The sequence below is a fragment of the Setaria italica genome, chromosome II (assembly GCF_000263155.2).
Source record: "Setaria italica strain Yugu1 chromosome II, Setaria_italica_v2.0, whole genome shotgun sequence".
NCBI classification, from domain to species: Eukaryota; Viridiplantae; Streptophyta; class Magnoliopsida; order Poales; family Poaceae; genus Setaria; species Setaria italica.
In genome coordinates, this window is record NC_028451.1 from 45,183,848 (window position 1) to 45,321,130 (window position 137,283).

Here is a 137,283-nt window from a genome sequence, read left to right on the forward strand (position 1 = left end):
ATGCATACTATGGGGCTGTTTGGATACAAGGTGCTAAACTTTAACAGTGTCACATCGGATGTTTGGATGCTAATTATGAGGACTAAACATGAGCTAAGTAGAAAACTAATTGCATGACCGGTTCCTAATTCGCGAGACGAATCTATTAAGGCTAATTAGTTCATGATTTGACAATGTGGTGCTACAGTAACCATTTGCTAATGATGGATTAATTAGGCTTAATAGATTCGTCTCGCGAATTAGCACAAGGTTCTGCAATTAGTTTTATAATTAGCTCATGTTTAGTCCTCCTAATTAGCATCCAAACATCCGATGTGACACTGTTAAAGTTTAGCACCTCGTATCCAAACAGCCCCATAGTATGCATACAACGATACAAGAGGCAAAGGGCCAATTGGCCAAAGGCACGGTGGATCCCAACATGCTACCATCCATCCAAATAAAGTTTAATTTAGGATGTTACTCCAACTGCATGCATGTAGATAAGAGCGAAACAACCAGTGTAGGTCCTAGGCTACACCCAGAATACTGCATGAGATAATAGGAGGCTATTCTTGGACACAGCATAGGATCTACTGGTTCGGCGAACCTTAGTTTGTAGCTCTCCTTTATGATCATACTTGAGGCCGAACAAGGTGACATGAATCACAGATCCATCATTGAAATCCTCACCACACAAAATGTCCTCCACGAGGCAAAATCTGCTGTCTCCCGTGTATGTAAGTGTGGGCTTCAAGTGCAAGTGGTCTAGTTTCACCTTCTCCTTCACTAGTAGAGAACTCGCCTTTAATCCCGGTTGTTAGGGTGCATATCTCCCGAAAATCCATCCGGAATAAACTAATCGAGACAAAAGAGCGGGGGTCTTTAGTCCCAGGTTCTTCAACCGGGAGTAAAGTCACCCTTTAATCTTGGTTGGTTTCACTTTGTGCAAATCAACCTAGCTTGTTGTTACTTAAAGAAAAACGTATCAGTCCTTTGGACGAGCAACTTGAAATTCACGATGAAAACAAACACACACTTGCTACATACGCCAACAGTTGCAAAGGAGAGAATTTTCTTTTTGCGATGAACACAAAATAAGTCCTCGAAGTGTGCACTCTACACACACAAAAAGTGAGGACTTTCAATCAGACGGCTCTCATGCTTTGCCCTATCTCACGTTGGCGGGACTTGGACCATGCTATGGTGGAACGCAATTGAAACTGATTTCCTTTTGCAACCGATTTAAAATTGGTTCCAGGTTATATTGGTTTCAGTTCGTATTTAGGCCAAATTCAGGGGGTGCAATGGACCGTTAAAGCATCACTGGCTGGCTTTGCGTGTTAAAATCGATTTACGGCACACAGCTAGTGCTTCGCCACTTCAGCTAGAGCATACGCAACCAGCGCTAGCCGCTAGCATGTCAATGGATTTTTTTTAAAAAAAATATTCTGGCATGTGCTGTTGGATTTGGCTCATGGTAAAACTAATTAAAATGTCCGGTTTCTTATGTTTTAACTCATGGTAAATATAACAATGACGTTTCTGTTTCCCAGATTTATACGGTGATGCACATTTCTGTTTTGATTGACTGCTTCAAGATTTTACAGCTTGATATGCTGATGCGCACTTCTGCGTTTCTTGGCTGTTTTTATATTTCCAGCTTGATATGTTTGGATTTTTCAAACTTGAAATGCTTCCAACACAGCGGGAAATGATTAGCCTTTTGTTGGTCTGCACTGAACAATGACAAACGCATTTATTTTCTTATCATCAAGGGAAGTTATATATAACCAGTTTCTTCATATCATGTTCCGCCCCTTAATTTGTGCCTTCAATGGAGATTTTTTTTGGCAGTTTTGCAATGACACAATAAAATTATGTTAGTTTTTTTTTCACGAACAACACTGATACTACAGCGAGAAATAAATATACCGAACTACCACAGCAAGAAATACATAGCTTCGTTTTCCAACAATTATTCAAATCCGCCAACCAATTGATCAATTTGTAGAAGCTAAGAAAGCAATATATTAATTAACCATGAAACCTCTTGTGCATGCTGTCTTTTCTAGATATTATTATGCATATAGACATATAGTATGCCTAAGTGCATAACAAAGTTTATAAATTTAATAAAATCAAAACGACATGTATGGAATACCTCCTGTATTAGACTATGCAGGGCTATTGTTTTGTCTCTTTAGAACCCTCACACCCGTACATCTTACATTAGGTATAAACCATCGCTGCATTTTGCCTTAGTCTTCAATTATTCCATAATCCGTACCATTAGGTACCGGAAGAAGCTCGCTTTGCCTGTTTCAAATCTACATAGAATTTTGGTCGAAAGAAAAATCTACATAGAATATGTTTATTCATCACGCATGGTATTTCTTTTCATCAAGAGCTAAAATCAAGCCATTCATCAACGGTTACACACTCATTTAAATGCGTTATTATTGTTGCAAGGAAGGAGCTTCGATCACTCCTTGCCGCCTTGGTAATGCAATTTAAACGGAAATCAGTAAATTATTTGCCATAACAGCTGCCAAATCAGCGGTTATTCCCTGGACTCTCTCCTATTTAAGCGCTCCATTCCACCAACTTCTCCAAACCCCTCATCTCCCACACCACCCAAGCAACCATGGTGCTCACCATGACCGCCGGCTATGAGGACTCGCTCCTGCTGCTCCTCCTCCCTACCACCTCCCCCCTCCCGCCCCTCCTGGCCGTCTCCGTCCTCGCCGCCGTCCTCCTGTGGCTCTCCCCCGGCGGCCCAGCGTGGGCGCTCTCCCGCTGCCGCCGCCCGCCGTCGGGCCCTCCGGGCGTGGTCACCGCGCTCTCCAGCCCCGTGGCGCACCGCACGCTGGCGGCGCTGTCCCGCGCCGTCGACGGCGGCGCGGCATTGATGTCCTTCTCGGTCGGGCTCACGCGGCTCGTGGTGTCGAGCCAGCCCGATACGGCGCGGGAGATCCTCGTCAGCCCGGCGTTCGGCGACCGCCCCGTCAAGGACGCGGCGCGCCACCTGCTCTTCCACCGCGCCATGGGCTTCGCCCCGTCCGGCGACGCTCACTGGCGCGGGCTCCGCCGCCTCGCCGCCGCGCATCTGTTCGGCCCTCGCTGCGTCGCCGGGGCCGCGCACCACCGCGCCTCCATCGGCGCGACCATGGTCTCCGACGTCGCCGCCGCCATGGCCCGCCACGGCGAGGTATCCCTGAAGCGCGTGCTGCACGCCGCGTCGCTCAACCACATGATGGCCACCGTCTTCGGCAAGCACTCCGACGACTTGGCCAGCCAAGAGGGCGCCTTGCTGGAGGAGATGGTGACCGAGGGCTACGACCTCCTCGGGACTTTCAACTGGGCCGATCACCTGCCATTGCTCAAGTGGCTCGACCTCCAGGGCGTGCGCCGCCGGTGCAACAGGTTAGTCCAGAAGGTTGAAGTGTTCGTTGGCAAGATCATCCAGGAGCACAGGGCGAGGCGTGCAAATGGAGGAGTCGCCGATGAGTTCATGGGTGACTTCGTAGACGTCCTCCTTGGCCTCGAGGGAGAGGAGAAGATGTCAGATTCCGACATGATCGCTGTTCTTTGGGTAAGATCGAGCTTGTTTGTGTACTAAAATGCATGCTCTTTACAAATTGCAATCCCTTTGTTTTCTGTGTATGTAAAATGGTTGCATTGAATTTACGCACGTTCTGTTCTGTCGTTCTTGTTTTGATCAGGAAATGATCTTCAGAGGCACCGACACGGTGGCGATCCTGATGGAGTGGATCATGGCGAGGATGGTGCTGCACCCTGACATCCAGGCGAAGGCGCAGGCGGAGCTGGACGCCGTCGTGGGCCGCGGCCGCGGCGTGGCCGACGCCGACGTGGCCAACCTCCCCTACATCCAGTGCATCGTGAAGGAGACGCTGCGCATGCACCCCCCGGGCCCGCTCCTCTCGTGGGCGCGCCTCGCCATTCACGACGCGCACGTCGGCGGCCACCTCGTCCCCGCCGGCACCACGGCGATGGTGAACATGTGGGCCATCGCGCACGACCCGGCGATCTGGGCCGAGCCGGAGGCGTTCCGCCCCGAGCGCTTCCAGGAGGAGGACGTGAGCGTGCTCGGCAGCGACCTCCGCCTCGCCCCCTTCGGCGCCGGCCGCCGCGTCTGCCCCGGCAAGATGCTGGCGCTCGCCACCACCCACCTCTGGATCGCCCAGCTTCTGCACCAGTTCGAGTGGGCACCCGCGGCCGCCGGCGGCGGCGTCGACCTGTCGGAGCGCCTGAACATGTCGCTGGAGATGGCGACGCCGCTGGTGTGCAAGGCCGTCCCCAGGGTCGTCCAGGCCTAAGCTATATATCGTCATCACAGTCAGCCCTTTCGTTTGCCTGCGTGTCCGATCTACCTCCATGCGTGGCCGAAGCTACCAATGGTCGCCGTGCATGGCGTCGTGAGAGTGTCTCCTAAATATGTTCGTGCGTCCTGTGTCCATGGCTCCATGCAAGCCTCAGCTCCTAGGTAGTGGCTTGCCAAGTTTTTGTGTGCTTCGTCGTGTCCGAAAATAATTTGGTGTGATCGTCTCTGTGACTCGGGTTATATGGCTTGTGATAATGAACATGAGCTATGATATTAAGAGTTATTATTTAAATTTGGCCTCAGAGTATTCTCTTTTTTATATATAAATATCCCAGATAACTTGATATACTTGGGGATCCTCTCCCTGTTGATTGATGCGTCTATCGTCGTCATGCATGGGCTTCTTGCAGTGAACAGTCACTTTGTCTCCAAGCAGTGATACAATGTTCAGCAGTCACTCAACACCATTGACATGTATTGGAGACATGGCTATGCGTCATGCGAGACGAAATAGTGCGTGTGCCTAACAAACTATAGTGCCTTTATACTCTGTGTTCATGCTACTCTGTCTACCCAACTCATGCATGTTCACGCTACTCATGCTTCATGCTGGCAGGAACAACCATTACTCATGCATTGTTCTGATGCTGCCTATCAGTTTTGGACTTGATCATTTGATCTGCAACGGGATTTTTTTACGGAATCTGAATCTTGAGGCACGCGTTCACACGAAGCCAGAGCTCAGGGCATCAGATTCAGACCAGTATCTTCATTTCGCCGATTTCATCGTTCGGGCAGAGTACTGATTTTTTTTGGGAATGTGCAAAAGTTTTGCATGTCTTTTAGTTAACAGTTTAACAGAGGTGTGAAGATGCCAAGCTTTCACATGATGCAAAGACAGCCGATTGGCAAAGTTCCGATTGTCGATTGCTGTCTTGCTTTAGGCTGATTTTACAGTCTTCAGGGAGGTAACAAAATTTAGCTTCTTGGTGTTACCTCCTAGTATTTACCAAGGACCGTAAAAAAGTCCAATGGTTCTTAGTATGGAGTATGGACGAAGATGGTTTTTAGTGTGGGTGTTTAAGCAATTTGTTGCAGGCAAAGAAGATAGAAAGATATGATATAATAGATGAAGGTGCTCGTGAAGTCAACTCTGATACTGTGAAGAGAGAGGACTAGTTTACTTTCTGCTCTCTGCTCCCATGATCCTGAAAGCTGACTTGTGTAGAAGTCAGGGACTGCAAAACCGGCTTTGTTAATCGACGACCGGTCAGGCTCAGATCATGATCATCTTTGATATCTGCCAACAAATACAGAAATCAGCTTGGTCATAGCTACATCCAATCAGATCGATACGATCAAACTGTTTTTCTTGTATATAAAAAAAAGGTAAAATAAACAAACTGCTTTGATTCCTCAGTCAACTCCTACTGGTAACTTTGGGCATGGACCCAATAGCTGAAGATTCGATCAAAGAAGATCTGATGGAAACAGTCGCAGGAGCCCAAGGCCTGTATAAAACCAATATAGTTGCAGTTCAACGCCTGTGCCTTCAGAAGTTCAGATAGGCGCTGCATTTGCCGTGTTTCATGGAAGTAATCGAAGCCTGCTAGCATGCAGTAATCGAAGGCAGTCAAACACTGGGAAACAGAGCACTGTTTCATGGAAGGGAACCGGGCGCTGAGCGCAGAGCATTCATTTTCAATGGCCTGCACGCAGTGGTCTGTTTCTTTTGAGGAAACCGTGGATCTGTTTCCCAGTGGTTCGGCTACTGAACGTTTACGTAGTAGTCTTCAGGCTGCATGGTTTAGCAGTGGAAACTTCTGGGAGATGAACGAATCCGAGGTTTCATGTGGCTAGCAATCGGGGATAGGCTTTGGGCGGCAACAAGAAGGCAACGCCGAGGACTTCAGGACGTAGAAACCTCTGAACATCTGTTTGCCAGGTGCTCCTACACGGTCCAGATTTGGCACATCGTCAGTTCAGTGCTGTGTATTCAGAATGTCTTCCCGGGGCATCAGATGACGCTGGAGGATTGGTGGTTACAAAAAAGACACGGACTGAACCGCCTGAAGAGATAGGGGCTCGACTCCGCTTTCGTCCTGATTTCTTGGTGCATTCGGAAGGAGCGTAATAACCGAGTTTTCAGCAGATCGTCCTCAAGGCAGCCACACCAGCTGGCTCAACAGATTTCAGAAGAAGCGCTCCTGTGGTGTGCTAAGGCCCTGTCAGCATTTTGCCTGGCCACATGCAGCTGGCTCAGTTCTGCCCTAGATCTTCCTTGCTTTGTTTTCTTTCTCTGGTTGTGTCGAGTCTCCACCTAGGTATCTAAGAAGTGAAATCTTGTAGAGACCGGTTGGCCCGCGTTATAACTCTCTAACGTTCTATTTCTTCTTAATACAAAGATACGCAGCTCTTCTGCGTATTCTAGAAAAAAAGAACGAATCCGAGGTGTAGCTTGTCAACCAGAGTTTTCTTCTGCTGCTTCTCAGCTTTGTCAACTAAGGCATCAGCATCCCTTGAGACTGAACCTGATCACCAAATGATACGATTCCATGTCCGTTCCAAATCAAGAACCAAATGATATGATTCCACCAAGGCAAATTCAAAAAAAATAATAATTAAAAAGATGATATGATTCCAGCTTTCACCTGCCTTTGTTCTCCTTTCCTTCAGATCCAAATCTGCGTCGATGAGAGGCCGGAAAGTTGCGCCGTTGCCATCAACGGAAAGATGCCAATATCTCTGACGAAAATGGAAAGCTCCAATCCGAACGTGTTGTGTGTGCAGATTAGACCAGGTGGTGGGTGCCACCGTCTCTCATCATTGGCGCAATCTGCAGGTGTGGGCGAGACTGAGAGCGATGGCAGAGATCTCGGCTCGCGGGAACACAGCGTCGTTGGCGGTTGGTCACGTCGTCGATCTAGTCGGCAAGAGAGCTGCTACGAGATGATGCTTCATGCCAGCGTCCTGTCAGTACTCAGGAACATGATCAGCTATTCAGCTCGGCTCATCGGCTACGCACTGACGCACACTTGCCTCGACCCACTGGCGACGGCGAGATGGGCTCCGTCCCGTCCCGTCCGTCACAGTGTGGCCGTCGGCCGCGGGGAGTGCAGCAAGGTCATGCGGCCGGCGGGTGGATGCGCGTGGATCCCCACATGGGCTATCCCCCGCCCTGCATGTAGACGTAGGTCTAGGAGGATAGGAAAAGGCTGCTGCATGCGTGATGCGACGGGAGCGGCCGGTGCCGGTGCGGACGGACACGCCGGTGCGGCGAGACCCGATCCTCGCGCGCGTGCGTGATGGGCACCGGGCACTTGGGGCAGGACGCGCCATGCCGGCCAACCGCGTGCAGGCGAGCGGATCGGGGGATACCGCGGCGGCGCGGCGCACGGCCGCACGCTCGTGGCGGCGGCCTGTCGCGGCTTGTCCCGCCCCGCGAATTCGGCCACGCGCGTCGAAAATCACAGGGCGCGGCGCGGCAGATGAGTGGTGCCGTGGTGGTGTGTGCGGAGGAGATGGTTCCGAACGAGTTGGCGGCAGGCTAGCTTGGTACCGAGCGAATCGTCGGTGCGGCAGCGGCGGGCGTGTATGGCCATGGGCCAGTATGGGGGTGTGGGTAGCGCGACGGAAAAAATGGTGGCTTCAACGGTTGGTTGGGCCGGGTCTCGCCACGTTCCTGGCCGACTCGAGCATTCCTCGGCCATATCATACGGGCCGGTATAACGCGTTTGTTGTCAGCTGGGCCTGGCCGTGAGCTATTTCTTAGACGTATTTTGTCCATCATGGCAATAAAAAAGCTGTAGCGGTGACATTTGGGTACAAATGTCTTGGCAGCTACCAAAGTTTAGATTGTGATGCCTGTTCACCCAAAGCCAAAAGCAACCTAAATTCAGCCAAAATGCTTCAACAAAGTAGTGAAAAATATTGCCTAAAACCTGAATCAACCACGACGATATATTCTTTTAGACCGACTCCAGGAATAATAAAAACTTTAGTACTCCCTCCGTTCCAAATTGTAGGTCGTTTTGGCTTTTCTAGGTTTATATATATTATTATGCATCTAGACATACACTATATCTAGATGCATAATAATATCTATGAATCTAAAAGAGCTAAAACAACTTACAATTTGGAACAGAGGGAGTAGGAGAAAATCTTGCTAAAACCTGAACACACTACAACACAGATATTCGTTTTTGATCGACTGAAGGAGTAAAGACTTTCTTTTTAAAAAAATAAGGAGTAAAAATTTTGGTAGTTGTCTGTAATCTTAGCCAACTATTACGATATCTAATTTAGACCGACTCTGGGAGTAAAGAATACTACTTACGGGGATGTTTGGATCCTCGAGCTAAAGTTTAGTCCGTGTCACATCCAATATTTAGATGCTAATTAGAAGGACTAAACATGAACTAATTACAAAACTAATTGCAGAACCCCTAGGCTAAATCGCGAGACGAATCTATTAAGCCTAATTAATCCATCATTAGCGAATGTTTACTGTAGCACCATATTATCAAATCATGGACTAATTAGGCTTAATAGATTCATCTTGCGATTTAGCCTAGGGGTTGTGAAATTGGTTTTGTAATTAACCTATATTTAATACTCCTAATTAGTATCCAAACATTCAATGTCACCTGAGCTAAAATTAGCCGGGGATCCAAACACCCCCGTGGAGGGAGTAGTAATTTTTCCTCTCAAACATGCGCGAAATTTACACGTTCTTGACTTCTTGTAGTTGTAGGGGGGAAAAAAAGAAACCGTCGCATCTCTGAACGAGAACGAAAGCCCCACTCGCACGAGTCAAAAACTGCCGCTAGAGGTCACTCTCCAGAGGTGCTGGCCACCGGTCACCGGCTCTCCGCCACGGAACAGCAGAAGAAAATCAAGCAATCAGGCAATCACCCATCCCCGACACCCCGCCCGTCCTTTTCCCCTGTACCGCGTAGCCGTCGGGCCTCGTCCCTCGCGTCTGTCCCCTTGCCGGCGTGGCCTGCGCAGGGAGCGGAGCTGAGCTACCAGCTGCCGCCAGCCAGAACCAGACTACCAGGTGCCAGGCTACAATGATTTTATCGGCCGCGCTCTCACCATCCCCGCCTCCTCGTCGCGTCGTCGGCAACCACCTCCGCAGCCAGCACCTCTGACTATTTAGGGGAGGCGTGAGGCGGCGAGGGACTCGGATCAGCGGGGAGGCGGGCCGGCCATGGAGGAAGGAGGCGAGCACACGAGTCTTCTGGTCAAGGTATGGAGAACCCGCTCGATTTGCCTCCGCCGGATCCAAACTACTTAACGTCTTGTTTCCTGGATTGGGAGTTGGGACTCGGGCTCGCCGGGAGCGAATCTCATTTGCTTAATGCGGCGCCTTTGTATCCCAAGCGGGGGTTTTGGATATCCAAATTTCATTTTCTAGTTCCACGAGGGGCTTGAGTTAGTTAGAATCGTGTACAGTGGGCATCTGAGAGTGGCATGCACGCATATTGTAAGTCAATATGGTAGTATTTGGGTTACTCTGTTGTTGGGGAAACGTTTCGTAGGCCGTGGAGTATACGCAGATAAGTCACATTTACTACTTAAGTTCTACAGCCAATGTTAACGAGAAAGGAAAAAGCACTGAACTTAGATGTGTGGACTTAATTACAGAAAGTTATCAAATGAACTGTTGAGAAAAAAATTGGTTACCCAGGAGGAGCATTTTGGTCTCATGTTAATACCTGGCCTTCCTTCAGGATGATGCATCATGTCACCGCGAAGAACCACAGAATCTATTGGAAGCAAACCAAGGGTCACAGCCTAAAAGTAAACTCTCTGGCTGGAGAGCACCGGCACTCATTCTGGGTGAGTCATGCTGTGCCAAGCGTAACTTTTGTTCTGTATAATATCTGAGTATTCTTCTTTGAACCTGTCACATAACCAACTCTTGTCTAGAGCACTTCTGCACTTATCACTCTTTTACATTCTTTAGCATGATGTCTTGTGAGATGTTTGATTGATCTGTGTTTTCTTGCTCCTGGTGTAAGAAGGGCTATTCCTGGCCTCCTTGTCACAGTTCCTACAATTATCCTATGCCTATCCATGGCTACCTGTTAATTTCTTAAGTGATAGTACTCTCCGTTTTGTGGCTAAAAGGATAGATGAAACGGCCATTTAAAAACAATGTGATGTGTAAAAATTATACTGCATTTTTGTCTATTAATAGGATGTTGATCGGCTAAAATCCTGCAGGATTGGAATGCTTGGAGAGCATGGCTTTTAATGGCATCGCAACAAACCTAGTTGTGTATATCCGCTCAGTTCTCCATGGTGGTATTGCTTCCAGTGCATCAACCGTATCTCTTTGGTACGGAACAAGCTTCTTTGTGCCAATACTTGGAGCCGCTGTAGCAGATACTTACTTGGGAAATTACAAGACCATCTTGATCTCCCTTATCATGTACCTACTTGTAAGATCAATCTCTTACTGCTCAGATACTGCTGCTTATTCACTCTGCATTTCCATTTTGGTAGACTGGTAACCTGACCATTCAATTGATGCACAATTTTGCTTGTTTTTCTAATAGGATGCCAATGCTCATTGCAGGGCATGGTACTAATTACAGTTGCAACATTTATGCCTTCTACTTCAGTCATTTGTGACATGAGCTCATGCCTATCGTCAGATGGAACTCAAAATCTGATTTTCTTTGTTGGTTTGTATCTCACTGCTGTTGGATGTGGAGGAGTAAGATCTGCATTGCTTCCATTTGGTGCAAACCAATTCAGCAATGAGCACAGTTTAGATGTTAAAAAGAGAAGGATTTTCTTCAGTTTGTTCTACATATGTGTCATCTTTGGTGTGATTACTTCTGGGACCATTATAGTTTGGGTTCAGGAAAATGTGAGCTGGGCTATAGGATATGGAATTGCCACTACATGCATAGGTCTTGCTTTGATAGGATTTCTGGTGGGAACACCCATATTCCGACAAGATGAGCCTTGTGGTTCTCCGGTGAAGAGTATTTTCCAGGTTATTGTTGCCTCTTTTAGGAACATTAGCTTGGAAGTTCCTGCTGATAGCTCTCTTCTGTATGAGGTCAGGAGCAACCACACACAAAGGGCAAAACTAGCCCACTCTGATGATTTTAGGTACATTTTTTGTTACTTACCATGAGAATGAGATACTTATATATATGGTAAATTTTTCTTGTTTCCACTGATTTTTTAAATCTTCTTGAAGTAATCATGTCAATGGTATTTGGTTGTTAATCACTTTTCTGGAAATCCTCAAATTGTGTATCTCATGCATCTTATGGGTGAACTTAGAAATTAATAACTGTTCCTGAAACATGGAAACCAATGTGAATTGCTTGTTCATTTGATTGGTGTCACCTGCTATCCTGCACTTATTTAATCATCTGATTCCATCATTTTTCTCAGGTTCTTAGACAAGGCAGCAGTTATTTTTGATCCGAGCTTGGCCAGTGGAAGTTGTCGAAGTTCATGGAGTCTATGCACAGTTACTGAAGTTGAGGAACTGAAAATACTAATCCGCTTACTCCCAATATGGGTGACTGGAATACTCTTTGGTGCTGCAATCTCTCAAATGCACACCACTTTCATTCAGCAGGGAACTGTGATGAACACCAAGATTGGCTCCCTGTCCATTCCACCAGCATCCTTGTACTCATTTGAAGTTATATGCGTTACGCTCTGGGTTCTTTTTGTGAACAAAGTGGTTGTACCGGCAACCCGAACATACTTTGCAAACGGCGCAGAGCTCACACAGTTACAGCGGATTGGGATCGGTCGTTTCCTGATGATTTTTGCCATGGCAATGGCTGCACTTCTAGAAACAAAGAGGCTACAGAGTGTTCAGGAGGGGGAACCGCTGAGTATTGTATGGCAGCTTCCACAGTACTTTGTTATCGCTGGGGCTGAGTGCTTCGCTATCATCACTCAGCTGGAATTCTTCCACGGTCAGGCGCCAGACTCCATGAAGAGCATGCTGACGGCATTTGCGCTGCTCACCACTGCTCTCGGCAATTACTTGAGCTCAGCCATCATCACCTTCATTGCTGGGGTGACCAAGATATGGCAAAGCCCGGGATGGATACCAGATGATCTGAACAGAGGTCACCTAGACTACTACTATTGGTGTCTGACAGCCCTCACAATGGCGAATTTTGTTGTGTATCTGTATTTTGCTAGTAAATACAAATTGAAGAAAGTTGTTATTAGCTAACATCACTTGTGATATCACTAGGTATAATATATGAAGAATGTTTATATGTATTATCTATGTATGCATGGAAGGACCTTATCTCCCAAAAATAGTGTCTTATTGATCTCAGGATTCAGGTGGATGTGTTATTGTTAGGAGAAACATAGATATTGTTTTTGTAGTAGCTATTCATTCTGTGTGCTTGTGGAGGGATCGGTTGATTCGGTTCAGTTATATGCCAATGCAATGTGGAATTGCTGGTGCATCCAGTATCTTGGAATAAAATCGCTACTCCATCCGTCCCAAATTACTAGTTGTTTAATCAGGGGAAATCTAGTTGATTATTAGGGCGACATTTTTATACTCAGTTTATGATCTTGATAATTTACATGGTTAAGCATATATATATATATATATATATATATATAGAGAGAGAGAGAGAGAGAGAGAGAGGTTAATTCTTTTTTGAAATGGAGAGCAAAGGTAGGTTGTTGAGTAGTAAAACTTCATCCCTAGGTTGGCACTGCGATCCACAGGTTGGGACGTTGGGTCCCCAGCGCTCCTTGAAAGTTGAAACCCAGAAAAAAAAGAAAAAAAACCTCAAAATCGGGCGCGGGCTATCAGTCTATCACACACATGATAGCTGGGCTCACAGAGCTGACCGTCCGGAAATGCACACGACAGCAAGATCCATCTCAAAATCTCAACAAACGAAAAAAAGGGGAAAGAGTTGAAGATCTTTTCCGTCTCGAATCCTCGGTCAGGAGCAGGCACATCATCAGCACGCACCAGCCGTGAACCGATTCAATGATTCATCGGTACCACCGTACCAGCAGTTACACTGTAACAGCTTCAGGCCTTCAGTAATCAGCAGTCTGCACAACCGTGGAGCCATCCACCTGTGCATGCCACTCTTCTACTGGTACAGCTTCCAGTGTATGATATCCAATGGTTCCTTTAGAACCAGGCAACCAACATGCGCTAATGCCGCTCCAGATGCTGCAGTACAGACGCGACCACATGCAGGGAGCCGGTAACGCAGACGAGGCCAGGAGATGCGCCGCCGCCTCTGCTCTCGAGGATGATCTGGGAGGCGGCCCTGATCAGGTTGCAGGAGAATGGCACCGCGGCGTCCTGGCACCCAATCATCACCGTGGGTTTTCCGGCTAAGCTCGATGGCGATGCGGCCAGGTTTGCAATGTGTTCTGGAGCCTTAGCACCGCTGATGGTGCCGATGTCCACACAATTGATGCCCAGGTCGCGTGCCGCAGCCATCCATATTTCTTTCAGCGACGGTGCGGGCATTGCACGGGAGGCCCCTCCAGCGATGCTCGCCTCTGTCAGCAACACCACGTTGGGCCTTGAACCTGCAGCAAGTTTCAGAAAATTACACAACTTCAGCACTACAGTTGGATGAACCTGCAGCAAGTTTCAGAAAGGCAAAATAGGCATTTGTGGTCCTTGAACTTGAGGGTCAAGTTCATCCCTCAACTTTCAGATTGACCAATTTAGTCCCTCAACTTCCGTTTTTGGGTCAAACTCGTTCTTATGCTGATGTTGTGCTCTATATTAGCATGAGACTAATGCAAAAAGTCACTTTTGCCCTTGACTCTTGTAGGTCAAACATGTATGTGCCCATGCTTTAAAATTGAAATTGACATGCGCTCGTACGAATTTGATTTGCAAAATGTATGCAATCAAACAAGTATGCACTCATATTATTTTGGTATATACAATTCATGTACGCATGCTTTAAAATTGAAATTGACATGTGCTCACATACTTATGTACGCAATAACATGCTCCACATATGTATTCATACTCTCTCGATAAACACATATATGCACATATTTATTTTGGATCATACTGTTATATTGTACTTCTAATGGTGGAAATTGGAGAGATAAAGAAGGAGCCAAGGGTATAAAAGACTTTTCGCATCAGTGTCATGCTAATATGGAGCTCCATATCAGCACAAAGGACGAGTTTGATAAAAAAAAGTTGAGGGACTAGATTGGCCAATATGGAAGTTGAGAGACGAACTTGACCCTCGGTGCAAAGTTCAGGGACCGAAATGCCTATTTTGCCTTTTAGAAAATTACACAAACTTCATTGCTACTGTTAAATTGTGTGGCAACAGAAACCAAAGAAGTGGGTTTCAAATGCTCAGGAAGGGATGAATCGCCCTCGTACCTGCTAGAAGCTGTTCAGCAAATGCAAGATGCTCCTTGTCATTAGCCATTCCGACAACAAGAGCCAGAGGCCCTTCCGGTCTGACAGTCTCTATCACGTTTGACAAGGCCTTTGCTGATGCCTCGGTATGGGCTGGAAGATGCTCAGTACATCAGCGGATGGCAAAAAACCACAACTGAAAAACCATTAATGGTAAATTATAGTATATAGCGCAGACCTCCGTCGATAAGTATGGTGGATGGTCCATCAAGCCCAAGCACCAAGGCTTCCTCTCGTGTAAGAAACTGGCTTCTCCCAGGAAGTTGCGTCTCCTCTAAGCCAGATTGGATCGAAGCGTCGGAAATATCCCATCCTTAACTTCCCAAATCCATGCAATTGGAAGAATAATAGATCAGCCAGTGCTTGTGGTAAAACAAATAAATAGAACAATAACCACATAGTGCTTGTGGGATTAAGGCTGAAGTAACTTTACTTCGATGAAACTGAATGGATGCACTGCCAGCAAATTGCCTTGATAGCATCATTACCTAGGTTACGGAGACAGAGAGCTGTGCAAGAAGCTGTAACAGCATTCTGGCGCTGATGATCTCCCAGCAGCTGAAGGTTTACATCATGCAATTCAATGGACTGAAAAGCATTGTTTGCGCTATCCGGTCAGAGGTTTTGAAAATCAGATGGGAGCCTATCAATTTCAGATGAAATAGGTGGGGGTTCGTGCTGTAACTCACGAATAGTGTATCATTTGAAATCTTGATGCTGATGTCACAGCGTTGATACGGCTTTCCGTTATCCCAATATATGCATTTAGAAATGCTCTTAATGCCAGGATCACAAGCAGATATGACAGGGGATTGCGTCAAGAATGCTCTGTCACGAATAATTTGCTCAATATCCGTCGAAAATGGTCCACCAATCACAACCTGAAAAAATGTCCGATATCCAGGTTACATCTTGTCTAGGTCAGGAAACAAGCTGGAATATGTTAAAAAAACTGAATCTTAGTGGCCTCATTTAGACCATGTATGCTATGTTAAAAAAATATTGAAATATGAGTGGGCGAAAGATTTAAGATCAAATTGCAGAACAAATTCTAATGTTTGGAAGGGATTGAGGAAGAAAAATATGGGGATACTGGAAGAGGAAGGGTTCCTAATGCTGCTGCTCCTTGCATACAGTGCAATGTTACAAGATCCACTAGAATGCCACATCTGAGGTAGACATTACAAGTACACAACTCGATATTAGGAACCTAATAACTACAATGCTGCTAAAAGAAACAAATCTGAGAATCAATCAGTCCGGGGAAAGAATAAACAAGAATAACTGGATAAGGAAAGGTTCATGTTCAGTCATACTTGTCACATACCTTGGCAGATCATATGCAAGGATAATATTATACAACTGGACAAAAGTCTTTTGGAAAGACTCAAGAATAAGGTAGCATTTTTCTCATGTTACTGAACAAAGTCAAGAACAAGATTCCTACGATGCGATGGAACAGGAGAAGAGCAAGGCTTGTCATACCACCATTTAATTCAAGTAAAAAAAGTGCAAGACTTTCAAGTTGGCTGTGAGGTAAATGATAAACAGGAGCAACTTGATCCTGGTAGACATGCAGAAGGAAAATGATAAGGGAATTACATACTGGTCGTCCTTGTTTGATGATCCCGGACTTTGCTATTGCTATGTTTTGCAGGGAGCCACCCAATGCAGCAAGATGCTCCCTCCCTACTGTTGTTATGACAGATGCTGCTAATTCAGTACTTTGTATGACATTTGTGGCATCTCTAGCTCCACCAAGGCCTGCCTAGGGAATAAATAGACAAATGCAAGCATTACTGAGATTGTTTTTGCAACCATAAAGTTCATGTTCAGTGTAATTTAGAGTCAGTAAGAACAGATGATATTAAGAACGTGACAGCCCTTTGCGTTCAAGACCAATTGGCCCTATGTTTGTTGTACTTATGTTCATTTGATATTCTATTATACTGAGATCCATTTAGAAAGCAGTCATTGGAAGTGTTAGCTATGCAGAATTTTTGTAACTTATTAGCACTATTTCCTTTAATCTCATAGCTCAGGTGCCCGTTGGCCTACAATCTCAAAATAAATCAGTTGCCCATTCCACATTCCTAGCAGGCACTCTTGTGACTTCTGTTCAACATTATATAAGTTCAACAGCGACACGCACAAAACTTGAGAGGTCATATAAGGCAGCAATAGATGTTCCATAACTTACTTCAACGATGGCAATGTCAACATTTTCTTGTGAGAATAGAAGAAATGAGAGAGCAGTAAAAACCTGCAAAAGCGTGCAGATAATACTAAAAGTCATGACCATGATTATATGAGAAACAAACATGATGAGATTCAATGCCAATAGTATTTGAGGCTACCAAAATTCTCATTAGCTGTTTGCAATAACTACTTGCGAATGTAATGAAACAGTAAAAAAATCTATCATCCGACAAAGAGGTAGGTTACATTTTCAATAAACAAACTACCTCAAAATGTGTCAGTGCTCCATTTTCTAATTCTATTGATTCATCAATAGCTTCCTTTGCCTGATCGAAAAGATCACTCAGCAGTCCAACTGGGACAGGGCCTCCATCATTTCCAACAGAAATTCGTTCACGTATTGTTAGAAGATGTGGGCTGCATAGAAAACAGAATCATAGCAGTGTTTACACAGATGCAACTGGACAATTAGAAAAAATCTAAAATAGAGGATTACAATTCAACACCTTGGCATAGAGCTCAACATGAAAGGAGAAAGATACTATTCAAAACTAATTTGCTAGAAAACAAGATCCAGCCCCCTAAGAATTGAACAGGATAGAGCTAGAGCAGAATTTATATATACATAAGCCTCATTCGATCAAAGCTCCTTAAAAAAGACTACATTCTTCTCCTGCATACCTCTTTGAACTATCAACAGAACAGCCCCATTTAGGCTATTTTTCTCTTTAATACATTTTGTAATTTCAGTTCAATATCCTTTGATAAACGTGGATATCAGTTGACACTTGACAGAAGCTAAAAGCCTAAAATCAAAATTTTGACTATGCAACTTTTCATAAGGACAAAATTGTTCGAGCAACCAATCATGAATGCATTCGTTTCCCTGTCCCAATTACAGAGGCACCACAAAACTTCTGAGTAACAACTGCATACGATCGACATTGCTGATGATGATTTAAGATTACCTGGAATAACAGCCCACATTGTAGCCTTGCTCCCTCATGATATTGGACAGGAATGCAGCGGTTGAACCTTTCCCCTTGGTGCCAGCGATATGCACAGCCTACAAACACAACTACACAACTGATGAGCTCATCTTACATTCATTGCAATATCTTTGTGTTAGTCAGCGAGATAAGGGAACACGGGGGGCTCACCGGGAAGTGGGTGTGGGGGTCGCCGAGCCGGCGGAGGAGGCGGCGCATGCGACCGAGGTCGAAGCCGTCGTCAGAGTCGGTGCCGGCGCCGCGCGGCACGCCCGAGCGCTCGTAGTTGCGCAGCCGCTCCATGTACTCGAAGAAATCCCCGAGCTGGCCCTCCCCGTCGCCTCCGGCCATAGCGGACAGGACGCGGCGGCCGCTGCTCCCGCGCAGCAGACAGCGCGAGAGGCGGAGCGCGACGGGGAAGCGGCCGAGCATCCGTCGGGGCCGTGCTGCGAGCACCGCGGCGGGAGGCGCCGGAGGGCGCGCGGTCGCAGCCGTGGCGCTCAGATGCCGCGAATCGCGCGCGCACGCGCGCCTCCTCTCCTCCCTCGCGCTTCCTGCTCGGACGGGAGGTTGGGGAGGATGTCGGCGTCGGGGGCCGCCGGTCGCCGGAGGAGTATCTGATCCGACGAGGGAGGACCAAACCAGGGGGTTCCATGATAGATAACCAACTTTCCATCCTGACCGTCCGATCTCAGATCGGCGCTTGACGTTGCCCTTGGCGCGTTTAGACCTCGCAGAGTAGACCCAGGAGCAAACCTCCCAAACCCTCCCCACTGCCCCCGATCTCAGCCGCTCCAAAATGTGGCGCCGCCACCTCCTCCGCCTCCTCCTCCTCCCATCTCCGGCCACCGGCGCCGCCGCAGCCACGCCCCCTTCTCCCTTCCTGCGCCACCTCTCCGCCTCCACTGCTCCCGCTCCGGACAACTCCCTCGCATCCTCCCTCGCGGCGGCGCTCGCCGCGCTCTCCACGACCCCGCCGCCCGCCACCACCCCGGACGCCTACTTCTCGCTCCACTTCTCCGACGTGCGCCCCACCAACGCGCTCCTCGCCGAGGCGCTCGCGCTCTCCCCGCCCGCCAGCTCGCGCGCCGCTGCAGACCTCTTCCGCTTCCTCGTCCGCCGCCGCTCGCTACACCCCTCCGACGGCGCGCTCGCGCCCGTCGTCCGCCACCTCGCGCGCCGCCGCGACTTCCCCGCCGTGCGCGCGCTCATCCAGGAGTTCCCCACCGCGCTCGGGCCCGACACGCTCGACGCTTACCTCCACCAGTTTGCCAGAGCCGGCCGCCCCACGGACGCCGTCAAGGTGTTCGACGAATTGCCCGAGCAACTCCGTAACCGCGAGGCGCTCACTTCTCTGGTCTCCTCGCTTTCTGCTGAGGGCTTCCCTTCGCACGCAGAGCGTGCTGCCAAGAAGGTCGCCAATGAGATCTTCCCTGATGACAATATCTGCACTTTGCTGGTATCTGGCTATGCCAATGCTGGAAAGCTCGACCATGCGCTGAGGTTGATTGGTGAGACACGCCGTGGTGGGTTTCAGCCAGGTTTGGATGCATACAATGCTGTTCTTGATTGTGTCTGCCGGCTCTGCCGCAAGAAGGACCCACTGAGGATGCCCGTGGAAGCGGAGAAGTTCTTACTTGACATGGAGGCCAATGGCATTCCCCGGGATGCTGGGACATTTCGGGTGCTGATCACAAATCTTTGCAAGATCCGCAAGACGGAGGATGCCATGAATCTCTTCCGCCGAATGGGTGAGTGGGGATGCTCACCGGATGCTGACACGTACTTGGTGCTCATCAGGAGCTTGTACCAAGCTGCTCGTATTTCAGAGGGGGATGAGATGATGACGTGGATGCGATCTGCCGGATTTGGAGATAAGCTTGATAGGAAGGTGTATTATGGATTCATCAAGATCTTGTGTGGTATTGAGAGGGTTGAGCATGCCGTCAAGGTATTCCGTATGATGAAAGGATATGGGCATGCTCCTGGAGTAAAGTCGTATAGCTTGTTGATTGAGAAGCTGACTAAGCACAATTTAGGGGATCGTGCAAATGCACTGTTCAGGGAGGCAGTTGCACGCGGTGTAACTGTGGCACCAGGAGAGTATAAGATTGACAAGAAGTATGTGAAGGCAAAGAAGGAGAAGAAGGTGAAGAAGAGGCTCACTTTGCCGGAGAAGAAGAGATTGAAGAGCAAGAGGCTATACAAGCTCAGAATGAGCTTTGTCAAGAAGCCCAGGCGGCGAATGCGGGCTTAAGCAAAATTTGGGTAATTTTTGTAGTCATGATGCTTTTATTGCACTTTTCATAATACTATCTTTGCTTAAGCATTTGCTGTGTGGATGGTGATAGTTCTGAGGACCAGTCCATCGTTTTATGTTAGTGGTTTATCCTGCATTGTATCTTACTTCATCGCTCTTGAACTATGAAAACACCATGGAATTTTGTGTTTCCGATGGTTCCTGTATGCAGATTCAGGACTGTATTAGAATCTTTTCTTTTATACCATTCTACTTAAAGATGGTTGTCGTAAGCCTAGTCTCTTTATGAATGTGTGGAAGACAAGCTCTAATTAATGCACCAATATGATACTGAGTAAGCTGTTAAGTCAAGAATTATAGGCAGGAAGAATTCTTTGGAACCAAGGAAGTTAACAAGTACTATCCCAAAGTAGCAGGTAGTTTCACTTGAATTGGATTGCACAACTTGTTTCATTTCTATGACCCAGTAACCAGTAGATCAGCCATGGATTCCCAATAACTGGTAGATGAGTCAGAGTCTTTGCAATTTTGGTATTCTAACATTGTTTTTCTTGCCCTTTTCTTCAAACTGGCTATTTTTCTCGTTTGTTTAGTCCACTGAAGCAGTTGCATAGATAACTGCCACATTCAAAATGACTTATAGTTAAGTGCAGATATTTGATAAAATAAATACATGATATTTCATGGAAGGCAATGTGCACTACTTACAAATACCAAAATTCCTGAACCTACTTTTTGTAAGGACTGTGGGTACATGCAAATCTAAAAACATTTGAATACACAAAAGGCATTAAACTTGCTTCATTGTTCCTTATCCAAGGTTATCATGCCTCTCTGCCTGCAAAAAGCCAGCACACACTGGAATTGTCTTAATCATTTTTAATTTTTCATTTTTCCCGCGGTCCAGTCTTCCACTGAGTAACATTTTACATCATAGCAACTCCATCTCAACATTTTTCAAATCAGTTTGTTTGACTTGTGTGGCTTTGGTTCCAGTTATGGACCTTTCCCTATGAAACAAAATTAGCTGCAGTGCTCAAGTCACGCTGCACTGTGAAATACATCTTATGAATGACTCCATCATGCGTTGCAAAGGTTGCTCTGACACATACAGACTAGACCTAGTCCTGCTGGTGTTCTGATATATATTATCATGACTGGAGCATATTCCAATATTCCATACTGTAAGAGTGCTAATCTGTATCAATTTTTTTAAGTTTCCCTTTGGCACTAGAGCATATTCTGACCTACCTGTTTAGAATGTACTTAGACCCACCACTACATGTAGGCTCCAACTTTATGTATTGTATCATATCATGAACTGAGCTTTACGAACCTGGCTTCTCAGTTCTCACCATCCAAGCTAGTGCCTCTCACTAACTGAACCATCATATTTGGATTAGGGACATCTAAAGTCTTGAACATATGGAATATGCTCTGGTCATGACATGTTCCTTGACCTTAATTTTGCATATTCTTTATCAGAATTCTGAAGTGTCGAACATAATCACCGTGTTTATGAAGTTGCAAGTGCTCAACTCATGTGTGTGACTTTGTTTGATAGAGGCAACACTATTATATGCCTGCCGATAGCTTATGTTACTAGATAAATGAGAATCATATACTGTACCAGAGGCCAATATCACTATCTAGGGGTTTTTCCTATCATCTCATCTATTTGATTCTAGTTTGACGTGATTTTATTACTCACAGCAGAAATTCGCAGCATTGCCTGTGACATTAAGGATTTAAAAGTTTTTTCTATTTGTTTCAAGTGATTTTTTCTTGTAAACTAAACTACCTATAATCTTTCTGCAACTGTGTTACTAATCGTTTGTAATTATGCATCAGTTTGGTTGGAGCGGATGATCATGGGAAGGGTTGAAGGGAAACATCATTGCTAGTAGAGTTACAATCCAGAAGGTCATAAAATTGCTGTCCTTGACTTGTGCCTGCCATTGTGAGTGGCTATCCAACAGCAATGTTTTCCAATGTTAGGGGCTTCGTATGGTTTCATTTTCAGTTGACGGATTGGTGGTTCTGCTGATGTTTGGTGCAACACCTTGCATTACATCAGCATAAATAATGTACCATTTCACTTCTTTTTATTTACCCTTCTGGTGATGTTCTGTACACCCTAGTTCTTCATAGAAAGCATTGGAATTAGGCATCAGCCGAATGCCCAAAACTAACCGGGCCACATCTTGCTAAAGAACGGTTACTGTTTCCCCCTTTTTTATGCCTGGAAATTTGTTCTTCCAATGTATTCGAGTGCTTGAGCTTCTACATGAACATCACCTGTTTTCACTCGCTGGAAAATGAAATGTTCTGCACACCTGATCGATTTCTTCACGTCACGTCAGAGTTTAGGTCTCGGCAATTGGGGGTTGCACTGCCGGGACCGGGATGTGCAGGAACAACTGAAGAGATCACGGTGCACACTCACATGCATAGAGACCCGTTCCTTTCCCAGATTTCCATCAGGTAGGTATGACTTTTTTTTTCGTCTGTGCAACTTTATACACCTGGTTTGCGTGCACTGGTTCCTCTTTTCTTGAGCTCTCATTTCATAAACCAATCTCGGATCAAGCTGCGATCATCCACACTATTATAGATTTATAGAGGGTCTCTCTCTTTCACACACTTGGAGATAACATAGACTATGGGCTTCTGGGACCCTTTGCCCCTTGTCTCCATTGGCGTAGCCTGATCTCTGATGCACCCAACAAGTGCTTCACTTAAATGAGTGGCAACCTAAAATGATGTGTGCAAAAGACTAGCAAAATAAAAAAAATGTTTTCCACCTGATATACAACTAAATATCCATCAGTGTCTATCGGAATTCTTGTGTGACATATTTTACCCTTGTGCGTTCTAAAAAGATCCCTGAGAAATGCAAGGTGCCGCAGCGAAGAAATTTGTCCCCTGAGAAATGAAGAAAATTTTGGTGGCTGCTGGTTGTTTATGCAAATCTAGGCGAGGTGATAACGAGTTCCTGTGTGCCCAAATTTGTCGATTTTTTAGACGCTGCAGTGAGGAATTTGACAGGCCACCAACCTTGGACCCTGCCCATGGTGCCCCCCGTCGCCTCTGTGCCACGACCCAAATCCAGGCAGCCGTTTCCTGTGCATAAATGGACAGCAGTGGAGCTGACAGCGAAGGATATGGCCGGGAATTATTGGGGGTCACACATCATGTCCTTTCCAACGCGATCCCTCTTATCAGAAACAGGCTCTCCCTGCGTGCCCCTGACCTAAAACATTGCCTGATTCGCCGCTATCTTGTTGCCTCTCCGTTTGGGTTGGGTGGTGATCGGTGTCTGGTTGTTGAGCTCCCAAGAATTGGAGTTGCAGTTGCCTTGGAAATCTGTGGTCTTGCCGGCGCTGCCATCTGCCAGTGAGCAAAGCCAACCGATGGCTGTCAAGTTGAAAATGTTGCAGTGCCCAATCAGATGGATGGAAGATGACAGCTTTCATGCTGTAAGCTACGCGGCTGGCTGGGACACGCAAGCTTGAGAATGATACGTCGGTCCAGAGTTGTTCTCCTGTTCACCTGCGAGTCTTGATTGGTGGAGCCACGTAGGCTGGAGGAACGCTAAGCTCGTCCGTCAGGCCTCGCTTCAACTTATAATGCGGCTGAAAAGCTGAAACGGCTGATTTGTTGTGAGAGGAAAACACTGTTTGGTGGCTGATAAGCTGGCTGAATAAGCTGAAGCGAACAGGTCCAGCTTGGAACGATTTGTGTTTTCTTGATCCCCCAAACTTTGTGGCCTTTCATGATGATGAGTAAGTTTGTGGCAGTACAGTATAAAAGGACCCCAGTTTGAGGATAAAGATCAGCAGATGCATCCCGATCAGCTCACCTGAAACACACAAACAAGTACTGCCTGCAAATTGCAACTGATGCCATCTTTAATTATCGCCTTTTCTGAAAGCAAATTCGGGGCGAGGTAGGTAGGCATTGGCACGTAGGCACAGCTGTTCATTGCGCTGTGGGTGGGATCACGAAGCGAGCGGGTCAGATTTGTACTACTAGCGCTAGCGCCGTGTAAAGATTTGGGGTAGGGTCGCATCAAAGGCAGTGGACCTTCCTCTTTCACCCTCCCTCCCTCCATGGTCCATGATGCTATCTGCAATGGCTCTTCGCCATCCTCTGCGTCAGTTGCAGATGAAGACAGCAGCTCAATCGTTTTCTCCAAAAAGATGAGGAGGACCGCGTGCGCCCCCCTGCAACTTGCGTGATTTTATCGGCTCGATGCCAACTGACAAAGCGCTCCCTCTACCCCCCCGGTAGATTCCGTTGCTGAAAGCCATTAAATTTGCTAGTGATTTGTCTGCAGATGAATGGGGTCGACTGTTACATGGATGTTTACAGGAAGATCAAGGGGTAATCCACATGTACCAGGAGATGAAATGACGAGGCTGGCTGGCAGGTAGGGAAGCTGGGGTAGCGATAAGGATGAGAGGGCAGCCGCACGTGCGCGGCAGCTCGACAGATGGACGCAACCAAAATTTTAATCCCTCCGGGAACAGAAGGATAAAGCCACATCTACAGTAGAGTGGAGACTTCGCAGACCCAGAGGCAAAGAGCGGAGGAGAGATGGAATAAAAAAAAGAGGGAGAGCAGGAGAAGCGCGCACATAACCCGCAAAGGCAGAGAAGTGCAGGGGAGAATTCGTTCAGATCAAAACAAGGTGTCGTCTTCTTCCTCCCCCTCCTCCTGATGTCGACGTCCACCCCCGATTTTCCTTTTCTGGTTTTAATATTTGTCGCCAGCAATTCTGTACGCAATACGTCAAGCGAAAAGATCGTACGTATGTATGCGTATGTATGTGTGTGTGTGTGTGTCTGCGCTTCCTTGCTTCCCCTGGCTTCTTTTATTCCCCCTCCTTTGTTCGCTTGCGGCTTCGGGACAGGAGGAGGCGGGGCAGGGCGAGTGAATGCACAGTTCCGGTGAGTTCTTGGAACCCGACCGGGCTCTTCTTGATTCGTTTCCGCCCCGTGATCTTAGGGTTGGTTCTTGGTTTGGGCGCTACTCGGGGTGGGGGCGATTTGTCCGGCGCGCAGTCGCCACGAACTGGAATTCTTCCTCTTCCTCGTCAGCCTCGTGCTGTTCTTGACGGATCGTGTTTTCTTGGCACTACCTGATAGAACATTGATAGGAAAATGCGGCCGAATTGTTTGTTGATTCATAGAGTGTGGTTTTGTTGCTGGTATGGGTTTTTAGGTAATGCGGCTTGGTGCGCGTTCTAGTCGATCGAAGATTGGATTTTTTTTTTTCGGGGCAGGATTGCGCGTTCTTGATCCGTCTGGTTTTTGTCCGGGGAGTGCGCCAGCCATGACCATATCCGATTTCTTTTGGGTTCTTTTCCTCGGGAGAAAGTACGCGAGCAATGGGGCCAAAGGCAGCAGCTTTTTTTCAGTCTTCAGCATCTATACTGCAATGGATTGTTCCCCCGCAGTGCTTCTGCTTCCTTTTCACTTTTATTAGCAGTAAAGTAGTATTTGAGTGCTTTTGTTGGGATTGAAAAAAAAGCATTGGAATCTTTGAACTGTTCTCATCTCAAATGATGGCTACTAGAGCTTTCAGTTGCAACTGTCCGTTCCTTATTGCTAGTCATTCAGTTCTGTCCAGAGCTCTTTCAGCTTTCTCCATTCCTTCAGCAGAACAAGAAAGGCAACTTCTGGTCTTTTATTCGCAATTTTTGTGTTCTTTGAGTATGTGTTACTGCTTGTATGTGAATACTATCTGTAATGCTGATAGCTCTCTGTCTACTGTGCAATTTCGCCTCTGTATTTAGTATGATACCTTTAGAGCTTCAGTTTTAATCTGATGCTTTGAACTTAACGGAGTATCATTTTTGTAGTTTTTACTGTTCTCAGATTTAGTTATGCAATTGGCTTTCGAGCCTTCGGCCCACAAGAGGCAATTTGTAGCTGGATGTTGAATACGTTGTTTTGCAGAGATACGTCTGATTGGGTTTCAGGCTTCAGCTATTAACGTGAAATAGGCAGCCAGCAAGACTTCCATATACAGCAATAGGAGACTTCCCTTCCCCTAAAATTCATACTGAAACGTCAAAGCTATAATTAATTAAGGCAATAATAGATCCACAAGTTTTATCTTCTTTCTTATGGGTTATTCAATCCAGCTAGATTTCTGTCACAATCATATTACACACTCAAATTTATGATCCCCAAATTGACGCGATGCAATCATACATGTTCAGTTTTTTAGGTGCTTTAATGTTGCGTGCAAAATCTTTGCTACAATACTTATTCCTTTTGGGCCTTTGGTCAAGGTCTACAAAACGTAGGAGTAGCTTTTTAATCATTTACAACTAGCAAGTTGGTGTTTTAATTTTTAGTTGTGCTCGAAATGTTTAGAAGCGAAACATAACATTTATAAGGATAACATATTAAAGAATGCAGCAAAAGGAACCAGCATACCAGTTTCTAGATGCATGTTGTGCTACCAGTTTTCTCGATTGTTATTCTTCTGCATTCTAGAGAGAAGCACCCTATAGTAATATTTTTATTGCAGAGCAGCTTCATAATTATGGAGTAAATGTGTCTTGTTTTGAACATGTTCTGTAATGAACAAGAATATTAGCAAAAGGCCCTCTGATGTCACCCTTTCTCTTAGATTGGCTAGCAGAGACAATGTTACGCTTCAATAGTTTTACTGCTATTAAAGGGGCCATAACTCATGTGATATTAGGCTGGGTAAGCATAGGTATAGAATGTCCTCCGTTTTCTAACATTTTGGTCCCTTCTTGGCCAGAAACAATAAACAAAATGGTATTTGTGTTGGGAGTGTTAGAGTTAGAGCAATAGTCTATGGTTGGCCAGAATGTTGCGACTTCTACTATAGGTACTATAGACGTACAAGTTAGAGAACTAAAGTCTGCATTTTGCAAGCTTTCTTATATTCTAATGTTAATTTGGATCACTTCTTCTGAATCTATTTCTTCTTAATATATTGATATGCAGCTCTCCTGCGTGTTCGTGGAAAAAAAAACTTCTTCAGAATCTACTTGTGTTGTTAATTTGCCACTACTTCTTTCTGCAGGAATATTTTGGTGCGATAGTAACTTGATATAGAGTTCTAGATCAAAGAAGCAATGGAAAGGGAATCAGCTACCACATATGAGCCAAAAAGGAACAGTGAAATAAGGGTTTTTGAGAGTTTTGATGATATCTCAACAGATCTGGCTGAGTATATCTCACAAATTTCAGAAATTTCTGTCAAAGAAAGGGGATACTTTGCTATTGCCCTATCTGGAGCCCCCCTAGTCAGTTTTTTGTGGTAATGCTATTTCCTCAGCTTTATTAACTAACATATTCTTTTGATTATTGTATGCACAAGAAGTGCCAACAGCCCAACACAGTTGATATTCCTATACCTGAACTTTCACTCTTTCAATTACTACAAGGAAACTTTGTGAAGCCCCATACAACAAGACCCTGGATTGGTCCAAATGGTACATCTTCTGGACTGACGAACGTGCTGTAGCAAAGAATCATGCTGAGAGTAACTATAAGCTAACAAAAGAAGGATTCCTCGCCAAGGTATGTGAACTGAATATACCATTCCTTTTCTGATTCCTTTTTGACCTGCAGGCAGCCTAAAATAAAGCTTATGCACAAATTCAGTGTTTTGTTTATTAAGATTTGTTATTTTGTATTCACTTGTTGATGTCTGTCACCTACTTTCTGCTTCGTTGAAAAATGAGCTGATTTGGCTTCCTTTTATTTATTGTTCTGTACCAACCAGATGGCGGTTGTATCTATACTGATGGTTCTCCTTGTTGCTTCCACTAATATTATTTTTCCCTCTGCATACCTAAACAATGAAAAGTTTATTCACTGAAATAGGATGTCAAAAAATTCTTACAGTACAAGTTTAACAGCTGAAGTGAGTATGTCTTGTCATTTAAAACCTGAAACGCTATGTGTTTTGTAGTCAGAAGTCTGATGTTTTGGTGCCCACCTGTCTATGATCTGGTTGGTTTTTTCGTTATTGAGGGATTCTTTTTTTTCCTGCCAAATGATTTACTATTTGATGCTAGTCTGTTTTTGCTCTTTGCTTCCTTATTTTGGGTAATATTTTGATGTTTTTTGTGTGGAAATAATCATTGATATTATTTTAGTCTTAAAAGTGCTGTCTGAACTTCAGCTCCACTTGTGTTAAATCAACCAGCAGTTACGATGAACTTTTCCTTTACATTATACTTGTCCACCTCGTTGAGGCTACAACCATGGAAGTAGACTGTAAAGAACCGACAGAGCAAGCACATACTTGTATCATACCTGAATATTTGTTGTTCTGGTTACTGATAAGAGTGGACTTTTTTTTGTCTAGCTCTGTTTGAGATCTGAGTGTTTTTATTCTCTATTGTTGGTATGTACTGCATGTTATAAAATACTACCATATAAATTTTATTGACACGGTACTCAACGGATTATCTAGGATTATATGACTGACCTGTGGATTTCTTTTTTTTTTCATTTTTTCTTGTTTCAACCAAATGTTAGGAGTATTTGGTCATTTCATTTCAGGCTTCAGAGCAACAAGGCTTAAAATTAGTTGTTGAGAGGACCAGCCAGTGGGAGTCTTAGATAATCAAGAATTCCCTGTTCTTTATTGCAATGAATTGTTCAAAGAAAGAGCAGGTCAAGAGTAGCGGTATATATTAGCTCAAAATCTGTGTTGCTAACATTCAGTCTCCTATCATTCTCATTCGGCCATATCCATTTTCCTTTCTTGTTACAATAAAGAATAATGCCAATTGAAAGTAGAACACATTTTTAGGTAGATTTTACACCTTAGACACTGACTGTTGGTCTGGATGGGTGCTACACCTTATCATTTGATGTGTCATGTTCTGGTAGTCTGATATTTTCACACTTCAGACAATGCTATATCCTTTGCCAACTTGGGGATGGGGGACAGATTAAGGCTGCCTAACTACTGACTTAATAGCTTCATGTTCAGCTACTCCAGAAGCACCCTGCACCAACCACACATTTTCATAGCTTCTGATTATTGCCCGTTGTCAGACTAAAAACTCGTTGAAATGGTTTCTTATTGCAACAGAATAACTGCACTCAGCTGAGCTCCTCCTTGAACCAGTCTCATTATATGTGTAGATTTCTTGATTCCATTTTTCTAGACTAAAATATTACTCAATTCGATCTTAACAAAATTCAGTTTAACTTGTTGAATTTTTTTTCCCTGCTATTGTCCTTACCCTATTATTTTGTCTAGTTTGTGTGCCCATTTAAATCTTTAGAGAGCACATATGCCTAAATAGCCTGTTATGCTAGTGTCACTGTTGCATGAGACTTCTTCGAGCATGTCATGTTCTTATGTGTCGAGTCTTTGATTATATGTATCTGTTCCATGTTATTCCCATTCTTGCCATTTCAGTTACACTGATTCCACATTCAACTTATGTTGGCACCAAGAATCAAATAAGTGGATAAGATGCAGTTGTTAGTGTCGCATTTATGATGGTTGCTGCTGCTGCTGCTGATTATGGGTTAGAATCTTGCAATGCATCCTTTTGCCGAGTTAACTATTTGACATATTTGAATTGTCTTACAGGTACCTATTCTTAATGGCCATGTCTACTCCATAAATGACAATGCCACAGTGGAGGATGCAGCAACAGACTACGAATTCGTCATCAGGCAGCTGGTCAAGGTCCGGACAATCGGGGTCTCAGAGAGCAACGACTGCCCCAAGTTTGATCTCATCCTCCTTGACATGGGCTCTGATGGTCATGTGGCCTCGCTGTTCCCCAACCACCCTGCCCTTGAGCTGAAAGACGACTGGGTCACCTACATCACTGACTCCCCGCAGCCTCCACCCGAGAGGATCACCTTCACTCTCCCAGTAATCAACTCGGCTTCCAACATAGCGATAGTGGCTACTGGCGACGACAAGGTGAAGGCCGTGCACTTAGCGGTTTCTGACGGCACTGAAGGTCCTGATGCTCCCGCGTTGCTGCCTGCAAGAATGATCCACCCGACGGACGGGAAGCTGGTGTGGTTCCTGGACAAGGCCGCGGCAGCATCCCTCGAGGCTAACAACGGTGATGCCTCCTACGACGAGCATGCCGAGTACCGACTTTGAAGATCCAAGGTCGTTTTGCCGTGAATGAGTGGAGGCGTGTAAGTAGGCGGGTGGGATTTGATGGAAGATGCTGGGTGCCCCGTTTTAGCTCGATATACTTGTAGTCTTGGCATTAATTTTGCCTAGGGTCTAGTTCCGGGAAATCAAAAATTGCCGTGGTCCTTTTGCCATGAGATGTGATTTAGAGCGAAGAAATGTGTATGCGATGTCGAGAGCAAAGGATGAGAACACCGGATTTTTAACTGTGATAGTATTATGCTATGCGCTGCATTCTATTTCTATCTAGCTGAAGTTAGATTCTTTAGTCTGTTGGTATTTGTTCTTGTGCATAGCACTCTTCTGTCTCAGCCTTCTGAGTATGTTTGCATCCGTACCCAGACTTGAGACACCAAAATTCTTTTGTTTGCAGCCGAATATGGGCTCATCAGGCTGTTTGCGAAACATTTCAAACTCATAGCAATCTTTCAAACTCATATGATTTTTTTAGGCTGTTTGTGGAACATAACCATATCAGTTTTTTAGGATCATACTTGAAGTAGTTTTATTCCTGGCATGTAGCAATGCAATCAACCTTCCACCGTCATTTGGGCCGGGCAGCGTGGGTTGCTGGAGAGGCAGTTTGCCTGGCAGTCCTCATTCTTGTCCCAACATTTCTGCGGCTTCACGCTCATGCAGCAGTAGCATCGTTCATCACAATAAGGTGGTACGGCGCAAAATGTTACCTTAAACTTGCTCCCATCTACTGTCAGAGACAGGAGTTCACCGCGGTAGCATTTGTAGCACCTGCTGTGGTGGTAGGGTAGCTTCTTCCTGTACCTATATTCATTGCAGTATGTTGCAGTATCAGTGCAAATGAACATAGATGGTTCGTAACATTAGTGAAAAGCTCGGTTCAGGAGGAGATGAGAGATCAAAGCGATGCATACTCACACTGGGCTACCAAAGTTAAGCATCCAAAGAGCACAACGAACAAGACAGTTATCATGCATGTACACCAGATCACTGCCACGGTTAACCTTCATATTGGTCGATAAACTTCTGCAGCATACGAGTCAAATTAAATGGGCACGGAGGGGTGGTAAAATCTTGCAGGGAGAAATGCTGATTCCAAAAATGTGTCGTGTAAACCGATCTGAACATTCGAAGTAGCAATTTAATCGATCATTTCCCTGTTTCTTAACTTATATGCAAGGGGTGGCTGACACGGTGTTCAGCTGCTAGGGGATTCGCATTGTATCAGAGTTGGAAAAAGAAAAGACAGGCAAGAATGAATCATCAGGCTAATATCTCATTGTATCTCAAGAGTGCATAAATGAATCAACGAAGCAGATATTAGCGTAAAAAAAAGATCAACTGCCACTATTAGTCAACGCTAGAAAAGAGCCCTGCTCCAACCTTTTCTCCGAAGAGCTCCTCTCCTCCGATCCGATCCGATCCGATGCTTAGCATGCGGCGGCCCGAGGCAGGAGCGCTGCCGGCCTCTATGATCGCCTAGCCGCCTACGCAGGAATGGGACGATGGACCAGAGTGCAGCTGGCAGGGTCACTAGGCAAGGAATTTATATGGCCTTTAATCTTGTGCTTTGGATGAAAAACAGTAGGAAATGGTAGGAAACGATATCGTTCATGAAGAAACGATTCCGTAGTTGCGGTTGCAATTTAATAACGTTGCTGAAAGAAATTACGCAAAACAAATTCTATATACGGTAAGGATCGGAAATGGTAACAAAAACTATATGATTCTCAATGATTGGGAGTTTCCATCGCTGCTTTCATTCTTTGAGCACAGACTGTTCTATGATTCCATTATCAATCCAAGCACGCAACGGATACGCTTTCAGTTGTAAGCAAAATGCCTCTGACGTGCCGCGTCCCCGTCAGCTCAGGGCTCCTCATTTCTTGGCCATTCCACCTCCAGCTCCTCCGACGAGTTTCTGATCACTCTTTCGATGACTGATGGGAGGAGTACTAAGCTGTTTGTCAGAGCGGCTCTGCCATCTTTGGATTTCCTGTTTTGGCATTCCTTCCGCAGGTCTTCGATCTCTCTGCAGTGGAGCATGGGCTCCTGGCTTCCTCCGGCTTCTCTCTCGTTTTGTTCCTCTTGCCCCCTCCTCTCTCCTGGTGGGCGGTGGCCGGCTCTTCTCCTGGCATGGCCCTTGGGAAGTTTAAGGATTAAGGTTAGGGCACGCCTTGGCTCTTAATAGTTCCATGTCCAGCTACTCCGGAAGCACCCTGCACCAACCACACATTTTTACATACAACACACAACCTCATCTTTCTTGCGGCAGTTTGTTTATCACCACCGGCCATGGTACGCTACCACAAACTTGCTTCCATGGCTTGTCGACTGCCGTGCAGTTCTTCTTCCTTCGTCTCTAGCGGTTCCCCAATCCCTATTGTCATGTTTGTTGGATGACGCCAGCCTCCGGTCTAGGTGCCCCCACGTTACTGACTAGTACTACTTTTTTTGTTGCCCAACGCCCATGCATGATGCATTGCTAGAGAAAACTCTCGCCTCGCGATATAACCCATATATAACTCTAAACCTAACATGACAAGGTGACGATGGTGAGCAGTAGCAGCGCATGGCAAAGAAAGTGAAAGAAGATGCTGACTCCACGCGTGGACCATAATATACACATATTACTTTGGTTATTGCTAACTCGCGTGAATGTCAAATAGGTAAAAGTCATGCTCATGCCACATAGTTGTTCTGCATAAGGATGGCTCTCCACTGATGCTGCACCTTCTCAAAGGTGATGTGGCCGGAGGGTTCTTTATCATCCAGACCCTTCTCAGACTACTGCTTGGACCAGTGGAGCCAGGATTTAATATTAGGGGGCCAAGAAGAATCATTCAGACTGTATGCGGTAAACATCTATATAGAAAATCATTAACTCATATAATGTAAATTAATTCATTTAGATCCAGGTCATCCATTTCATCTAAGCTACTAATTTTTTTGCTAAAATCTAATACTACTCCATAAGTTAATTGAAAAGTGCATAATTTAATCAACTATTTGTGCAAATCAAATTTCCTAATTAGTGCTGGCATCGAGCATTGGGAGTGGGGGCATGGCCCCTGCCAGCCCCCCTTGGCTCCGCCACTGGCTGAGACCGCCATCTGCATCAGCTCATACGTGCCTATCGAACAGCACCGGTACGGAATACTACCAACACGAATAGTGAAGTAATCATACCGGCTCCTCTAACCTATCTTCAGACCTCTCGTTGCTTGAGCTCTCTTGCGCTCTGCTAGGTGTGAAAGGTTCTGGCTCCTGATCCCCCGAACTTCTCTACAGTGTGATTGTAATGCTTGGGACTTCTCCATCTTATTTGCAAGAATGTTTCCACGTTTGATAACCATGATAGAAAGTGCATTGGGTTAACTTTGGTCATCTTGGCAAATATGAAGGCACGTAGTAAGAAGGGAGCTTTACAATATGTGAGGTGACAGAAGTGCTATGTTATGTGTTTTTTAATTACCCATTTTTATGTTTGATTTTTGTGCTGTCTTTTTCTCGTTGTGTATTGGTCATCACTAGAATGCACCAATTTACACTTCTTTTGTTAGACTGGCCTAATAATGTATTGATTCCAGTGGCGGAACCAGGCCACCCCGGCAGTCCAAGCTCCAAACGTAATCACAAACGTAATCACAAGAACCCAAGTAGCAGGGAGGCAGAACAGACAGCTGCATGAACCAGAACTAAGCAATCCTAGTAGGACCTGAGTGATCCTCAGAGGATGGAAATTCATTGTCAAACTCAAGTCTCTCTATTGAGAATATTTTTTATTTTTAAACTTTTTTCAAATAAAATATTCTAAAAATAACCAGCCTGAAACCATATTTGCATACCTGACCCTTTTGGTCGCGCCGACGCCAACGCCAATGCATGTGGCGTGACAAAGTGCGCCATGTTGGAGCGTATCGAGGGGTCTACTGGCACATATTCCACGTGGTAAGCTTGTGCCACTACCGTCGACGTGACAGCAGTGTCTTATCATGCCAACTAGAGTGGTGTGACAAGCTCCCACCTTGGAAAAATCATCATATCTTTATCATACGAATTCGGATGAAGATAATTTTTATATGAAAATTGTAGCTCTTGATGAGACTTACGACTTTATAGTTTTAAATTTTTAAAAAATTATTAAGATGCTTAAATAAATGATATAAAAATTAGGCAGCATATTAAGCACCACTCTGGTTGGGTGCTCAATAGGCTGTCTAAATTTTAGATCACTTATGTAAGCATCTTAATGACTTTAAATGGAAAAAGCTGTTGCTCGTTCCCCGGTTTTCACGTGGCCCACCCAGTTCACGGTTCGTCAAAAGGCTGTACGCGCATAACCAGCCCAAACAGCATGCGTGTTATGGGCTGGAAGGAAGGGGCCGGCCCAGAAGCTAATTTCTCGCGGACCCGCCCCACACGCGCCGCCGGCCCAACACCGTTCGCGTGTCTGTCATCGTTGCCAAAATTTGGAGGTGTCAAATTAGCACACTGTAGCGTTTCTTTTGTATTTGTAAATTATTGTCCAAACATTGAATAATTAAGCTCAAAAGATTCGTCTCGCAAAGTACAACAAAACTGTGCAATTAGTTTTTAATTTCATCTACATTTAGTACTCTATGTATGTACCGCAAGTTTGATGTGATGGGAAATCTTCTTTTTGCATAGTACCAAAGTTGGAAGTTAGGGTGAACTAAACAAACAAGGGCGCGGTTGCGGCGCGCAGCACACGGGACGCGCACGGGGACCATTGCGAGCCGTATCGTGGCGGCGTGGCCGCGCCGCTGCTAATTAGCTCTCGCCGTCTTGCGGAACCAGAAGCGGGGGGGGGGGGGGGGGAGCCGTGGGCCGTGGAAAACTGAAAATTGGGCTAGCGCGTACTCCTAGTCCTAGACTGAGCGTGTGGAGGCCGATGCTGCTGACTCAAGTGAACAAATGTCGCATCTCTCCTGTTCCGGTCGCCGCCTTTTCGGTAGATCCCCTGGCCCCGCAGGCCGCAGACCAGTGCAGCCGCCCGCCGCGCGCCACACCCGCTTGACCAAGGCACCACGGAGTCGCCGCCGCGGCGTCCGCAGCACATCGCCCGCCGGGGCATCCAACTAGCGCGCACAAAACCAGTTAAATCCCAGCTGTGAACCTGTGATCGCCAGCAGGCTGGAACTGTGGCCGAGGACCACGACCGCAGCCTCCTCCACTGGTGGCGCACGAAACCTGTGGGGGATGTGCGCGCCGCCTGCCTTGCGCCCCGGGTCACACGATCCGCCCGCCCGCGGCTTCAAGCCGTTGGCTGTCGCGCTCCCGAGGCCACGCTTTGCGTTCCGCCGCTGGTTGCTTCGCCGGCCGGCTCGCTCATGCTCATGGAGTCATGTGCCCTGCTCTGGCTGGCTGCCTGGCTGGACGCCTGGATCTTGGTTGTCATGAGACCCGCGTGCGCCGTGAGGCGGCGCGTTTCGTCCAGAAGCTTCCGGCCTCTCCTGCCGTGTTCCATACCGTGCCCGCCAAGCCAACCGAGATCAAGCCCGGGTGCTGTGCTCCTACGGCCAATCTCCTCCTGTTCCGGCAGGCACATGCACACGGTCAGACAGCATACGCCAATCCACGGAATAGGAACTGTCCAGCTGGAGCTGCCCCGGATGTATTTGGGGATAATTGGAAAACGAGGTCCAGATCAAGGCGGCGCTGTCCTGAACGTTTCTGACCCCGATTCATTTACCTGAAAATCTACTCATTCTGTAAGCCGCAGGCCGGCCAAAGAAAATGCAGGTAGCTATCGCAATATCCCGGGCGGATCGATATCTTAGTGCCCGGCCTGACCGTCACCAGGAAAAGATTACGCACGCCCAGCTCCAGCGGCCGGCGTTGTTAGTCTCCTACGGGAAAAGCGGCTTTTGTCACGGAAAAGTGATGGGTATTTTCGGAGTGAACGGAGCACTAGTGGTGAGAACCTACCGAGATGACAGGGATGGGACCCTTTTGACACCATCGGATGATTAACCGCCAAGGAAACGAAGGCCTGAATTCAACCCCAACTGCCAGGATGTGCCCAAAATTTATCGATTAACACTGCGAAAAAAATAGAATATGAGCGCAATTTTCACTTCTAGTATTTTCTAAAAACCCAGGTCGGAAACATAAAAGCGAAGGAGAGAGTGGGAGAAGGGGCAAAAAAGGAGAGGACACAGCTGGCAGTGGCAGTGATGGTTCTCTATCTAGAAGGGGTCTAGCTTTGTTGCAGTTTGCACTCCCCTAGAAGGAAAACAAAAGGGAAACCAGGAAAGCTTCCCGTCCCGCACCCACAAGAATAGCTCAAACCTGTCTGCATGTCTGCATCCCCGGCCAGACACGGCGCGCCACAAGCCTCACATCGCCATCGCCATCGCCATCGCGTACTCCTATACTAGTGTAGGCGAGGAACCACAGGGGAGGAGAGAGGACAAAGCTCTGCTTCTCCCTCTGACCCACTCGTCGTTCCGAGCTCCTGTTGCCTTCCTCCGCACGGAGCAGACACGAGAGTGATCAGGGTTCAGGGCAGGGGCCTGCTGCTTCGTGCCTTCGTCCAAACCTCTGCGGGCCGGGCCATGGCGACACGGCGGCCGGCGTCCCTGCACCTGTGCGCCTCCGCCGCGCTGCTCGTCGTCGCCTTCTCCTTCCTGACGCATTCGGCAGGTCGGTACGCGCACCAGCCGCCGCACTTTGATTGATTGATGATCCTTGCAGGATTTGGTATCGGTTTCTTGTAGTTCTTGGATTCGTCATTCCTGCCCGCTCGCTCATGCAAATAAATGAGTGCTCTCTTTTTTTCGTTATTTTGCAATTTCTCGCGACCGCGCCGTACATACGCATTGACCACAATGAATCATCTGCTTTGTTTCTTGTGCGAAATGTCAAGCAGTTTTTAAACGTTGTGATCTTTTCGATAATCATTATTTGAATTTGTTTAGGGGCAGGGGGGGGGGGGCGCATGTCCTCTTCTATCACGTATAATTTGATTTTACTTTTGCAACCACTATTTTCGTCATGATTAATGACAAACTCATATGTCTGATATTTAGCGACAATGGTGCTGGAACTCATAGGAGAGCTTTTTTTTTAACTATGAATAAAGCTGGTGAGCAAGTACCTACATCCGTTATCATCTTAATCTCCTAGTAACCGCCACCCAAAACTATTGAAAATTTTTTGGCACGTCAATTAGCTTATACTAACTTAACCCTTAGCAATCTAAATTGAGCCCTTCTAATTTTCAGGTGGGGAGGGGCAGGGCATATATGTCCTCTCCGATAAGTTAACATTTTGCTTTTTATACCTCTCGAGCCTTCTCTCCATTGGATTATATTGCTAAGGCATTTTCCTTGTAAGCCCGATTTCATGGAAAAAGTATGATATTTGGTTGTCTTGGTGCTTTTAGCAACTTCATAACAATAGTCTCTCCCATGATTATCGTTTGGCCAGTAAACAAACTTTACAGGAAATAGCGTTTGGGTTCATACTTTCTTAGATAACTGAGTGTGTGTGGGGTGTGTGTTTGTATGGCTATTTTGGCCTTTTTCCTTCTATCTTAATGCAATGGTACGCAGTTCTCCTACGTATTCGAGAAAAAAAATCAGCCTTCTGGGAAATGTCATGCTAAAAACATGATCTTCTTCCGGTTTTTCTTTAAAGGTGATCTTCTCTTGATATGTAAATGAAGCTTATAGTATGAACCAAGTATTATTTGCTCACTAATGTGAGCACTGAAATATTTGATTGTACACTTCATTCACTTCAGTATGCTACAACTTCAAAGATATCAATTTCTCTGACCAAGAACTCATGTTGCTTATGACTGGTTGCTACTTGCAATTGGTTGGGGATCTTTGGTCCCCATGCTAAAAGCTTTTCTGCCTTCAATTTTTTGTGTGTTTCGTTATCATGACGGTTTTAACACGATTTCTTGTTTATGTGGTACCGTAACTATCTCCAATTTGGGGGTAGTAGTAACAAGTTTCATGAAACTTCCCTTTGGTCATCTGCAGACGCATACGATCCACTCGATCCGAATGGAAACATAACAATCAAGTGGGATGTAATGCAGTGGACTCCAGATGGCTACGTGGTGAGTAAACAATTACTGTGTGTTTGAAGCTACATTTTTTTACCATCCATTAAAATGAAGCCACTGCATGTTGCTATTGTTAAGAAAAGTCTGCGTACACTTTCATAGATCTTTCATAAGCAGACATAAAAATTATTCCACAAGACCTTTGGTTTACTCCAATTACTGCATCTGTTGTCATATGCTGCTTTCCATGTCATTCTTTTGTGTCAGAAAACGATGTCTTTGAAATATTTCCAATCAGCCTGTCGTTGAGCAGTGCAGTACTTTTCTTGATACGCATACAATGTGCATAGCTGAATATTGTGAAGTTTTGTTGCAATCAAGGCTGGACATGAAGAATACCATTTTAAAACCTCGTTTTTAAAAATATGTATACTGTCAATAGCTGTTCTGAATTGTTCCATTTGATTAATCTAATCAGATCTCAAACGTCATTACCCTTATACTTTTGTTGCATTTCCTGCTAGAACTGACCCATTCTTCCTATTATTCCACAATTCTTCGTATGCACTCCACACACCTCTTTTTTCATGAAATCCATTTCACGAAATTGAGATTTGACATGTCAAAAATCTTTTCTTTTTCTTGAGCAACCTCATTTCACAAGACCTGTCAATATCTCACATCCTGTGAAATCTTCTCTCCAGGCTGTTGTTTCACTTTACAATTACCAGCAGTATCGTCACATCCAAGCACCGGGATGGAAACTTGGGTGGGTTTGGGCAAAGAAGGAGATAATCTGGGCCATGACCGGTGGCCAAGCGACTGAGCAAGGCGATTGCTCCAAATTCAAAAGCAACATCCCCCATTGCTGCAGGAAGGATCCTGAGATTGTGGACCTGCTTCCTGGCACGCCTTATAACATGCAGATCGCCAACTGCTGCAAGGGAGGAGTCCTCACCGCATGGGCGCAGGACCCTGAAAATGCCGTGGCGTCGTTCCAAATCAGTGTTGGTCAGGCTGGGACTACCAACAGGACCGTCAAAGTGCCCAAAAATTTCACTCTGAAGGCTCCCGGTCCTGGATATACCTGTGGGCCTGCCAAACTAGTGAAACCTACTAAGTTCATATCGCAGGATGGGAGGAGATCAACCCAAGCACACAGTAAGATCTTGTTTCCATGTTCTAGTTATTCTGCAAGGAAAATAATTTCATGAATAACTATCTAGTTATTTTTTTCAAAATTTATGATCCCTTCATTGTAGCAACGCCTCCTTTTTATCAGCAGTTGATCGTTTGCTTTCTTTGTGCAGTGACTTGGAACGTGACCTGTACATACTCACAATTTGTTGCTCAAAGATCTCCAACCTGCTGTGTTTCACTCTCGTCGTTTTACAACGACACTATTGTCAACTGCCCAACATGCTCTTGTGGCTGCCAGAATAACAGCACTGAACCTGGAAGCTGTGTAGAGTAAGTCGCACTGACAGAACAGAACATCAACATGTCGTTTTCATTTTGTTCAGTTATCTGAAGGTTAGATGCGCTGTTCTTCGACAGGGGTAATTCACCTTATCTGGCTTCTGTCGTGAACGATCCTAATAACAAGAACAACTTGGCACCTCTAGTCCAGTGCACTTCTCACATGTGCCCAATAAGAGTGCATTGGCATGTCAAAGTGAACTACAAGGAGTACTGGAGGGTCAAGATCACGGTGTCAAACTTCAACTACCGGATGAACTACTCGCAGTGGAACCTCGTCGCGCAACACCCCAATTTCGACAACCTGACTACCATTTTCAGCTTCAACTACAAATCTCTGAACCCCTACGGAGTAATAAGTGAGCACTGGCACTTCAATTCATCCCTGAAAACACACAAGCTATTTGAAGTTCAATTTTTTTTTCAGCCATTGACTATTCCTTTGTCGCAGACGACACCGCAATGTTGTGGGGCATCAAGTACTACAACGATCTGCTGATGACGGCCGGGCCCGACGGGAATGTTCAGTCTGAGCTTCTGTTCCGGAAGGAGCCCTCCACGTTCACCTTCCAGAAAGGCTGGGCGTTCCCAAGACGAGTCTACTTCAACGGCGACAACTGCGTGATGCCGCCGCCGGACGCGTACCCGTGGCTGCCCAACGCCTCTCCACGGCAGTCAGCTTCGCTTCTCCTCACATTCGTTGCCGTCTGGGCAGCATTGGCAGTCCTACTGGCCCATGCGTAGTGATGATGCACGTGCTTCACAGAAAGTTTTGACCTGATTGAATTGTATGTTGTTGCCTGCTGATCAGTGGGTTTCTCGCGGAGCTTTATACGGTGTCTCGAATGTGGAGCAGATCATATTCAAATGTACAGTTACGTACCAAGCATGTACATTTAACATTCTCAATACCTGTAAATTTTAGCAAAGACTGGCTAGCGAGAAATAAATTGTTTCCCTCGTCGGCCTGCAAATTAAATGAAAAGTTACAATGAGGATTTGGCGTTCATATAGACGCGCGTCTATCTTATCTTCATCGTTCGCTTGTCTGGTTGGAGATACATGTGGTAACGTCCGTCAAGATATTACGCGAGCGTCTATTTACCGTGAGTAGTTGCGAGGAAAATGATGCTCCTCCATCTCTTTTGTCCTCGAGGCGTTGGACGTTCTCCTCGCCGTAGTTGCCGACCGGTAGTGGTCTTCACAAGGAGCGGCGCGACGGTGCTGGGAGGCAGCGAGGCAGTGGCGCTGCAGGCGGTCGGCGGCAGAGCGGCTCGCCCACGGCTGCTAGGCGCGGCACGCTGGTGACCTCACGGTGACGGCTCAAGCAGGAGGTGAGGCCACGACTCGTCCATGGCAGCGCACAGGCAAGCGTGCGGGGTGGCAACGAAGCCATGGTGCGGGCTGGCCTGCCAGCGGCACAGCGCTGGGCGTGGCAGGCAACGGTGAGGTGGGCTCAAGCCGTCGGAGGAGAGCTCGACGGGTCCAAATCGATGGAGCTCGCCGACGGAGGAGAGAAAGGCTGAGCTCACGTCACCGGAGAGGGAGGTGGCGAAGGCGTTGTCCCCTCGCCACATCAGGTGCATGAGCGCGGGTCCGATGTGCCGGGGCGGTGGGAGGGGGGCAAATCCACTCAGGCGCCACTAGATTGAGGCCGGAACAGCGAATCTGGGCAGCTGCAGGAGAACGAGGCCTTGCCATGCGGCCAATCTAAGCCACCACCGATCCTCCATGCGCAGATGCAGCATCTCCTTTCTCTTCCTTGTCCCCTCTGTCTGTTGGCTGCAGCTGCGGCAGGAGTATGGTGTGGCAGTCGAGATTGTGGAGGCCGTCCGAGGCAGGGGAGGGGCGAAGCCTAAGGCCGCCGGCCATGCTGGGTTGCGTGGCTCGGGAATTGAGGAGCCGGATGGCACCTGCAAATTGGAATCCGTCCGGTACGTGGGAGGTTGGGAGCCTGGGACTAGGAGCAGGCGACGCTGGGTTCAGACGCCGGGTCACGCAGTTTGTTGCGTGTGCGAATCTTCAAGAGCCATGACCGCAAACGATAGCTAGGACGTGCGAGCATACGGGCGCCGAATTATTTTCGGAAAAGTTATATTCAAGTTTAGAAGGTTGTGGATGCATATAAACAGTTGGCATATCCGTATATCCGTGTGTGCAAATATAACTTTGATACCGACGACAGAGAAAACCGTTCAGTTACCGGAGGCTCTAGTTCAAATCAGTGGCGATGCAATATCACTGAAGAAGAGATAAGCTAGCTGTATGGCTTAAGTTATCTGACATGTATGAGGTGCAGAATGTCTGGTGTGCATTAAAGAGTAGAGGCGAGGAGGCGCTGCCTACCATTCCAGTGCACTTGCACGTACTGTTGCGAGTACTGGAAAAGCCCCAATCAGAGAAGTTTGCAATTATTGAAGCAAAACAAATCCTGAATTTCAAAACACCGACTCAATGGTAGTGCCATTGGCAGACATGTGAGACCCCGTTTGGATACACATTGTCACTGCCATTCCCGACCTGGGTCCACGTGAGCGGCAGAGGTGCTGAGGATGAAGATGGGGGCAGATCTACACAGAAGCGGCGGACCTGGGGCGCGCGGTTGGGCAAAGGAAGAGCCAGGACGGAGCTCCCCGGCGGCGGGAGGAAGCGGCCGATCAAGCGGGATGAGTCGACAAGGGAAGAAGAAGACAGCCAAGTTAAGGGGCCGTTTGCAAAATTCCAATCCGGGACAGGGGCCCATATGAAAATATTCGGATCGCGATTAATAATCGCGATCCAATTCATGGGGCTATCTGAAAATATTTGGATCGTGATCAGGGGTCTCCGTGAAAATATACCGGCACGCCGCCGGCGACCTACGATAGCCCTCCCGCGAAGCACCACCCCGCGCTCTCCTTCCTCAAATTCACACCGCGGACGCCGGCTCCGGCCTCGCGCGCGGGATCCGCTCAAGACCGTTCCTTCTCTGACGCAGCAGCGCCGGCGCGAGCCGGTGGTCTCAGACGGACGGGAAGCGCAGCGCCGCCCACCCGCAGTATACAGTTCGGCGGGCGAGCCGTTCAGCTTGCCCTCGCCGCCATAAGGACCCGCCGCCTCCGGGTATTCATCCCTACTCTGAACTCTAGGATAGTGTTTGGTTCGTGCTAAGGTAACGTCAACGCAAAGGGAATCAGATTACAGTGTAGTTGGTGGTGGAATGGGTGATTACCCTCTTTGTTTGGTTGCACTCTGGTAATGTAATCAAATTACTGTGTGGGTGCTATATCTGATTACGGTGGGGAAGGAGGGGTAACAAGCTTGTATAGATATTATTTAGGTAAGGGATTCGATTACAGTGTCAATTGATTACAAACCACCGCAGCCAAACATATGTAATGGGATTCATTACCTTCTGTAATCCGATCTGAAGGATGACTCTGCATTCTGTTACAGTTTTACTCTATCTTCAATTGTTTTTTTCGAAAAACTTGCTTCACCATACAATTATCAGCGATCCCATCGCATTCAGGCATCACTGCATCAGCATAGCTATATGGCTTAGCTTGACGTTAGATGCACATATTTCTCTTTCAAAATTATGCTCCTGCCCGTCCACTTAATGGAAGAAAAAACAAAAACTTGGAGTTTTTCAGTATGTTCAGAACATACAAACCAATCCTGAAACCCAAAACGTTGACTGTATCTACAGAGCAAAACATCATCCTTCTTTTTGTTCTCCCCATGCCGGCCGGTTCTAGCACTAGGTCGATCGATCTCCTGTGTCTTTCTCATCCGTTCTCATGTTTCATACCACGGCCAGCACCACGAACGCCGCGACGACGGCCGCCACCGCAGTGCCAAGCGACGCCGCGGTGGCCGGCAGCGCGGCGTTGGGCAGGTATGGGTAGGCGTCCGGCGGCGGCATCTGGCACTCGTCACCGTTGAAGTAGACCTTGCGCGGGAACGCCCAGCCCTGCCTGAAGGTGAAGGTGCTGGCGTCCTTGCGCATCAGCACCTCCGACTGCACGTTCCCGTACGGCCCCGCCTGCATCAGGTGGTCGTTGAAGTACTTGAGCCCGTAGAACATCGCCGTGTCATCTGATGACATCGCAAGAACAGACAACAAGGATCCCATCAAACTCATGTCCAAATCCTTCGTCAAAAAAAGTTCATGTCCAAGTCGAGTGCAGAGCAGAGAGAGAGAGAGAGAGTCACTTACTGATTGATCCGTAGGCGACGACGGGCTTGTAGTCGAAGCTGAAGACCTCGGTGATGTTGTCGAGGTTGGGGTGCTGCGCGACGAGCGTCCACTGGGTGTAGTTCATGCGGTAGTTGAAGTTGGTGATGGCGATCTTGGCGCGCCAGTACTCCTTGTAGTTGAGCTTGACGTGCCAGTGCACGCGCACGGGGCACATGTGCGTGGTGCACTGCAGCAGCGGCGCCTCCCTGTCCCGGTGCCCGCGCGCCGCCGCCGCGTGCCCGTGCTCGTGCTTCCCCGTCACCGCCAGCGGCCGCTTCGTGTCGCCCTGGACGCAGGTCTTGTGCTCGCAGCCGCAGGCGCACTTGGCGCACGGCACGATGGTGTCGTTGTAGAAGGAGGAGAAGGAGACGCAGCACGACGGGTACTTGGACGCCAGGTGCTGCGAGTAGGTGCACGTCACGTTCCACGTCACTGCAAGCGCACGTAGGCGTGTTCGTTAGGAAGAACAGGAAGCCATGATTGCCATGTCAGAACTCGGAAGAAGAAAGAGAACGCACTGAGAGCTTGGGTCTTGCGGCGGCGGTCGGGGGTGAGGAAGACGGTGGAGGGGACGATCTTCCCGGGGCCGCAGGTGTAGCCGGGGCCGGGGCCGAGCAGGGTGAAGTTCTTGGGCACCTTGACGGTGCGGTTGGTGGTGCCGGCCTGGCCGACGCTGACCTGGAAGGCGGCGACGGCGGCGCCGGGGTCCTGGCCGTAGGCGCTGATGACGCCGCCCCGGCAGCAGTTGGCGATCTGCTGGTTGTAGGGCACGCCCGGGAGGAGGTCGACGACGGCCGGGGTGCGCTTGCAGCAGTGCGGGATGTTGCCTTTGAACTTGGAGCAGTCGCCCTGCTCCGTGGCCTGCGCGCCCACCATGGACCAGATCACCTCCTTCTTCGCCCACGTCCACCCCACCGTCCACCCCGGGGCCATGATCTGCCGGTACATCTGGAAGTTGTTGATCGTCACCACCGCCTGCATTGTTGCATCCACAACGTTGGTTAATTCGTCTGGTCATGTCATGTCGTGTCAGAGACTCGATCGGCCTCAGAATAGTGCGAGTGATCGAGTACTCACGACATAGCCGTCGGGCGTCCACGACATGATGTCCCATTTGATGGTAATGTTCCCGTTCGGGTCCAGCGGGTCGTAAGCCACTGCAAAGACAATAAGAATGGATTGACAGACGCGTGATGGGTCAGCTCGTTCAGTAATTCCAATTTTCAGCAGACAACACGAGCTGAGAGGGGAATGCACAAAGACCAGAGCAGAGGAGAGGTGACAAGCTGACCTGCGACGGAGAGCGCGGCGGCGAGGGCCAGGACCAGCACGGAGCACCGGGGCTCCATCGCTAGAGGATGCAAGACTCAATCTCAACGAGCGGGGAGCAAGCACCACGCAGCGACGACACTACACTAGCAGGGCGCGCGCATTGGGTGGGGGTGAGCAGCGGGCACGGGTCTTTAACGCAAAGAAAGCTCGGGTTCGGCAGGACGCTTGCTTGCTTGTCAGCCAACGGCGGCGCCGGCCGCGATGGCAAAGCGCCACCAACCTCGCCGCTCTGCTCTGCTCTGCCAACGTCGGTTGGGTTCCTTCACGGTAACTCATCGGCACGGCGCCCGTGACGCACGACGCGTACGCGCGCGGCTACTGATGCTGCCTGGCTCCGGTCGCGGCGTGGCCTGCTGCCGCGTCGCTCTACCGGTGGTGGCAGAGCGCACGCGGGCTTGGGCTGGGTTGCTTGCGGACTGGTTCCTCCCTGCCCAAGCAACCACGGTTGGTGATCATACACATACTCATACTGCGAGTAGTGGGAGCAGGAGGGAAAGGGGGAGGCTGCAATGGCCATCGCAACCGCCGCGGCACGGGACGCCGATCGCGACGGCTAAACACCTGAGGCTTTGTTTGTGTGTTTGGCCGACTGGCCGTGTCCGGTAAGCGGCCGCTGTCGCGGCTCAAACTTCTCGTGATCGCCGGCACGTGTGCCGAGCCTTGAGAGCAATTTAAGCTTTATTTCTTTGAAAATGATGAAGGGGTGCTAAACTTCTTTAGCAGTATCACATCGGATGTTCGAACGCTAATTAGGAGGACTAAACATGAGCTAATTATAAAACTAATTGCAGAATCTCTAGGCTAATTCACGAGACGAATCTATTAAACCTAATTAATCCATCATTAGTAAATGGTTATTGTAGCAACACATTATCAAATCATGGACTAATTATGCTTAATAGATTCGTCGCGCGAATTAGACTCCATCTATGCAATTAGTTTTGTAATTAGCTACATTTAATATTCCTAATTAGTATCGAATATCCGATGTGACAAGTGCTAAACTTTAGCGGATGGTATCCAAACATAGCGGATGGTATCCAAACATAGCGGATAGTATCAAACACCCTGAAGTTGCAGCAGAGATCATGTAGTACATGTTTCTGGATGGACATGTTTGATTGATGCGATAGGTTCATACTACATGTTTTTCTGCAGAGTAACGTGTCCGGCTGATGATTTCTTCCGTTCAGCAAAAGGAATAGAGCGAAAACGATTCATTCCCCCGCGTCATTTCAGTTCAGTTCGCCAGTAACTTCGTGCTTGTCTTGGAACAATCCTGAAGCGCCCTCCGCTTGCTCAGCATGAACTGCCCGTTTCTGGAGCCGTCGATCTCGATCGTTTACCTTGCACACCACGACGGGCAGTTTGCCAACCGAATCGCAGTACCAAGGAGCCATCAATAGAGCAGTTCAAACTTCACAGTACCGTACATCACCGGCACACCGTGAGGCATCAGATGGAGAAACCAAAAACAGCACGGCAATTCGGCAAATCGTGAGCAAGAGCCTTCCAACTCAAAAAACAGTGGAGCCTTCCAACTCAAAAAACTGCCCAAACAACTGATCTGCGGAACGACAGAATGCAGTGGGGCAGCTCGACTCAGAACTCAAAAATTATTGTCCCTTCAGAGGTCAGCCTGCGGCATAGAACAGGGGTTTTCCTCGAGTGCATTATATTGCATTGCACAACACAAATGCTATCATTTAGGCAGTAAACTACTGTATCGGCTGCTGCTTCTACTACTACTACAACATTTCAAAAAAAGTAGCCAATCTGCCACGATAAAAAGGCTTATACATACACAAGCGGGCGCATAGATATGAGCCGTCGAAAGCAGAGCGGCACAGGCGGGAATAAGTTATGGACGAACTAATGAATCTCTTGTCCTCACTGTTATTGTATTGCTGATCTGCATCCCCGATTCCGACCACCACGTTCCAATACCGGGTAAACAACAGTTCCAACAGCAAACCTGCCAAGTACGTTCAAATTAGCACACTAGTTCATGAAGCCCATATAGCCATGAATTCTGTAACAGATCCAAGTATGGAAAACAAGATAAAACTGTTAAATGTTGCAAGAGCATCGATTGCATTTGCAAGCACTAGTCAGTAGCCAATGCATCTTAACATCATCAGTTATGCATAAGCTTGATGAGAGTCAAAAGCACTACAAAAAATTTAGCGTCAAATTAAACAGGTAGTACAGTCGTACAGAAACAAACCACACGCTCCATCTTGTCCAACAGAAATGCCACAGGTCTTCTGCTAGTCAGAATTTCAGTGAGAACATGACCAAGCAATAGGCGATTCAAGGCCGTGCGATTTTAATCTCCATGCATGGCACTTATATGAGTCATGACTCAGCAAGCTACAGCTTAGCAATTCTGATCAAAGAATGGCGATTGACTATACTGTCTAAATGACAGAACTATACAAACAGGGGGTTTCCAGAGTGCGCAGTTGCAGGTGAAGAAAATTGCAATTAGAAAATAATGTTCATATACTTGAACATGTGCATTTGCAAACCTAAAAATTCAATTTGACAGTCATAATGTGCTCAACTATCCTGGTCTCCTTTCAAATAATTCTGATGTCACCAGATGAGCATCAGAAGCACAACATAAAATTTTGCATCAAATAAAATGGGCAACGCAAAAACGAACCACGTGCTCAATCTTGTCTAACTGAACTACCAAAATCATCTGCTAGTTTCAAAATCTCACCAAGAATCCAGCCAAATAATAGGTGACAAAGACTACAAATTCTGAAGTTACAGCTGAGCATTTTCAACCAATGAACAGCGAATTGCCTTCACCATTTCAGTGGCATACTATTGAAGCAAAATCTCAGTTTAGCTTGAAGTACAGCTTTCGATATAAAAAATCCAGTAACTTCCATGGACACTGTGTGATCAAAACTATTTCTCATGGAGCTTCCAAGGTGCAATGCCAAACGAATAAATACAATTGACGAACAAGAAATTAGACATGTTTGCAATCCGAAAAAACCAAATTTACATTGTTAATATAGAATGTTGGATCTTTCAAAAAGCTAGGACAACAAATTGTAATATTTACTGATCATCCTTTATTCAGTTATTTTAAATAGATCTAACTTGCTGAGTCGCCATTCATACACACAAGTTGACAGAACTTTTTCTTTCATTTCCATTCTTGACCAGATATGCTCATAAAATTACAAAAAGAAAAACTCAGTTGCAATATAACTCATGAAAGTAGTAAAAGATCACACAAATAATCATAGGACAAAGTAATCAATCAGCAAAATATGCACTACCTATCTTTCTAGCTTGTACTAACGGAGTAATGTTAATGATCGTAGCAAAACTTGCAGATTTTATAGACCAGGACAAATCTCATGAAACTAACCAGATCCAACAGCTGGTACCCAATTATTCAGCCATCTGAGTCGTGATATATAAGAACTCTTAAAACATCAAGACAGGCGCGATGAAGCACAAATTATGAAATTAACAACGGCTAGTAGTGCCCAGCATCCTAACAAATGCGCCAGCAAACAATTTGTCCAATTCCAACCCAGAACAGATATATATAGGGCGGCCAGACCAATCCCCTTCTCTGTTAGGAAGCTATATCAATCTCTAGTTGGGTTCCGTACGGACTAGTAACTAAAATATCGCGGCATGTAGCACAAGAAATAATCAGCGGCCAAATCCAAGCGATTTCTAACTTCCACGGCAAGAACAAGAGTCCTAGACCCCGAAGCATCAAACCAGAATCAAGCAAACAGTAAACAGGGGCCGAAACGAATGTAAATATCGTACCTTTTAGTCTAAATCCGAAACGAGCACAGATTGAAGAGTTACAATCAGGTAAAAATCATACCTTTTTTCTCACTTGTACTCGAACGACGGTATCGGGGTGCTTGGCGTGTCGAAGCTCTCCAGGATCTCTGACTTGCCCCCGCCCGCGCCGGCCTTCTTCTCCTCCTCCTTCTTGCCGAACAGCCCCCCGAGCCACCCACCCGCACCGCTGGAGCTCGCGGCCTCAGGAGGCGGCACTACCGGCGGCGCCGGCAGGCCCGGAAATGCGCCGCCGCCCATGAGGTTGGGGTCCTCGGCGGGTAGCGGCGGGTTGGCGAGGACGCGGTTGAGCATGAGCCCGGCGCCCTCGATGAGGGCCAGGAGGATCCCGCCCATGAGCGCGGACCGCCCCGCGGCACCCGCGCCCTGGCGCATGGAGAGGAACCCTCCCGTGGCGGCGCCGGCGATGATGGAGTTCCAGGGGTCCTCCTTCTGGCGCGCGTACACCATGGCGCAGTCGAAGGTGGAGAAGAGGCCGCCCCAGACGGCGAAGCTGCCCCCCACGCGCGGCGCGTTCATGCGCACGGCCTGCGCGCCGCCCGACAGGCGCATCCCGTTGGGGGAGTTGTAGGTGCCCTTGAGGAAGTGGAAGACGGAGCCGCCGACGGCGCCCATCCCGAACGCGCCGCCCACGTCGTCCAGGATCCGGTCCGGGCACGGCTCGCGCGACGTCTCCGGCGTGCCCATGCTCCCCTCCCCGGTGCTATTCCCCCTGCTTCTACTTCCCCGGCGTCCGCGGCGGCGGCGGCGGCGGGAGGGAGGGAAAGGGAAACCCTAGCACGGAGCTTGGGCCCTGGCGTGGAAAGGAAGTTGGTGCGAAATGGGGGGAAGAGAAGCGAAGCGCCGTCAAAGCCTGGAGAAATTGCTTCAGCTCAGCGGGTGATTACTGAGTAGCGCTGTTGGCAGCACTCTCTCGGGAAGGTGGGTCCCACAGATGGGTTGGGGTCCAGTGTCATTGACCGTTAGCTTGTGCGGTTACCGACATCACGTCGTGGGAACAGGCAGTGGGAGATATTTGTGGCGGCGCCGGCGAGGAGGCGGCGGCCACCGTAGCTCGCCGGTGGGCCAAGGGCGTGGGAATCATCCCTAATAGAGCCCTACCAAATTTGGCCCGTTGAAGCCTGGTGTTGTGGGCCGTAAAAAGGCTAGTTTTTGGAGTTTCAGCCCTATATACACAAGCAATGAAACCACTTCCATTGCAAATCCTCCTCCGTTTTCGCTAGAGCCCCGCCGAAGTCACAGAAGAGCCGGTATCAGGAAAACGAAACTCACAGAAGAAGCTAGTTTAGATGTCGACCATGGTCTTCAGTTGAAGTACGATTCATGTGAAAAAGTTTGAATTACAATTTTGTTGTAGCACATCCAGAACCCTACAAGCTTAAACCAGTTCGACGAGTTCTCCACGACTGGTATGGCAAGATTTTATTCACGTTTCGTAAATCGTGCATATCCAGATATCCTACACGGACACCCCACCTTTACGTGCTTCTACGCGGAATTCCAAACACGAGTCCGTGCCCATGGTATTGCACTAGGGCACATAAACAACTCCTCGTTGTCTGAAGCATCGATCCGTGCAATGCCCATCCATCAAATTTTATCGTGTCAGGCTGTCACCATTCCGTCCTCTCACGAATCCAGCGAGTCTGTTCAAGCATCGCCAGCGACGTAGCTGCTCATCCAGCAGTTACGAGCAAAAACCAGACTTACTCCCACGGATTCAGAAACCTGAAAGAGAGTCTCGGCAGTTTCCCGGACTTGGCCGGCAATTTCACGTCCAGAAAAAGAGCAGCATATTCCGACTCGCACTCGCCATCCCCCATCCACACGTATGACGCACGCCGACGTCGACGGAGTCAAGAGAGATATCATGAGTGAGTTGATGACGCAAACCCCTGTGAGTGCAACGGGCTGCTGACCTGGAACCTTCTGCTGGCGTTGACCGCAACCAATCGAACGGTCGTGTGGGCCGGGATTGACCTGCGCCGCCGGGGAGCGCGCACGCGCCGAGACCTTGACAACCAAGGCCGCCGGGAAACAACGGGCAGCTCATGGTTTCGGCACGGGAGCACGAGCGGGCGAGAGCGGCCTGCTCACTCCGTGAACGTGAAGCGAAACCCACCTCGTCGCCCACAGGAAAGCATCGCCCCGACACCGCGACATGACCAAGCAATTTGCTTCGCGGGTTGCTGGACATTGTGCCGGCGGGTATATAAACGCACGCGAGCGCGTTTGCATGGCATCCATCGATCAGCTTCCAGCAGCAGCACAAGATCGAAAAAGCAGAAGCCATCAAAAGAGTTTCGGAGTTCCAGATTTCCAGCAGTGATCCCTGCAGAACCTGCAGCAGCTAGCGTCGACGACATGGGCCGTTGGTTGAAGCCAGATGTACGCATCTGATCATTCCTCTTCTTTTGTAATTGTAGGGCAGGTGGTTAACTGGCTAAGGCTTCATGATCTTGCGCTAGTGTATGTAACCCTCGTGCTCTCGGCGTGCGTGCAGGTGTACCCGCTGATCGCGGCCATGTCGTTCGTGACGGGGATGTGCGTGTTCCAGCTGACGCGGAACGTGTTCATGAACCCGGACGTGCGGGTGAGCAAGGCCAGCCGCCAGAGCGCTGTGCTGGACAACGCCGACGAGGGCCAGCGCTACAGCCAGCACGCGTTCCGCCGCTTCCTCGCCACGCAGCGACCGGAGGTCTTCCCGGCCCTCAACCGCTTCTTCTCCGAGTCCTCGTCCGCAGCCGACAAGTGATCGATCAGAGTTCAGACGGCGCCGGTGGCGGCGATGGTGCGCGCACGCCGCGCTCGCCGGCGCTGCTCCGGCGTGCATGCCGTGTCCGTGTGCCTGTGGATATTGGGGTTCGGGCGTGCGTGTGTTATGGTAATATCGTGTGTGTGCGGAATAAACTTTAAGCTTTCTTTTTCGTGATGTACGATCGTTTGGGCGTCTAATATGATTCTCGACGGTAGTGATTTGTTTCTTACTCCTACATCGGCAACCAGCTGAAAATGCAGTGTCTGGTATCCGTATAATGCAGAGCTGCCAGAGGGATATTCCAAACTTCCTTGAAAGCTCAGACAGGGGCCTATGCATGTTGTCCCGGGCATGTATCGGTATAATCTTCGCGCATGTCCCCTTCTGCTGCAGAATCCTGAATCATTCAAAATAACAGATGACCATGGGATCTGCTTCAGTTAAGAAAAATGAAAGTACAAAATGTTTCAAATTAGTAAGCAAAATCAGCCATCTAACAGAAAGAGTGTGAAAGTTACGCCAAGGACACAAGCCTCAGAGTTGTATGGCCTTCGAGGCTTTGAGGGCCTGAGGCATGCATATTCTCCGACCAGTTGGTATGTTCTCTCCGAACGCCAGCGCCTGAGGGCTGAGGACCTTGCGCGCCTGCATCTCTTCTCCAAACAAAGAGACAGAAACCACAAACCCTGAAAACCAGTACGTTCCATTGTGTAAGAGAAATAGATTGAGAATCTTCACAAGCTTTGCTATTGATGTAGTGCACCCGTGCAAGAAAGTTATTCCAGGTCAGTGCTGACGTCGCAGAGGAGCATCAAAATCTTCGAAATCCTTGTCTCATGATTTTAAGGTACGGTGAGGAAACGATCCAATCCAAAATCTGGCAGAGAAAATTCAAATTCCTCGTGATGGTAGAACTTATATGCTTCGCTTCTTGCTACGGCGTTTCATTTCAGTTTTCAGGGATGATGCAGAGCTCAAGAAGCACAACCCTATTTTTCAGTTCAGTTCTCTGTCAGTCTGTCTGGTCTTTGGAGCAGCTAGCTGCTTGTTCTTGTGGGCAACGCAAGGTCTTGTTTCTGCCTGTCCTCCAGAAATCTTGTTAGGATCGCGGAGCCTCGTGCGCGCGTTAACCTTTGGTTCGGTCTGAATCCTGATGTCCGGAACTGCAGCTCGGTGATCGATGTTCGTCGGAGGCCGATTGAGATTCAGAGCTGTATTGCCACAAACTGCTGGCTCTGGCTCGAGTTCGCCGGCATAAGATGCGTTCAGGCGAGCGTCGCCAACCCGTTAGAGATAGTGATAAGCACTGAACTTTTACCTTCCTGTAACGGTTCGTCAGAGCACAAATTTTCAGTTTCAGACTTGTTCCAGTACCCAAGCTGCTCCTTCCTCCCGTTGCTCAGGACACGTCGTTGCCGTTCAACAGGTACGCAATCCTGACGACGCAACTCCTCCTGCATCCAAGGGGAGCCGTCACGCACCGGGGTCCCGCGCGTCACGCTGTACACCCCAGGACGATTCGGTCACCGACCAACTGAATGTACACCCACTACAGAACTCAGCCCAACTTCTTTCAGTCGGAGCCGGCCGGCGATCGGCACGATGCGGGAGGTTGAGCGGCGTTCCTGGTGTCGAACCCGTCGGAGGTCGTGACGCTGATCCTGGAGCGGTCGCAGCGCGGCCTGTCGAGGCTGTTCAGGGACGCCGGGCTGACCAGGACACCGAGAGGGCGAACCTCTAGCGTCGATGACCTCTTTTGCAGCGGCGAATCACCCAACCTACTGCCTCCGGTTGTCCGATTGATCGCAGAGGAGCGACGGCGGGGGCGTACGTGCTCGAGGCCGCGGACATGCTCAACGGAGCTTGCGATTGGTGGTGTGCGGTTCAGGTGGAGGATGGTAGCTACTAGTCCGGTACTACGTGGATCGGTGGATTGCAGATCACTGCTCAGGCAAGTTGTCAGCGTCCAGCGCTGAGCTTTATGACGATGGCAACCGCCGGCGTGCGACGCGGGCAAAGAAGGGGCGACCTTTTTCCGGTCAGCTAGCAGCTCGGAAAAAGGCCGTGCCACTACCTCTGTCAGTGCGCTGCTCGTATCGTGCATGCGCCGTATCGTCACGCGACCTGGTTCAAGTTCACGCCACGCACGCGACAAGCAAAGTCAAGCCACCGCGACAACGTGTACGTGCCTCGGATCTCTCAACCGTAAGTACGCTGCCGCTACGCGACCCAACCCTCGGTGGTCGGTGCCCCGACGACAAAGCACCTGCAACGACGCAGAAGCGACCCAAAGACTGCGAGAGAATGGAGATGTTTAGCACTCTAAAATTTAGCACCTATCACATGAGATGTTTTATACTAATTAAAAGTATTAAATATAAGCTAATTATAAAACTAATTGCACAGATGGAGTCTAATTCACGATACGAATCTATCAAACCTAATTAGTCCATGATTTGACAATGTGGTGCTACAATAACTATTTGCTAACGATGGATTAATTAGACCTAATAGATTTATCTTGCGAATTAGCTTGGTGTTCTGCAATTAGTTTATAATTAACTTATGTTTAGTTCTCCTAATTAGTATCCGAACATCCGATGTAATATTGCTAAAATTTAGCACTTGGTATCAAACACCCAGTGCATCAGACCCAACCGCCGTGCACTTGAGTTTGTGGAGCACTGGAGTCCATCCCCTTCGTGCACTTGCGTTTGTGCTCTGCTACATGGGCAGCAAAAGGCACGAGTACCGGTCAAAAAGCTCTAGCTTTTCCGATACGTGGCAGTACGACGGATGAATAGACGATCAAACCCCACGGGCAGGGGCAGCAGCATGGTTTGACTACTCGTGCCAGCTTGACTGAGGTTCTGTTTAGTTGCTCAATTTTGGATAATAGCACTGTAGTATAATGTAGTGTTTCGTTTGTATTTGTGAATTATTGTCCAAACATTGACTAATTAGGCTTAAAAAATTCATCTCGCAAAGTACAACAAAACTGTGCAATTAATTTTTGATTTTGTATACTAAATGCATGTACCGCAAGTTTGATGTGATGAAGAATCTTCTTTTTGCATAGTGACAAAGTTAGAATTTTGGGGAACTAAAATTCATCCACTCATTGGCAGAGCATGCAATGGCGTGTGCCGCGGAAAGGCGCGGTCTTTTCTTCCCAGCTGTGATCTTCAAGTCACCGCGCTTGCACTCAACAAAATTAAAACGCGCAGCCTGCGTCTTCTTGTTCTTGGCCCTATGTCCAAGTGGCGAAGCGACCTCTGAAGAGAATGCCAAGCGGACCACCGTGCTCGGTCTCGTCCTGTTCATCAATCATGCGCCGTCCGGCCTGGATATGAATTTCGCATGACCAACCCGATCGTATAGGATGCGGTCTCCCTCCATATGTGATTTCGATCGGACGACCGCTGAGTACGATATGAGAGTTTTTTAAACGAATTAGGCAAGAGAGTAACTAATTGTATTATACCAAACCAAGCAACTCAATTGAACTAGTGCAACTATAACATCGAGAGCAAAAATGGTTATATGGTATGACACTAATTTTCATGATGAAGATACTATTCTTGAATTTACCTACATTGTTGATCTGCTTAATTCATTGTTTTGCTGCGCAAAGTTAAAAACATTTGGTCCAGTATTTAGAAAATACAATACTGTATGATGCATGGAAGTATTTTTTTTAAAAAAAATATAAATATGCACACACAATTTGCATGCTTACATTTTTTTATATTTTCAAAAAATATTAAGCTGACTGAGTACTTTTTTTTTTGGCCGGGCCGAACCCAGGCCTGTACTGCTGTACATTTTAGACGGGCTTCTCAATGGCCGGAAGTTTGAATGGGTCCAACCACAAGAGGCCCCCGTTCCCTCCCTTCCGGCACAAGCCAGCTCCACCAGCCACCCGCCGCGGCCGGTCCATCCCCGGCCACCCTCCCTCCTTTTATACCCCGCCGTTTCCCTCCCCAGTCCGGCAGTCCCAACGCCATTCCCAGTTTCCCACCACCACCGCCCGGCCGGCCACCCGCATCCCTCCCCTCCGCCGCCCACCCGCCCGCAATGGCGTCCGCCTCCCGCGCCCCGACGCCGCTGCTCAAGGACGAGCTGGACATCGTCATCCCGACGATCCGCAACCTCGACTTCCTGGAGATGTGGCGGCCCTTCTTCCAGCCCTACCACCTCATCATCGTGCAGGACGGCGACCCCAACAAGACCATCCGCGTCCCGGAGGGCTTCGACTACGACCTCTACAACCGCAACGACATCACCCGCATGCTCGGGCCCAAGGCCACCTGCATCTCCTTCAAGGACTCCGCGTGCCGCTGCTTCGGCTACATGGTCTCCAAGAAGAAGTACATCTACACCATCGACGACGATTGCTTCGTGAGTGCCACCCTATCGCTCCGCTCCTCTCCTTTCCTTGTGATGATCCGAGATCTATGCTTCCCGTTTCCTCTGTTCTGTTGCGGGTGGTCTTGCCGTTATTGGGCTCCGATTTTGTGGGGATGGGGCCTCAGATCTGGTTAGGTATGTGACGGGTAAATACAGCGAGATCCTTGGGTTGTTTTCTTCGTGGGAATAGATTGGGTTGTGAAATTTGGGATACAATGCGTACCCGGAATGAGTATTGTGATGCAAATTTTTGACGTCTTTTCCGTTACCCGCCCTGTTTGTTATGGTCATACTGTCTTACTGTGATCTGGGTAGGTGGAACGTGGAAACCATATTTCACGTTTTTCAGATGATTGATTGATCTATCGGGCTTGATAGTGTCTCCTTAATCCTTGGAGTTCAGTTATGCGTATGGTGGCAAGACTTTTGATTTGTTTCACCTCTAAAAAAGCTTCAAGTATTGGATCTAGCCTCACTGCTTTGGCCCTGCATTGCGTCCAGTTGGAGGTTATACGAACTGGAATATGCGTTTGATCTTCGGTGTCTGCTAATTCAAAATGGCTGCTGGATAAATTGTATATATCGCCTTGCCGCCATATTTTGTCAGTTGTCTTAATGCATATGCATTTGTTTATGTTGCAGGGTCATGATCAGTAGACTGGGTAACTAGGGGACAAAAATGCTTATTGGACAATACTAAAGTAACAGTAGAGAGTTTTCTGGATCGCACCTTGCATAGTTTATTCTGAAGTTCTAAACATACATTGTGGTTGGAATGAACGGCATTATCCATGTAATCTTGGACCATGCTATCTTTTTTATTGCCATAAGCTTTTATTATGACCATAAATCATGCCTTTGCGCTAGAAATATAATGTAATGCTAGGTTGGAGCTACCAATGCCCTGAAATCACCACCACCTTGTGGACCAGGTCATCATCAAGCCTTGCATTACACTCCACCTTTTGTTTTCTCCTTGCATCGTTTCAACTCTGAAATACTGAAGGTCCTGTACGCTTAAGAACTCACTAAAGGAATATCTTGTAAAAGACAAAAAGGGGAACAGGAAACATAAGAAGTCACGTCTCAAGAGACATTTTAAGAATCTCTAGGGATTATCATTGGGGTAATAGAAAGGTTCCTATGGGGCTAAAATCTTGAAAGCGTTACTCTAGGGTCCCACCTGCTTGTAAAATAGTTTACTGGACCATTGGCTGGCTTATGATGTGGAGATTTATGGTAAAAACTTCTATATTCATTAATTTAGAAGCCAAATTTAAGAGCTTGGCTTTCTTTGAACTAGTATTTGTTTAGAAAACATTACTTGCATGAAAGAGAGGCCTACAGGCTACAGAATAGTTTTCTATGTTGGTTGGCAGGTGACACTAGCACATGTATATCCCTTGCAGTATATTTCATAGACTTGGAATGTGACTCCATTATTTTAGTCATCTACTCTGTACTTGTTAAATAGATTTAGGTATTGCTAATCCGTGCCAGGTCTTTCCTCTATTGTTTATCATTGGCTTGTCAGTGACCTGTTCTTTTTGCAAACTCGCAGGTTGCTAAGGATCCATCAGGAAAGGACATAAATGCACTTGAGCAGCACATCAAAAACCTTCTGAGTCCTTCAACTCCATTTTTCTTCAATACTCTGTATGACCCATACCGTGATGGTGCTGATTTCGTTCGTGGGTACCCCTTCAGCCTTCGTGAGGGTGTCCCAACTGCTGTTTCTCATGGGCTTTGGCTCAACATTCCAGACTATGATGCCCCTACCCAGCTTGTCAAGCCCCTTGAGAGGAATACTAGGTAAAGATGGTACCTTTCAGCAGCTTTCATCATTCTGGCAATCATCATCTTTTGCTAATCTGGTATTTATTTCCTGAAATCAGGTATGTGGATGCTATTCTTACAATCCCAAAGGGCACCCTCTTCCCCATGTGTGGAATGAACCTTGCATTTGATCGTGAGCTCATTGGTCCTGCGATGTACTTCGGTCTTATGGGCGATGGCCAGCCTATTGGTCGCTACGACGATATGTGGGCAGGATGGTGCACAAAGGTATTTTCTGTTATTTTCTTCAGAATTGATTGCTGTTATGCCTACAAATGCAACAAAATTAATCCATGGACATGCACAGTTGCTTAGTACTGGTTGCATTGTGCAAGCTAGTGAGTCTTACCAGTCCATGGACATTCTCTGTCTGGGGCAGTATCTTCGTACTGACTAAACCATGTCAATGTCTTCTCTGCTGGAACACAGGTGATTACAGATCATCTGGGCCTGGGTGTGAAGACTGGCCTGCCCTACATCTGGCACAGCAAAGCAAGCAATCCGTTTGTCAACCTGAAGAAGGAATACAACGGCATCTTCTGGCAAGAGGAGCTGATACCCTTCTTCCAGTCAGTTTCCCTTCCAAAGGAGGCCACCACTGTCCAGAAGTGTTACCTTGAGCTGGCCAAGCAGGTGAGGGCGAAGCTCGGTAAGGTAGATGGATACTTCAACAAGCTTGCCGACGCCATGGTCACATGGATTGAGGCCTGGGATGAGCTTAACCCCCCTAAGGGTGGAGTTGCCACTGCAAATGGCCCTCCCAAGAAATGAAAATGCAACATAGTCATACTGAAAGGAAATACTGTTTTGGTTAGCGCTGATGGACTGAGATCATTTGCTGTAACTTGAAAAGTTATCACCTCCCTGGAAAACTGTCTTTGGCGGTTTTAGGGTGTTTACATTTTTTTTTTCGTGTGATGCAACAACAGGTGTAACGTCGGAATTGGATTACCTTCAAATTAGAATAAAGTTACTGGCTATGCTATTGATCTTTACCCCCAGAATTATGTGGTTTGTCCTTATTTCTCATGTTCCATGTTTCTGTCTGTATGATGATATGCTCCAACTGCAAAATGGATCTGCCAAAGTTTGTCTTCTTGTGTAAAGGATTGATTGAAAAGACAGCCTAAAGTTGACTAGTTGCTTTCCATGTTTGTTACTGTTTGTTTCATGAGAGCACAGGTAACATGATCGGCATTAGCTGCAAAACAAAAGGTATCTTCGGCCACGAGCGTACGAGTGTGCAATGTCTGAATTCGTACTCAATTTGTGTCCCACATTTCCCTTTGATGATAGTTTTAGCGGTTGTGGCCTTGTGGGTGCCTTTGCTTACAAACAAAGAAACTAAAGATCAGTTGGAAGTTCAAAAATATATAAGATCAAGTGGTTTGCAAAAGCGAGCGATTCGACTGAGATAGATGCCGGCATGCCGCAGCTACAAAATCAATTCATGATTTACAAAGTGAACCAAAAAAATACTAAGTCGCCGTTGCCGGGGATCGAACCCGGGTCACCCGCGTGACAGGCGGGAATACTCACCACTATACTACAACGACTTGATTGATGTCTGGAAAGACTTAAAGCTACATATCTAAACTAACAAGATGACGCTCATATGATACAACACGACAGAGCCATACGAGTCGCTGACATGGGTTTTTTCACCCACAAACAAAACTTGAGGTTCCCGTCGTTGCCAACCTGGAAACATCGTTGTTGCCTTTTCTTCTTATTACCGAAAACGTGAGGTTTCCTTCCATTCAAGCATGATACCGAAAATGGCACGGGACGATAATGACACAGAATACGTGGAAATGACCATTCCGCTCCGTCCTTCGCATTCGAGGGACGCGCTGGTGCTGGTCCCCTGATTACCTGAATCTGCAGATTTCCCCTGAAAACTTGAAAAGCATAGCACGGAAAGTGCCCGCTGGTCTCTTGTGTGCCGGGGCCAAAAGGCGAGGGAGAAAGAAACACGTCGTAGACTCGTAGTGGTAGCCAGTGCGCTAGTGGCCATCGATGGATAATTGGATACAGATCCTATTTAGTTCCTTAGCACCATACAAAAAGAAGATTTCCCATCACATCAAACTTGCGGTACATGCATGGAGTACTGAATATAGACGAAATCAAAAACTAATTGCACAGTTTTATTGTACTTTGCGAGACGAATCTTTTAAACCTAATTAGTCAATATTTGAACAATAATTCACAAAAACAAACGAAATGCTACAGTTGCGCTACAGTAATTTTGGTTGTGCAAAGTTAAGCAGCTAAACAAGGCCATACTTTTCAGCTGCTGGCCATCGATGTATGTATGTATGTATATTTTTCAAACCCTGGCCACCAAAGCAAACAGCACCATTTTCAGCTGCTGCATGCTTGCCGTCCTGTGCTCCATCTCCATGTGCGGCGCTTTTCTCTGTTCGGTCACTGCAGCAGCCAGCATGCCTGCAGCTGCAGCACAAGCTGTCGCTGGACAGTGGACTGTGGCGTCGTCGTGGCGATACGGAATCGGGGGTGGGCCACCACAGACCCACAGCGTTGTTGCTGGAGGCCTTGCTGTCCGCGTCCTCGGCTGGGATTATCGTTCCTCGTCCGTTTCCTTTCCTGCGTGGCTCGCCGCTCGCGGCTCAGGCCGGACCGCCGTAGCGGGCGAGCGGCATGGGCTGGGGGCTGGGACTGGTACCTGGGAGACACAAAAACCGTCACACCACACATTGATACCTGACTACCTGGGCGAAACTGATTGGTTTCTGCATGCGCGCTCGCTGGAAACGCCGGGCCGCAGCCCGCAGCGGAAGGCCGAAGCGAAAGCAATGGGAAAAACTAGGATCGCGCCAGCGTAACCTGTACGGCCTGCTGTGACTTGGCAGGATGAAGTGGGGCTGCTACAGCCCATCCATTTTTATTTCGTTTCATGTTTAAAAATTATGATAATTTTCTAATAGAGTGTTCATTTTCAATTTCGTTTTCACCACTGTATTTCTTGTAACGAGATCTACAAAACAAGACCCATAATACATATATTTTAAAGTATTTTTTACACTATTAATTTATATTGAATGTACAACAGTTACTTATCATAAGTATGTAGTAACTTTGCTAGACGTATTTTTCACTCATGTTGTTTAGTTTTACGTGAAGTGTCTACGTAAGCTGCTGTATCGTTACTGTATGAGGTGATACTAGACATACTACATAAATCATTATATTGCTTGCATATAAGTTGTTCCAGTCCTTTGTACAATATAACACATTTATTACTAGATAAGTAGACATACAATATAAGTTGCTACATAGTCTCTATACAAGTTCAATACATTGTCTACACGTAACCTGTTACAATATCTCTACAAGAGTTGTCTCTTAGTATTTACATCAAATCTAATACATAAGTTGTTGCGCAGTTTCTACATAAGTAGCTACTAGACTTTAATATAAATTAATAGTCACGTAAAATAGTTTCAAAATATACCTAATGTGTATCTTTTTTTTAGATCTAGTTGCGAGGAATATAATGGTGCAAACAGATTTAAAAATAGACCGGTTAAAGAATATGCATCTACTTTTTATCGCTGACATCATCCCACGCATGGATTGTCCTTCCACTCGTATGTGTGATAAAATATTCCTTCTGCTGTTGTGCTTTAGTGTCTAGGTTGTGCTTTAGTATCTAGGGATAGGGTCTCGCGTTTTCCCTACGCGCCACTGGTCACGGGTTAGCCTGGACCAAAGTAATGCTGGCTTGGTTTTGGTTGGGCGGGGACGGGCATTGCATCATTGGATCAGGCAGTGGAAGGCTATGCGGCGGTGCGCTTGTGCGGCTGTGCTCGAGGAAACAAACCACGGGAGCGTGGTCGCATGGAGCCATGGAGGACTTCTATGGTGCACCATTGCATCGTTGCCAAAGAAACGTGGCTAGCATTTTTGTTTCTCTATCTATCTATTCATGGAGGGAAAAAAAAGTGAAAGACACAATTCCTGTACTTGTGTAAAGAGTGCAATCGTAAAAAAAAGAAGTATGCTTTTTAATATTTTTGTCGCAATTTTCAGCTCATATACATAGCATCATCCTTTTCTTTCCAAGGACACAATTGGGAACTTCTCTAAACGAGTGTTTCCAATACATGCACGTTCTTTTATGGATTGTGTTTTGCCTGCAAGTTACATACATACTTATCTTGGTGTAGATTATGTCGACCCTTTTTTTTTCATTTCTACAAGCACCACTATATACGGTTTGTCGACAAAGAGACCACGTCCTCATGGAAAATGACATCACATTTCTTTCCCTTTTTGATGTGCCATCTTTTGCAAAAGTCCATATTGGCATCCACAATGGTAGAAAAATGCTTGAAGCTTTAAGCTCTATTCACCATGCTAAAAAGTTCACAATTTACTGATTCCTATAAAAACCAAGCAATTTCATGTCCAGTAATTTTATCAATAATTTTTAGTATCTCCATTAATTTTTAATAGGCGTGTTAGGATTTTTAAGGATCTTTACCTGTGTAGTTCGATAGTATATCACTGATTGGTACAAAATGCCATATGAAAAGATCTTTGAAATAAGATTTATTAGTTGATCCAATTTATCATTAATAAGATTTGTATTTTTATTATTTCATGAACAAGTGGAGTTTTAGTGGGTTGATAGCAAATATGATTATATATATTAAAAAACATTTTGAATTTGGCCATACATTGAACATTGCATATGGTTTGACTAATTTTTAATTAAAATTATAAAGTCGACGTTTAAAACTTCTAATATAGTGCTAATTTTTAATTCGACTTCAGATAATAAAGAGGAAGAAAAAAAAAAGAAAGAAAGAGGGGGACACTCACTGATGTGCGGTCCCACACCCGTGTGGACCCATGAGTCAGTCGTCCGGCGGCTACGCCACGTGTCACTTGCCACCTCGCTCCCTTTGTACCCGACAGACACAGACCGGACCCTTGGAGCAAGGGAAACCATTTCTCACCGTGGAGCACGCTACCCAACCGCACACTCCTGGGCCTACACGGCACCCGACCAATCCCAGGCCTGGGCGCCACGGCGAGTTCAGGAGCACGGGTGCCCACGCTCGCCGGCCCCACGGTCCCACCTCGCCTGGCCCGTAATAACGATCCTTTACCCGATCCGACGGCCCAGATCGCTCCACGGCGCTCCGAAACCCAGACGTCCAATCAAAACACGACAACGCGGCTGGGGAAACCACCGTGGTTTCGGGATACCGCTCCCCTCCCCATCTAAAACCGCCGTCCCCCTTCCTCTTCCGAGCTCTTCATTCCCTGCGCACCACTCGAGTCGAGAGCCACCTGATCCTTCCTTCCCCGTCTTCCTCCCGCCCGACACGTCGCCCTCGCCATTGCCGCGCCGCGTGCGATCGGGAGAGGGTAGGCGGCGGAGATGGGGCGCGGGCCGGTGCAGCTGCGGCGGATCGAGAACAAGATCAACCGCCAGGTGACCTTCTCCAAGCGCCGGAACGGGCTGCTGAAGAAGGCGCACGAGATCTCCGTGCTCTGCGACGCCGAGGTCGCGCTCATCGTCTTCTCCACCAAGGGGAAGCTCTACGAGTACTCCAGCCATGAAAGGTACGTATACACGCTGCTTCGATCCCCTTGTCTTCCTGCCGGTTGCTGTGATCGCCCGCTTGGGGTTTGAGGGCGTTGGGTGTGCTTCGATGCTTGATTTGGGTTCTTAGAATTGTTTGTGGATGCATGCATGTTTGGTTATTTCGTGCTAGTTTTGTGCGGATTAATTCTGTTTGCACGGACGAGCTGAGATGGATCAACGATCGTTTTGGTTACTTTGATCGTTATTCGTTGATTCGCTTTCTGGTTATGTCGTATGTATATCTGCTGCTGATAGGTTGCTAGAAATTCGTTTCTGTGTAATCATCGGACTTGGATTTTGTCTGACCGATGCTGCCAGTGTTACTAAAGCGTAAGTGGTAAGAGTGGTGAATCGTGATTACTGATTAGCACATGCAAAGTAGGTCCCAAGCCTTGAGGTGAGTGGCTAGTATGAAGACTCAACTTGCAGTGGGGCAATAAGTCAGGATTATTTGATTCATAGATTCTGTGAAAATGAAATATCAGCTGCAAAATATAACCGAGATGTTGGTGGAAGTGCTCTGATTAGTGCTGATATTTTCATCATGCGATTAAACTCTTCAGTGTCAATTAGGAGCATTTGAGCATGTCTTCTGCAAAAGTAGACTGCTGCTTTTGTCTTCTGAAATGCATAATGGGGTGTTGTTTATCAGTATCAGCATATCTCGTTCCTTTGCTTCATTGTCCCTTGTATATGCAGCGATAGATGCATTTTGGCAATTTTCAGTTGGTCTGTGATACCCTGAACAAAATTCTATAGAAATAGCTGTTGCTACCATGTTGTAGAGATATCAGGAGAGCTGCAACTATTTATCTGAACATTCACAGAAACTTTCGAAGAACCATTTCACACATTTGTAGTGTCTTCGAGACATATGTATGCATCATATGCTAGTAGATTGCTTGTGTTACATATTTAGTATTACAAGTGGTATGCAAGGTGATAGTGTTATTTAAACATAAGTTCGATTTCCTGGTCCATATTTCAATACGCACTTCCAATTTTAGTCCCATTAGCAAGTAAACAACACAACTATGGTTACATGCATGAAAGGAATTGAAATGGATGCTTGATTGTAGAAATATGACCTTGTGTTGTTAAAAGTTAGATTCTATTAGAATAATTGCATGGGTACATGCCTTGTTCATGCAGCATATTCATATATAACTGATCCATTCAGGGGAAATGGTACTAACATTTTTACTTTTCCCATAGTGTTATTATCTGTACTCTCTAATGATGTACAAGAAACTTGAGTGTTTCAACAAGAAATAGCACGTTTAGCTTTTGCATACAAGTGACATGTGCTGGTGTTAAAATGTAAACTTGAGAGATGTTATATCTCGAATCATGGCAAAATAATATTCATTTCCTTTTGTTTTATAGAAAGCTCATACAAAAAGCTTCCTGAAACTACTGGTTACCAGTGGTGACGAGAATGCATGTAACGTTGGGTTCCAAATATTCAACATCAACATCGTCCTTTCAGTCCCAAGCAAGTTGGGGACTTGGGGTAGGCTAGTTCCAAATATTATATAAGAAAATTTTATTTATGATGATATAATATGGTTTAAGCTATAGCCATTTTAATCTATTTGTCATAAAAAATGGTGTTGCTGGTTACACATACTAGTTTGAATCGAAAACATCAATAGATTCCAAAAAAATCACCATACTGCTAATGTACAATAACAAGTATTTACAGACTGCACCATTCTATTCCTACTAAAAAGGTTGGTGCTAAGTCTGTAAACGGTTATATCCACCTGATTATGGACAAAGCAATGAGAGATTTTGTTTGCATAAGTAGCTTGCTACATTTATGTGCTCATGACATGTTCTCTGATTCTAAAACACCCTTTCTGAGTTCACATTTGGACTATGAAGCACCCTGACTTCATTGAGTAACCACCTACTTATCTGTGCATGTGATGACAAACGTTCTTCCAACCATGCTTGCATCTAGTTATACATGTTATTCGTGGTTAACTGCCAAATGTTCTCTGAAACTTTGGGATCAGGAGAAAATGCTCATATGTCTGTTGCACTTAATAAATTTGTAAAAAATTAATCCTGTGTCATCTTGAATATTGTGCGTTGTGAATTCTTTTGCAGTTTTGTCACACAAGATTTAGGATGTACTGCACCTAGTAATATAAAGGTGCAAAAAGAAAAAGGAAATCGTCTGATTATATTATGTTCAAACAAGACATCAACGTTTTCTGCTGAAGCATGACATTTCTACTTGCAGCATGGAAGGCATTCTTGAGCGTTATCAGCGTTACTCATTTGAAGAAAGAGCAGTACTTGATCCAAATATTGGAGACCAGGTATAATTATGAAATATCCGTATTTATCAGAGAACTATTATTCCAGTAAAATCAGCATGTTACCTGTATTGATAGCAATCCCGTTTATACCAGGCAAATTGGGGAGATGAATATGGCAGGTTAAAATCCAAACTTGATGCACTTCAGAAGAGTCAAAGGTATTGTAGGCTTGCTCAAGAAGATCCTTATTCTGTTTACAAACGCCTACTGACTTACTGTTTGTATCTTTTCTCAACTGAAGGCAACTGTTAGGAGAACAACTAGACTCACTGACCATAAAAGAACTCCATCAACTGGAGCAACAACTAGACAGTTCTCTGAAGCATATAAGATCAAGAAAGGTGAATCAATTGGGTTCAAGTTGCTGCTGCTGTGCACAACTAATTTGGTATATTTACTAATTTTTTAGTGAAATTATATTATAATAACATTATTTTTTTTCTTGGTGCAGAATCAGCTCATGTTCAATTCAATTTCTGAGCTCCAGAAAAAGGTTAGTTACAATCCTTTAGATTCCCTTCTACCTTGCACGCTGCATGTGTAACATAGCCACTAGGGAAAGTTGTTGCTATGAGCACACCTTGCTAGAATTCGAGGAAGGAGAGCAAACTTTCAGCCTCATAATCATACACATGTTTCAGTAAGATTAATGTATTTTGATTTAGTTCAACATTCACAATCTGCTGTTACCTCTCATTTGTTGTGCTTAAATATATCTTACTTGATCAGCATTCACAATTTGCTGTTACCTCTCATTTGTTGTGCTTAAATCTTACTTGAACATCTGATTTTTCAGCGTTCATAATTATAAACATTAGGTAATGCAACTGCTGCAGAATGCTCTAAACCAGAATCAAGTTTTGTCTATAGGAGTCTCATTTTTAATCAATGGAAGATTTGAATCTGTGTATCAGGTGGGATCAGCCTAAGATATTTTCAGGAAATGCAAATTGGTTTTGAAGTGAGAGGCAAGCGAATGATAACCATTGCATTAAGGAAGAGAATGGGATGTATTAGTAAGGGGTTTGGGTTTGACTGTGAAACTGATCTCCAGTGCATGCTTTAGGAGCTTAGTATTCGCTACTCCTTACCATGAAATAGTGAAAAAGAGTCTGGAAAGGACAATGCAAAAGAAAGCACTAATCTGTCAGCATTTCAGCAGACTAGTGGTGGTAGTTGTATCTAGTCTGGCAGCAAAACCTGTATCAAATTCCTGAATGCTGATAATATTTCTGGTGACAGCATCTACAATCAACTATCTTCCTTTGTGCAGGAGAAATCGCTTACGGATCAAAATGGTGTCCTGCAAAAGGTAGAGATTCCTTTCTTATCTACCAGAGTGCAACAAATTTAGTCTAGGAGGCCAGACTTAACTGTATTTAAAACAGCTCATGGAGGCGGAGAAGGAGAAAAACAATGCTTTAATGAATACACACCTCCGGGAGCAGCAAAATGGAGCATCAAAAAGCTCGCCATCACCACCACCGTCAACAGTTCCAGATTCCTTGCCGACTCTAGATATTGGGTATCATACTTCCATCGACTTCACTCTTCTGCACACCTTCATTATTTTTAGTAAAGTTCTTTCTCCTGAGGCCATAGTACGTTAGCTGATGGACTATGCTGTTAGTCCATTAAGCATACCTGAAACCAACTTTCTGGTTTCACCTTGCTATTTCTACCTAAACCTGTCATGGTACTGATATTACACGCTTACCAGTACTGCATAATTACTCTGTACCACTCATCCTTGCCATTTTAGGCCATGCCAACCTAGAGGAACAGGAGGGGAGTCTGAACCTGAACCGATTCCTGCTCAAGTAAACAGCGGCAAGCTGCCACCATGGATGCTCCGCAGTGTCAATAACAGATGAGCTCTTTCTGATGCGGTTTTGCGGCTGAACTCGAAGGCAACACACTGCACCAACAAACACCCTTCGGTGACCCAGGCATCCACCGCAGAGCGATCCATCTCGATCCAGTGATGGATACCGGCATAGTCACTAATAAGATCAGGTCTCATCAAATGCTTTACAGGGTGAATGAAGTCTGGAGCACCTCTGCACCAGTATATTGCGTTTTGTTCTTGCGTCTACTGTCTCACTCCTTTTTTTTCTCTGATCAACAAGCTCGGTGTACATCTAAAAAGAGAAGCTCGGTGTAGCTTGTGGTTGGAGATTCTACCGCTATGTTTGTTTCCTCTGTCCTGTGTAGGCTTTAACGGAGATGTATGTTGTATCAGTTGTGATGTTTCTTGCGTTTTTCCAAAACAGAAGGCTCTTGTCCCCGAAAGTGTGGAGTCCCGGTCAAAGTGTTAAATGCATAATTTGGTACTTCCTTCGTTTCAAATTGTAAGTCATTCCAATTTTCTTAGAAAGTCAAAGCATCTTAAGTTTGACAAAGTTTATACAATAAAATACTAATATTTATGATACCATATAAGTACCGTTAAATTTTTCATTAAATATATTTTCATAGTATATCTATTCGGTACCATAAATCTTTATAATTCTCTTTATAATTTTGATCAAACATAAAATAGTTTGACTCTTCAAGAAAATTGGAATGACCTACAATTTGGAACGGAGGGAATATCTTAACCGCATGAATTCTAATCATATCTATGATGATCAAATACCCTCAATCTAATAACATGCTCGCTGAAGATGAAAGCTGATGCATGAATCTTAAGATAAAAGGGTTTAGAAAAGGCATGCCTTTAGAAAATATAGTACTTTCACAGCTGCACCCTTTACAAATTGGTGGGTTTATGTGAGAAGTTCTCACTATTTATAGCCTTATAGGCGTTCTAAGTAGGCCCTTTGACAGTCAGATACCAAGCAAGCAATAGCATCATGCCATCATGTAGTACTGGCGTCATATTCGTTGCTCACCCTCCACTGACTCTTCATGAGTTCTATCTGCACGACGACTGATACACACTTTCTTCAGTTTGATTTGATCTATTGAGATTTGGATTAGTTGCAGCATTGTTGTCTCTTTTTGCCTGGATAGTGCTTTACTTTGGAGCCATATGTTTAACGAATAATTGCTTCGGTCTAGCGGCACTAACTAATTAGGGCAGGGGTCTCCATAGAATTCCAAATTGTACCTGAAAATGAAGCATTTTTTTTACCACATGCATATTCTCTTCCACTCAATTCGTGCCCTACCTTTTCTTTTCTGAGTTTCTGACCGTTTTAGTGATTGTGGCCTTGTTTTGGGTACCTCTTCGACCAACTGGATGTAGATTTATCGATTCAAAATCTCTCTTCCACCGAGTACAATATATTGTCAAGCCTTTCACTCAAACTCTAGCCCTCCGATGATCATCTCCTCTCCCGGCCCCAGGAGCTCCAAGCCTCCAACACTGGCAATCCTTTGTGCCAAACTGGGGTCGGCCTACAACAAATAATTGACCATGTCCACCTCCTTTAACCTTCGATCATACTCCTTCGTATCGAAATATTTATCGTTGTTGACTTTTTCCTGTAGCATTTGACCATTCGTTTTATTCAAAGATTTATTTAAACATACGAAAATATAAATATAAGTCATGATTAAAATACCTATAATGGTAAAGTAAGTCACAAACAAAATAAATGATACTTACATAATTTTTTAATAAGATGAATGGTCAAACGTTGTGACCTTGTTAACAACGACAAATATTTTGATACATCCTAGTAATGAACGGAAAAACATATGCTACACAAATAATTGACAGAACAAACTCGTAGTGATAACATGTTGCATGCACACTGACCATGCCTGGACCTCTAGTAGATCAACAACTAAAAAGCACTCAGAATCCCGTGATCCTTATACGGCAGTTCTTCCTGGTTATACACCAGTAGTGCCAGAGATTACGGTGGCTGGTGTCATAGAAAGTTAGCCCAGCGAGCTTTGGTTGCGAGAGCCGGTTGATAATGATACTTCATACCTTTTCCCTGTTATAAAAGAGAAAACTGTCACTATTGGTACAATGATGCATGGTGGATTCTTCGTGGCAATTTGTGTTACCTTTCCCCGCGTAGCCCCCTACAAGTGGTCGTCTCTTTTTTACTTTTATTTAAAAAAACATTATTATCATACAATAATTTGGTCCTTTGTCGAGCACCCCACACAGTTACAATATAATAAGGACATGTCCAACAATGTAGACAATTGTTATTTACAAGTACATTGAATGTCACACACAAATAGCAAAACATAACACTTGTACAATAACTTAACTAAGTTGTCTATGTACTATTTATATCATGCACGGATACATGAATCATGGTGATCAAGTGTATCTTTGATCTTTATATATCATTGTTGCTTGTTTTAAAGAATACATGTTGTATGTTTTGTTAAGTGATAATTACATGAATTAGAAAAATATGAAAAATAGTTGAAAAGATTGTAGTACCCATTATCCTTATCCTTTCCTCAGTTCCATTGGCGGAGCTTGAAGCAAAATTGAGAGGGGCTAACAAAGAATGGAGGGTGAATAACACCAAGAAAAGGGGGCTAATTTTAGGCTTAGCTAGCAATTATACCTAACATCTGCTAACTTTACCAAGATATTGCAAAATTTAAGGGGGGTCATGGCCCCTACTAGCCACTCCGTCAGTGCTCAGTTCCTCTATTATGTTTCATGTGAGGTTCTTTTGAGTCTCTTGATCGTCTCTTCGTGTCTCTCCCTCGCCCCTCACATACGGCATTGCACATGATCGGCGACGCGAGGCCATATGCAGCCGGTCCAGTGAACGACTAGGTGCTACTGAGGCCAGCAGGCAACAGGCTTGCACGAGTCAGCTTATTGTATTATATAATCCTATGGATTGTCAATAGTTTGTTACTGTAGTACTATATCCGTTCTTAAACATGTTTAATGCTACTGATTCTTTATTCATTTGACTGTTCATCTTTTCTACAAATATTTATACAATTGGATAGATGTACAAATTGATTAAACAATACTTTTGATCATTTAATTTATTTGACTAAGTTATTGAATGACTATTATATTACTGATCATTAAAAGTTGTTCTTAATTTAAAGTTTGAAAAAAAATCAATATCCTATAATTGGATCAATCTCAGTGGAGGTGTCATAAGGGGTTTCATGGCAATAAATTGTTAGACACATCAGCATATTTGCTGACTTGGCAGGATTTTTATGAAGGGAGAGAAAAAGAGAGTTTCATGGTCATGACACTCCTCAGGCACAGCCACCAAGTCTCATGAAACTGGATGAAACCCCACTAAGACCATTCTCAATGCAAAGTTTCATATTCATGTTTCCAATAATGCCACATAAGCAACAATGTATTTAGTTCATTGATGAAATAGCTCATACAATGCATAGTTTCATATCTTTTGTTGTTTTCAAGGCTACATGCAAGACACAAAGTTCTAGGAAACAGTGTACACATGGTTTCATCCCCATGAAACTACTTTCTTCTCTCATCTCATCAATAGTGTGCCATGTCATCAAAATTGCTTAGGTGGCAACTCATTTATTATCCATGAAACTCCCATTGAGAATGGCCTAAGACCATTTTATTTCATCCCATGACACATCTGATCATAATATCATTGAAGAATTAAATGCTGCAATATGTCTATGAAATTGTGCAATGAAACTGTGCATTGAAAATGATATTTCATTCTATTGAAAAGTTGACATGACAATCTTGTTAATAGTGTGATGAAATTATACATTAAGACTGAATAGTATAATGAAATTACACATTAAGACTCGCTTTTAATGGAGTATATGCAAAACAAACATGACCTTGAGAGTAAGCATTTGGTAATCGATTGGTATGGAGCATTGGAGCGCGAGAGGAATTGCATGGGGAACGTGAGCTCATGAAACCCGAGAGTGACTTTTTCTTTGAGTAAATTAATGTGCATATGTGTTCCTATACACCATACGAAATAGCGGGCTATAGCGAGACTATAGCGATTGATGCTAGCTGCCGCTACAACATTATTATATTAATTAACGGGCTATAACGGCGCGCTATAGCGGAGCTCGACGCTAAATCCCGTAGCCTGCTATTTTGTACATTGCTATACACTCAGCAGCGCGGAAGCACACCGCTCCACTCACTTTCACTTGAGAGAAGCGCTGCATCTGGCATGGCCATCGTTGAGACGGCAGCAAGGAAGCTCCTGCATGGCGGCGCCATCGCCCAAGGCGTCGCCGACGTGGGCGGCATCAGCTTCGGCCTGTGGGATCTGGTCACGGGCTTCTTCTCCAACATCCTATCTTACCTCTTCGCCGCTCTCGTGGGCACCGCCCACCTGCTCGTCCTGCCGCTGGAGCTGCTCTGGCGGTGGCTCGTTACCGTCGTCGTCGCCGCCGCGGGCGCCATCACCTCAGGCCTCGATGGCCTGTGGCAGCACGTCACGGGCTTCTTCGTTGGGATCTTCGCCGCCCTGGCGGGCGCCCCCCACCTGCTCGTTCTCCCGCTAGAGAAGCTCTGGCAGTGGCTTGTCACCAGCGTCGCCGACGCCGCGGGCACCATCAGCGCCGGCCTGGACGGCATGTGGCAGCACGTCACGGGCTTCTTCGCTGGGATCTTCGACGCCCTGGCGAGCTCCCCCCACCTGCTCGTTCTCCCGCTAGAGAAGCTCTGGCAGTGGCTCGTCATCGCCGCCGCCGACGCCGCGGGCGCCATCAGCGCAGGCCTCGACGGCATGTGGCAGCACGTCACGGGCTTCTTCGCTGGGATCCTCGTCGCCTTGGCGGGCGCGGCCCACCAGTTCGTCCTGCCATTAGAGACGCTCTGGCAATGGCTTGCCACCACCACAGCCGACGCCGCCGGCGCCATCAGCTCCGGTCTCGACGGCCTGTGGCAGCTCGCCACGGTATTCTTCCCCGGAATCCTGGCCCACCTCTCCGCCGCTGTCGCGGGTGCGGCCCACGAGCTCGCCCAGCAACTAGGGTCGCTCTGGCACTGGCTCCTTACCAACGTCGCCGACGCCGCGGGCGCCATCAGCTTCCACCTCGACGGCATGTGGCAGCTCGTCACGGGCTTCTTTCCCAAGATCTTCGCCGCTCTGGCTGGCGCGACCCACGAGCTATCGCAGAAGCTAGACGAGCTCTGGCAGTGGCTCCAGGCCGCCGCACTCCCGTTCGTGCTCGGCGTCGCTGTGGTCCTCCTGCTCGTGGCGCTCGTCAGGTTCTGCGGGTCGACCCTGCACGCCGTCGTACGCCATTTGCTTCCTCGGGCTCGGCCTGTACTGCATCGCCATGGCCGTCGGCAGGGCGGTCGCCTGCGTCGGCAGGGCGGTCGCCTGCCTCCTACCTGCCTGCGCGCAGTGCCTCCGTTTCTGCGCCGTCGCCACCATGAAGGCCCCGGGAGCCGACGGCATGCTGATATCGCGCGCCGCGTTCGTGGCGAACCCGGCGCTCTACTTCCTGCTCCTGCACGCCGCTGGGCCCGTCGTGGCCTCCGCCGTCTTCTGCACGGTAACCGTCGCCAGGATCGCTGCCGCGCCTGTCGCCGCTCTTTTCCGCGGCCCCGTCGAATGCGCGTAGCGAGCACTGAGCAGCGCGATCAAGAAATTATCTATTGCATCATTGCTCTGCCAATGCAGTACTTGGTTTGCTATACTAGGCTCAATGATCTTTCAAAAATATGCTCTGCATATGGGCCAAATCGAATATCAGATTATCACTCGCTAAATCGGGGCCGGTCCGAGGCGGGTTCAGATTCGTGGACTAATTTTTAATTCGAGTTGTTTGGATACTAATTGGAAGGACTAAACGTGAATAAATTAAAAAACTAATTGCATAAGTCGAGGCTAATTCGCTATACAAATCTATTAAACTTAATTAATTCATGATTAACACATATTTACTTTAGGCTTAATAGCTTCGTCTTGTGAATTAGTCTTCATTTATGCAATTGATTTTGTAAAGCCTATATTTAATCCTAATTAGTATTTAAATATTTCCTGTATCAAAGGGGCTGGAAACTCAGTTGAGTTCCTGTCGTCGGCTTAAAAAAAAATTGGACAATGCAAACCAGAAAGTTGTATTTATATGGGACCAAAGGAATTTATTTTACAAGCAAGAAAAAACGAAATGGATAGCTTAGGAGTTAAGCCAGACAGAGCTGCAGTATGCAAACAAAAATCTTTTTTTCCTTTTAAAATAGAATAAAGCAGTCACTCCACTCCATAGTACAATGATGCACAGGCCGATTCTCTGCGCCATCGATTATTACCTCCTTTATTTTATATTGTCTCGCAAGTGGTTCCTTCGTCGAGCCAGAGCGACAGTGTCACAATTCACAAACACAAAACGCCCCTCTCCGCGAAGCTGCGAGCGACGCCATGGCTTTCCCAGCAGGGACTCCGGCGAGGAAGCTGCTCCTACCTGGAATCTCCGCCAAGGCGGGAAGCGTCGCCGTCGGCTTCGACCTCGACGGCGCCGTCGACTTCTTCTCGGGCCTGTGGCAGCTTGTGAAGGCGAAGGCCGCGGAGATCCTCGCCTACCTCGCCACCCTCTTCTCGGCGCTCGCCAAGAAGGTCGACGAGCTCCTCCCGCCGGATACCCGCTCGGAGACGCTCCGGCAGTGGCTGCACGTCGCCGTCACCGTGGTGCTACCCGCCGCCCTGGGCGCCCTCGTGCTCCTCTGCGTCGCCCGCTGCTGCTGGCGTTGCTGCTGCGCCCGCAACAGGGCCCCTAGAGGCCGCCTGATGGTGGCGCCAGGGCGCGGCGGCGCGCGCATGCCGCGGGACGTGTTCGAGGACGACCCCCGGCGCTACTTCCGCGACCTCCGCGCCAGGAAGCCCCTCGTGTACTAGCGCGTCCGCACGTATACGTGCGTTCGTGTATACGTACGGTACGAGAGTCCGAGATAGGGCGTATGTATATGTGTATGTGTATGCACGGCTTGATGTGTCCGTACGCGACTGTGATGTCGTAGTCTTGTGCATCATATTGTACTGCGCGTGTAGTTGGCATTATTGGTAATGAACGAGTCACCTCGCGTTATGTACATTCATGTGCCGTTGCATAGCAACACAAGCTGCACGATCGAGTTCGATCCACTACTTGAAAAAGACTAAAAGCGTACCCTGCGTGGTGCTTGCTTTGCTCGAATCTGGATGGGTATGGGGAGCACCAGCCATCAGCCAATTGGAGCGAGTTGCTTCAGCATTCTCACGGCCGGGCCGGCCCCAGTTGGTGGCCGGGTACAGGCGACAGTGCCCTCGAGCTGTCGACGGTGGGTACCCAGTAGGACCTTCTTTTCCTTTGGGCGACATGATTCTCGTTGCTGTTGGTAGTCAAGGTCGTCGTACCCTCTCGTCGCAAATGTAAACATAGGCTAGGGCTGCTACTGCGCTAATTTAGCTGTTGATGCGATGGTTTACTTCGGTGGAGAGGGCAGAAGTACCTGACGATATGTCGTTGGAGAACAAGATCATTCCGCGGTGCTCCCTCCATTATAAAAGATAAGTTATCTAACAGATTTTAGAGCATATTAGTAAGTGGTAAAATAACTTTGATTGTCTCTATTTATTAGCCATAATTGACTCTAAACACGCACATGCACACATGGCAAATTGAGTACAACAAATTATTTTTTGACAAATGGCAAATTGAGTACAACAAATTATTTTTTGACAAATTTCAAATCATAGAATGATTTATTTTTTTGAAGAGGTATGTAAAACTGGTGACCTAAAATCAATTTTAAGTATATATGAGAGAGAAGATTTTCATAAAAAATTTGCCAATGAAATCAGATCCGCTGTTCTTCTGCATGCACTTAGCGAGTTGAGAAGGAATGACGAGGGAATCACGCGTGCAAAACCGACGAGGAGGGTAGGGTGTAACAACTCTACCTTAATTAGGTGTAGTTAAACCTAAAAAAGTCATTAGTCACTAAGAAGAGGAAGTGAAATGTCAATTGCCCATAAAAAAGCTCTTTTTGGAGTTAAATAGGGAACTTGAGATTTTATATACAAACTTGAATTTTTGTCCAAATAGAAGTTGTAAAACTTTTAATTTCAAACAACTTTTTTGATAGCACTTTGGCTAATTTGGAGTGGGAGAAGGTAAAAAAGAAGAATCAAATCAGGAGTACATCGAAATCCTACAAATGACCTAAGTCCTGGTATTCATGTTTTTCCTCAACTTTGCAACCTGTTATCTCACAATTCTATATCTAAACTCGAGTCGAACCCCTAATAAAAGTTGTAGTGCTGCGAGTGTGTTGCAACTTTGTTATACTGTCCCAAGGCTAATTTACAACCAAACCTGTTCAAAAGCTCAGTCAAAGTTACTCAAAACAGTCAAACCAGCACAAATGCATTTCTGCGCTAAGTCTGGTAGAACGTCCAGAGCGTGCAGCTTGTCAAGCCTGTTCCTCCTAAAAGTTGAACTGAGCTCGAGAAAAGTCCCTAATAGAAGTTGAAGTCCTAAGTTCAAGGAACAATTGCTTCAATAACACCCTTGCCTAATTCAAATCCCAAACCTCTCAAAAGTTACATCAAAACTGCTGAAATGCCTAAGTCCGAGAGGAGCGCGTTCCTGCCGACTTTGGAGCCTAGTAACTTCAAATCCGTTTCATTTTTGAGAAAACTCTTTTTGTAAAACTTGGAGCTGGACACTAGGGCTACATGTTTTACTTTTGGAGTTTCACAAGTTCTTTTGAAAAGTTTTTAGCAAAAGGCCCCAAACCCGGCCCTTTTGGCCTGCCCTGAGGCGCACCCCGCCCCAGCGCGCGCCCAGAACGCGCCCGCACGTTTGCCTGTGCGCCGCCCGCTGTGTGGCCTCTGCTCACTGGCGGCTTGCCGCCGGCCAACCCCTGGCCCAGACTCGACAGGACGGTGAGCTCTGGCTAACCAATCAAGCGGTGTGCCTATCTCTCCCACCTGCGCTCAATCTCCTCCACCCAACCGCGCGCCGAGCTTCGCCCCTCCGCTTGCGCCACGCCGCTGCCACCCGCTGGCTCCGCGCCTTCGCCCAATGCGCCACCACGGCAGCGACTCGACGGTGCTAGGGCGAGATTTGACGAATTGGGGAAAAAATTTCTGGGTAAAGTGGGGGTAAAGGCTCCTGATACCAATTGTTATGATCTCAACAGGATTGGAAGGGGAATTTCGGATAGAGAGCAAGAATATGGGACAGGGAATGGAAGAACGCAGCTGAACCGCGGGGGAGACAGGCGATTCAAAGTTCTGGATTACATTTCATAGTATGTTACAGGAGATCATGGGTGGTTAAGTATCCACCGTCAGAGCTCACGGCCCTCTTGGGCTCTCCTTCGCTACTGGGCCTTATTCAGCTTTCCAACCTGAGAGGGGGGGGGTTGAATAGTCAAACCTGAAAATTTTCACAACTTCCAACAAATTTATCAGTGACTTTCGGAGTTTTCGGAGATTGTTCCGGAAATTCCGCAAGTTGCGGAATTTTCGGAGAAATCTACGAATTCTCCGGAGATTAGCGAGATTGCACTACACCTCTATGAAAGACTTGCTCAAAAGTAAATCGCCGAATATAGGTTAAGCAATAGGATATTCTAGGTTTTGGCACAAGGTAGAACAGTTGGAAACTTGCTAGAAATGTAGATCGAGTACAAACCCTAGAATATGTTCTATGTTTGAATATGAACAAATTTAAGAACAACAAGCACAAGAGACACAAGGATTTGTTTACCGGAGTTCAGCTTCACACCTTGAAGCCTACATCTCCGTTGAGGACCCACGAAGGGTGGGCTTTTCACTCCTAAGCCACTTTCCTCCCTCAAGCAACCATAAGGATCAAGCTAGAGTCACTTACTCAATCGTCGGGGTAATACAAACTTCTCGTGGGTAGCCACAATCCTTGGATGCTCCACGGGCAATGCCTAGCCGGCTAGGAGCTTGAAGCTCCAAGAGTAAAAATCGCGAAACCACCAGCTTGACGAAAAACAAGGTGCTCAAGAGATGGGAAATCGGCTCATTAGCAGTCTCCCTTGCTCTCCCTTGAATCCCTATTTAAATCCCCACCAAAACTTCACCTAAAGGCTAAGAGGGGAGTAAAGATGAGCTTTGAATGTTTCTGAACAGCTCAGGTCAGTGTTAGGTCGAGAGGAAGACTGTGGGAGGGGGTGAGAGGGTATTTATACCCCTTCACCCTAAAACTAGCCGTTGGGGGTTAAGTTTTGGAATTTTTCGAAACTTTTTCCGGAAACTCCGGAACCTCCGAATTCTTCCGGAACACTTTCTGGAAAACTCTGGACTTCTGAAATTCCTCCGGAAACTCTGCAAACTCCAAAATATTCCGGAAGATTCTCTGAAAAAGTCCGAAGCTCTCAAGTCAGCACTTATCTAAGTTTCCCCATGTAATGTGAAGGTGCAAAGGTGTCTCTCATAGGTTTGTTAGGTCATCTTGAACACCTTTTTCAATGTAAAGACCAGAGATTACGCATCCCTCTTAATAGTGTGGCATTCCTATACTCAAATTCAAACTAAAAATAAATTCAGCCTTCAAAGTATGCCTTAGATCTACTCATTTCCTTTTGAGTGGTCAATCACAAGTGCTCTCTGTCCAACATTCCAGTTAAACCTGCTTATGCACTTGAAACTTCATTAGACACTTAAGCTTACGTCATTAATTCACCAAAACCCACTTAAGGGGCCAAGATACTCTTCACGGTCTAAACCACTACTCATAAGTCTTGGCATTCGATTCAGCTAATCCACAAGCCTGATGTCTCGCGTAGCACTCCTGAAGACGACGCTACTTCTTGGTGGCCTTCTCGTTCATGACATAGGTGTTCAAAGTAGAGTAGTTGTAGGTGTAGGAATCCATGCTGCTTTTGTGGTGTCATCTCGTGTTGTCCCTTTGTCTGCTTTTCTAGTTCCCTCGCGTTGTCACCGTTGCGAGCTGGTTCTGTTCTTTGTTAAAGTCATGTTCTATCCTGACATAATCTGAGCTCTCATGCGGGTGGTATGCGCATGCACAAACCTTACTTGTGCTTGCTCAAATTAACGCTTTGCAAGAAAAATCGACATTGGTTGACAACTATACACTACGCTTGTGCTGGAACATCGAAATTAGCATGCTGGCGGGCGAAATTGGCACCCAGCAGCACAAAGGTGACTGGAGCCACCGGGGTAGTACCCGCCAGCACAGATGGCTTTGTGCTGGCGGGTTCGTTAGGTGGCCTGCCAACACAAATGACCCCTACATCTCCCTTATCTCCTCTTATCTCTCCAGGGACAGGCATCCGCCCCATACCTATCCCTTATCTCCTCTTATCTCCAGGAGCGGATACAGCGTGGGTGGGTGGCCTGTGGGGTGGTCCTGCGAGCGCGGGGACCGGCGCGACCAGTTGGATGTAGCGGCAGCCCACGCACGTGTTGGAGGTATGCCCTAGAGGCAATCATAGAGATGATGATATTCCATTTGTATCCATGATTTGTATACTGTGTTCATTGAATATCCATTAAAGGCTACTTGAATTGATTTGCAATTATGTGAATTGTATGTGAAACTCTTTACTTGTATGGTTATTCTAAAGTTGTCCCTAGTCGGAGTTCATGTGAGGACACACATGAATATTAGACTAGCACATGTATTGGTTGATGACTATGTTTCACAAGTCATGGACATGGAGATGTTGAACTAATAATGTGGACACATGTGGAGACATGTGTTAGGACTGACCCAACACGAGAAGTAGTTCTCTCTTTAAACAACATATACGCTTTGTCCTTAGACCTGAGATTGTCGCATGTATTCTAGATGTGGATCGACCTACTTAGGGGCTATCAAACGCTACGCCGTAACAGGGTAGTTATAAAGGTAGCTTTCGGGTTTGTCAAGAAGCATGCTATGAGACATGGTCAATCAAGATGGGATTTGCCCCTCTCTGATTGAGAGTGATATCTCTGGGCCCCTCGAGTGATCGGATCCGAAAATGCATGGCCATGCTACGTACGGTTAAGAGTTAACCTACAAGGGGATTCCGAATCACAGGATCGAGAAAGAGCGGTCGGCTTGAAGCTAGACCAAATATCGTGAGGCAAAGGGAATAGCATGTATATCATGTTGTGATGGTTCGTCCGATATGATCTTCGTGTGCGTATAGGAGTTGGCACGTCTTGCTAGAGGCCGCTACCGACTATTGGGCCGAGTAGGACTACTCGGGCCATGTCTATACGTATCCGAACCCATAGGGTCATACACTTAAGGGGCTGGAAGCCCAATTCGGATCTGATCCGAGTTGGATTAGGTTTAGGAGTACTAATGGGCCTCGGATCCAGAGGCCCATCAGGAACCCCTATAAATAGAGGGGTGGGGGCGCCCTAGGGTTACACACCTTTTGCGAAACACTTCTGCCGCGCCTCCCACGCCCTCGCCTGTTGCAACTCGCGGATCTAGCAATCCGGCTTGCGACGCTTCCTCCCTGCACGTGTGGATACCTTGGAGGTGTTGCGCCTGCAGCACTTGGACGAGCCATCGACGAGCCGCCGACGAGCCACGACGAGCCGACGACGAGCCGCGGCACCGGAGGCGATCTTGCTGTGCACGTGGACGAGCTGCTGAGGAGCTGCTGGACGTGATCGACTACGTACGACTACGTTGATCGACTACGTGATCGTCTTCACTGCACCGACGCATATCTACATCTTCCGCACCAGTAGTGCGTCGAGTGGTAATCCCGTGATCCTTATACGGCAGTTCTTCCTGGTTATACGCGGTAGAAATTTTGATTTGCGCTAGCGTAGCCTACCTCGTATCCCAACAGTGGTATCAGAGCCTTAGCTGCTTAGTTTTGGATTCGGGATGTGTGCATATGGAGATATGCGAGTTCTCTGTTTGATCTATGTCCTGATTTCGTGCCCTTGCTGCAATAGTAGTGTAACGACATACTCCTACCGGTCGGTTTCCGCCATCGGAGTTAAGTGATACACGTAAATCCAGTTGCAGTGAGGGAAGATCAATATGATTGGTCAAATCGAGATCCAGGGTCATACGCCAGGCGCATTAGATGTGCAATAGTAGATGTGATCTACTGCCGGGGTCGGGATTTTGCCGTATGCGCATGCTTCGGTAAATCAGCCGTAACTTTTCGATACGATCTCGGATCGGGGCGATTTCTATACGAAAATTGATCTACAGAAAAAGTTACACGTGAATTTCAACCGCTTCGCCGTTTTCGGCGAAATTAGATTTGCCAAATTCGGCTTGGAAGATGGAGTTTCAGGCCTCCCAAGTTTGGAACGTTAGGACGCCTAACTCTATTTTGCAGGATGTATGTATGTATCTTGTGATCAGTATGGCCCCCTTGTGTATGTGATGCATGTGTGTAACTCATTCGTGACCTGCGTGTCGCGCGTACGGCAACACGACAGGAGCCATATGTGTTGTCACTTTATTGTAATTAATGGTCTGCGTACCAATCTGTGATGATCCAAGCAACTATGTAATCTTCATTACTAGATTCTTTACTAGCTATTAGGCGTAATAGCATGGTCTAGTTCTTGGAGGACTCATCACCAGGAGGATGGCGCACATGGAACATGGAGATGGAGATCACCATGGTGAACAGGTTCTATGGAGATGGAGATCACCATAAGAAAAACGGGCCATACTGTGTCACAACTGTGTGAATGCTATTCTGTTTTATGTTTTACTTTCTGCATGCTGTGATGTTAGAAGTAGAACGATCCCTCACAAAGTTTAAGTTAGTATGCCCTCCCAACTAAAACTTGCACCGTCCCATGTCTTGTACAATTAGTGGTGGGTCTATGAAATTAGGGTGCCACTAGTTTTCCTTGACTAGACGGGTTTGTGTCGGACACTTACACGCATAAGGGTTGGTTTGCTTAACGAGGTTATCTTAACGGTTAAGGACCTTGGGGCATAAAGGTTGGGCGCCGAGACATAGAGATGTCACCCAACAACAGGAGTCATATGTGATATGATTAGCAAAAGTTGCTTACCGATCTACCTCGTTTGCTAGCGGTGATGCTAAAGCTCACTAGTAGACTTGTTAGTTGTGGATCCTGAATCACTAAGTTTCAATAGAGGGATATTGATTTTAGTGGGAGTAGATTCTGTTAAAATAGTTTAATGTAATTCGCTCTATCATGGATACGTTTGTCTTAGTGTATTTTGCATTACTTTTGTTGTAGATTAAATGGCACCTAGCAACACCACCGCATCGTTTGCTTTGCGTTCGGTCCTTGAGAAGGACAAGTTGAATGGAACAAACTACTCGGATTGGATCCGTAACCTGAGAATTGTTCTCAGGGCTGAGAAAAAGGAAGATGTTCTAAACACCCCACTGCCACCAGTACCTGCTGATGATGCAACTGCTGCCGTTAAGGCTGCTTACAAGAAGGCATTTGATGCTAATCTTGAGGTAAGCTAAGCTGCCTTATGCTTGCTTGCATGGAACCCGAGCTGCAGATGCAGTTCGAAACAAATCATGAGGCTTACGATATGATCGTGGCGCTCAAGGACATGTTCCAGACACAGGCTAGGACCGAAAGGTTCAATGTGTCCAAAGCCTTTCTGGAGTGCAAGTTAGCAGAAGGCGCAGCAGTAGGACCACATGTAATCAAGATGGTTGGTTACACTCAGCGATTGGAGAAGCTGGGCTTCCCAATGGGCAAAGAGTTGGCCACTGACTTCATTCTCTCATCTCTTCCGCCTAGCTATGGGAACTTCATCTCGAACTACCACATGCATGGGATGGAGAAGGGTCTGAATGAGCTGTGTGGTATGCTCAAGACAGCAGAGGTAGACATTAAGAAAAGCGCTAGTACCAGCCATGTGATGGCTGTACAGAACAAGCCTACCTTCAAGAAGAAGGGCAATTCTTGGAAGAAGAAGGGTAAGGCTGGAGTGTCCAAGCCAAACCCAGCGCCCAAGGCTAAAGCTGGACCTGCTCCAGATAAAGAGTGCTTTTACTGTCATGAACTTGGTCACTGGAAGAGAAACTGCAAGCAGTACCTAGCTTCGTTGAAGAACGGCGGAAGTAAGAGTACTTCTACCTCAGGTACGCTTGTTGTTAATGTTATAGACAACATATTTCTCGCTGATACAGTTATTAATTCTTGGGTATTTGATACCGGATCGGTTGCTCATATTTGCAATTCGATGCAGGGAATGATAAGAAGTAGAAGCGTGGAAAGAGGAGAAGTTGATTTCCGCGTGGGCAATAATGCAAGAGTTGCTGCTTTGACCGTCGGGACGATGCAACTCCACCTCCCGTCAGGATTTATTATGGAGTTGAATAATTGTTATTTTGTTCCTAGTTTAAGTCGAAACATTTTATCTCCTTCATGTTTGATGAAGGATGGTTATTCATTTGCGAGTGAAAACAATGGTTGTGTGATCTCTAAGAATAATATGTTTATGGCTTTTGCACCCATTGTGAATGGATTATTTGTTTTAAATCTTGATGGTTCACCTGTCTGTAATGTAAGTGCTAAAAGGCCTCGGCCTAATGATTTGAGTCCTACCTACTTGTGGCATTGTCGTTTGGGTCACATAAGTGATAAGCGCATGAAGAAGCTCCATTCTGATGGACTTCTAACTTCGTTTGATTTTGAATCATACGAGACATGTGAGGCTTCCTTGCTAGGCAAGATGACCAAGACGCCTTTCACAGGATTTCCTGAGAGAGCAGTAGACTTGTTGGAACTTGTACATAGTGATGTATGCGGACCAATGAGCACGACGGCTAGAGGAGGATTCCAATACTTCATAACTTTCACTGATGATTTTAGTAGATATGGCTATGTCTACTTGATGAGGCACAAGTCTGAAACCTTTGAAAAGTTCAAGGAATTTCAGAATGAAGTTGAAAATCAGCGTGGCAAGAAAATTAAGGCCTTACGATCTGATCGTGGAGGCGAGTATTTGAGCCACGAGTTTAGCAATCATCTAAAGAGTTGCGGAATTGTTCCACAACTTACGCCGCCTGGAACACCTCAGAGAAACGGTGTGTCCGAGCGACGTAATCGAACTTTGTTAGACATGGTTCGATCAATGATGAGCCAGTCGGACCTACCGTTGTCATTTTGGGGATATGCTCTAGAAACAGCAGCTTTCACACTTAATAGGGTACCATCTAAATCCGTAGTTAAGACACCATATGAGATGTGGACTGGAAAGGTTCCTAGTTTGTCTTTTCTAAAGATTTGGGGATGTGAAGTGTTTGTCAAGCGACTTCAGTCGGACAAGATCACACCCAAGTCGGATAAGTGCATTTTCGTGGGATATCCAAAGGAAACTTTGGGATATTATTTCTACAACCGATCAGAAGGCAAAGTGTTTGTCGCTCGGAACGGGGTTTTCCTAGAGAAAGAGTTTCTCAAAGGAGAAAAGAGTGGAAAGACAGTGCATCTTGAAGAAGTTCAAGATGAGCCAATCGGGCAAGAATCAATGAGTGATGCTAACGTAGCAGAACAAGTTGAGATACCCATGGCAAGAGAAGCACCGCCACAACCACGAAGGTCGGCAAGGCTCCGCGAAATGCGGGAAATATTATTGTTGGACAATGATGAGCCTGCGACATATGCAGAAGCAATGATGGACCCAGACTCCGAAAAATGGCAGAGTGCCATGCAATCCGAAATAGAGTCCATGGGAGACAATCAAGTTTGGAAATTGGTTGACCCGCCTGATGGTGTTAAAGCCATAGAGTGCAAGTGGATCTATAAGAAGAAAAAGGACATGGATGGAAATGTTCACATCTATAAAGCACGACTTGTCGCGAAAGGTTTTCGACAAGTTCAAGGAGTTGACTACGACGAGACCTTCTCGCCCGTAGTGATGCTTAAGTCCATTCGGATTATTCTAGCTATAGCTGCATATTTCGATTATGAGATATGGCAGATGGATGTCAAGACAGCTTTCCTGAATGGAAACCTAGCTGAGGACGTGTATATGATACAGCCCGAGGGTTTTGTCGATCCGAAAAATGCTGGAAAGGTATGCAAGCTTCAGAGATCCATTTATGGATTGAAGCAAGCATCTAGGAGTTGGAACATTCGTTTTGATGAAGTGGTCAAAGGGTTTGACTTCACCAAGAACGAAGAAGAGTCTTGTGTTTACAAGAAGGTTAGTGGGAGCTCTGTAGTATTTCTAATCTTATATGTGGATGACATATTACTGATTGGAAATAACATTCCTATGCTTGAGTCCGTAAAGACTTCACTGAAAAATAGTTTTTCGATGAAGGACTTAGGGGAAGCGGCATATATTCTGGGCATTAAGATCTATAGAGATAGATCGAGAAGGCTTATAGGTTTGAGCCAAGATACTTATATTGACAAAGTGTTGAAGCGGTTCAGCATGGAAGAGGCAAAGAAAGGGTTCTTGCCTATGCCACATGGCATACATCTCAGCAAGACTCAGTGTCCTTCGACTGCTGATGAGCGGGATCGCATGAGTAGAGTGCCATATGCCTCGGCTATTGGATCTATCATGTATGCAATGATAAGTACTCGCCCAGATGTTTCATATGCGCTAAGTATGACAAGCAGACACCAATCTGATCCAGGTGAGAGTCACTGGACAGCGGTGAAAAACATTCTTAAGTACTTGAGAAGGACTAAAGATATGTTCCTCGTCTATGGAGGTCAGGAGGAGCTCGTTGTAACAGGTTACACCGATGCTAGTTTCCAAACCGACAGAGATGATTCAAAGTCACAATCAGGATTTGTGTTCACGCTAAATGGTGGTGCTGTTAGTTGGAAGAGTTCCAAGCAGGAGACGGTGGCCGATTCTACGACAGAAGCCGAGTACATCGCGGCTTCGGAAGCCGCGAAGGAAGGTGTTTGGATAAGGAATTTCCTCATTGAGCTTGGTGTGTTCCCGAATGCGTCCAGCCCATTGAATCTCTACTGTGATAATAATGGGGCAATTGCGCAAGCAAAGGAGCCAAGGAACCACCAGAAGAACAAACACGTAATGCGGCGATTTCATCTCATTCGAAACTTCGTTAACCGGGGTGAGATCAAGATATGCAAAATACACACGGATCTGAACATTTCTGATCCGTTGACAAAACCACTCCCGCAGGCTAAGCATGATGCGCATGTAAGAGCTATGGGTATTAGGTACCTTCTAGATTGACTCTAGTGCAAGTGGGAGACTGTTGGAGGTATGCCCTAGAGGCAATCATAGAGATGATGATATTCCATTTGTATCCATGATTTGTATACTGTGTTCATTGAATATCCATTAAAGGCTACTTGAATTGATTTGCAATTATGTGAATTGTATGTGAAACTCTTTACTTGTATGGTTATTCTAAAGTTGTCCCTAGTCGGAGTTCATGTGAGGACACACATGAATATTAGACTAGCACATGTATTGGTTGATGACTATGTTTCACAAGTCATGGACATGGAGATGTTGAACTAATAATGTGGACACATGTGGAGACATGTGTTAGGACTGACCCAACACGAGAAGTAGTTCTCTCTTTAAACAACATATACGCTTTGTCCTTAGACCTGAGATTGTCGCATGTATTCTAGATGTGGATCGACCTACTTAGGGGCTATCAAACGCTACGCCGTAACAGGGTAGTTATAAAGGTAGCTTTCGGGTTTGTCAAGAAGCATGCTATGAGACATGGTCAATCAAGATGGGATTTGCCCCTCTCTGATTGAGAGTGATATCTCTGGGCCCCTCGAGTGATCGGATCCGAAAATGCATGGCCATGCTACGTACGGTTAAGAGTTAACCTACAAGGGGATTCCGAATCACAGGATCGAGAAAGAGCGGTCGGCTTGAAGCTAGACCAAATATCGTGAGGCAAAGGGAATAGCATGTATATTATGTTGTGATGGTTCGTCCGATATGATCTTCGTGTGCGTATAGGAGTTGGCACGTCTTGCTAGAGGCCGCTACCGACTATTGGGCCGAGTAGGAGTACTCGGGCCATGTCTATACGTATCCGAACCCATAGGGTCGCACACTTAAGGGGCTGGAAGCCCAATTCGGATTTGATCCGAGTTGGATTAGGTTTAGGAGTACTAATGGGCCTCGGATCCAGAGGCCCGTCAGGAACCCCTATAAATAGAGGGGTGGGGGCGCCCTAGGGTTACACACCTTTTGCGAAACACTTCTGCCGCGCCTCCCACGCCCTCGCCTGTTGCAACTCGCGGATCTAGCAATCCGGCTTGCGACGCTTCCTCCCTGCACGTGTGGATACCTTGGAGGTGTTGCGCCTGCAGCACTTGGACGAGCCATCGACGAGCCGCCGACGAGCCACGACGAGCCGACGACGAGCCGCGGCACCGGAGGCGATCTTGCTGTGCACGTGGACGAGCTGCTGAGGAGCTGCTGGACGTGATCGACTACGTACGACTACGTTGATCGACTACGTGATCGTCTTCACTGCACCGACGCATATCTACATCTTCCGCACCAGTAGTGCGTCGAGTGGTAATCCCGTGATCCTTATACGGCAGTTCTTCCTGGTTATACGCGGTAGAAATTTTGATTTGCGCTAGCGTACCCTACCTCGTATCCCAACAGCACGCACGCGGAGACTGGCGTGGACGGGCGGCCGGTGGGGCAGGCCCGCGAGCGTGGGGACCGGCGCACTCGGTTGGATGCAGCGGCGGCCGACCGGGCGCGGGAGTGGCGTGGGCGGGCAACGGGCGGCCGGTGGGCATGGGCGCTAGCGGGAGCGGCGGCCGGTGGGACGGGCTTGTGAGCGAGGGGACCAGTGCACCTAGTCGGATGCAGCGGCGGCCGATCGGGCACGCGGTCGGCGTCAGGTGCTCCCTCTCCCTTATCTGTTCCTTTCTCTCATCCTCTTGCTCTTTCTACCTTATATGTTCCTTTCCTCTCTGGTGGGAGGGCGAGATCCAGCGGCGCCCAAGGACGGGTGCCGAGGGCGAGCTCCGACGGCGCGCCCAAGGGCGAGCGATGAGGGCATGCTCCGGCGGCACGCCCAAGGGCGGGCGCCGAGGGCAAGCTCCGGCGGTGTGGCAGAACCGCCCAGATTAATCCGGCTAAGGTGTACTCAACGTCACCTCACATGCGAGCAAACACTTTAATCAAGTTAAACTGGTAGTCCGTCAGGTTATATTCGATAAACCACTTGTTTTGGATCGAATGAAAAGCATCTCACACGAAGGCGAGTCCAGAGATTACAACATTCCAGTACTTAAAGTATAGAATCCATTTCAGTTATAACACAACCATTGTTCAAAAGTGCATAAAGTAAAATTGTTTCAGAGCTTAAGCAGCGAAAAAAAGACATGATACAACTAACGTCGATACATAATACCATGGCGAAGCCAACCATGATATCAACCACCACGGTCCTCGCTGTCTGAGGATGATTTCCACTCGACCGTCCAACCCAGAGGGAGTTGGGTCGGCCAATTCAAACGGGCAACCATTTTCTCAAAATCAGCAGTACCTAGAAACATAGCCACAAGCAAGGCTGAGTATACTAATACTCAGCAAGACTTAACCGTCGAATGGTAACTACTCCACCAACTTCTAGACATGCAAGGCTTTTTGGCTGAGGGGTTTATTTTGCCAAAAGCATCTAAAGTGGGTCCTTACTTAGCAACATGTTCTAGTTAGTTATCCATTCTAGGTAAGCACATATGCTAAGCAACATGTGATCAAGCAATTTAATTCAAGCATCGATATTTTTTTCATCATTTGTTCCTCTTCTTACTCAGTGCAGAAGCGCAGTCAAGTAGTCTCAAATTGTGAGAGGCAGACGATTCAAATCGAGTTTTTTAACCTTGCAAGGTGAACCTAAACCCACGACAGATGCGTACCACGACGAGTCCGCACATGTCAGCCGTCCCATCAATTCCCAGCACATGATCAGGTCCCACTTCCCTTGGATACAATGCCTTAACGGTCCTGGAACGACGCCGTATCGTGGCTGCACTTGTACCCACATGCTAAAGCAGGGGAACCTAGTTCCACAGAGAGTGGGTAGGTATGCCCACATCCTGGACTAATCAGGTACTGGGGTTCCCCATCCCGTACTAGGTATGAGCTTAGTAGTTTCAAACACTTGACCACTGTTCTAACACATCTCGACCTTAGTAGTTTTCTTCTAGACAGACGGGGCAATCCACCATCCACCAAAATAGAACATATAGCCCAACCCTGCCCGTCAATCCTTATGGTTGCAACATAAATAAATAGGCAACTCCTATAGCTCGCGAGTGAGAGGAAATCACTCGACTTTTACCGTGTCCCTATTTAGCATTGCAACTACTCGCCTTAACATACTAATATTCAGCACATAAGTACCTAGGATCATGCAACTAGGGTTTCAAGCAACTCCTATGAACATAAATGCATAAACATAATTAACATATCATGAGGGAGCATAACCCAGTTTTCTAAATATTTTTTTTACCTCTTCCAATATTTCCCATATTACCCCTAGTATTACTTAATGTTTTTATTTAGTTTTAATCAACACTTAACTTCCAAATTTGTTCCCGCATGCAAACAGTGAGATATGGCACTTAAAATTTAACAGGAAATTAACCATGTTAAAACTAAGCTACTGTAAAAGGTTGGGGTACAGTGGACTTCTATAAAAATAATTAAAATTAAATTATTAGGCTATGGTAGAAAGCACTTAACTATTTTTATCTCAAAATTTATAGAGTTTTTGGCTTTGAAATTTTAACAGTGTGTTATACAAGTGCAACATAGTCTTTTATGATATTTCCATGATTTTTGGTGAAAGATATCTATTTTACATATTTTTCTATCATTTAATCTTGAACAAAAAGATAAGCATGTTTCACCCAGTTTCATCCAGTGACCATTATTTTTCCTAGCACTTATGTTTCATGTGTGTTCCAAAAAAAAGTGATTTGACATTTTTATCTGACATATTCTATTTATCATGCAAAAAGTAAGATTTCACCCTAGATTTTAAAGTTAAAACTAAAACAGTGCATAACACATCTAAACTAGGGTCACAAGCACTTTTCTAAACACAAGCTTAATGTAATAGAGCTAACAGAGGAAGTTTTGCTATTTTACCACTTTTGAGTGATTTACTAAGCATTTAATGGCTTAAACAAGATTTAAAACCTAGAGAAATACATATAACAGTGACATGTCTAAAAATATTTTTCTTTGAAACTTCACAACTCACTGATCCTAAAAAAAGTGATTTGGCATTTGTATCATTTTTTTACCTTTATTTATGCATTTTCAAAATTCAGCCATGTATTTTATATTTAAAACAGAAAAGTCGCTGGCATATTTACTCATGGACCCCTACAGGTTTTGAAAATTCACGAACATGTCCCTGTTGCTTACGCGCAGGCCCCTAGAAAGAACTAAATCAAAGCAATGTAGTTCTTGGCTCGCCCGGGGTGTTCCGGCGAGCTTTCCGGCGAGCGCCGGCGAGATTGAGGCCGGGAGGGAGCTCAGGGGTGACGAGGGACTCACATAGGTGGGTTGAGCTTAAGGGATTGGAGACGGAGGCGGCTCGTCGACGGCGGACCGCGAGGGGGAAGAACTCGGCGGCGCGGCTTCTCTGCTCCGGCTCCGGTGACGACTCCGGCGAGCTAGAGGCGGTTCTGGGAGGTGCATTGAGGTGTGTGGGGCGCTGTGGGCGGCTCAGAGTATGGTGGAGAAGCGCGGGAGGGGGACTTCCACGGTGGGCTTCACGGCGGCGGGCGTGCAGAGTGGTGGCGCGCGGGGAGGGGAGCTCCGGTGAGCTTTAAAGCCTTTTATAGGCTCGGGAATGTGCGTGCGGGAGCGAAGCGAGGCGGTTGCGCTGGAGGACAAGAGCGGGCCTTGGTTGGGGGAGGAAGGCGGGGCGGAACGCCGTTGGCCGGCGGCGCGGACTGGCGAGCGGAGATGCGGGCGCTCCGGGGATCTCCAGGCCATTGGCCAAGCGTGATAGCGGGAGCGTGGGAAAACCTTGGGTCTCGCGGAACGATTGGCGAGTCGCGGCGTGTGTGGTCACGTCCAAGGCGGCGGTTGGCCGGGCGGTTTTCGCCGGCGAGCTGCGGCGACGTGGCCGAGCTGGGCGGGTGCGCGCGCGTGCGGAGAGCAAGGCCATAGGCCAGCGGAGGTGCGGGACAGGGGGCAAGATGTGCTCGGGCAGCGACTGGGCGAAGCGCCGGGCTGTCCCGTCCCATCACGGTGGCCATAGGGCGAAGCGGCTCCGGCGAACGGACGCCGGCGACGTGTCGCGGCGCGACGGGCGCAAGTGGCGAGCGCGCTCTGGGCGATGAGGCGGAACGCGACGTCGCGCGAGGGACCGAGTTTTGGGCGACATTTTCTCTAAATTTTTCAAGTGAAGTCGAAAATATCCAAATGTAAAAAGTGTAGAACTGACTTCAAATTACAAATCTTAAAAGACTTATCGTGCAAAACGGCGCTCATTTGGAAGTTATTTGAGTTCAAATTTCATGGGAACGCTGAAACTCCAGACTCCGAGTTGAGGCTGAATTGAAGGTTTTAGCTAACTTTGGCTCAGGTTTTGACATGGTTAGGCTTGAATTTTGGCCTGGGGAAAAAGGATGAAGTTGTAGTACACATCTAGGACTCAAACTTTGGTAAAAGGTTCAGCTCGAGTTCAATTTAGAATTTGTGAGAAATCTTCATGCCAAATTAAAGACTTTCACTGGTTTAGACTTCGAGCTTTCTGTGCTATTTTTGAAATTGTTGCTGATTTTAGCCTAGAGTTTGAACAGGTTCTAGGGTGATTTAGTCCAGGCTCTAATTGCAACCTTGTTCTCCAATGTTTACTCTACAACTTTTGTAAAAGCTCCAACTCAAGTCCAGGTCTAGAATTTGAATAACCGAAGCTAAACTACTCTAATCAGCTGTATTCTCAGGACTTAGTGATTTTGGAGATGTGTTTGAATTGCTCCTGAATTTAAATCTAGTTTTTGAATCTCTTCCTCTCCAAAACATTTAAAGTTCAAATAAGAAAAGTTGTTGGGTTTGTAAAGTTCTACAACTCTTAGATTGACAAAAACTCAAGTCCCTATATAAAATTTCGAGTTTTAAATTGACCCCAAATTTAAGCTTCTAAAGGGCAATTTAGACCTTACATGTGCTAATTGAGTGTCTAATCTCCCTATTCAAGCTTAATCAAAGCTAAAATAGCTAGGGTTTTCATAGACGGCGGGTGCTAAGGCCGAGCTCTGACGGCGCGTCCAAGGGCGGGCGTCGAGGGCGACCTCCGTCAGCGGGCGCCAAGGCCATGCTCCGACGGCCAAGCTCCAACGCTGAGCCGCGGCGCGGCCATGGTTGCTGCAGCAGGAGCGGATACGGCCAACCTTTTTTATTATCCAAAAATATCGGTGCCGGTGGGCTACCTAAACACCCGCTAGCGCAAATTGAAACTGTACTGGCGGGTGGACACCCACCAACACAAAGACCATTTGTGCAGACAGTGAGTTGCTGCCGGGTGCGGAACCCGCCAGAAGAAATCGGTTTTGACCGCTAGCGAAAATCATTTCTAGCGTAGTGATATAGGCCCAAATGTGCACACACGGGAAACTGAGCTCGTGTACTTACTTGCTCCATGTGAGTTACCAGGCCTGAATCTGGACCCGTCGAGCCCTCTTCACTGTCAAGATGTTGCTTCTGCATTTGATCTGGCCTACATGGCCCTGTTTGGATATGATTACAATCCGTTTACGGCCCTGTTAGACACGATTATAATCGGTTTATGGCTTGAAATAACGGCTCGCTTATTTTCGCTCGTTTATTCTCGCTTCGCTTCTGCTGTAAGCCATTTCAAAGATTCGAAGTACGAGAAGCAAAAAGTGAGATTTGACGATAAGCGAGAAAATCCTCACGTAGCTTATAATTTAAGCGTTGACGCGAGAAGCCTATCCAAACCAGGGCCATGGTCTTGTGTTTTTACTGCTCTGTGTGACTGCTTCACCTTGCATTGGGAGCAGTTGAGCTGGAGCCGAAGCAGTAGCCAGTAGCTGTGGTTACTACTTTGCTACTCACCTTGGGACCCACCATGTACGCGCAGCATGCTTAGCCTCTACGGGTATAGTTGGCCATATGGCCCGTGGCACGTGGGCCGGCCCACGGCACAGGATTTTGATCTGGTCCGAGCACGGCACGGCGGATGTCGTGCTCGTGCTGGCCTGGCCCAAACCATGGGCCGTGCCTGGGCTACTCTCTCAGCCCACGTGCTGGCCCAGCACCGCACGACCCATTTGCCCGTTACGATTAAGTGGGCAGCCCGGCATATTAAGGCCCGCTCGACCCGCCGCGACTCCTAAAGGGCGAGAGGCTCTGCCTTATCCCCAACAGCTCAATGAACTCCACGGGCACCTTGGCCACATCCGCCGTGGGCGCATCGGAGAGCCCGAGCCCGAGCAGCGCGGCTAGGCCCTTGGTGAGCTGCGCGTCGGAGTCGGTTGAACTTGATGATGCGGCCGCCGCCGTCGCCCTCCTCCGGCTCGGCGTGGACCCAGACCTGGGAGACGCACCCTCGGACGCGACTGGAATCGGTCTTGAGCGCTGGGTCCATGGGCGGCAACCGCGAGGCCTAGGCGAGGAGCTTCTTGTACTGGGTGCGCGCGTCGAGGATGGACTGGAAGAGGCTGACAATGTTGCGAAGCACTGGTGGTAGCTGCGACAGGTCTACGGGGCTGGAGCCCGATGGGGATAAGGAAGTGGTAGAGGGGGACGGGGAGGCAGCGGACCGGACTATGAGGCGCTGGAATGAGATGAGGCAGTAGAGGGTGAGGCGGTGAGGGTGGGGAAGGATGGGGTTGGAGAGACGGGCGCAGGAGGAGGATAGCAGGCACAGCGGGGCCCCGGTGGCGACGGTGCTAGTGGAGGAGGCCATGGTCGGCAAAAACAGTGGCGGCGCAGGAGGATTATTCCCATTCCGGTGGTCTCTAGAACAAAAACTGGCAAGTAAAATGAGGGGCGGGCTGGCACGAGCACGGCAAGGCCGTTAAGACCCATTAGGCGAGCGTGCCGGCACGGCCCCCTAAGAAGGTAGCGTGCCGTGCCTGGACCGCTTCTTCGGCACGCAGGCCGGCACGGCACGGCACGGTTATTATCCGGGCCACACTGTGCCGTGCCTAAACAGGCCGGGTAAAATCGTGCTTGGGCTAGGCCAGGCCAGATCGCCCGTTTTGCCATCTATATCTACGAGTTCCCAAGCCTGATGAAGTGACGAGTATAGTTGGCCATATAGCCCGTGGCTCGTGTGCTAGCCCATGGCACAGGCTTTTGGCCCTGTCCATGCACGGCCCGACATGATGACCGTCATGCCCGTGCTAGCCCGACCCACACCACGGGCCGTGCTTGGGCCGTTGCCTCAGCCCACGTGCTAGGTCAGCACAATCTGGCCCATTTGGCCTGTCGGGGTTAAGTGGGCGGCCCAGCCTAATAAGACTCGCTCGAACCGCATATAAAACCCCCCAAACCCTACCTTCTCCTCCATTCTGCTGCTGCCTCCCCTGCCCCCGGCCCCTCGTGCCTTTGGTTGCTTCCCCGCCTGGTTTTCCGGGGACCTTCGGCGGCCTCCCCCCCCCCCCCCCCGCTTCTCCCACGAGGCGCGTGCCGCACCCGCCGCCACTGCTCCGCAGCATGGCCTCCGCTGCCCCTGGGTCCCACCCCACCGCCGTGGAGGCACCGCCGCCCACTGGGACCGCCCCGCGACGGGTCACGCTAGTGCTGCCGGTGAGGGGAGGCGGACGAAGGAGCGGACGGAGATGCGGAGCAGAGGAACCGGCTCCGAAGCCGTGCTGCAGGCCGTCATGAGCACGGTGAGGCCGTTAAAGCCCACCAAGCTAGCGTGCTAGCACGGCCCGCCTAAGAAGGCAGTAGACTGTGCCTGGACCGCTCCTTCGGTTTGACCCGGCATGATTCCTGTACGGGCCTAAACATGCCGGACCAAATCGTGCTTGTGCCAGGCCGGGCCCGGTGCTCGTTTGGCCATATATAGTGACGAGACCTTATCTTGAGGCATAAAAAGCCCCACTTGCTGAGGCTGCCGCACCCCTTTGCGCAAACCAAAGAACAGAAATGGCCACCGCCGAAGCCGTAGTTGGCAACCACGAGTCCCTCGGCGCGAAGCTCGACCGCCTCAAGGAGCACGCCAAAGACGTGGCCTCCAGGCACCCCGTCGCGGGAGCGGCGGCCGTCATCGCCGTCGGCGCGGTGGGCGCCTACCTCCTGTGGCCCGTGGCGGCCCCGGCCGTCGCCATGATGAAGGCGCCCGGAGCCGGCGGCGCGCTCATCTCCCGCGCCACGTTCCTGGCCAAGAAGAAGCTCTACTTCAAGCTCCTGCACTCCGCCGGCGCTGCGGCGGCGGTAGCTGCCATGGTGTAGGCGTCGGCACCGCGCCGCGGGGAAGCGTGTTTGGATCGGATTATAAGTGAGCGAGAACTTTGTGTGTGCATGCATGCATATGATGTATTGACTGGTTGTCTTGTAGTGGATGTATTTCCAGTTCTCGAATGTCCAAATAAACATCCTGTAGTGTATTGTCATGATCGATCCGTGGCAAGGCACCACTGCTCCTCTGCGCCGTAGTGTTTGCCAGATCGTTTTCGTCAAACCATTGTTGCACGTCAGTTTTTTGGCGAGTTCCCAACCGTTTGCACATCCGTAGTAGCCGTAGTCATTCTGAACTCTGGAAATCTTCTTCCTCCCTACCTTGTGAAGTAACCTTGCCGCAGGCTAACTTTCATGAGCCTTTCATCGAAACAATATTATTTTAATTGGAAAATATGGAGAAATTTTTCACAAGTTGCAAATGCAGGTGCCAATAATCAGCCACTATCTAGCCGACAGACACAGACCGTACCGTCACATTCCCCTGGCATGCTGGCCATCTGTGCTGAAATGCCCAAAGCTTTCTTGTAATCTCTAGTGATCTTTTTAGGGGCTGTTTGGATACGAGGTGCTAAACTTTAACAGTGTCACATCGGATGTTCGGATGCTAATTAGGAGGACTAAATATGAGCTAATTATAAAACTAATTGCAGAACCTTGTGCTAATTCGCGAGATGAATCTATTAAGCCTAATTAATCCATCATTAGCAAATGGTTACTGTAGCACCACATTGTCAAATCATGGACTAATTAGGCTTAATAGATTCGTCTCGCAAATTATACTCCATCTGTGCAATTAGTTTTGTAATTAGCTTATGTTTAGTACTCCTAATTAGCATCCAAACATCCGATGTGACAGGTGTTAAACTTTAACAGGTGGTTCCCAAACACCCCCTTAATATTGTTGTGCAGAATGGTGCGTGTGCAAGCAGGATGCGCCGCAGGCCTCGCTGCAGAAGGCCATCGACTACGCCTGCGGCTCGGGGGGCGGACTGCAACTCCATCCATGAGAACGGGGGGCGGTACAACCCCAACACCGTCGCCGCGCACTGCTCCTGGGCGGCCAACAGCAACTACCAGAACAACAAGGCCAAGGGCGCCACCTGCGACTTCACCGGCACCGCCACCCTCACCACCAGTGACCCAAGTAATGGCATCTTCATGAGATTGGCTGCAAGTTGCATGCTAGTGGCTAGTCGAATCAATACTCATTTTGCTTTGCAGTGCATGTGCATCTCGAAAGTTTGTTAGGTTTTCTAAACTTGTGCTCTGAACTTGTGCGCCTGTGCCATCTGAGCTCAACTTTTTTACCGTGGAAGATTGTGAATCAGATCATTTTGGTATATTTCATTTAGTTATCAGTTAGTGCAAGTAAAAGCTATCCTGGTGTATTGGCCAAGCTTCAGGGGATCAGGTTCTGTACTGGTACTGGATTAGGCTATTGATGTGGACTAGCTTAACTAAAATAGTAAAATAGAAACTTTGCGAATAACTACAAGAAATTTTCAAGAACTTTTTCAAAGTTCGAAGCTATTGCATTGTGCTATATTCTTTGGTGTGTGTGCTGGCACGAATTGGCATGAAAGTGCATTCAATTTTTTTCCTTGTTTTCTGACGGAAGTAAATTCTAGTATGATGTAGATTTTTTTTGCGATTTAAATTGTTCTATCATTCAAAAGACAGATTCCAGCGTTGTATATGATGTTTATGTTCTATTGCTTCCATATTCTTCTGGCTGGTGGCATATCACTCAATCAGAATCTTTGGAAGACCTCAATCGGAGTCTTGCTTGTATCTTATATGGTCTTTATGTTCTATCAATTTCAGGTTCTTCTGGCTGCTCTTACCCTACAAGTGCAAGGTACATTGTGAACTTCACTTAAATTATTAACTCTGTAGTCTGTACCGTGATCCATGAAGTACTACTTCAAAATTGTAACATGTGTGCACTGAAATTGAAATGATGCTCATGCTACTAGCGAATTCTGGAATAAGAAACTGGAATTTATACATCAGATCAGTTGCACTAGAGGAATATTCAACATGCATACCTATGAATCCCAATTTGCAATTGTATGTTGGGATATACGCGCTATACTTCTTCGTGGCCATTGTTGTCCTTTTTATGTTTCTATAGTCCCATGCTAGAGATCCTTTTTTTTACAATTCTGCATCATGAACTTGACTGCAGCAGTGTGTTCAATTAGCACTAGCAGCATGAAAGACATAGCTGGCAGATGATTGTATTAGGAATTGCAGAACATTCAGCATATACTTGAATCAATATTACTAACAGCATGGCCTTCCTTATACAGCGCTGTTGGAACGATGACCCCGACCACTGGAGGCACAATGGGCGGTACCCCAGGAACCTTCACGCTCGGTGCCGGCACCACCGGCACAGGCATGCGAACCGGCACTACTACTGGAACCACTGGCGCTGGGCTCGGTCTAGGACCGGCAGGCACCGGCATGGACACTACAGCGGCAACCTTGCTCCCAAGCGCTGGGGTGGCCGCCATCCTCACCGTGCTACTCTCCGCCATCGCATTTGCATGATGTTTGACTAGGGATGGCAACGGGGCGGGTCGGGGTCGGGTGGAGCTTCCGCGGACCCATCCCCGAAACCCAAGAATAAAACCCGCTCCGAACCCGAACTTCATTTCATGTGAAAATATGTACCCGCCCCCGAAACTTGCGGGTGCTCGAAACCCGACGGGAGCCCCGAAACGTGAGCAACAGTGACAGAACATATGTACTGGGGGCGGCGGCGCTCGTGGTCGAGCCGGCGAGGGGCGCGGGCGGCCAGCGGCGCTCACGGGCGAGGGGGCGAGGGGCGCGGACGGCTGGCACCAGGCGGCGATCGCGGGGGACGGAGCGAGGGCTGAGGGGGCGAGGCCGCGAGGGGCGTGGCCGGCCGCCGCGAGCCTGCGATGGGGGATTTGGGGAATTGGGGGTGTGGGCGTGCGGGAGCCGGGAGCTGTGCGGCGCAGAGACGGACTCGGTTAGGAAGTGGAGAGATAGACGGAGGGAGGAGTGGCGGGCGTTGTGGGCCGGCTTCATGAGCTGCTGGTTGGAACTCACTTCAGGGGCCCGTGGGCGCCTGCGGGGGTAAATAAAAACCCGGCCCCACCCCAACCCATTTAGGGGGCCCGAACCCGCAGCTCCACAGGGGAGAAACCAGACCCACCCTCACACTCGCCGGATCTCAAACCCGCGGGTTTCGTGTCTGAACCATCCCTCCCACGTTTGACCCCAAGAGACAAGACCCTACTCCATCTACCTGCTAGTAGAAAGCACATCACCTTGAGGCATAAAAGGCCCCCCTCGCTGAGGCCGCCGCACCCCCTCTGCGCAAACCAAAGAACATAAATGGCCACCGCCACCACCACCGTCGAAGCAGTAGTTGGCATCCACGAGTCCCTCGGCGCGAAGCTCGACCGACTCAAGGAGCACGCCAAAGACGTGGCCTGCAGGCACCCCGTCGCGGGAGCGGCGTGTGAGAAGAAGAGGAAATATGGTTGCCCACCACTCAAGAGATATACACAGTCTTGTGATCCTGTTTACACAAGACTTATATCTAAGCACCTGAACCAACCAAGGATGACTAAGTGTTTAAATTGATTACTCAAGATATTCTAACATTCTCCCTCATTCTAAATTTCTTTTACGCTTGAGATTTAGATTGCTCTTAAATTCTTGAAGTTTTCCAACCGACTAAAGAATTTCTTTTACGCTTGAGATTTAGATTGCTCTTAAATTCTTGAAGTTTCCAACCGGCAAGGCTTTAGTGAAACCGTTAGCAATCTGATCATTTGTAGAGATGAATCTGACCTGCAACTGCTTCTTCATTACTCATTCTCTCACAAAATGAAAGTCAATTTCTATATTCTTTGTTCTAGCATGGAACACTGAATTTGCAAACAAGTAGGTAGCTCCCAGATTATCACACCACAAAATAGGTGGTTGTGTCAATTTGACGCCAAGCTCACCGAGCAAAGACTCCATCCAAATTAATTCAGCCGTGGCATTGGCCATGGACTTGTATTCCGCCTCTGTACTTGACCTGTAGCTTGCTTTCTAGCACTCCAAGATATGATATTTGCTTTCAAAAATATTGCAAAATCATCGGTAGATCTTCTATCATCAACACTACCAGCCCAGTCCACATCAGAAAAGGCATTCAAGACCAACGAAGTAGATGTTTCAATATTCAGACCAATGTCCATAGTGTTACGAGCATACCTGAGAATTTCTTTAACAGCTGTCCAGTGAACACTAGTAGGTGCATACAAAAATTGACACACCTTATTAACTAAAAAAACCAAATCAGGTCTAGTAAGTGTGAGAAAAAGCCCCAACTACACTTCTATATTGTGTGCCATCTTCAGCGCTTAACAAGTCTCCTTCATAGCTTGAAAGCTTCTCTGAAGTTCATAATGGTGTAGGCACCACCTTGCAATTCATCATACCAACTTGGGCATATTTTTCTTGAGACAATAACAAACCGTGACCATCTCATTTGACCTTACATCCAAAAATAGTGTAAGTCACCAAGATCTTTCAACGCAAAATCCTTCTTCAAATCAAGTAGTAATGCTGCCACGGCTTCATTAGAGGAGCTAGTAACAATAATTTCATCCACATATATAAGCATATAAATAATGACTCCAGACTTTTAATAAATAAATAAATAAAGAGGTGTCTGATTTTGAAGCTTTAAAACCGAGATTTGTCAGTTGTGAACTTAGTCTAGAATACCAGGCCCTCGGCGCTTGCTTCAAACCATATATAGCTTTATCAAGCTTACACACCATGTAGAAACGCATTCTAAACTTCCAATTGTCTTAAACACCAATTCCTGGACATGGCAATGGACAAGACAAGTCATACTGTAGCAATCTTGACAACCGGACTAAATGTATCCTCGTAATCAATGCCATAACATTGTTTGAACCCTTTTGCTACCAGCCATGCTTTATATCTATCAGTCCATCTGCCTTCCTTTTAATCTTGTAAACCCACTTATAATCAATCATATTGCTTCCTTGCTTTGCTTCAACAAGATGCCAAGTTTGATTTTTTCATTAACGCCGAGTACTTCTCTTGCATCGCCTTTTTCCACTTGGGATCCGCTAAAGCTTCTTGCAAATTTTCTGGTTCACCGGTAGCACAAAAGTTTAGCCATCTAACTGTTCCATCGGTGAAGGTCTTGGGCTTCACAATACCGTGTTGTGATCATGTGCATCGTTGTGGAGGAGAGAGCTCAGTTTGTGCGGCCGGAGATGAAACCACAGAAGATCTAGGGGCACCAGGCTCGATTGGAGGCGCGGGCGGCGTGGGAGGTGTTGTTCCGCTACGTGATGCTTCCGGACTTGCTGGGAGAGACCCAGAGATAGGCGCGGGCGGAGTCCGGGCCAGACTGAATCGCGTGCCAGCACGTGGTGTCGCGGGACTAGCGAAGACGGGCGCCGAGGCGGGAGCGGGCGCAGACACGGGCGTTCCTCCCCCCTCCCTCCGCACCGTGCTGCTATTGGTTGGAGCTAGATCAGGCAAATCCATCCAGAATTCTGCGCCACCAGCTACCGTAGGCGGATCGGCATGGGAGTGCGAGACGGCCAAGGTTACAGGCGCTGGTAAATCAACCTCTAAATCAGCGCCCGAGACTGCTGAAGGTACTGTTTCTTCACCATTTTGCACTAAAATTTCTGCACCTGTGTCCTGCTCGTTATCAAATACATCACTAGACACATTAGTAGCATTAGTAATACAACTTACACCCCTGGATTTAAAAGATGATTCGGAAGAAGCATGATTTCTTTGTGAAGCTGAGCTCCGTCATTTGGGTGAAGTTGGACAAAAGGAAAAACATCCTCATCGAAAACCACATCCCTAGAGATGTATATCTGGCCAGAAGACACGTTGAGGCACTTGAACCCCTTGTGTATGAAGCTGTATCCTAGGAAAACCCATCTTATGGAACGGAAGGCTAATTTGTGGTGATTGTATGGACGAAGATTTGGCCAACAAGCACAGCCAAACGATTGCTTGGAAGAAGATTTATGAGGTAAGTGGCGGTTAAGAAGGCATGATCCCAATATTTCAAAGGCATAGATGCATTAGCAAGGTGCGCAAGATCAACTTCAACTATGTGACAATGCTTCCTTTCAGCAACACCGTTTTGTTGATGCGCATGGGGACAAGAAACTTGATGGGAAATACCAATGTGTTGGAAGAAAGAATTTAATTTTTCATATTCTCCACCCCAATCTGATTGCATGGCTTTAATTTTTCTATTGAATTTTCTCTCAACTAGTTGTTGGAAGTCTTGAAAGACTTGAAAAACATCAGATTTTTTCTTGATGAGATATATCCAAGTATATTTGCTAAAATCATCGATGAAGCTAACATAATATGTATGTCATCCTGCAGACATGGGCGCCGGGCCCAGACATCTAAAAATATTAAGTCAAGAGGAAAATTGGAGGTACTATTCGAAATAGGATAAGACAATTGGTGGCTCTTGGACATTTGACAGATGGAATCTAAATTTTTATTGCTATCATGAGGGAGATTATTCGAACTAAGAATTTTTATTACAATAGGGAAAGTAGGATGACCAAGCCCTCTATACCATCTAGATGTTGACGGCTTGCTAACTCCAAGGACTTGCTTGTTGCGACCTCCAAAGGACAGCCGTAGCTCTAAGGGGTAAAGACCACCCTAGCATCTACCTTGATGCAGAATTTTCTTCATTCCCTGATCCTTAATAAAAAACAAATTTGGATGAAATTCTAGAAAGGCACCATTATCTTCAGCAAGTTTGTGGTTGGAAACAAGACTGTTCCTGGCGATAGTAACATGAAGAATATTTCTAAGATGTAGATCTTTGCTAGGGGTATATAAAGTTGTATGACCAATGTTACTAATTCTCATACTTAAGCCGTTTGCAGTATGAACTTGATCCCGTCCATTGTACATGTCATGGATCATCATCTTCTCAAGTGCACCAGTGACATGATCAGAAGCTCCACTATCTACATACCAATTCATGTCGTAGCCATAGCCAGTGGTAGCCGCCCCTGCTGCCTTGTAATCTTGTTGCTGCTCTTCATCTTCATCGTATCTGTACCAACACCTTGATGCTTCACGTCCTCCCTTCTTGCAGATTTGACATATGATCTTGGTGTTGCGGCTTCCTTGCTTGAGTGCGTTTTTTGAACCATAATTCCAGTGGTTTTGATTACCACCGCAGCCTCCATTACTCCTGCCTCGGCCATGACCAGTACCATGACCGCGACTGCACCCTCTTCCAGCCATGTTAGCAGATAACTGGTACTGTCCTCCTTCATGATACATGAAACGAATCAGGTTTTTGTATGCAAAAAACCCTAATCCCTATATCCTCATTATAGTCTCTAGATCAGTAGGTATCACATACAGAACTCATTTTAGCATAATATCACATGCATACCATGGTAACAGTACATAATTAATTATTACATCCTAGAGTATGAGGGTATGATCTGGTACAAGCCCCATGGGCTAAACGACATAAAGAAAACCAACGCAGCGAAAACTAGCTTCTGGCAAGGCCTCCATCTTCACGATCTCCTCCACAGGCTTCCTTGAGCGTAGCACCGAGCCCTTAATCATACCACCCATCGAAGTTGTTGTCGAAGTCAGACTCATAACCTGCAAACTCACGAGCTGTCCCCAAGGAATGGGATAGGTCCACATCAATATCCGTATGCAAGCTTTAAGTGGCCTAATGCTAAGGGTCAAAAAGTAGTCAAGGAGTAGGCTCGGGTTTCCTATGCAATCCATCATCCCAATATCTCGTCACATCGGGCACACCTTCCTCGATAGGGTCCCTATCACCAACATCCTAACTTCAATCTAGGGTTGAGGTGAAGACTTCCTCTCTTCGCTTCTCAACAACTACAGCCGGATCCTAAAAAAAGAAGGGAGCAACTTCTCCTCTTCCCGACTGCAGTTGCAGCTCACACCTCACACAAGTAGCTAAAGGGGAAGGTAGAGAATCCAAAAACAATGGAGAGTCGTGATGTCACAGGGTTGTCCATGACCGAGGACGTGGCTATACGTATAGTTTTAACTCTGCAGAGCGTGTACACCTGGACCCATCTCGAGGTGAGCGCAGCCGGTAGCTAGTCAACTGATCCACACCCTACCGAGCTAAGAACCTGGGAGTTATGATACCATCCCACAACCGGATGCAATCCCCCATAGTGGAACACCCTGGTAATGTGAAACTCTCCCACCGGGGCCAATCGGGGGCAATAGCAAATCAGAGGGCTATAGGTCAAGACCTGTCCCCCCTAACACTAATACTCTATCCTACAGCAGATATGGTATCGCACTTGCCAGTCTCGACCTGGGCCTAAACCCATAATTCAGTGAGTGGTGTGCATGTTTAACATATTTCCGTGAAGCATGGCGACCCACTCGGTTTCAAACCGGGGCGAGCTCCTAATCTCCCACAAAAGTGTCTCCCCGCAGTGGAGTGCAACAACACCCATAACAGGTATCACCTCCAACTCCTATGCTCCTCAACCATGTACTCCCAACAATTACCAAACAGGAAACGTCTGAGAACGAACCCCAAGCCTCCAATCTAATGACGGGTTGTGTAAAGCTCACCCCAGTCAAGTATCCCAAAAACATCTTCTCCTGCCGGTTTTAACCCCACTCACGCCAAGAATCCTATTCACGATATCCCCTACACATGCAAGCATTGTATAAAGCATAAGTAAACAGTAAGGTGGTAGGTCACACAAGGATTCATGGCATAAAAATAGGCTATGCATGGTTCATCATCATAATGAGAAGAAATAAAGAGCTAGCATACTAGTAGCAATGCCTAATGGGTATTCAAATTGATTGGGTGTGAACCTGAGTAGCCTTCCTCCTCATAGTGGTCCTCGTACGGCTCCGCCTCCGGTTTCATCTCCGTGTCTTTGGCAGCTCCTAATTACGTAATTATTATAAATACCAGGGGCCTATTTGCAAAGAAGAACCAAAAGAGATCCAAACTAGAACCAAACAAGAACAAGGACTAGACTATCGTGTTCTTCATGATTTTAGAAAAATTATGAAACTGGTTTAATAATTTTTGGAGTAAAGATGACTTAGTTATGAATTTTTGAAGTTTAAATAAATTTCTAGATTATTAAATAATTTCCGAAAATAAGAAAAATCACGGGTGTGAGACGTGGTAGCTGCATGGCATGCCACGCGTCTTGTTGACGTCATCAGTGGGCCCTGATGACGTCAGCTTTGACCCGGTCAACGGTTAGTGGGTGTAGGGTGGCTGTAGGTTAGCGTTAGGATGGCTATAGGCTAACTGTTAGTCCTAAATGGCAGCTATAGCTAGCTATACCGCAGGCAACGTCAGCATCTACGTGGAAGCTATAGGCCGGCTTTAGGCAACTACAGGCGGGCTTTAGGGATTATGTGGTGTGACAGGTGGCGATGATGTGGCTAGCTCCTCTTCAACTGATCTACGGGATCCTCTACGGATCGTGTGGCATCTTCATCGTGTGGTCCTCGGTGTGGCCAGTTTTTATTGGCTGGGGGAGGACGCTCGCCAGGTGCTTGGTGAAATGCCTTAGTGGCATTTCACGGCGGCGCACGGCCGGCGGTGGCCTCTCCGGCGACCGGTGGCGTGAAAACGACGGCTTGGCTCGGCTGCATCTACAAAATAGCCTAAAGGCCTGGCCTTTGGCCCTAACGGGGCCTTGCACGCGCACGTTCCACCCTAGCGGCTGCAGCGGCCTAAACCATGGCTACGTCGACACAAGCAGAACGAGGGCGAAACGGCGGACGGCGAGGCTCACCGGCGGGGTGCAGCGAACGACGTCGTCGGGGATGAGGCGTGGTGAGGCTTGGCGCGGACGCCTCGGTGACGGCAGCACGAAGTTCCCGGGCGCGGTGCCCTTCTCCTTCTCGTAGCCTCCTTCTTCATCTCCCTTCTTCCTCTTTCGCTCCGGCCACCTCCCTTCCCCTTTTCCTCTCCAAAACTGGCGGCGGGGAAAACCCCAATGGCGTGCGGCAAGGAAGTAGCCGGCGCGGGGTATATAAGGGGTGGCGGCTAGGGTTTGTGGCGGCGTGGACGGCGAAGATGGCGCGAGGCGGTGTGGCAGCGATCCACGCACGCCAGCGCAAAAGCGTCGGTGGTGGGTAGCGGCGGTGGCGAGGGGCGTGGGTCACTATCACGACTCACGTGCGGCGCGCGTGCGAGGCAGAGGAGGATGATGCATAGGGACTACGGGCTGACGAGCGGGCCCCGCATGGTAGCGACTGCGGTGGCAGCGGGCGGAAGCGGTGACGGGGGGGGGGGCAAAGCGGGCTGGCGCGATGCGATGCGGCCCAGCAGAGGTGCGCGGGCGTTGTCTGGCCTGGCGGGCGGCGCAAGCCTGCGGCCTGGTGGGCCGCACGGTTAGGGGTTGGGCTGGCATGAAGGGTTTTGGCCCATGGTCGGTTGGGGTGGTTAGGTTCGTTAGTTTTGCTTGAAATTTGAATTTGGAATTCAAATTTGAATCCACTCAATTCAAAATCCAAATAAGATCCAAATAGCAATCCGAAGGGCACACTAGCATTTATCCAACCTAAGTTGTCAAATTTAATTTAAATTATTCTAAGAATTTAGGTGAGGTCAATGAAGTCACTCTTATTGTTGAGAAAATTCACACCACCACATGAAATTTTTTGAAATTTCACTTTTTCACACACATTAACGTCACGTAAAAATACGGGATGTTACAATACATCTCCAGGTGCATATCATAGGCTAAGAGGTGAGAGTACAATTCACTCAAAGAAACAGATCCAACACGACCAAGCATAGATGATACAAACAGATTATATTCAAAATGAAGACCGTTTAAAATAAAGTGAGCCATCTCGTCGTCTACCACCTTGCCAACCACAGCTAACTCATCTTTGAAAGCGCACATCTTTGTGTAGTATTATGACGAGGTCATGTTGCCCTTCTTAGTTGTAGAGAGCATCATGTGTAGATTTGAGATCCTTGCCTTGGAGTGCACCGAGAACATAGCTTCAAGTGCCTCCCATGCTTCTGCTGAGGTAGTCGCCGTTACCACTAAAGACAGCGCCTCCTTTGTAAGAAAATTCAGCAGATAGCTCATAACTTGTTGATCTTTTGCAATCCACGAATCATAGTCGGGATTGTGGACAATCTCCTTTGTCTTGTCTACCGTGGCCACCTCCAAAGTCTTGGGCAGCTCAGAGGTAGATCTATCTAGGATCCCCATGAGTTGAACTCCTCGAATTGCAGGAAGGAATTGAACCTTCTATAGCAGGTAGCAGGTAATTTCTCGAAGACAACCCCAAGAGCTGGCACAACAGATGAGGTTGACGCCATGATGGTGATGGTGGATGGTTTGGATGTTTGTAGAAGAGGATGCTCTGATTACCATGTAAGAAGAAGAGGACACATGGTTGCCTAACTTGGCTCACCACGGTACGTGTTTATATAGGAGCAACTGCTCAAGAGATATACATGGTCTTATCATCGTATGTGACTCGGATGCTGTTTACACAAGACTTATCTCTAATCTATCTCTAAGCACCCGAACCAACCAAGGATGACAAAGTGTTTGAATTGATTACACAAGATATTCTAACACGGCGGCCGTCATCACCATCAGCGCAGTGGGCGCCAACCTCCTGCGACTCGTGGCAACCCCGACCGTCGCCACGATGAAGGCGCCCGGAGCCGGCGGCGTGCTCATCACCCGCGTCGTGCTCATCTCCCGCGTCGTGTTCCTTGCCAAGAAGAAGCTCTACTTCAAACTCCTGCACTTCGTCGGCGGTGGTAGCTGTCATGGTGTAGGCGTCGGCGTCGCGCCGCGGGGAAGCGTGTTTTCACTACTAGAAAAATTGCCTCTATTACCGGTTCCCAACTCACCTGTAGTACCGGTTCCCAACCCCCCTCTAGTACCAGTTGTAATAACCGGTACTAAATGTGGGTCCCTTTAGTGACGGTTGAAATAACCGGTACTAAAGGGTGTCAAAAAATTAAAAAAATAAAATCCCCCAATCGGCGGGGGCTAGCCCCGACCTCCCGCCGCCACCGGCCCTACCCTCCGCCCGCCACCGACCCCCCGCCTCCCTCCGTCCGTCGCCGACCCCCTCCGCTGCCGCCACCCCGCTCGCTCCGCCTCCACCCCGCCTCCGCCATCTGCGCCCCCTCCTCTGCCTCCTCCGCCGCCGCCGCCGGCCTCCTCCGCCTCCGCATCCTCAACCTCCCCGCCTCCACCCTCCTCCGGATCCACCCCGCTTCCGCCTCCTCCAGATCGACCTTGCCTCCACCCCGCCTCCGCCTCCTCCGGATCCGCCCCCTCCTCCACCTCCTCCGCACCTCCTCCACCTCCACCGCCTCATCCACCCCTCCTCCACCTCCTCCGCCTCGTCCGCCCGCCCGAAGCCGCTCCCCGCTACCCCGATGGCTGCCACCGCCGCTCCACCCTCCTGCACCGCTGCAGCCACCCCGGCCCGCCGCCGCCACCTCACCTCGCCCCGCCGCCGCTCCTCACCGTCGGTGAGGGGCGCGCGGAGGGGGGAGGGGAGGGGAGGCAGTAGAGGATCGGAGGAGGAGGAGGAGGAGGAGGAGGAGGAGGAGGAGGAGGAGACGTGAGAGAGAGAGGGAGGAGGCAGACGTGAGAGAGAGAGAGAGGAGGAAGGGATAAAGAGAAGGAGTTAACGGCCCGCGGGAGGAGGCAGTGCGAACAAAAATCTAAGTCCTCGCGGTGTAGTGCGTGCGGGGGGGGGGAGGGGGGAGGAGGGGGTGGCGGCGGACGGGGTTTTAGTATCGGGTGGGATTACCACCCGGTACTAGAGGGCCTTCGGGGGCTCTCAAACTTGGATCCGGTACTAATGTTAGCATTAGTACCGGGTCCATAAGTATCCTGTAGTAAATCTCGGGACGAGAGGTCATTTTTCTAGGAGTGTTTGGATCGGATTATAAGTGAGCGAGAACTTTGTCCATGCATGCATGCATATGATGTACTGACTGGTTGTCTTGTAGTGGTTGTGTTTCCAGTTCTCGAATGTCCAAATAAACATGCTGCAGTGTATTGTCATGATCCATCCGTGGCAAGCCACTACTTTTCCTCTGCGCCGTAGTGTTTGCCAGATCGTTTTCGTCAAACCATTGTTGCACGTCATTTTTTGGCGAGTTCCCAACCGTTTGCACATCCGTAGTAGCCGTAGTCATTCCGAATTCTGAAAATCTTCTTCCTCCCTACCTTGTGAAGTAACCTTGCCGCAGGCTAACTTTCATGAGCCTTTCATCGAAACAATATTATTTTAATGAAAAATGTGGAGAAAATATTCACAAGTTGCAAATGAGCGGCGTTCCTGGCCAACCCCAAGCTGTACTTCGCCCTCCTCCGCACGGCCGGCGCGGCCGCCGCAGCCGCGGCGTTCGCTGCCTAGCGGCGGGCTAGAAAGCAAATAAAGATATCCAGTGGCCGCCGCGCTCATCCGTCGCGCATTTTGCTTGTGCATGCTTCGGCTACGAGTTCACCTTTCATGCATGTATGCCGGCTCCTTTGGTTTCCGGTCCTAAAATAATATCAGTTCGTGTCACTTGTTTGCATGCAGGTATTCTAGCCACGCATCTCTGTGTTGATGATGGGGGTGAGGAATATGGGTACCTAATGGGTCTCCAACGATCAGGATACTAGCCGATCCTAACAAGTGGGTTCGCTCAAACAGGATGTGTGAACAAGGACATGAAAATACTTGAGTACACGTCACCGATCCTAACAAGTGGGTTCGCTCAAACAAGACGTGTGAACAAGGACATGAAAATACTTGAGTACACGTCAATTAGGCTGGGTGATTCAAATCAGCCTGAATATTGTGAGATACATTCCAAGTAACTACTGAGTAGATTAGATTCAAACCGACTTGTAACTCTAAGTCGCCAGCTAAGGCGGCCAGGAGCACCTTCCTAGTGCATCCCAAATATTTCATGTACCAACATAAAGCAATACAAACCAGAATACAGGACGTAAGGTATTACTCTCCAAAAGCTCGAACCTTTCTAAACCCTCGTTTGGTTTCGCAATCCCCCCACCTACAAATCAATCATTTGAGTAACCTCCTGGTGGACTGCAAAACTTGTAAATCCATCAGTCGGTAAGACCAGCTATGGCCGGGTCTGGTTTTTGTCAGCTCTATGAGCAATTGCACGTATGTATGCTCACCGAGGGACAGACCGGAGACCGGTAAGTGTACGTTGCAGGGCAAAGTGTACGTTGCAGGGCAAAGTGTAGCTGTAGCCAAGGAGGCATTCATGCATGTGCAGGTTTTGTGTGGATCGCAACGTGACGTGAAGCACTACTTGTAGTAACACGTCGGCTTCATCAGACGCGTGTCCGACCCTAGCTCAATCTGTGGTTCCACCTAAGTCCCTCCCTCTCCACTGTGTGCATTCAGGTTCCAGACGGGGCGGTCCTATAAATAGTGAGCCCCAACGTTCGGTCATCCCCCATCTTCTCCGCCTGCCCGTCCTTGCACACGCGTTCCTGGTGACAAATTCCTCGCACAACGCAGCTAGTAGCTAGCAGGAGGACGATGATCTTGGTCGTCGTCCTAGCCGTAGGAACAACCTCTGCCTCGCTGCCGCTCCGGTCGCCATGATGAAGGCGCCGGGTGCTGCCGGGCTACTTATCTACTTACTTCGAGCTGCTCCGCACCGCCGGGGCCCCGGCTGCGGTGGCCGCGTTTGCGCCTTGACGGAGCTCTATCTATCGTTGCGCGCCGCCGATCCTCGCGTTGCCGTGTGCTGCCGGCGTCGGTCCGGCGTTTGGACTGACAAACTACTGGAGTACGTTGTACTAGTAGTAGACACTGTAGCTGTAGTCGAGCAGTCTTCAGTAGCGTTATGTAGCCCTACTGCTTTCTGATGTACATTAGTTTGTACTGTGTTGGAGCTCCGATCCTTTTGTGACCCTACCGAGCTAATAGCTATGTAAATTCCTGTGTGGTGTAATTTGTACTGTGTGTATCATCGTATGCGGTTATCGAAGAATATATGCTACTTTGTCTTACTAGTTTATGTATTCTGCTTTGGATCTCGTCGTTTGACATGTTTCTCATCCGCGCTGCGTTTCAAGTTGCTGGATGAAATGATGGGTGCTCGCAAGTTGCCGTTGGACCTCCGTGGCTCCGTGTGTGTTGGACTCCCTAGGGCCGAGCTGCCTGGAATGATCAAGTGCTAGCTTGCTGGGCGTCGTGAGGTGGTTGCGCGCGCCGTCGCGCGTTTCGCCGCCACTCGCGCGTGCATTCAGCAGCTTGGAGTTTTACCCCGTGTAAAATCCGTCCATGTCGATCGTTTGCACGCATGCATTCTAGGGCGACAAGCATGGGAATCGTTTCTCGTATGCTTCTGCATGTTCGATGTTGTCTTGCATGACCGATGATCCGGCAATCAAACCAGTGGTGATCGCGTCAATTTTTTTGGCAGCTCCCTGCTACTCCAGTGTGCTGTACTGTTGCATGTACTGTACTCCGTATGTGTGCTCGCCAAAACCGCTCGGCTGACCCGGCCCGTAAGCGTACGGTAGGGAGCGCGTGCACTAGGTACGGTGCAGCCAGCGCATTCATTCGTTTGTTGTTTATCTGGATCGCGTCGTGACGTGCAATACTACTCGTATTACGTTCTCACTTCCTTCGACCAGAAGAAAATTCGGTACTAGTACTGTTTCTTTTCCAACTGATGATGACCGTGAAGGCCTGAACGCCTCTCCACGGAACGACACGAGTGATCACCCGCACAGTGAAATTTTCCCCTGGCGTCGGACACGTACGGTACGAGTCGCCTGCACAGCACGGTAAATTTCCACTCCACGTTGGCTTCAGCAGACGCGTGTCTGGCGCTCGGAACACCGCCCGGATCCACCTCATCCCGGTGCTGATCTGCTATCCAGGTTCTAGAGACGAACCCGTACGAGGCCTATAAATTCGGCGCCGCAGCAACGTACGTAGGGCATCCCCGCCACAGCCGGCGCCCTCCGTTCGTCCTCGCACGCTTTGCGTGGCACAACCCACAAAGCTCCGTGTGTGGATACCCTGTCGGTTCCACTCCCTAGCACCTAGCAGTAGCAGCCACGCCGACGACACGATGGTTTGGACCCCGGCCGTCGTCTTCCGCACGGCCGCCGGCGTGGCCGTGGGCGCGGCGTGCGCCTACTTCCTCTGGCCGGCTGCCGCTCCAGTGGCGTTGATGAAGGCGCCGGGTGCTGCCGGCCTCCTGATCTCGCGGGCAGCCTTCCTAGCCAACCCGCAGCTCTACTTCGAGCTGCTCCGCACCGCCAGGGTCCAGGCTGCCGTGGCCGCGTTCGCTGCATGAACGATGGAGGTCGTCGTTTGCATGCCTATCCCTTTCGTTGCCGTGTGCTGTAGTACTAGTCCGTAGTGGTTGAGATCGTAGATGTAGTATTATGTGCTGTGCTTTCAGATGTACAATACTAGTTTGTACTGTGTGTTGGAGGTCCGATCCTTTTGTGCCACTACCTAGCTAGCCTCTAGTGGCAGTGTTAGCTTGCTATGTAAATTCCTGCGGTGTCGCTTGTCTGTACCGTATGCGTTACTGCAGTAGGGCCTTACGTACTCTGCTTTGGGTTTCCTCGCTCGTTTGGCATGTTTCTCTTCTGCATCGCCATGTTCTGAATTTCTGGGTCAAAAAAAAACATGATGGCTGTTTTTTTGCTAGTTGCAACAATGTGCTGACACTGTTTGACCTCGATCGTGTTGGGTATTGATCCTGCAATGATGGATGAGAGCTACCTTCTCTTGTGTTGAATCATGTTTTGTGCCCATGTAAGTAGGACCTCGCTTGCGTGCGAGAGATACGGGCACAAAGCTTGCTTGTGTGCGCGAATTAGCGCTTGCAAGAAATTCGGAGATTGATTTTCCAGGTCGCGAATAATAAATGCACCAAACGAATATAGGCCGAAATGTGCACGTGCTGCTGTAGGAGATATCGGGCCCAAGAGCTCGGCCCAGCAGCGGCGGGATGATGCGCGGTCGGTAGTGTGAGCCGCTTGGGTGCGTAGATGCACGGCGCGTCGGTGACTGAGGCCCCGTTTGAATCCAGAAAATTTTGAGAATCCGGAATCCAGAAGCTGTACAGCTTCCAAACAACTTGGATTCTGCTGCAGATTCCACAATCTGGATTTAGAATCCCGGATGGATGTAGCTTTTAGCAGCTTCTGGATGGAGATTGCAGGGTATCTCCAGGGTAGCTTTTAGCTTCTAGCTTTTAGCAGCTTCTGGATTGCCCATGTTCATCCAGCTTCTGGATTGCCCATGTTCATCCAGTAAAATTTCACCCAATCTGCCATTCTACCGCTGCCTTGCCTCCCGGATCTTTCGGATCTCTCCCGTCATCCTCATCCGCTAGACCGTCCACCACCAGCTCTCCATCTCCCGCAGCCCTGCCACCTCCTCCCTGCCCAACTACCGGTGGCGGCGACCCTCCCCGCCCAAGTGCCGACGGGCCGGTCCACCATCTCTCCATCTCCCGCAGCCCTGCCACCTCCTCCCCGCCCAACTGCCGGTGGCGGCGACCCTCCCCGCCTAAGTGCTGGCGGGCCGGTCGCCGCCACTAGCTTCGCCCCCTACCAGGCCTCCTTCCCGCCCAAGTACCACGGGCTGCTCGCCGCCAGGAGCTTCCCGCCCAAGTGCCACGGGCCGCTCACCGCCAGGAGCTCCGCCCCCTACCAGGCCTCCTCCCCGCCCAAGTGTCGCGGGCCGCTCGTCGCCAGGAGCTCCGCCCCCCTACCGGGCCTCCTCCCCGCCCAAGTGCCGTGGGCCGCTCGCCGCCAGGAGCTCCGCCCCCACCGCACCTCCTCCTCGCCCAAGTGCCGGCGGGCCACGCTCGCCTCCTGGTTGCCGACGCTCCAGGCCGTCGCCCCCTTCTCCATCCCCTCCAGCGATTCCCCATCCGGCAGGCGCCGGCAAGCTGGGTTGGTTGTCTGCACCCGTCCGCAGATGGAGTCGCAAGGGGACCTCGACGACGACGAGTTCTTCAGCTAGCCCCCGAGCTTTCCCCTTGCGGCTTTCCCCTCTGGTGGTTGTGCGTAGGACGTCGTCATGTACCTGGCGGATTGGAGGGTTTGGACCTCAACTCGGAGGCCATGGACATCACCAACAACATGTCGTACTTGGACCTTCTACGCTCATCGCCGGCCAGATTGGTTGGGGATGGCGACCTCCTTGGTGGCGCTAGCCATGCCGCCGAGTGTGGTGCCGGCCGTGGACGTGCCGCTAGGTGTAGCGGCAACTGTGGACGTCGCACAGGTGACCAGGATGTCGGCATCCCTTCTCGGCCAGCCGGAGGTGCACGACGACATGCTCGTGCCGCACTGAATCGTCGTCCTACCACCACTGCATCACGTCAATTCCTTCCACCACGTCCTACTGGAGGACGAAGCAGTGGCGCAACTCCTAGTGTTGCTGATGATGCATTCGATGGTGGTCTCCAGGAGCCTGGCACATCTACATGGAGCCTGAACCCCTCCAACGAAGAGGCCGACGATCTTCAGGAGATTGATGCATTGGTATTACTATTTCCTAGAACTCACAAATTTCAGTAATTTCCTAGTGAACAGAAAAAGTGCAACAATTGAGTTTATACACAGGGATTTCACAAATTAAAGTGTAGCCATCAATACGTACTGGGCTTCCCGGAAGGATACAGGATTAGCACTACATAAATTGATTGATAGGAATCACCTGGGATTAAGCACTTCTATATGGTCAAGCTGGACCAAATACTATAAAATTTTTTGCATACGAATGAGCCTTAACGTGTGCAATTGTACATTACTTTTCTGATTATTTTCATGGATTAACACTTATCGTTCAGTCATCATCACTTTGAAATTCACATGTATATTTTATCATGTTTGTGCCAATATGGGGACAGCTCTATTACCCCCTGGCCATGTAGCTTTAAGATTTACTATCTGCTACATTACAAGATTGTTTTTAGAAGGTATCTCATGAGTTATCTCAGCCTCTCATGATAGAATCCTGCATTCTGCTGAAATGTGAAATACCAGTTAATAACTGCATGTAAAAAAAACTTGAGATAAACTTAAAAGATTACAGTAGTGCTTGTCTTCAAATCCCACACTTCTTAACAAGCTGATTAATATGCACTTTTTAAGACCCTTTCAGTTCGATACCAATTGATACTAGAGCAGTACTACAGTGGGTTCTTTCTTTGAAGCTTGCAGTCAGCTGACACTCTTTGACATGCTTGACTCAAAGCATATGACAGTGGAAATTGTGGGATGAATGCTGTTTGATATACTGTATTTTTTATCCACTTGACTCAGTTCTATTTTTTCACCTGTGTCATCATAATTCTATTTGTATAATAGACCGACGATCTATTTGACAAGGCTGACTGGGCCAATAGCGCCAATAATGCTGCATTCTGTGAGCTTTGTGTTGAGGAAATTACAGCCGGTAACAGCAACAAAGGACACTAACAAAGGACACTTGACTAATAGAGCCTACAACAACATAGCTGCGAAATTTGAAGAGAGGACAGGATTGCGTCACTCCAAGTAGCAGTTCAAGAACCGATGGGACGCCCTTCGACGTATGTATGCCTTCTGGTTGTATGCAAACAAACAGAGTGGACTTGGATGGGGTAGGGGCACGGTCGTGGCAGATGACGCTTGGTGGAAAAAGCACACAAAGGTATTTGACGCCTATCCCCTGCTACTTCCATATTGAACATACTTGTGAGACATGAGCTTTGTGCATTAATATCTTTTCTATATTAATTTCAGAATCATGGCGAATGGAGGAAGCTGCGATATGGGCCTCCAGATAATCTAGATGAGCTTCAAGTGATGTTTCAGAATATTACGGTGGATGGGTCATCTTCTTGCATACCTGGCGAACAAGTAATTGAAAGTGATGAAGGTGATGTTGGTGACAGGAGTCCTGAACATACCCTTCCTGGAAAGCGGTGTAGTAGTACTAGCACTACTGCAACTAGCCCGAGGAAGAGGACAAAGAGTCCTATGGTGAAGGTAATGAAGGGGATATGGGAGACTATGCAAGAAAATTGTGTTGTTGCTCGGAAGGGATTGCAGGGGGACTACATTTTCGAATCTGTACAACAATGTATGCGTTTGGCAGTAGAGAGTGGGGTAGTTGAAGGAACCGATGAGCATTTTATGGCTAGCAAATTGTTTGTCAAAACAGAACATCGTGTCATGTTTCTCAGTTTGACCACCAAAGAAGCAAGGCTAGCCTGGTTGAAGAGGTGGTGCTAGGAGAAGAAAAGCAAGTAGACAATGAACTTGAAGGTCTCTTTTAAGATATGTGATGGGGGGGAGAAGGAAAGAAGTACACAGTTAACTTGTGGCTTGTATATATGACGATCTCTTTTGTGATGTGATGTCTAGGAGAAGAACAACAAGTAGCTTGTGACTTATAGCATGTATATATGGCGAACTCTTTTGTTATGTGGGATATCTATTTTGTTAAAATCTGTGTTATGATTATATATTAGTCATCACCTTTTATTTGGGATTTCTGTTTGACGTACATTTGTGTTATGTAGATGACCTATTCCTCAAGTGATGGTGATGATGAGTCAGCGGGTAAATCTTCTTCAACTGATGAAGATGAAGTAAACAGGAATGCACTGGGGCAATTGGAGCTTGTGCATCAATTTGGAACTGTAGCCTGCATTTTCGGTATGTACTACGAATCTGCTTTCATGAACAAAACTAAGAAGGTGAAAACTGATCTTTCTGGATATGAGTGGGTCATGACAACTTGCTACGATATGTTTAGAATGAGTAGGGAACTTTTTCATAGGCTGCATGATGTGTTGGTGTCATCATATGGACTGAACTCATCAAAAAGGATGAGCTCCATTGAGTCATTGGCTATGTTCCTGTGGATCATTGGAGCACCACAATCATTGAGACAAGCTGAAAATCATTTTGAGAGGTCAATTGAGACGGTTAGTAGGAAATTTGAACAAGTCTTGGATAGTGTATTTAGGCTCTCAGCTGAGTTATAAAACCTAGAGATCCTCATTTTAGAACAGTGCATCCTAGATTGCGGAGTCCTCGTTTCTCACCTCACTTTGACAATTGCATTGGGACAATAGACGAAACGCACATCCCGGTTGTTGTTCCATCGTCAAAGATGCTTCAACATGTTGGTCGACATGGTTACTCGAGTCAAAACGTATTGGCTATTTGTGACTTCGACATGAGATTCACGTTTGCGGTTGCGGGATGGCCGGGGTATGTACATGACATGAGGGTTTTCAATGACGCAATAAACAAATATGGTGATAAGTTTCCTCATCCGCCGCAAGGTAAATAAGCATGTTATTTAAATGTGGCAAAAAAATATTGGTTCTATGTTACAATTATGCAATTTTATGTATTAGGGAAATTTTATGTTGCGGATTCGAGGTACCCTAATCGACCAGGTTATCTTGCACCTTATAAGGGAACCAAGTATCATTTGTCGTAATTTCAACAAGGTCCAAGACTAAGAGGTAAAAAACAGTTATTCAATTATTTGCACTCATCCCTGCGCAATGTCATTGAGCGATCATTTGGAGTATTGAAGATGAAATGGCGGATTTTGTTAGACTTGCCGAGTTATCCATTGAATAAGCAAAGCAAAATAATCCTTGCTTCGATGGCTCTACGTAATTTCATTCGAGAAAGTAATATGAGGGATCAAGACTTCGATATGTGTGACCAAGATGAGGAGTACATGCCAATGCCGGCGACAGCTGCTTCTCAAGCAAGTGGTTTTACGAACCTTTTAGGTGATGAGGATATCGACATGAATGCGTTTCGAGATGCTATAGCAAATGTTTTGTTTCATAATGAAGAGTAAAGCTATGTGAGAGAGTGTTTGTATTGACAAATATTATGTAGAACCTGCATGCCGTTGCATTCTTGCACTTCGGAAATTTTTTTTGTCTTGACTGATGAGGCATGAAATAGAAGGGTAAAAAAGGCATGTATGCAACAAACAACAACAAAATTAGATTTTGGAATCTAGAATCCAAACAGGTCCACTCAGATTTTGTCCAGAATCCAGATTTTGGAAATCCATCCAAAATCCAGATTTTGAGAATTTGATTCTGGATCCAAACGGCTCCAAACAGGTCCACTCAGATTTTGTCCAGAATCCAGATTTTGGAAATCCATCCAAAATCCAGATTTTGAGAATTTGATTCTGGATCCAAACGGGACCTGAATTGGACGGAGCGGCCGCCATTTTTGTACGGTGGACACCTCATCGATATCTGACAGCGACCAGTATCAGCCATCCAAAGCGTATCAGATGTCCAAGTATAAGCATACGCAATCAGATAGCAAACTCATCTGCAAACCAGGATACGAGCTGAGTGTCTGATGCAGAATTGTACATTCCAGATCAGAAATCGAAATTCAGCAAGCTCACGTGAAGATCAGAGAATTTGTACGTTCCAGATCAGAAATCAAAATTCAGCTCACATGAAATCAGAGGCACTTCGTCAGGTGAAAACGCCAGACTTGTGCTTGCTCCAGTAAAGACGACGGCATACAAAAAATCAGGGGCGGGACCAGGGGGTATTCAAGGGTATTTCTCTACGTACAGTTTATCCTCTTTATTAATTCCTTGTTTGACGTTCACCTAATCTTCGGTAATAAGCATTTAATTATCACATAAACATATTGGATACAAATATATCATATGGATGTAAAATAAAGAGAAATAAGCATACACCAGTTGACTTGACTTTTAGCTAACTAGTCTTTCAACCAGTTAATGTACGAGAGCCGTCCCATTTGCATCCATCCATCCCGGTGCTTTCTTCAACCTCACTCCATCTATGGCCATGTTCGTTAATTTAAATCCCTTCTAATCCCTCATTTGATTTCAATTTCGAATTTAATTGTTTATTAATTGTGTTTGGCATTGGACCCTTTATTTACCTATTTTGCTTCCCAATTTGTATAGAAACTAACCTATATAGTCTTCCTGTTCTTTTAATTCTGAAATTTATTTGATAAGGACTCTTTGGATCAATCTAAACCGTTAGATCATCATAAAACCGTTATCAATCTAGTCGTATTGAATTAATGTGGTAATTTCTAGACCCTCTCGATGAACGTGGTGGCTTCTTTTAACACTATTGTATTAAGATAACTAGCAGGGTGGCCCGCGCAAATAGCGCGGGTAGCTAGCATTTTTAGGCCAATGTTAGATTTTTTTTTCCAAAGTAAATGTATGCCTGGTATTTTGGGAACATAAATCCAAGAGGAAAAGTAATACTTTATGTGAAAACATATTTTTGAACCTAATATATAGATTTTTTATGTTCATTTTTGTTTGAGAGTTTTTGTTATATGGTGATAAATTATCCGTAGACTTTTAAAAGAAGACCTAAGTGTGTGTACCGCAGAAAATAATTAGAGTTTCATTTTGAATTTAAATGGAAACCTTAATGAGAATTGGTTGCATCCTCTTTAGTTCTTATTGTATTCAAGTATCTCTTTTCTTTTCTTTGTTCCTCGATCTCCAATTGCTGCATCTCCATATGCATGCATCCTCCCGTTGTCTTACAGCTGCTACATCTTTTTCGCACAAGAATCATCAGCCAAATTCAACAGATTTATTGTTGCACTTGCAAGATATAGCCCTTTTCTAGCCAGTTTGAAACAGCACTACTTCACTTTTTTTAGCTCCATGTTTTGAACTCCCTTCCAAACACCTCAACTCTACCAAACTTTGGAGTAGCCAACTATATGGAGTTGGAGGCTTCCCGTAGTATATTTTGTTGGGTTTGGAGGTAAAGTAAAGGGGTGCTCCTGTGTATCTACTCCACCATGGAGTTTTTAGACTGGAGTTAAAAAGATATGAAGCGGAGCAGTCCCAAGCTGGACATGCGCTCCCATCACCTCTCTCCTTGCTCTTCTCCGAAGGAGCTTTCCCCGCTACAACGCAATCATCAAGGACTCGCGTCGTCCCTTCTCGTCAAACACTACCTACATCTTGCTATGGATGGACATGCATGCCAAACATCGATATCGAGTCACTTTTTCTATGTGATCTTTTTTTCCAAATGTTTTTTCAACCCTTAGGGTGATGCTCGATATTCCTACCACGTTAGGATCGCATTGCGGCTTTGACATGGATGCACGATAGAGCTTACCAAGTTACCATTGCCGTGCCCTATTGCCAATGTGCTCATTATTATTGCACTCTCCGAGTCGATAGCTCTCTCATCGCATTCTAAATCGAAATCGCTTCTTAGCCCTACCACTCTCATCTTCTACCTTTCGATTGTGGAGGTTTGCTTCAAATGTTGCTGTATTCTAGCTACACTTCTTCATAGCCAACCTACTACTTTTGTCCATGGTCATCACCCTCTTGTAATACCCTCTCAACATCTGACGCTCTTTCGTCATCTGCTAGATTGGAATTTCATCACAGCTCTACCTTGGCCATGCCATGTTGCCATTTTTCTCTCCTTTCTTTTGATCCTAATTGTTCTCCAGTCCATATGTTGTTGGTAAGTTGTGCCTCCATATGGTGGCTGCAACAATTTTTTCCTTGGTCATCACTCTAAAAGTTGTGCACTGCCTCATCGCCTTTCAGTTCGGAATAACATGGTAGGCATATAATAACACATCGTGCCAATGTTGTTTTACTCATATCTTGTAATTGCAGTTTTGATTTTCTTTGTAGTGGCAAACTGGCAACATCTCTGCAGGTGTCCGTAAACTGCACACACCTCCTTATAGCCATGTAACCTTAAAAATTGGATCATATCATTGTCTCTAGAGCATCACATCTTGTTAGCGTTCTTTGTTGAAGAGCTACACTGCTGAATTTTCCACTGATGTTCATACCATAGGTAGCCTCCTCGCGCCAAGGATGTTTGGGAACGATGATATATACATGGATCTCCGTTGTGGGTGGGCATGCTCCTTGATTAAGGTAGTGTGTATTGTACTTTGACTCCATTCTAACAATGCCTGATAGATCTTACCAAGAACATATTTATTGATTTCTTAGTACTGATATATCTTGCCAAGAATGTATTTACTGATTTCTTAGGGTTCTAATGATATGGTTTACTCACTACTTAGCTACTGATCCATAACGACTGATCTGTAACATTTAATCTTTGTTTATTTGCTAGTATCTTGATCGGAAGTAGAAGCATTAATCTTTGTATTATTCTAAAAAACACACTGTAGTAAGGTGCAAAAATCGTGCTTTATTTGTTTAATATATTTTTTACCTTGAGTTGTTTCTTGAGCTGTTTGATGCTGCACCAATGGGTGAAGGTCTTTGGCTTGCTGCTTCCGGTCCACATGTTGGGCATTGGCTATCCGATGAGGCTCGGCACTAAAAGTTACGTTTAGTAATACAAATCTAAAGAGTGTGCGTTAAAAAAATATTTAAAATATTTTTAATCTAGGGAGGCCTACACACATGCGATTTTTCGTGTGGAATATGCGCGTGTGTGGTGTATAGGAACTCAAGACCTCTCGCCTCGCGTGTGTCTTTACAAGACATCTCACCTACACAACACACATGAGTTAGGTAAGAGATCCATTTAGTACCGCTCGATAATACCTGCCCTTTAGTACCAACCGCAAGAACCCGTATACATCCATCGGTCGTGGCTAGACTATGATCTAATGGAACGTCGCCTCCCCCCAGCCATCTCACTCTTGGCACAGCAATATGAATTAGAACCAAGGGCGATTATTCCTTTTTATATAAAATACATCTTTCCACGTACGATACACAATGTCAAGAGCTATTTCCTTTATTTATACGACCGAAAAAAGAGAGAAAATCAATCAATCCTAATTGTTGCCGTCGAAGCAAGCTAGATAAGCATGGAGTAGAAAATAACAGAAGCATCCATGATGAAAACAGAGCCATGACATCGTGTTCATACTGACCCCTAGATAATGCATCATGCAGGGTTATGTGTGACCGTAGTAACAATGTGTAGCATAATGAGTACGCCTGAAATAACAATGTGAGGATTAACATGATGGCTTCTTGTAGAATGCAAGTAAAGAAACCGTAGTACGCCTGAAATAACAAATGTGAGGATTAACATGCATGATGGCTTCTTGTAGAATGCAAGTAAAGAAACCGTAGGATCAAAGCCTGTAGTCAACAAAAAGATTTTTAATACATGTTATGGATGTGCAAAAACATTTTCAATCCAGACAACTAATGATGCAATGTCTAAATGTTTTTTTATTATGGCTATGTCTGGTACAATTTATATATGTAGTCTGATAATCAGCAGCAATATGTAAAAGTAGCACATCTTTCTAAAATATGCGAGATCTAAAATAACACATCTCTAGCCATACACAAAGGAACACGCCCGAATATAACAGGAACAAACCTGCATACGTTGTAGCATGGAGCAGAACCTAGCATCCCAGGTTCCTCCTAAATTCCGGTCGTCATGTCAGTGCTACCCACATTTCAGAAGTAGCTGTCAAATTAAAATCAATATTTTTATGCAATTCCATATCAGTAATTGGAAGGTATAAGTGAGGCTAACCTTAGTTTTCCCAGTCGCAGAAGTATACAATCTTGCCATTCAGCTTCTGAATTGGGCGCAGAGCAAAACCCATCCAACACTGTTATACTACTGTGACCAAAGGAAGCCAGCAGCTGACGTTAGGCAAAAGCAAAAGGAGTGGCATCGGAAAATCAATTGATGACGTGGAGACCTCACTTTTCTTGTTTCTAGGTTGGGCAATGGGGGACAATGGAAGTTGATCTGCAGCGGAAGTGACTCTAGGGACATGCTCTTGCTGCCAGAGGAACTCCGCGTGAAGATGGGGGAGCTAGCGTTGCCAGATGTGGAGACAGGATCGAGTTCTCTTGGTCGCTTATTTGATCCTCACACAAACTATGGGAGACGAAAGGGATGCACGGAAGGAAATAAAGATTTCCATATAAAAATTGCTCTTTTTAGTAGTCCTATAATTGCAGGTAATATAAGCAGTCAATCTAAGCTATTGAAACTTGATCACACGGATTTGTTCTTTCTAATTTTTGAATTTACACAAATTTATTAGTCATATTTGATAGGGACTCTTTGGGTTAATCTAAACGGTTAGATCTTCATAAAATCCAACGGTGTATATTTTTCTCTTTTTTAGATTAATGTGGTATAATTTCTTAACTCTCTCGGCGAACGTGGTGGCTTTTTTTAACAATATTATATTAAGATGATAGATGACTGACCGCAAGCAGTGGTGCCCTTGCGGCCGCCGGTGCGGTGAAGGGGTGGGAGCCAGCGTGGCGGAGAAGGACGGATCCGGACATTCGGGAGCTCATCATCGCCGATGATCGCCGTCGAAAGCCTGAACCAATCGCGCTTTTGGAAAATCAAAAAACCTGGACGGGAGTTAGCGAATCGTGGTGGGCCAAGGGCTAAATTTTAGTTCTGCACTTTTAGTCCAAAATTTAACTGTTGGGATCCAAACAGGTGAGAAAAAAGGGGCAAAGAGCTAAAGTTTGGGCTAAAAACTTTAGCTCCCAAAGAGATCCTAAAACGGGCTAAAAGTGCTCCCGGATGCCACTTTCCTCCCTTGGCCCCCTCCCGTCTCTCTCCTCCCCGCACTCTCTCTGCACTCTCTCTCTCCCCACATGCTTCGCCCGGCCCCGCCTCCTTCGCCCGCCGCCTCCGCCTCGCCTCGCCGGCCCCACCACATCTGCCTCGCCAGCCCCGCCGTCTCCGCTCGGCCCCGCGGCGCCGCCACCTCCTCTTCCGCCTCCACCTCGCCCCCGCCGCCACCTCGTCCTCTGCCTCTGCCTTGATGCCGCCGGCCGCCGGATTTGGGGGCCGCGACCGCCGGCGAGGAGGAGAGGGCCGCGGCCGCCGGCAGGAGGGAGGATGACGAGGACAAGCTCGCCGCCCCTCTCGCTGCCCGATCTCGCTGGAGGTGATGCGGGCGGCCTCCCGCCCGGCCCCCGCCGCCTTCGTCGTCGCCGCCCCTAGACGAGCTTCTGCTTCTCGAGCGCTATGATGCAGAGCGCGCGGCCCTTGGGGTCAACCGCGAGCAGCTGGCCGGGGACGATGTGGCGGCAGCCGGACTTGCCGAAGGTCTCCTGGTGGACCTTGTCCAAGCGGTTGCGATCGGGGGAGTACTCGAGGATGACGAGGCGGTTGGAGTCGGAGCCGACGACGAGGTAGTCCTTGCTGGCGTCAGTGAGGTGGAACTGTGCGAGCAAGCGGATGGCACCGAAGACGTCGACGGAGAGGAGCGTGCGGAGTCCGTGAGGAGGTCCATGCCGGCCGCCGACTTCTCGCCCGAGGTCTCCTCCGCCGCTACCGCCGCAGTCCCTGGGCGGCGGCACCTCCATCCCCTTCGCGCCCTTCTCGCGACGGCTGGGGTGGGGGTGGCTGGCTCGCTCCCTGGCTTGTGCGGCGGCATAGGGGAGGAAGGAGAGGGAAGGGATGGGGAGGAAGGAGTGGGGTCACTAATGAAGGGGCAAATCAGTCATTGTTTGATGAGAGACTAAAATTTAGCTCATGGATCCAAACAACTCAGCAGGACTAAAGTTTAGAGGCTAAATTTTAGGAGCTAAAGTTTAGCCCATGAACTAGTGATCCAAACGCCACGGTAGGAGGCCTTTCTTCTTCTCCAAGTCCACTAATTGGGAGTTAATTAATGATTTTTTTTTCTGGTATAAGGTGTGATACTCCTTATATGCTAACAAGAAGAAACAGACCTCACTCCGCAGGATGATCTGTGCGGCTAAAAGAGATGAACGAGGTCAATCAGTGAAGATCGTCCTGGACATCTTCGCAAGAAAAGATATGTATACGAAGTATAATACAAGGCATCAAAAGATCAGTAAGCGCATGAATGGGTCCAGAACTTGCACACAGTACGGTTGAGCAGACAAATTCAGGCAGAGATCATTGTTCAGGCGGGGCGTTGGTTACAACTTCGACGTACTTGGGACGGAGAAGCTAGTGCTTGCGCTTGGGGGATATCCCTCGAGGTGGCCGCCCATGGCTCCCTGAACTCCTTGACGACCTGGCGGATGGTGTTGTTCATGGCCCTGGCCGCGGCGCGCCCCCCTGGGTAGGACTGAGCTTGCTCGTCTGTGAAGAAGAGGTACCCGTAGTCCTTCTCCACGATCTTCTCGTAGAAGGCGGCCTTCTTCTCCGTCGCCGTCATCCGCGTGGCGGCAGGATCCGTCGCGGCCGCCGCACCCTTCCGCTTCCCCGTCTTGTCCTGCAACCTCTTGATCTCCGTGCCCCTCTCCCCTCCACCGCCGCGGCCGCGCTCCTGGGTCGACGGACGCTTAACAGCCATTGCTTATTGCTGCGGCGACTTGCTAGTCGGATACTCGGATTGCTCTCATTCCCGCTCACAAAGTCACGATCGATACGGCGAGGTCCTGGACGAGGCTCCTCCTCTGGTTTTTACGGCCACAAAACACCACCACACCGACTGTCCGACTCCGATACGAACGGGTACGTTGCACCGATACGCCGGCAAGATGCCGTACCCGTATCGCGTGCGAATCTGATACGGGTGGCTCGATACGCCTTCGATACGGCTGGTTGCTCGTGAAGGCGAAGAAATAGCAGCTATCGCCTCAGGGAGGTCGCGCTCGCAAAGGAACGGCATCGCCTCCCCTGGTTTCTATGGCTACGAAACACCACCATCTATCATCCGTCTCCGACTTACGATACAAATCAAGCCGCTCGTGGAAACCTGCTGATCCTATACCGAGTCAATTATCCCGTAGTGCTGGTAGACCACAGGTTGCATTGGGAACGGCAAAGGAAATACTCTGGGAGACTAATATGTACACTTGTCACTTGTGTTCCCTGAAGTTGAAGATGAACATGCCTTGCACTAAACTTCACAAAAACACACTACTCCATTGGGAACGGCAAATGAAATACCTAGTTCTGGGAGACATGTACAGTACTTATGTTCCCGGAACATGTACATGCATGAACCTTGCACTAAAACTTTGCAAAAACATACGAAGGATCATTCCCCTCCCCCTAACCGTCGCGGCCGTGCTCCTGGATGCACGAACAGTTACCAACCATTGTTGATTGCTGCGGCGACTTGCTAATCGGATTGCTGTCATTCCCTCTCACAAAGTCACGATGGATATAACGATGTCTTGGACAAGGCTCCGATCCTCCCTTGGTTTTTATGGCCACGAAACACCACCACCGACTGTCCGTCTCCGACTTACGTACAAACCGAGCCGCTCGTGGAAACCTGCTGATCCTATCCCGAGTCGATTTTCCCATAGTGCTGGTAGACCACGTGTTGTATTGAGAACTGTAAAGGAAGTACAAGTAGTAGCTAGTTATGGCTTCTGGGAGACTAATATGTACACTTATCACTTGTGTTCCTTGAAGCTGAAGATGAACATGACCTTGCACTAAACTTCACAAAAACATACTACTCCATTGGAAATGGCAAAGGAAATACCTAGTTTTGGGAGACATGTATAGTACTTGTGTTCCCTAAACATGTACATGCATGAACCTTGCATTAAAACTTCGCAAAGGAAAAACATATAAAGGATCATTCCCCTCCCCCCCAACCGCCGCGGTCGCGCTCCTGGATGCACGAACAGTTCTCAACCATTGTTGATTGCTACGGCGACTTGCTAATCGGATTGTTGTCATTCCCTCTCACAAAGTCACAATGGATATGGTGATATCCTGGACGAGGCTCCGATCCTCCCCTGGTTTTTATGGCCACGAAACACTACCACCGATTCTCCGTCTCCGACTTACGTACAAACCGAGCCACTCGTGGAAACCTGTTGATCCTATCTCAAATCGATTATCCTGTAGTGCTGGTAGACCACAGGCTGCATTGGAAACTGCAAGAGTAGTAGCTAGTTATAGCCTCTAGGAGACTCATATGTACACTTGTCACTTGTGTTCCCAAGTTGAAGATGAACATAACCTTGCACTAAACTTGAAAAACATACTGCTCCATTGACATGGCATATGTTTACATGGACCTAAAATGCAAAATTGAACTGCCCAAGTCCCTCGCAGGTGCTTTCCTGCTGCACTCCGGTTAATTGGTGTCTGGTCCTACATTCAGAAGTATATGTTTTCCTTGCTACAGTGTAAATAAACTAACAGCATCTGTTCGATAAAACTCACTGATACGTTTTGTCTATACGGCGTCCCGGCGGTGATGGCGCGTCTGATGTGAGCGTCCTCCCCGCCTCGCATCTTCTGGGTCGTGGCCCCGGGCTCGGGTTTGGGTCGGGTCTGGTCTGGTCTGGTTCGAGCGCCGGTTGGCTCGGGGCCACCTGCCATAGGAACGTAGTATTTTTATTTTATTTTTTGCGGGTATAGGAACGTAGTATATCGACTGACCTAGTACGAAGCAATTAGCAACGGTCGATGAGATCGTTAACGTAGAATATATAAGTACTGTACACCTTTTCGTTGGCATTATACTACTAGTAGTACTACTACTATGTTGAGACTTCTTTTGGTGTAATCAATGGTAGATAGAAAAGTGCTTGCGAAAAATGGATCGATGGCATTATATGCCGTACGTCTGGAACTACGCACCAGAGAACTGAGTAGTGAGTGCTGACCAATGAGTGGCTTGACGCTTGAGTTGGTAATTTCTTAAGTTGGCACACATACACGGGCAAATAGTATGCCCGCACTGGCTAAAATTTGTATTTTTTGGGTAACGGACATGCTAGTTATTCTGCACCGAACGACTCTCCGTCGTCATGGCAAGAGTTCGATGCATCTGCATGGCAGAAGCTAGCGCTACGGTGCGCAGCTATACGTGATCTTTTTAAGCAACATATATACATGGCGATCAGAGAAGGAATAATGGGGAGGCGACTCGTGCCCGCCACCTTGACATCTGGCCTCCCAGCACATCGAGGTGATGGCAGCATGATACAAACCGAAACCGCATGGACATTTTAATCAACTAAATATTTAGTTCTAAAGTTCCACCGTCTCAGATAGACTATAAATTCCTAGGTCCACACGGAATCGTACCCGGAAGAGTGCAAAGCCACGCATATTTTGGAAATTCCAATGTTTGAGGTGCTTTGTTCTTATGTATTTCCAAGCGTCCACATGCTGAATTGTTTCACCAGTGCATTGTGGCAGAGCTAGATACAAATGAAGAGGGAGGGGGTTACTCAATTTGTTGTACATTAATTGCACAATTATATGTGTATTAAGCAAAGCAGATTATTGTGAAATTAGGACAATTATAATTCATAAGAAAATTTAGCACTGCGAGGGGGGGCATGACCCATGTTGGCCGACACCTACCTCCGCCGGTGCCTGTGTATGACGATGAATGTAGACAAACTTGAAAGTCTTCTCTTTTTTCAAGTGTTTTATGTAAAATGGGAATGAATTTGCAACTACTTTGAAGATAAAAAAATTGTAAAAGTTGTTTCCAATATTTGAAGTAGGGACACTATGGCGGCTCCGTGGAGTTGCTGCTACAACCACTACATGGGCTACAGTGGCGTGATGCTACTGCTAAACCTTATATTCTTGTAATACACTATTAAAATACCGGTTGCTTCATATATGACCTTGAATGTTAGAAAAGAAAGCATTTCAACACTATATCATGAACTCCTTTAGAAAGAATTTGTTTTGCTGGCTCCATTATTGGTGCCTACATTTCTTGTTGCCCTGGTGTTATTTCCCAAGTGTGAATTACTACATTTGTGTTATTTTTATGAAGCCTTCTCCACTCTTTTTGAAAGTACCTAAATAGTAGGCGTCATGAAGTGATTCAGCGTCTATCTAGCGCGTAGGCGTGAAAGCCATGTCCATGTGGTAGCTGATAGCAAGGTCAACGCGGAAAAGAAAAAGATATGAGTGGCGTCACCTGGAGCTAGCATGGTTGTTGCTCAGCAAAAGGTACTGACCAGTGAAATTAGTCCAATTTTTCATTTGATCACATCCAAACGTAGGTCGTAGAGCTCATGTTGTCCTCGTCACCTAGAAATCGTGCTCATTGGTCCAATTTATAACGTAGTCGTGGCATAAGGCATTGAAGCTCACGATAGTCATGACAATGAAGTCGATTTCAACTTTCGAAGGTCATGAGTGGTTCAACACGAGCGTGGTGCCCGAGAGAGACACGCGCATACTTCTAAATGGAGTACTTTATATCGTCATGCAAAACTACACATACGAGAGCAATTGTGCATTGATTATAAGTTAGATCCTTTTCGAAGTTTACATCTTATCATCACTTTTTAAGTAAAATAGTTGAAAGTTATTGCGCGCCCAAAATATGTTAATAAAAACCATTACTTCTAATAATACTAAAATATTTTTATACATAATGTATCATATAGGTTAAAAGGTATTTAAAAATAATAATTTTTTTATACAAATTTAGTGTAAAAATACTCAACATAACCTAAATTACATGTTCTAATATGAACATGCCACTTTTAGCCTGTATTTTTCATCTATCTTAATTGTGGATTAGATAGATATAGTTTTCAAGAAAAAATTTGCAACCACAGTTTCCGATCATAAGTATAAAATTGGTTAGAATTTAGTAGCATTGAAATATTTTTTTTGATAACTCAAACTCTAAATTTCATACAGCAATTATTCTAAATATGTTAGTATATCCTTTGTACCTTCACCATTAAAAGAGAAGTTTCTGTAGATATAATTTGCATGTACGCTCAAAGGAAGAGCTTCAAGGCTGTTCTAGATTTACTGAATAGTAATACGAGCTCTTTTATGGTGGTTTAAAAGTACGATAGGTACTTGTTGGTACATCGAGGTACTTCATTTGTTTCCACCGTCCGACTGCAAAAAATAATTAAAAATAAATTTAAGGATTATTTTTGGTACTTCGTCCTACCAATATGGTACTTCTCTTTAGGTACTTCTTTTGTTTCTACCGTTAGATTTCTTGGGATGGACGGCTCTCATTTCATTGACTTGGAGAAGACATATGACAAAATACCAATGAATGTTATGTGGTAGGCTTTGGACAAACATAAAGTTCCAACGAAGTATGTTGGACTTATTAAGGACATGTACAACAATGTTGTAACTAGAGTCCGAACCACAGATGACTTTTCGATTAGAATAGGACTGCATCAAGGGTCTGCTTTGAGCTCTTATTTATTTGCCTTGGTGATGGATGAGGTAATAAGGGACATTCAAGGGGATATCCCTTTATGTATGCTCTTCGCGGATAATGTAGTGCTAGTTGATGAAAAACGAGCAGGAGTAAATAGGAAACTGAAGTTGTGGCGGGAGACCCTAGAGTCAAAAGATTTTAGACTCAGCAGAACTAAAACTGAATATATGATATGTGACTTTGGCACTACTACACATGAGGAGGGAGATGTCAATTTGCAAAGCCAAGTAGTGCCCAGGAAGGATATATTTCGATATTTAGGATCAATGCTACAACGAGATGGGGATATTGATGAGGATGTTAGTCATAGAATCAGAGTGGGGTGGATGAAGTTGCGCCAAGCATTAGGAATTTTATATGACAAGAGGGTACCATTGAAGATAAAAGGCAAGTTTTATAGGACGACGATTAGACCTGCAATACTGTATGGTACAGAATGTTGGCCTAAAAAAGATAACATGTCCAGTTAAGTGTTGCGAAAATGCGTATGTTGCGTTGGATTTGTGGTCATATGAGAAGGGATCGAGTCCGGAACAAGGATATACGTGATAGGTTAGGGGTAGCAAGTTTATCCAACACCGGCTGAGATAGTTTGGACATATCCAACGAAGGCCTCCGGAGGCATCGTTGCATAGTGGAACCCTAAGGCGTGACCGTAATGCGAAGAGAGGCAGAGGAAGATCAAAATTGACGTGGGAAGAGGCGATAAAAAGAGATTTGAAGGGATGAAATATACCCAAAAATTTAACCTGGATAGTAGTGCTTGGAAAACAGTTATTCATGTGCCCAAATCCTGATTTGTGACTCTTGGGTTTCAATTCTAGTCTATTCCAACTTCTTAGGACAGAGAGATTACGTTGTTGTTATTATACTTTTAATAAAGATCAAATTATTTTTTGACAACACTAAGAATAACCCAGCAATGAAATGTCGACCTATGACCATCATAATTATCATCGTGTATCCGGTTCTTGGTGCACCTACCAATATTCAAGACGGGTGACGTGTGAGCACCGAGCGGTGCAGAGGAGACGAAACGTTTTCCTTTTGTTTAAGCGCCGAAAGAATAACAAACTCACAAAAAGACAGAAAGGGCCTGCACAGTAGGCGCATATATTTGGCAGCAGGAGCGCCCTCGTCTTGCCCCGTATTCTCAGTTGCTTCGACGTATTTCTCTCTCTACGGCTCAAGGGACCGGAGGAGGTAGAGAGAGAAACTCGAAGGGGAGAGGAGGTAGAGAGAGGTACAGTCCTCCTGATCCCCCTAAGGAATCCTCGATTGGTCAATTCTGTTCTTGAGTTCGCTGTTGCTACAGATTGGATGGCTGCTCTGCTCTCCGCTCCCGGAGTGGCATCGTGCTCTCCTTGGTTAATATGCCTTACTCTTGCTCAGCGGTTGATTCGATTAATCTTTTTCTTCAATCCTGCCACCGCTGATGTTTTCCCCTTTAGTTTTCGAGGTTTGCCTCTTGGATATTTGTTAACTTTAACAGGATTTTTGGTTGGCGCTGCATATTTTTGTTCTTGACCGTTCTTGCTTGCTTGATAACCTTTAGTTTTAGCTTGGCTCGCATTACGCGATGCGTTCTTGCTAGAATCCAAGCACATCTTCTATGAGCTTATATCTGTATTCTAGATTGCGTGGGGTGGCGTGCTAGAGTTTTGGGCAGTGGGGAGGATGGAAATCCGCAATCCCTGTGGCTTGAAGCTTTCTTTGTTTTTTGTTTTGTTTTTCTTTTTGCGAATTGTGGCGATTTCTGGTGATTCCGATTGAATTAGTTGTGCAATAGAGTCGTCTTAAGGTATGGATATGCATCTTAGCACTTCAGTGGAGTGTTGGATCAGGTTTATCAATGCGTGAGCTTGTTGGTAGGAGTTAAATGGTTGCTGCAGTATGCCAGTATCTTCCAGTCTTTTTATAAAGACCTATCAAACCTGACACAAAATTGATGATAAACAATACTGATCCTTTCTTGTTAATAAAAAGGTTTCCCAGAGAGTTCTTCAGGGTTCAAACGCCTGGGATGGGGAAAAGAAAAGGAAACTGGCACATGATAGTCCACTGAGAGCAGATACCACTTGGACTCTGCCTGCAATAGATGTAAATCTGAGATCAATGTAGCCCGACTCTCGCGGGAACAAAGCAGAATTAATTTGAGGTGGAATTTCTCAGGAATCAAGTATTAGTATGAATTTGAATAGGGGGGAAATTGCCTTGCTTGGTGAGGCACCATTGCTGTATAAAACAAGCATGCCAGCTCTTCATTAATTTTATTGAAAATGGAGCTGCAGTAGGTCCTTATCTATTATATGTACTTGCCCTAGGTTGATGCTTCTTAGGCATTGAAAAGGGTAGATAACAGTTTAACATAGTCCTTTTCAAAAAGAAAACAGTTTGACATAGTAGTATGTTCCTATTTATAGCTATACTGGACATTTCATCCTGTTCCATGGAGCAGTTAGTTTCAGAATTTTGATTGGCCTACTTTGTGCCAGGTGCTGTTTCTTTTTTGGGGGGGATGGTTCTCTTTCTATTCCTGTTGTCCTGTTATTTTCTATCGTTTGCTCATATGCCTATCTGTTTGTCTTTTTTGTTGTAATGTCTAACGTCTGCAGACACTTCAAGTCGCTATGCATAAGCATATTTGAGTGAACGAGTACAGAGCAAATAATCAAAGTAAGAGGAAATTGTCATCAATCACCCACGTCTTTAGCATGTCATTGTCAATTCAGCTGATTAATGCTGGCAGCTTGCCATGAAGGTTAATGCAGGTTTCATTCATCATATTTCTGTGAAGGACCATCCCGTCCATCCCATGTCTAAGTCCAACCATGTAAGTTGGTATTCATGTTGGAAACATGGGGTGTTGCCTGTTTGCCATACCACAGATAATAACTTATCAGCTAACCTACATGTGTAGGGCGTCTTGTCAGGAAATGACCATGAGATGAAGCATTTAGGTCATAAAATTCACGACAGGGATTCGTCATCAGGGTCTGGCCAGTCTCACCAAGAAGCGTCGGCAGTGAGTGAGACAAGTCTAAACGAACACACCTCAATTCAATCTGGTAATCCTTTATCTTTAACCATGTTATCGGTTATCATTCTTGCTGCATCTTCTTTTACACCATTGGGATATAGATTGTTTTGAAATTATTTCACAAGAGATGCTACGAACCGATGAGTATTAGGTTCAATATATGTTCAGATACCTTTACATGCTCAGATATGTTATAGTGCCAGTATCTCATGGCAGTCATAAGTTCTATTAAGAGCTCATGCAGTGTTACACTGTCATTTTCATATTCTTGTAAGTGCTCCTTGAGTGCTTGTCAGATAATCTGTATATGGACTCAAATTAGAATTGGCTGTTTCAAAATTTAGTCACTTTTATTGTAGATGTTCCTGCATTTCTTTAAAATTTCCTTTGCTCCTGTTACCAGCTTTACCCATGCCTTAACTAATGTTTTGAGTAATCTCCTGTAATCTTTGTTTTGATGGATCTTTCGCTATGTTACTGTCCTGTCTCTCAGACAATGTTCATGCCGAAGCCTCATATTTAATATGGTTAGTTGATACATTGAAATCATCATGACAGTTAGCTTATTTTATCTTCAGACAATGATGAAGGTCATGGGAAGCATAATCAGTTCACAGTGAAGCCAGTATTGTCCATGGGGAAGCAAGGATCTGCCTTTTCGCCACCAAAACTAGATTACAATGCATCTTTTGTAAGTTTCGTCTATTGTAAATTGCTGCTTTGTTAAATCTTATGCACTGGTTTAAGTTAACTTCCTGCATCATGTTCCAGGCCTGTGTTCCTTATAATGCTGATGCTTACTATGGTGGGGTTTTGACAGGATATCCTCCACATGCTGTTGTAAGCTCACTCTTGCTTTTCAGTTTCTGACCACACTCTGTAAATAGATCTATACAGTTAGAGGTTATAAGATCATGAAAATTTTTCTCTATAATTCATTTGCAATTACTTTTTAGTCTCAGAGAGAGAACTCATTCGTCCTTGCATGTTAGTAGTCACAAAGACTTCTTGCGAAAGACATTCTTTCTGTTTCCTTATTGCTGAATACTTTTATTATTCCAAAGCAACAGAAATGGTGTGTTCACGTAAAGCTCGGGAATGCACAAATAATTGTTGCGGCATCAGAATGTAGTCTTTCAATTTGCATGGAACTTAATGGAAGCTATTTCTGATAAAAGACCTGAAGGAATACAAATGTAAAACCATGCACCCTGCCACATCTTTGGCTATGGCATGCTAGCTGTTATTCTTGTATATCCAGACGCATTTTTGTTTTCAATCTAATGACCTTACATTAATATCGTCATTTGTGTACCATGCATCTAGGTCCATCCCCAGCAAAATCAAACAACAAATGCTCCAGTTGTGTTGCCTGTCGAACCTGCAGCAGAAGAGCCAATATATGTTAATGCAAAGCAATACCATGCAATCCTTAGGAGGAGACAGACACGTGCTAAATTGGAGGCCCAGAATAAGCTGGTGAAAGGCCGGAAGGTAATGCCTAGTAATTTTGTCAGAAGGCAGACATGAAATCCCTTTTGATTGTTCTTCAGCATTTTTTTTAGAAAAAGTGTTCTTCAGCATTTGCTGCATTCATAGATTTGACTATCAATTCAATAGATTTTTCTTGGTCATATTCAGAGGGAGGTCACAAAAGCCCCTGTGGCTATAATTGGAGTAGGTTTTCCTTTTGCTAAACTTTTCTGAGCAAAGCGCTGTTTAGGAGTTGTGGCACCGAACATCTTTGTAAGTCGGATGCATACTAATTGTTTCCTTACTAGCTATCACTAAGCATTTCTTAGGCTTCTGCGTCACTTTTTGGCATGTTCTTTTCTGATTTGAAAGTTGCATAAATCAATCCACCTGCATTTCAATCTGTACAGGCAATAATTCTGTTATTTACAGCAATATAGTTTACCTGGCAAATATAAATTAACAAAATTCCTTTCTTCTCAGCCATACCTTCACGAGTCTCGACACCGCCACGCCATGAAGCGAGCTCGTGGGTCAGGAGGACGGTTCCTCAACACAAAGCAGCTCCAGGAGCAGAACCAGCAGCATCAGGCATCAGGTGGTTCGAGCTGCTCAAAGGTCATTGGCAACACCATAAGCTCCCAGAGTGATCCCAACCCTACCACACCTTCAGCACCTGCTTCTTCCGACACCGCAAGTGCTTCAAGGACCAACCAGGACCGCACCTGCTTTCCGTCAGTTGGCTTCCGCCCCGCCATGAACTTCAGCGAACAAGGTGGAGGCAGCGCAAAGTTGGTTAGGTGAAGAGAAGTGGAGAGGGCACAGCAGCATCGCCAGGCATACTGCCTGTGGCAACTCATCCTTGGCTTTTGAAACCATGAATATGTAATGGACATGTAGCTTAAGAGTCACAGAATAACTAAACGCCCATATATATGCAAGTTCTTTTAAGCTTGCTGAGGCAAAAAGAACTGTGGTTATGAGTTTGTTTCTAGACTGAATTTCTAGACTGAAATCCATACATAGTACTGGATTCTGGGGTGGGAACCTCGAAACTTATTCAGCAGATGTTGCCTTTTGTGTCTGCTAGGAAATTTGCCAGGTCTGATTTCTAGTACCTGCTCACCGCTCTGGTTGTTATCAGTTTTATCATTATTTTTCATAATGAAGGTAAATCTCCGGCATACTGTGCACCATCGAGTGGACTCAGCACCGGTGCAAAATATTAGAACTGAGCTGACTAGCTGAGACAATATAATCAGACACGATAAAACCCAAGAATTAATCACTTGCATATGCAGTTACTTAGCAAAAGAGAATTCTGAGACCAAAGTATAGAATGTGTTCTTGAGCTCAAATTAATAGAAAAATCTGAGCAGAACTCAGGTTTTACAAGTAGTTCTTAGTTCTTAGCCAACAGCATCAATTTACAGGCCCACTGGTAAACAATTTACAACTTGGGCAAAGAAAGTATTAGGGGAAATGGAAAATCAGTCCCTAGTTTTTAAATGGAAGCGCTCAGCCTCAGCACCATCTCGAGCCTCTCAGCCTTGCGGTAGTCATTATCAGTAAGATGTCCAGCGGGGAAAGGCGTAATCTCCAGAACCAGGTGAGGAGTGGGAAGCTCATCGAACAAAGCTCTCACATTGTAGCAGCACACACTCTCACCATGAGCACTTTCCCTCCTTATTTGGCAACCCTGGTTGGTAATTTAAACATTTAGATTATCAACTTAGGAACAACCAAATAGGCACAAAAGAAACATGTTTAACACCTCCATTTTTACAGGTGTGTTTGTATTCCAAAATGATGTATAATAAAAGGGCAGATGACAGCATGTGCTCTGTCCAGAGAAAAGAATTTACCTTGTGAGTTGAAGCATCCACAAAATGGTCATCTTCGGACAGAACTGAAGCTATCTCTTTCAGGATCCGCCTTCCTTCTTCAGTTGATCGAACTCGGTAGGTTCTCTTCAGCGTGCCTTTAGTCGTTGGCCTCCATTTGCTAGTTAGCTTCCTCTTATCCTGAGCATCTTTCTCACCTGATCAACCAAAACAAGATCTAGATTAATCACCTTCTCTATTACATAACAAGGTAATGAGGTATATATGCTTAGAAATTTCCACAGATAGCTTGTAAAGACATAAACAGTACAAATCTGCAGTTCTGGAACTCTAAAAAGGATCTACAATTATGGATAAACAGTCGCAAGTGATTATCAAGATCATGATGGTTTCCACTGAACTGCTTCTGTCATATTGCTGAGGATATGTTCCTGTTTTTCCTCCTTGACGTTGAATCTAAATGTAATGAAATCTAAAGAAAAATACAAATGCTGATTAAGGTTACTAACCATCATTATGTAAAAGAGAAAGCATTCTGGTCCCATTACAATGAGATTTGACATGGAAAACAAATTCTTGAATTTCGAAACAAAACCTAAAGGTCAAAAATAGGGACAAGAACACACTTCAATACCAGTATACTTCTAAAAAAGGCCAGCACTGGCATTTACATATGCTACAAATGGTTGGCCAATCTATCCATTCTTGCAAGCAGATGCAAACTTTGTAGTGATCCTCTTGTAAGGGTGCGTTTGGTTGGGAGACAATGTAGAACGGGACGGTCCCGTTCCAGTTTTTCGGGATGGGATGATCCCATTTCTTGTTTGGTTGAATGGGATGGGATGATCCTATTTTTTGTTTGGTTGGAGAGATCGCTATAGACGGGACAAGCACCGTTTTCTTCTCCTGTTAACACCGTTCGTGGGACCCACCTGTCATACTAACAGGTATTTTCTTCCTCCACCGGCCGGCCGCGGTGGAACTCGCGCCCGCCGGCCGCCGGACGCGCCCGCTCGTCGGCGCCCGCTCGCGTCCGCCAGACGCGCCGCTCCGTCGCCAGCTGCGGCCTCGCCCGCTCGCTAACTGCCGCTCGC

General features: G+C 46.9%; 15 protein-coding genes, 1 non-coding gene and 3 pseudogenes across 27 annotated transcripts in view; 13 read left to right on the plus strand and 6 right to left on the minus strand.

Moving 5' to 3' along the window:
• Positions 1–2,623: 2,623 nt before the first annotated feature.
• LOC101774951 (cytochrome P450 78A5) lies at positions 2,624–4,583 on the plus strand. Its single transcript, XM_004959760.2, has 2 exons — positions 2,624–3,574; positions 3,705–4,583. The coding sequence occupies exons 1-2, from the start codon at positions 2,627–2,629 to the stop codon at positions 4,317–4,319; spliced, it is 1,563 nt and encodes a 520-aa protein (XP_004959817.1). The 5' UTR covers positions 2,624–2,626; the 3' UTR covers positions 4,320–4,583.
• Positions 4,584–9,181: 4,598 nt separating this feature from the next.
• LOC101771814 (protein NRT1/ PTR FAMILY 8.3) lies at positions 9,182–12,718 on the plus strand. Its single transcript, XM_004958179.4, has 5 exons — positions 9,182–9,575; positions 10,060–10,168; positions 10,556–10,773; positions 10,911–11,455; positions 11,747–12,718. The coding sequence occupies exons 1-5, from the start codon at positions 9,537–9,539 to the stop codon at positions 12,549–12,551; spliced, it is 1,716 nt and encodes a 571-aa protein (XP_004958236.1). The 5' UTR covers positions 9,182–9,536; the 3' UTR covers positions 12,552–12,718.
• A 283-nt stretch (positions 12,719–13,001) lies between these two features.
• LOC101772222 (dihydrofolate synthetase) lies at positions 13,002–18,582 on the minus strand. The gene is made up of 10 exons (XM_004958180.3): positions 18,122–18,582; positions 17,930–18,027; positions 17,228–17,378; positions 16,963–17,025; positions 16,369–16,530; positions 15,452–15,643; positions 15,251–15,350; positions 14,941–15,075; positions 14,724–14,855; positions 13,002–13,897 (listed from the first exon to the last, which is right to left on the minus strand). Exons 1-10 carry the CDS (start codon positions 18,380–18,382, stop codon positions 13,512–13,514), a joined length of 1,680 nt encoding a protein of 559 aa, XP_004958237.1. The 5' UTR covers positions 18,383–18,582; the 3' UTR covers positions 13,002–13,511.
• Positions 18,583–18,694: 112 nt separating this feature from the next.
• Positions 18,695–22,502, plus strand: LOC101772627 (pentatricopeptide repeat-containing protein PNM1, mitochondrial). Its single transcript, XM_004958181.4, has 2 exons — positions 18,695–20,218; positions 22,062–22,502. Exon 1 carries the CDS (start codon positions 18,750–18,752, stop codon positions 20,205–20,207), a length of 1,458 nt encoding a protein of 485 aa, XP_004958238.1. The 5' UTR covers positions 18,695–18,749; the 3' UTR covers positions 20,208–20,218; positions 22,062–22,502.
• A 2,251-nt stretch (positions 22,503–24,753) lies between these two features.
• LOC101773032 (probable 6-phosphogluconolactonase 2) lies at positions 24,754–30,645 on the plus strand. 2 transcript variants are annotated; one of them, XM_004958183.3, is made up of 4 exons: positions 24,754–24,903; positions 27,282–27,518; positions 27,646–27,781; positions 29,820–30,645. In XM_004958183.3, exons 2-4 carry the CDS (start codon positions 27,334–27,336, stop codon positions 30,348–30,350), a joined length of 852 nt encoding a protein of 283 aa, XP_004958240.1. In that variant the 5' UTR covers positions 24,754–24,903; positions 27,282–27,333; the 3' UTR covers positions 30,351–30,645. The 2 variants fall into 2 exon arrangements, with proteins under 2 accessions (XP_004958240.1, XP_004958239.1); XM_004958182.4 differs by lacking the exon at positions 24,754–24,903 and adding an exon at positions 24,985–25,162.
• A 6,060-nt stretch (positions 30,646–36,705) lies between these two features.
• Positions 36,706–40,894, plus strand: LOC101773735 (COBRA-like protein 1). Its single transcript, XM_004958184.4, has 6 exons — positions 36,706–37,031; positions 38,381–38,460; positions 39,111–39,567; positions 39,717–39,876; positions 39,964–40,244; positions 40,337–40,894. Exons 1-6 carry the CDS (start codon positions 36,944–36,946, stop codon positions 40,627–40,629), a joined length of 1,359 nt encoding a protein of 452 aa, XP_004958241.1. The 5' UTR covers positions 36,706–36,943; the 3' UTR covers positions 40,630–40,894.
• Positions 40,895–43,299: 2,405 nt separating this feature from the next.
• On the minus strand, positions 43,300–45,631 carry LOC101774142 (COBRA-like protein 6). Its single transcript, XM_004958185.4, has 5 exons — positions 45,399–45,631; positions 45,185–45,264; positions 44,626–45,082; positions 44,087–44,539; positions 43,300–43,965 (listed from the first exon to the last, which is right to left on the minus strand). Exons 1-5 carry the CDS (start codon positions 45,454–45,456, stop codon positions 43,673–43,675), a joined length of 1,341 nt encoding a protein of 446 aa, XP_004958242.1. The 5' UTR covers positions 45,457–45,631; the 3' UTR covers positions 43,300–43,672.
• Positions 45,632–46,956: 1,325 nt separating this feature from the next.
• On the minus strand, positions 46,957–50,151 carry LOC101775065 (mitochondrial import inner membrane translocase subunit TIM17-2). Its single transcript, XM_004958188.3, has 2 exons — positions 49,311–50,151; positions 46,957–47,414 (listed from the first exon to the last, which is right to left on the minus strand). The coding sequence occupies exon 1, from the start codon at positions 49,973–49,975 to the stop codon at positions 49,319–49,321; it is 657 nt and encodes a 218-aa protein (XP_004958245.1). The 5' UTR covers positions 49,976–50,151; the 3' UTR covers positions 46,957–47,414; positions 49,311–49,318.
• Positions 50,152–51,542: 1,391 nt separating this feature from the next.
• On the plus strand, positions 51,543–52,279 carry LOC101775472. The gene is made up of 2 exons (XM_004958189.2): positions 51,543–51,676; positions 51,792–52,279. Exons 1-2 carry the CDS (start codon positions 51,653–51,655, stop codon positions 52,041–52,043), a joined length of 276 nt encoding a protein of 91 aa, XP_004958246.1. The 5' UTR covers positions 51,543–51,652; the 3' UTR covers positions 52,044–52,279.
• A 3,773-nt stretch (positions 52,280–56,052) lies between these two features.
• Positions 56,053–59,299, plus strand: LOC101775889 (UDP-arabinopyranose mutase 3). The gene is made up of 4 exons (XM_004958190.4): positions 56,053–56,447; positions 58,018–58,268; positions 58,352–58,520; positions 58,722–59,299. The coding sequence occupies exons 1-4, from the start codon at positions 56,124–56,126 to the stop codon at positions 59,061–59,063; spliced, it is 1,086 nt and encodes a 361-aa protein (XP_004958247.1). The 5' UTR covers positions 56,053–56,123; the 3' UTR covers positions 59,064–59,299.
• A 477-nt stretch (positions 59,300–59,776) lies between these two features.
• On the minus strand, positions 59,777–59,848 carry TRNAD-GUC. Its single transcript has one exon. It is a non-coding gene; the product is annotated as a tRNA-Asp (tRNA).
• A 3,726-nt stretch (positions 59,849–63,574) lies between these two features.
• LOC101776296 (MADS-box transcription factor 18) lies at positions 63,575–68,594 on the plus strand. Its single transcript, XM_004958191.2, has 8 exons — positions 63,575–63,893; positions 66,167–66,245; positions 66,339–66,403; positions 66,487–66,586; positions 66,697–66,738; positions 67,519–67,557; positions 67,634–67,770; positions 68,008–68,594. Exons 1-8 carry the CDS (start codon positions 63,709–63,711, stop codon positions 68,117–68,119), a joined length of 759 nt encoding a protein of 252 aa, XP_004958248.1. The 5' UTR covers positions 63,575–63,708; the 3' UTR covers positions 68,120–68,594.
• Positions 68,595–72,081: 3,487 nt separating this feature from the next.
• On the plus strand, positions 72,082–74,085 carry LOC101776694 (annotated as a pseudogene).
• A 204-nt stretch (positions 74,086–74,289) lies between these two features.
• On the plus strand, positions 74,290–75,275 carry LOC101777108. The gene has a single exon (XM_004958192.4). It carries the CDS (start codon positions 74,585–74,587, stop codon positions 75,056–75,058), a length of 474 nt encoding a protein of 157 aa, XP_004958249.1. The 5' UTR covers positions 74,290–74,584; the 3' UTR covers positions 75,059–75,275.
• An 18,180-nt stretch (positions 75,276–93,455) lies between these two features.
• LOC101775356 lies at positions 93,456–94,059 on the minus strand (annotated as a pseudogene).
• Positions 94,060–95,208: 1,149 nt separating this feature from the next.
• LOC101777520 (protein EGG APPARATUS-1) lies at positions 95,209–95,897 on the plus strand. Its single transcript, XM_004958193.1, has one exon. It carries the CDS (start codon positions 95,250–95,252, stop codon positions 95,553–95,555), a length of 306 nt encoding a protein of 101 aa, XP_004958250.1. The 5' UTR covers positions 95,209–95,249; the 3' UTR covers positions 95,556–95,897.
• A 59-nt stretch (positions 95,898–95,956) lies between these two features.
• Positions 95,957–98,120, plus strand: LOC101775761 (annotated as a pseudogene).
• A 32,806-nt stretch (positions 98,121–130,926) lies between these two features.
• On the plus strand, positions 130,927–135,412 carry LOC101777934 (nuclear transcription factor Y subunit A-4). 11 transcript variants are annotated; one of them, XM_022823911.1, is made up of 9 exons: positions 130,951–131,075; positions 131,148–131,990; positions 132,448–132,508; positions 132,582–132,665; positions 132,753–132,900; positions 133,451–133,563; positions 133,644–133,712; positions 134,199–134,366; positions 134,829–135,412. In XM_022823911.1, the coding sequence occupies exons 4-9, from the start codon at positions 132,588–132,590 to the stop codon at positions 135,147–135,149; spliced, it is 897 nt and encodes a 298-aa protein (XP_022679646.1). In that variant the 5' UTR covers positions 130,951–131,075; positions 131,148–131,990; positions 132,448–132,508; positions 132,582–132,587; the 3' UTR covers positions 135,150–135,412. The 11 variants fall into 11 exon arrangements, with proteins under 11 accessions (XP_004958252.1, XP_022679648.1, XP_004958254.1 ...); XM_012843451.2 differs by having other exon boundaries at positions 131,148–131,199; XM_022823912.1 differs by having other exon boundaries at positions 130,953–131,075; positions 132,594–132,665.
• Positions 135,413–135,675: 263 nt separating this feature from the next.
• LOC101779150 overlaps positions 135,676–137,283 on the minus strand; it is a 2,915-nt gene continuing 1,307 nt past the window's right edge. Inside the window, exons 3-4 of the mRNA XM_004958198.3 lie at positions 136,211–136,386; positions 135,676–136,044 (exon numbers count right to left, since the gene is read on the minus strand). Coding sequence (XP_004958255.1) covers positions 135,850–136,044; positions 136,211–136,386 — 371 coding nt within the window. The 3' untranslated portion in view covers positions 135,676–135,849. The remainder of the gene's footprint in view (positions 136,045–136,210; positions 136,387–137,283) is intronic.

What these genes read in the sequence shown, in the direction of transcription:
- LOC101777520 (XM_004958193.1), top strand. Translation starts at nt 95,250, where the DNA reads ATGGCCACCGCCGAAGCCGTAGTTGGCAACCACGAGTCCCTCGGCGCG.
- LOC101775889 (XM_004958190.4), top strand. Translation starts at nt 56,124, where the DNA reads ATGGCGTCCGCCTCCCGCGCCCCGACGCCGCTGCTCAAGGACGAGCTG. An exon ending in CCATCGACGACGATTGCTTC is followed by an intron (nt 56,448 to 58,017) that starts GTGAGTGCCACC and finishes GCAAACTCGCAG; the next exon opens with GTTGCTAAGGATCCATCAGG. An exon ending in GGGCAGGATGGTGCACAAAG is followed by an intron (nt 58,521 to 58,721) that starts GTATTTTCTGTT and finishes GCTGGAACACAG; the next exon opens with GTGATTACAGATCATCTGGG.
- LOC101777108 (XM_004958192.4), top strand. Translation starts at nt 74,585, where the DNA reads ATGGCTTTCCCAGCAGGGACTCCGGCGAGGAAGCTGCTCCTACCTGGA.
- LOC101774951 (XM_004959760.2), top strand. Translation starts at nt 2,627, where the DNA reads ATGGTGCTCACCATGACCGCCGGCTATGAGGACTCGCTCCTGCTGCTC. An exon ending in ACATGATCGCTGTTCTTTGG is followed by an intron (nt 3,575 to 3,704) that starts GTAAGATCGAGC and finishes TGTTTTGATCAG; the next exon opens with GAAATGATCTTCAGAGGCAC.
- LOC101772627 (XM_004958181.4), top strand. Translation starts at nt 18,750, where the DNA reads ATGTGGCGCCGCCACCTCCTCCGCCTCCTCCTCCTCCCATCTCCGGCC.
- LOC101775065 (XM_004958188.3), bottom strand. Translation starts at nt 49,975, where the DNA reads ATGGGCACGCCGGAGACGTCGCGCGAGCCGTGCCCGGACCGGATCCTG.
- LOC101774142 (XM_004958185.4), bottom strand. Translation starts at nt 45,456, where the DNA reads ATGGAGCCCCGGTGCTCCGTGCTGGTCCTGGCCCTCGCCGCCGCGCTC. An exon ending in CCGCAAGACCCAAGCTCTCA is followed by an intron (nt 44,540 to 44,625) that starts GTGCGTTCTCTT and finishes GTGCGCTTGCAG; the next exon opens with TGACGTGGAACGTGACGTGC. An exon ending in CGTCGCCTACGGATCAATCA is followed by an intron (nt 43,966 to 44,086) that starts GTAAGTGACTCT and finishes CGATGTCATCAG; the next exon opens with ATGACACGGCGATGTTCTAC.
- LOC101777934 (XM_004958195.2), top strand. Translation starts at nt 132,588, where the DNA reads ATGAAGGTTAATGCAGGTTTCATTCATCATATTTCTGTGAAGGACCAT. An exon ending in TAGATTACAATGCATCTTTT is followed by an intron (nt 133,564 to 133,643) that starts GTAAGTTTCGTC and finishes ATCATGTTCCAG; the next exon opens with GCCTGTGTTCCTTATAATGC. An exon ending in AGCTGGTGAAAGGCCGGAAG is followed by an intron (nt 134,367 to 134,828) that starts GTAATGCCTAGT and finishes CTTTCTTCTCAG; the next exon opens with CCATACCTTCACGAGTCTCG.
- LOC101773735 (XM_004958184.4), top strand. Translation starts at nt 36,944, where the DNA reads ATGGCGACACGGCGGCCGGCGTCCCTGCACCTGTGCGCCTCCGCCGCG. An exon ending in GGACTCCAGATGGCTACGTG is followed by an intron (nt 38,461 to 39,110) that starts GTGAGTAAACAA and finishes TCTTCTCTCCAG; the next exon opens with GCTGTTGTTTCACTTTACAA. An exon ending in GAGATCAACCCAAGCACACA is followed by an intron (nt 39,568 to 39,716) that starts GTAAGATCTTGT and finishes TTCTTTGTGCAG; the next exon opens with TGACTTGGAACGTGACCTGT.
- LOC101772222 (XM_004958180.3), bottom strand. Translation starts at nt 18,382, where the DNA reads ATGCTCGGCCGCTTCCCCGTCGCGCTCCGCCTCTCGCGCTGTCTGCTG. An exon ending in TTGACATTGCCATCGTTGAA is followed by an intron (nt 16,531 to 16,962) that starts GTAAGTTATGGA and finishes TTTATTCCCTAG; the next exon opens with GCAGGCCTTGGTGGAGCTAG. An exon ending in CACCATACTTATCGACGGAG is followed by an intron (nt 14,856 to 14,940) that starts GTCTGCGCTATA and finishes AGCATCTTCCAG; the next exon opens with CCCATACCGAGGCATCAGCA.
- LOC101771814 (XM_004958179.4), top strand. Translation starts at nt 9,537, where the DNA reads ATGGAGGAAGGAGGCGAGCACACGAGTCTTCTGGTCAAG. An exon ending in AGCACCGGCACTCATTCTGG is followed by an intron (nt 10,169 to 10,555) that starts GTGAGTCATGCT and finishes AAAATCCTGCAG; the next exon opens with GATTGGAATGCTTGGAGAGC. An exon ending in GCCCACTCTGATGATTTTAG is followed by an intron (nt 11,456 to 11,746) that starts GTACATTTTTTG and finishes CATTTTTCTCAG; the next exon opens with GTTCTTAGACAAGGCAGCAG.
- LOC101776296 (XM_004958191.2), top strand. Translation starts at nt 63,709, where the DNA reads ATGGGGCGCGGGCCGGTGCAGCTGCGGCGGATCGAGAACAAGATCAAC. An exon ending in AGCATATAAGATCAAGAAAG is followed by an intron (nt 66,587 to 66,696) that starts GTGAATCAATTG and finishes TTCTTGGTGCAG; the next exon opens with AATCAGCTCATGTTCAATTC. An exon ending in TTGCCGACTCTAGATATTGG is followed by an intron (nt 67,771 to 68,007) that starts GTATCATACTTC and finishes TTGCCATTTTAG; the next exon opens with GCCATGCCAACCTAGAGGAA.
- LOC101775472 (XM_004958189.2), top strand. Translation starts at nt 51,653, where the DNA reads ATGGGCCGTTGGTTGAAGCCAGAT. An exon ending in GCCGTTGGTTGAAGCCAGAT is followed by an intron (nt 51,677 to 51,791) that starts GTACGCATCTGA and finishes GCGTGCGTGCAG; the next exon opens with GTGTACCCGCTGATCGCGGC.
- LOC101773032 (XM_004958183.3), top strand. Translation starts at nt 27,334, where the DNA reads ATGGAAAGGGAATCAGCTACCACATATGAGCCAAAAAGGAACAGTGAA. An exon ending in CCCCTAGTCAGTTTTTTGTG is followed by an intron (nt 27,519 to 27,645) that starts GTAATGCTATTT and finishes AATTACTACAAG; the next exon opens with GAAACTTTGTGAAGCCCCAT. An exon ending in AAGAAGGATTCCTCGCCAAG is followed by an intron (nt 27,782 to 29,819) that starts GTATGTGAACTG and finishes ATTGTCTTACAG; the next exon opens with GTACCTATTCTTAATGGCCA.